The following is a 118,944-nucleotide window of genomic DNA, read 5'->3' on the forward strand; positions in this document are numbered from 1 at the left end:
CTGACCAACACCCAACAAATGACTTGGTTAAGATATTTCTATTGAAAGGACTTCACAGAGTTCTTCAAAAAGGATTTTTGAAAATGACTGATGTTATATCTGATTCCCTCTCCAGAGCCATGCGCCCCCTCTAATGTGAGCAGTCAGGTGTTCTGCAGCGCCGGAGCTGCTCAGGTGTTCTGGGCCTACAGTGCCAACGCAGTGAGCTATGATGTGAAAGCCACCAGCGACAATCAGACCCTCACCTGCAGCAGCTCCACCTCCAACTGCACGCTGAATGGCCTGGTCTGCGGTCAAGCGTATGACATTTTCGTGTCCGGCACCGACGGCACCTGTGTCAGCAACCACAGCATCCCCTTCAGGCAAGACCAAGGTACTGAAAGAAAGAGGTTATTCCGTGTGCTTGAAAAAGCTGTACTTGAATTAAAGGGGAACTCCGGGGCATTTGAAGCGTGTTTCCATTGCTAGAGGTTGTCAAATACTGATACTAGGACACAGAGAGGTCCAGATCTGCGCTCCCTGTGTGAAGATTGCTCTGTCCGCACAGCATGTCATGCGAGGCTAATACGCGGTGGCTAAGGGGCAAGCGCTAACCCTTCCACGTAAAACAACAACTTGCACACTGCAGAAACGTCACACCACTTTATAAACCATCCGACAATAAAGTCACAAGCCTTACCATCAAAACCATATGCATGGTTCTCACATTACTGGCATGGGGACGTTACAAAACAACTTTATAAACAGCATGTAACTCACCGGCTGGTTGTAGGCTCGCGCATGTGAAAGCCCAAAAGAGTCGATGGATGATAATCCCATATACAAAACAATTATTTTCTCTAGAAAAACTGCGTTCAAGTATTTAAAACATTACAAGAATATTACTGGGCATGTATTGTTGTAATGTTTTAAATACTTGAACGCAGTTTTTCTAGAGAAGATAATTGTTTTGTATATGGGATTAATCTCCATCGACTCTTTTGGGCTTTCACATGCGCGAGCCTACAACCAGCCGGTGAGTTACATGCTGTTTATAAAGTTGTTTTGTAACGTCCCCATGCCAGTAATGTGAGAACCATGCATATGGTTTTGATGGTAAGGCTTGTGACTTTATTGTCGGATGGTTTATAAAGTGGTGTGACGTTTCTGCAGTGTGCAAGTTGTTGTTTTACGTGGAAGGGTTAGCGCTTGCCCCTTAGCCACCGCGTATTAGCCTCGCATGACATGCTGTGCGGACAGAGCAATCTTCACACAGGGAGCGCAGATCTGGACCTCTCTGTGTCCTAGTATCAGTATTTGACAACCTCTAGCAATGGAAACACGCTTCAAATGCCCCGGAGTTCCGCTTTAAGTTTGTAGCCTTGATTCTCATTACAGTCCCACCTATATGTTTTCAGATATTTAACCCTACTTTCCTGAATGATATTGTAGAATTTAGCTATTTATTCAGACGTGATAGAAGTCTTATCTGTCTCAACGCCTTTTCGACTCATTCCACAACGTTCTGTCCCTGTTAGTACCGTGTGCTCCAGGGAACGTCTCTACACACTTACAATGTGGCACAGATGACTTGACGGTCGGCTGGATCTCTTCTGCTCTGCCCCTCAACTACAGTGTCATTGCTGTGCCGCTGAATGGCAATATCAGTTCAGTCACCTGCCATACTGATCATGCCAGCTGTATTCTCAGTGGCCTTCAGTGTGGACAGACTTATAATGTCTCAGTTAAAGCCTCCTCTGGCAGCTGCAGTGGACCATATAGCCCCTCACAGACCGTTCACACAGGTAGTGAGAATGTTTATTGTACAAGTATGATGATGTCTATGAGATGTATCTTGTCAAGTGATTCTATTCTCTATGTTGTGATATTTCTTACCAGCACCGTGCTCCCCTCAGAGCTTAACTGCAGTGAGAGACTGTGATACAAACTCTATCCTGGCCTCTTGGGATGCTTCTCCTGGTACCTCCACCTACGCAGCGACAGTGACGGGGCCCAATGGCTTCTCTGAAACCTGCTCCACATCAAATCTTACATGCTCTTTCTCAGGCCTGCAGTGTGCCACTCAGTACAACATTTCAGTAACATTACAGGAAAGCCTCTGCATCAGCGCTCCCATTCAAACTGTTATGCAGACAGGTGGTGATTCATTTTCCATTTTCCATTCTGTTGATCTGAAATTCAAATGTTCCTGTTTTAGAACACATAACGAGACAGCTATCCTCAATCTGCAGGGCCATGTAACCCGCTAAATCTGACCAGCATCCTCCAGTGTGCCTCAGACACGGCCACATTGTCGTGGGCTGCGGCTGCCGGGGCCGTGGCCTACACTGTGTTCGCTCAGGAGGACGGCTCTCATCATTACACTTCCTGTTGGAGTAATACGACTTCCTGCCAGCTGAAACAACTGCAGTGTGGAAAAATTTACAACATGACAATAATGGCTGAGGATGACACCTGTAACAGCACTGGAGCAACCCAAGGAGTCCTGATGACAGGTAGAAGACTCGAACAGAGGACAAACCGAGCAGACATCCAGAATCAGTCCACAGCAGTACTGATCCTCGCTTCTTTGTGTCTCCCTCTCAGCTCCATGTTCTCCTTCAGTTCAGAGCAGCACTCTGATCTGTGGCAACAGCTCCTCACTTCTGTCCTGGACGCCAATGGCTGATGCAACAGGTTATGTAGTTAATGCGACAGCTGCAAATGGGCACAGCGTTTCGTGCAGCTCGATCACGGCTTCGTGTAGCCTGACAGATCTGCGGTGTGGTGAGACCTATGTGGCCACAGTCACCGCTCGAGGGAGCCAGTGTGATAGTGCACCTGGACCCAGCACCAACATCACCACAGGTGGGTGTTTGTGATTAGAGTGTGACTAACCTACGCAACCTACAGCTTAACAAAAAAACTGTTAATATATTGTATCTTTTTTCTTGCTTTCAGCGCCCTGTGCTCCATCTGTCAGAACTAAAGAGTATACCTGCAGTACCAACACAGCACTGCTTAGTTGGTCAGACCCTGTGGGTCGCCTCACCTTCCTTGCCAAGGTAGTAGGAGAGGGATATCAAGACAGCTGCCACACTACAAATACCACTTGTTTGTTCCAAAATCTTCCCTGTGGCTTGGATTTAAATGTAACTGTCCAAGCTCAAGGGGCAGAGTGCAACAGTAGCCTCAGTGTCAGTGAATCCCTTCAAACAGGTAAAAACAAAAACAGGATGGATGATAACACAAAACCATTTTCTGATTTAAACATGATCAATATAATGACTGGGTTTTTTTCTCAAATATTGAACTGTTCCCATAAGACTGAATTACTGACACTCACAAGATTTCATATAATACCTTGTGTATGTTTGTAACTCTATTGTCATCCATCTTTTTTTCCCCTCCCCAGTCCCGTGTGCCCCAGAGAATGTCAGCACCACCTTGCAGTGCTCCAATCACTCAGCCCATGTAATGTGGGTGGGAAGCCCCAGTGCAATTGGATACAATGTAACGGTGACAGGCCAGGATGGACACACACACCACTGTCACACCAACTCAACCAGTTGCCAAGTCCCTGATGTCCACTGTGGTGAAATGTACAGCGTCACAGCCACACCGTACTCCCAGACATGCGCAGGAACCCCAAGTGCAGCTCACAGCTTCAGAGCAGGTGGAGAAAGGCTTGGGGATACATTTCCTTGTTCCACCTGCAGCTCAGCTCAGAGTGGCAGTGTTAAACATCTTTCTTTCCTTCTCAGGTCTTTGTGCTCCCACTAACATCACTGTGTCTCCAGTCTGTGAGGACAGTGCCGTCTCTTGGTCTCATGTGACAGGGGCTGAAATGTACATTGCAACAGCAACTGCAGATGATGGACACACTCATAGTTGCAGCTCAAACGTTTCTAACTCATGCAATTTCACTGACCTCCACTGTGGGGAAACCTACGCTGCCACAGTTGTTACAGTGGACGGGGGCTGCTGGAGCGAGCCGAGCTCAGCGGTGCAACTGAGGGCAGGTGAGAGAAAACTGTAGTGAGCAGATTTTGGGTCTTTGGATGGATTTAATCACAAGATACTGAAAGAAAGAAGTAAATAATAAAACACCTTTGAACTTCTTTATTTCCTGTGTTATTCTAGCTCTGTGTCCCCCAGTTAACTTGACTGGTCATGTCAGCTGTGACACTAACATGCTGACTCTCACATGGAGTCCAGTCACAGGAGCTGCTTACCTTTTACAGTGGGAAAGGATAGGTGGCACCCACCCTGCTTCACAGTACAAAACCTCCAACACCTCACACACTTTGTCTAGCCTGCTGTGTGGAGAAAGATATGCTTTCCGCATTGCAGCTCAGGAGGGAAACTGCAGCAGCAGCCACAGTCTGCCCATAGAATTGAGTACAGGTAAGATGTGTTTCTATAGCAACAGCCAATAGAGTTGTACCCGCTGCAGAAGAGTAAAACCAATGAAAATGTTGCTTTTCCTCTCAGCTCCTTGTCCACCTACAAACTTAACTGCTCGTGTGGACTGTGGGACAAACAATGGGAACTTCTCTTGGGCTGAAAGCAGTGGAGCAGGTTTTTATACTGTTGAGGTTACGGGAGAACATGGCCATGTCGCATCCTGCTCCTCCAATGACACCTCCTGTGCTGTGAAACTTCACTGTGGCCGCTCATACTCTGCAACACTGGTGGCCTCCACAGACAGCTGTAACAGCAGCAGACACACTGACATTATTTTTGACTCTGGTAAGATCGAAAAACAGACTTTCCTTGTGACAGATGCTGATGCATGCCTGCAGTATACATGCTGTAGCTTACAAAGGACTAAGCTATATGGTAGAGTTGCCTAGTACTGCTTGATAAAATCATGTTCCATAGTCTTTCTATTGATGACAGTTTAATTAAAGTCCATAAAATTCCAGGAATGAGTCTCAAATGGAATAACTGTACACTGAATTCCAAAAGATGAGATTTATCAGAAATGTATTGATGCAAAACATTTGTTCAAGCATCAAACGATGGTATGCAGTTTCAACATATGAGAGGATTAAGTGCAGACATGTAGTACTTGTCATCCAATCATAAATGACAAATGATTGTATTCGTTTGTAGGATTAATCTATGAGAACAAAATAACAAATTTAATGGTTCATCCAACTCTCTGCCATAGCACCCTGCCTTCCAGACGACGTCGTGGCTGAGTTAGAGTGTGGCACCAATGTAATGAGAGTGAACTGGACTCAGACCTCAGGCTCGGACAACTACACAGCATGGGCCATCAGCACAGACGGACACAGAGCCTCCTGTAACTCAACATCGAACTACTGCTCCATCCACGATCTGAGGTGTGGCAAGATCTACGAGGTGGCCGTCACCTCCTCCTCTATTCACTGCCAAATCATCGCTGGCTCTGACTACAAAGTTCAGTCTGGTGAGGGAACCACTCCCACACTCAGTACTCAGATTTAAAACAACACGTGCCAAAGAACTGATTCTGATTCTAAACAAAAACTGTCTTCAACCACTTGCAGCTCCTTGTCAGCCTGAGAACGCAACTGTTGAGCAGAACTGCAGCTCCAACATTATGACAGTAAAGTGGCACCATGACAGCACAGCTCAGAACTACACTGTTAAAGCCACTTCTGCTTCAGGTGTGAACGCCACCTGTGACTCCACAGACAGCAGCTGCTCCTTCCTGGACTTGAGCTGTGGTCAGCTGTACACTTTCACTGTGATGGGACACACTAACGTGTGCATGAGCGACATGAGCACTCCCATCGAGACACTCTCTGGTACAGCAACTGAGTTGACTTTGACAACTATTTCCTAAAGAAATTGGTTTTAGGAAAGACTATTTTTTTATGTGTGTGATTTTGTCTTATGTCCTCTTGGGTTGAACTACAGGGCGACCGTAATCTGATGTGTGGACAGTAAAAGTAAAGATTTACAGCAAACGTCAGTGTAGCGTAAAAAGCTATAAAGGTGTTTGTGTAGTTTAAAAAAAGGCCGATTTCCACCACCTGCAGGGGCGGGGGCTGGAGTCTATCCCAGCTGTCATTGGGCGGGAGGCAGGGTACACCCTGTTCAGATTGCCAGTCCATCACAGGGCCACACAGAGACAAACTAGACACAGCCATGCATGCTCACACTCACTTCCAGTGACAATTTAGAATCACTAACTAACCTAACATGCATGTTTTTGGACGGTTGGAGGAAGCTGGAGTACCTGGAGAGAACCCACACATATAAGGGGAGAACATACAAACTCCACTTTAAACCTGTAACCTGCTTGCTGTGAGGCCAAGGCGCTTAACCACCACACCACCGTGCAGCCACATTCATGATTATGATTTCATCATATCAATAGAAAACTTGAAAAAAACAAAAAAACACCAGAATTATTCTGCTTTGTTTTTTAAAAAAGTTTCAGCTTTTTTGCAAATCACTCTAAAGTAGGAGGAGAAGAACTTTAAAATTATTTTAAGAAACATTAAAACCAATTTAACTCTTCTACCAACAAAATATCAACACTTAATTCTTAGAATATTATAAAAACTCCTGATGAGAATGATATCAATCTTACAATCTAACTCTTGACAGGAAAGCAGAAGAATATTTCCTCTAAACTCAAACCTCCTCTTTGACTTTTGTGTGTTCTCGTAGCGCTCCTCATTTCTTTCCTCTAAACTGTACCTCTCCTTTTCTAGCGCCGTGTCCTCCAACAAGTGTGTCAGCTGAACTGAACTGCACTACACACAGCGCTCTGGTCAGCTGGAGCAATGCTGCTGTAACTGTAGCCACAGCCTACAGCGTCCAGGCAACCTCCTCCAGTGGACACAACTCCTCCTGCAGCTACCTGGGCACATCCTGTTACCTTGACAACCTGGTTTGTGGACAGGAGTACTCTGTTATTGTGGAGGCGATCCACGCTGGCTGTGCTGGTCCTGTCAGTGCTCCGGCCACACTTATTACAGGTGTGTGTAACTCGAACTCTTAGACACCAGATGGGAGGAAGTCATTTTACATGAATTAATTAACTTTATCTCCCTCCAGGGCCCTGTGTTCCTGTGAATGTGTCTGTTCACTACAATGTGAGCACTGCCTGGGTGCTGTGGAGTGCAGCAGAAGGTGCCAGCTCATATAGTGTTCAGGCAGTGGCAGACCAGAGCCCGATGACCACCTGCAACACCAGTAACACCAGCTGCTTCCTGAACGGCCTTCAGTGCAGTCAGATTTATAATGTCACTGTGATGGCAAAAAATCAGGCCTGTGACAGAGTGATCTCTGAAACCTCCAACCTCCTGACAGGTTTGTTTAAAGAAGAGGAAGATTATTGTGTACAGTGATGGTATTATTTTCACATGTATATATATATATATATGTGTGTGTGTGTAAATTAATTTGTGTGTTTCTTGGTCATTTAGAGCCCTGCCCACCCACAAATGTTCAAGCCAGTTTAGCGTGCGAACAGCTTACTGCGACCGTATCTTGGCAGCAGAGTGACCTCGCTGTGGGTTATGTTGCCTATTTTGACAACCAAAGTGGCCACTCCACCTCCTGTATTGGTGCAGACACAGATACAAGCTGTGTGGTCTCAGGACTGCAGTGTGGCACAGTGTACAGTCTGTGGGTCAAGGCTCTTGGACAGCAGTACAACAGCACACTCAGCTCCGTGGTCTCTCTGACGGCAGGTAATGAAATTCTATGAACAACCACAATAACAACATAGACACACCTGCAGTATTTGATAGCAAAGTAACTACGGTGATAAAGTCGCCTGTTATTATTTCTCAAGTTAAACTTTGACACAGGATGAGTGGGATTGCCAGTTTTTAGTGAGATAAATGTAATAGGTCTGGTCAGTTTAACACATTTCCTCTTTATGTGATAAGTGGAGGCAACAACTAAATGTATTCAGGCACAAGCTAATTTCAATATTTTTTCATGATCTTGCTTCTGTAAAACTTCTTTGAGACAATCATTATTTTGGAGCACATGCAGTCTTGAAATGATGTGTTTATGAGGGAAATATGTATCAGAGAATTTAAGCTCAAACATCCACTTATCCATCATCCAACAACATTATTTCTGCAACAATATGCTTTCAATTGTATCTGGTTTTACATTCATATTTACCTGTAAATTCTCTGGAATCCCACAGGACCTTGTAAGCCCAACAACATTGAAGCCATAGTGGACTGCGTGGCCCATTCTGTAGCTATGTCCTGGCAACCAAGTGTTGGAGCCGTGTCCTACCTTACTGCGCTTAAAGCTTTGTCAGGCCACACCGCCAGCTGTACCACCAACCAAACCAACTGCCAGCTGAGCTCCCTGCAGTGTGGGGAGGAATACAATGTCACTGTGACGGCTGTTGGAGAGACGTGTAACAGCACGGCTCATATGGCAGGATACCTCACACCAGGTACAGTACGGCACGTGCACACTTTTCTTCTCATGGCATGATCACATTGGCCAAAAACATTCACGATAATGTTATTATTATGACATCAGTAGAAAAGTTGAAACCTGTAAAAAAAAAATCCTGTCAGGCTAATTCCCAATTGTCTTTTGAGGTTTTTTTTTCTCAATTTTGGAGGAAATTGAATATGTGATAATACACAATGTGTATACACATTATCATTATTTCATTCTTTAAATATCACGATTCCAATCAATATCAGTATATTGTGACACTCCTAATGAGAATGCTATCAATCTTTTAACTCAACTTTTAGCATGTTTCATGTCAGCCGTTGCGTTGCCGGCAGACCAACCAATTTTCCGTACATTATACTTTAATTGACCTCTTTTTTCTTTAGAACCATGTGCTCCTGTGAATGTCTCTGTCCACTACAACATGAGCACTGCCGAGGTGATGTGGGATGCAACAAAAGGTGCCAGCTCATACTCGGCTGTGGCTGAAACGGATCAGGGCCTGACGGTCACCTGCAACTCCACCAACACCCACTGCTCCCTGGCCGGACTGCAGTGTAGTCAGATCTACAACATCACTGTGATGACCGGAAACCTGGCCTGCAACAACACTGTGACCTCTGCGCCCCGCCGGCTCATGACAGGTATGTCACACATAAGCCAAATGGCTCTACAGTACTGTGTCCAGGTTGGTCTCTCAATTCCGTTCATTCATGTCCAAATGTGATCCCTTCAATCAGAACCCTGCCCACCTACGAACGTTCAAGCAAATATGACATGTGAACAGCTGACTTCGACTGTGTCCTGGCAGCAGAGTGACCACGCTGTGGGTTACATCGCCTATTTTGACAACCAAGACGGCCACCACACCTCCTGTGTTAGCACAAGCGCAGACACCTTCTGTAGCGTCTCAGGACTGCAGTGTGGCACAGTGTACAGTGTGTGGGTCCAGGCGCTTGGACAGCAGTACAACAGCTCAGACAGCTCTGTGGTCTCTCTGACATCAGGTGAATAATATAACCATGCGTGATGTTTCAAACTGCATTCTCCCTCTAGCCTCTTTTTAACTTGTGTTATTTTATTTATTGTGTTTTTAATGTGTTGTAAAGTGTCCTTGAGTGTTGAGAAAGGCGCTTTTTTAAAATAAAATTTATTATTATTATTATTATCTCAGGTTTGGAATTTTCTTGTTAAGTCATTTTGTTCTCTTGCTGCTTCCTCAGCTCCCTGCCTGCCCAGTGAGGTAGCAGTAGAAGTAAGCTGTGAGGCTGACGGTGCTACTGTGGTGTCCTGGAATTCTACTTATGGCACAGCAAATGTTTCACTGATGGCCAGCGGCGGCGGGAGTCTTCAAACTCTGTGCACAACTCAGCACAACAGTTGTAATCTGACAGGCCTAAGCTGTGGGGAGTCCTACAATCTCAGCCTCATCGCCAGCAATGAGCAATGCAGCCTCACAGCACCGACACACAGCAACTTTACAACACGTGAGTTTTTTGCACTTTATTCACACACGTGGCAGCTGCTGGTCCACAAGTTAACCTCATCTTTTGACACCTTTTTCAGGGCCTTGCCCTCCTCAGCGTGTGGCTGTTAGCCTGCAGTGCGGTTCCGGCACAGCTGACCTATCCTGGGAGGAAAAGTCTGAGGTTGAGCTGTACACAGCAAGTGCAATCAAAGCGTCGGGAGGACAAGAGAAAAAGTGCAACTCCACAGGGTCTACCTGCCAGTTCCCCGGTCTGGACTGTGGAGAGATGTATAACTTATCGGTCAAAGCACACATTCAAGGCTGCTGGAGCCAGGCCAGTAGCACTGTGTACATCCAGACAGGTACTCCACGGGCCAATACATGCATATCTTCTCATTAAATACACTTATTCCAATAATGTTGCATCCTTGTTTTGGTGTATTTATCTCTTTTTACCCAGCTGTATCGTATTCTAAAAGCCACAGCCGTCTTTCATCATAACATTTTAAAAGCAGAAAGAATGGCCATGTTATAGTAAATGCTGCAGTTTTGTTTAAAATGTCCAGCATAATGTCAAACATTTCATTCCTCCTACATTACATTCATAGAAAACAATCAGGTGTTTTAACTTAAATTCTACATACAACAAAAAGTCAAGTCTTCTTGAACAAAGTTGCCAGTTGCCACCACCATCCAACACCAGATTATCATTTCAACTCAGAGACCCACACAAGCTTAACTGCAGTGACTCCCATGTTTTTAGCTCATTTATAAGTTCAAAAGTATAGCTCCAAAGTAAACAGTTCTGTAGGGTACTGATTTAGCTTTCTGTTGCAGCAGTGTTGAGGTGAAAAAACAAAGTTTTATAGCTGGGCTATTCTAGTCCTGCAAATTGTAGCTGGCTGAACAAATCTTTCCGTTATCAAAATAGTGTGAGATAAGATATCTAACACCAATCAAAGTATATCACCTGAGCCAGATAGTTTATAGCTACTTAAAACTGCTACCATCAGCATGCGCAACAAGCGCCAGCCGAGACTGAAAGCATAAATCAACCACAAATAATTAGACTAGTTCAAATAAATAGATTTGCTGTAATCGACCTGTGGTAAAACGTTGACGTGTGCAATGTTTCCAAATGTAACTGGGCATTATAAAAACTGCTTTGATCATTAAGGTACTTTTTTTTCTTTTTTTTTTAAACTGTTTTTAACATGTTATGAGTCATTGTTTAATATAAGGAATATTTACTCAAATTTCAAATAAGGAAAAGCTAAAAAATTTCAACAGTTGAGATGCACTTCTATCACTTCTTGCCCCAATTTCCTACAGCTGGACTGGGTCTCATCTAAAGTGTTCTGCCTCTTTTTCTCTCTCTTGCTATTTTTAGAGCCTTGCCAGCCCGTGATTGTTTCTGCTCAGGTGTCCTGTCAGAGTGAGGAGGTCCAGATCTCGTGGCACCAGGCAAGAGGTGTGGTGAACTACTTAGTTACAGCCACAGGGAGCCTTGGATATGTGGAGAAGCACAACACAAGCCAAACCCTTCTGTCAGCCACTTTACCATGTGGACAGTACTATAATGTCACAGTGCACGGACAGGGCAGCGAGTGTGACAGCATCCCCAGCAGTCCTGCCCTCTTCAAAACTGGTATGCCACTTGTATTTTAAGTCACATGAACATTCTTTTGACTTCATGTGCTTGCTTTACCTGCAACCATCATCTCCCCACAGGACCATGTATCCCCTGGAATGTATCAACTTACTTGCAGTGTGAGTTTAACATGGGTTCTGTCAGATGGGGCCCCAGTGATGGCGCTGAGTCATATATTGCCATAGCTACCGGCCTTGATGGCCACACCCACAAGTGTCTCACCAACAGCACCTCCTGCACATGGAACGACTTGCACTGTGGAGAGGAGTACAATGTTGTGGTGAAAGCGAAGGCTGACAACTGCACCAGCCTGCCCAGCAACAGCTCCATCATACATATGGGTATGGAATGGAGAGTTTGCCAGTTTCTAATTATTTCTGACTCTTTCGATCTGTAAGATTATTTCAAATCAAATTTCACCAAATATAGATATTTGTTGTATGATATCCATCCTTTCTGTTTTCTTCCAGATCCTTGCATGCCCCAGGATTTGGCTGCTACTGTGAACTGTGACATGAAAGTGGTGTCTCTGAGCTGGGATGCCAGCAACAGGACGAAGCTGTTCATGGTATCAGCTCAGGCAGGAAATAGATCAGTCAGTCTCAGCACCAACATCACCACAGCTGACTTTTCTGAATTGAACTGTGGACAAAACTACAGCCTCACAGTAACACCTCACAACCATCACTGTCCTGGCAACCACAGCGCGTCAGCTTCTGTGCAGACCTGTATGTACTGTTCAAAGATGAATCTTAGAGGCAAACTGAAGATGAATGTACCCAGATATGATAGCAGAAGAGAACTCAAATCAGTTTTAAATAAACTTAAATGTCTTTGTTTTTTTCTTTTTTTTTTGCAGGGCCATGCGCCCCTATGGGAATCTCCGCCACGCAGGATTGTCTCTCTAGCATCATCATGGTAACCTGGCAGCCTAGCAACGGCTCAGACTACTACACAGCCACCATGCAGACAGACACAGGCATCTCAGAAATGTGCATGTCTGAAACCAGTGCATGCAGCGTTCCCGCTCTGACATGTGGGCACAACTTCTCCGTGTCGGTCACAGCTTCCAACCAGCAGTGTAACGTCACCTCCAGTCAAACCACAAGTCTGCAGTCGGGTGAGCATCAAAAAGCATTAAGTTACTGTTAGCAACATTCATGCCATCTGAAAGTACATGGGTCCTTTTCTTTACATTTTATATTTTTCAAAAGACTTCTTTCTGACAAAATATGTTAATGCACCGAATGGAAATAAATATGAACACATAGAATTTACCAGGGACAGCCTTAACATGGCTAACTAGTGAGTTTCGCTGTCTACTCGATGTAATGATACTTTTAGGTGCAATTATGTGAAAAGCATCTTCTTTGGGATTATTGTAACTATCCACATAGCTTCTAAATTCATATGGTGTCATTCCACTGTGATAGATAAGTACATCAATTATTGTTTCACTTTGAATCCAATATGTTGAAGTTTTTACCCACCACAGTATATACTGTAATATCCTATGTGTTCTATCTGCAGTGCCATGTGTTCCCACTAATGTCTCAGTGGTCATGGACTGCGCCAACAACTCTGCTGTTGTGTCCTGGTCTGCTAGTCGGGGTGCGGTTCAGTACTCAGTGATGGCCCTCAGTAGTCATAGCAACGACAGCTGTCAGACCTCTGATCTCAGCTGTAGCCTGACCAGCCTCACGTGTGGCAACAGCTACGCTGTTCAGGTTGTGGCAGTAGATGAGAGCTGCTCCAGCGTCCTCAGTCAGGTTCTTGTATTCAACTCAGGTAAGAAATATAACACCAGTCAACAGAATACCAGATATTTTAAGAGTGAGTAATCCAATTGTCTTGGTGTTCTCAGGCCCCTGCCCACCTCAAAACATGAGTGCCCAGATAAGCTGTTTGTCAAACGACTTGAATATTTCTTGGGATGCCATTAGAGATGCTGACCACTTTTTGGTGTCATTAACTGCTGAAAACGGAGGACCTATTGAAGTATGTAACACCACAACCACTGCGTGCTCCATCAGCAACATGACTTGTGGAAAAACATTCACTGTTCAAGTCACTTCTGTGAGAGGCGACTGTCGCAGCCAGCACAGTCTGCCCCAGACCATCCAGTCAGGTATGAAACCTTTAAATTAAACATCCACTTTTGCGTTACTCGCTCCATCCACTCAGCAGCCCATCTCTGATATTTTCTTCTCAGCTCCCTGCCAGCCTCAGGGAATCAGAGGCAACCTGGACTGTGTGACCAATTCTGCCTGGATCTCATGGGACGCTGCCCCTGGGGCGGACGGATACACCGCGTCCGCTGTGGGTGGAGACAGCTATACAGCAAACTGCACCACATCCACTAACACTACATGTGAGGTGGAAGATTTGGCCTGTGGAGTTTTTTACAACTTCACCGTCACTGCGAAAAACAGCAAGTGTGAGAGTCAGCCGAGTGCCACCATCAAGCTGCAGACAGGTATTTCAGACATACCGAGAGCCTCATTTTGGCTCACTTACAATATTTATTCATCCTACAGAGTAATGTTAATGTGCTCTGTTTCCTTCCACAGCCCCCTGCTCGCTCTCTGGTATCACCGCCTTTGCAGAGTGTCACAATTCCTCCATCCTCGTTGTGTGGCACCTTATGGAGGGGAGCGAGGGAAACACCGTGTACACTGCCACAGCAGAGGCCAGTGACCGTACCTTCCTGTCGTGCAATGGCACCGGCACCAGCTGCTACCTGTACGGAGCACAATGTGGCCTCGGTTACACCGTCATCGTAGCAGCTTCATCAGACCAGTGCAGCAGTTTAAGAAGTCCTCCCTACAGAATAAGCATGGGTAAATTTTTTTTGTTTGTTGCATAAAACCTATGGAAAACGTCTTTGTGAAAGATTCTTGTGTGAAACAATAGTTCTCAGAAGTATGCCCTGTTTCTTAGAACTTGGTTGAGAAGATCGATGCCACTTCCCATAAACTGGAAAAAATGCCCCTCCAAAAATAAGTAAAAAAAACAACAAATACAAGACGTTTTTGCTTGAAATAAGCAAAAAAAAAATCGGCCAATGGAACCAGTGAAAATCGGCTTGTCAAGATTTCTTGAAATAAGATGTGATATTTAGGACTTTTGAGATAAAAGTGATCTTGAAATTAGCTTAAAAACCTCTTCAAATGTCAAAAAAAGCTTGTTTCATATGAGATGTGACTCAAAACAATTTGTTTTCAAGACTTTTTCATTTAACAAGATATTCAAGATGTATTGTCTTTAAACAAGTCCCTATATCTGGCTAAAATAGAACTTGTTAGGCAGTTGTGTTTTATATCAAGTGTAATGAGATATTTTGACTAGAAATGAGACAAATATACTTGGTAAGACTTTGATTTTTTTTCCAGTGTATCTGTTAGATAAACATGCATCAGCTAAGAAATGGTTAGTTTATTTCAACATAAAGACCAAGTCAATAAGAAATCAAAAAATATTCAGATTTTATTTAGTAGTAATTATATGTAATTTGATTTACAATGTCGAGCTTATTGATAAAGAAAACAAAAGCTGAACTCTCCTGTGCCAAATACATGAAATGGTCTTAGCGTTTTAACAGGTGTGATATTTACAATCATCTTCACCAGTTGAGGTTTATGTGTTTGAACATTTTTCATGCAGCTACTGTGCATTAGTGCAGCACCTTAAAGCTGTCTAACAAAGAAAGACAGAAAAAGAAAAATAGGAATTAAACTCAAATCTACAACTGCTGACACATGCCTTTTCTTCTCCAAAGAGCCCTGTCCACCCACAGACGTGATGGTGAACGCCTCCTGCGGGAACCACAGCGCTCTGGTGTCCTGGACACCTTCTCCTGTCGCTAAAACCTACCGCGCTGTGGCTACGGCTGCGGATGGACACGAACACACTTGCAACACCAGCTCCAGTAGCTGCAGCATAACAGAGCTGCACTGTAACCAGGAGTACACAGTCTTTGTGACCGCGAGCCATGAGAACTGCTCCAGCAAAGCCAGTCGGAATGTAACACTGAACACAGGTGTTTGTTCTCAGACGTGTAGAATATCAGTGATCAACATAAGTAGAGACATATAACTTTGATTAGGAGTTACTATTTCAATTTCCTCTGTGTCCAGGTCCTTGCCAGCCAGGTGGACTCTCAGTTACTTTCCACTGTAACAATCAGTCTGCGACTCTAACGTGGACGCCCAGTGACAGCGCTGAAGACTATTACGGCTGCGCTCAGGCTGGAAACGGAGACATGCTTTACTGCCACAGCACGCACCCCTCCTGTACCATCGGCGGTCTTGTGTGTGGAACAGTATACAATTTCTCTGTTCAGGCCTCAGATGGGACGTGTAACAGCTCCTTCAGTGACCCTGTGCAGGATGGGGCAGGTATGACATGCCCTCCTTACTCAGCGAAAAAAAAAAAAAAAAAAAAAAAAAGTCTCAGTAAGGTTTACTCTCAAATGAAACAGCAAATGAAAACCTCCCCCTGTCTCCCTTAGCTCCCTGTCCCCCGGATGCTGTTGAGGTAGAGCTGATGCCGATGGAGATGGAGATCCAGGTGTTGCGCTTCAGCTGGACGCAGACCGCCTGTGGAGACACGGAGAACTTGCTGACTTTAAAGGGAAGTCTCCTGGGGGACAGCCAGGCCCTGTTCGAGCTCTCCTCCTACTGGACGAACATGACGTACTTTGAGATCCCTCTCCCCTGCAGCTCATCCTACGCTGCCACGCTGCAGAGCAAGAATGCTGCGAGTACAAGCCCCAAATCTGTGCCCCTCAATGGAACAACAGGTACGCCACACTCAGCCACTGCTTACACCCTGTTTTACATCTTGCAACCCAGCTGATGAGGTACTCTCATTTCATGGTGTTTGTTTTCAAAGCAATGCTGGAGAAGTTAGAGAATTTAAAGGTAACACATGTAAAAAGTTTTTATTCTCATTTCTCCCCTCCCAGCCCCTTGCCCACCCTCGGGAGTGACGTACAGTGGAAACAGCTCCTTTGCCACAGTGTCCTGGAACGCTTCTGTGTTTGCCACCACATTCACTGTGTATGACAGCAGTGTCACGCCCAGGGCTCAGCTCTGCAACACTACGATGCTGTCCTGCTCTCTGTCCAACATCGCTGTCAATGATCTGGTGATCACAGCCAGTAACGCAGCAGGAGAAAGTCAACCAACAGATGCCATAGATGGTAGGATATCAATACTGCATTTGTGTGGAAATTATTCGACAAATGGTACTTTTTAAAAAACTAACGCAAACATTTCCTCTTCAGTGGTAACACAAGATCGCAGGAGGAGAGATCTCAGTGACCGAATGCCTGATGATGGTAAGTTTGGACATGTAAGAACAATCAGTCCATTGTTTTTGAGCTTTTTTTCTAAATCAATCATAAATGTTTTGTTTATTCCCACCCCCACCAGGAAGCCTCTCAGCTCCACTACTGGATGTGAAACAGGCCACGCCAACGGTTATTTTCCTTGAGTGGTCTCCCATGGAGGATGCCACCTACTACAACCTGCTGATCCGGAAGCAAGGCAGCCTCAGCGACACTCAGGAACTGATGGTGTACGGAGAAAGCATGATTGTCACCGATCTGAGCCCCAACTCCACCTACTGTCTCACCGTGTTAGCTTTTTACACAGCTGCGAGTGGGCCGGAGTCAGAGCCCGTGTGTGTGCAAACGGGTCAAGGGGTTCCACAACGGATCGTAAATAATACTTAAGTTTGGGGGACAAATATGCGGGTCTTCACGCCGCCTTTTTAAATGATTATTTTTGAAAAAGCGGCAGCACTTTTGAATGTCAAATAATGTTCTAGTAGTGCACCAGGACTTTACATTTGAAAAAGCATGGCAATTTGTTTGGGTAGAATTTTACATTTCTGCTGGTTTACCTTTACATTGCACAGCTGGGCTTTAGTGTGTGTAGGTCATGTCAGCAAAAGCTTAATCTGTTGATGATCCAGGTGGTGAGTAATGTCTTTGAAAAAAAATGGCTCCATTCCACTGGAATGTGTTACATTAAAAAAGATTTGTCATTGTTTACATGGGGTTTTGTTCCTTTTTATATTCACTGATGTAAATGGTGCATGAACCTGTTTACAGGTAAATATATATATATATATATATATATATATATGGAAGTTTATAAACATCATGAGTATTCGCTTTTTGACATTTCTAAATGTATATTTAAGATGAAGATTATTTTCACTATAGTCCAATAAAACTGTCTGAATACTGTTTGGATTCTGCTTCTAAATTTTTGGGGTTGAGCAAAAACTTGTTAATCCCACATTTCTATCAATCTGCAGGTAGACATCTCCATCTATACGCAATTACGCATACAGATAACTTTTCAAATAAAACTCATTTTAGATCACTGCAGTTTGTGCGGCATCTGTTTGGACATTTTCCAAAAACAAGAGAGCATTGTTTATAAAAGTGTTTTATTAGAAAACAAAATGCAACAGAGCAATAACTCAAACACAACACAAGCAGGAATCAAGTGTGTGGTAAAAATTACCCTTTGCAGGCTGCCCTTCAGAGGATTAAAACATTCTCGGACCATCTACACACCAGTCACGGGCAGAACTGTTCAGTGAGCCGCACAGCTCCTTTTCCTGAAGGCTGAACTCAAAACGTTCACAGAAGCACTGCAACATCAATCAAATCTTAAAAAATAACTGTATTGCTTTTGTGCAGGCTGAAAATAACTACTGTTATCCTTTATAAATTACATAAAGTATACGTCGACAGTGTGGCGCTGAGCCTTTGAGCTAGACTCTGCCCATTAATAGTGTGTAGACCGTCTCCAGACATTATGTACAAACATTTCTTTTTGGGGCAAAAACGAGAACCATAGAAAATTAAAATGCCATCTTTGTCACTTTACAGATTTCAAGTGAGGACTAACAACGCTCTAACAGGGAGAGGGACAGCAGAAAAAACAAACTGAAAGCAACGTTACATTGGCCAAACACAACAACTCCAGATGTCCAGCGTGCTAACACTCCTTCTCTTCGGTGAAGGTGATTGACCACGCAGTCGGATAGAGAAATGGAAGGAAAACACAGGAGTAATACTGCTGTGAGCCGACGTTCACTCAGCGCTCTGACTCCTTCGGCGGTCGTTATGTTTACTATGGTCGTTAATGGACTCTCGCTGATGGTGGCTCTTCTCTTTGCTACGACTACGCTTGTGAGAACGCTGTTCGCCATCTCGCTCTCTGTCCCTCTCTCTGCTGTGGCTGCGCTCCCTTTTCCTGCTCTTCTCCTCTCCTCCACTTCTATGCTTCCTGTCACGGCTCCGACTCCGGCTCGACCTTTTGGCCCTCCTCTCTTCCCTGTGCCGGTCCCTATCATCCTTATGCCTCCGATCGTCTGCCTCCCCTCTGCTCTTCTTATCTCTGGACTTCTCCCTTTCAGTGCCTTTGTCCTTGTGGTGTTCCCGGTCCTTCCTCCTGCTCCTGTCATCCCCTCCCTCTTTTTCTTTCTCCCTGCGCTCACTCCTTCTTTCCCGGCTGACGCTGCGACTTTTTTTGCGTTCTCGGCGGTCTTGGTTTTTGTCTGCGCTACGGGATCGCCGCCTTTCCCTGTCCCCTCTATCCCTGTCTCGGTCCCTCTCCTTCCTCTGGCGGTCACGCTCTCTCTCCAGCTCCCGATCAAAGCTGGGGTTGTGGCGCTCTCTCTCGCGGTGGTGGCTCCTGCTCCTCGACCGTTTGGGCGACCGTTTTGGCGACCTCCTGGGGCTCGGTGTCCGTCTGGGTGTCCTGGCAAAGACGAGACATTTTAACGCTGATAAATTAACTGTAAAGGTAAACAAATCTACGTACGAAAATGGCAAGTAGTTTTTCCTGATACCAGTATCTCTGCTTGGGCAAAAATAAGTCACTTTTGGACTTTGTCACTATTATGTTTGAATTTAAATATGGATACAGCAGTAACTTCTACATTAGCATTAAGCCCAAACATTTTTATGTTTTGTAGCACAGCTTCGGTTTAGGTACATTTGTACACAAAGGTCTGAACCAAAGATCTTGAACTTTGACCCATCTGTCCGGAAGACTCCGTTCTAGGAATTCTTTGTCCTCTGTATTTGGTCCTTGGCTCACTTAAAGCTGCAGTCTGCAACTCTTTTTCAAGCATAATGCCTGGAACTGTCCGGGGATTCTGAAAGTAGTACATTAAATACCCCAATACAAAAAAAAATGAGTTCTCTAGGTCCCCTATATGTCCCGCTAGGTCCCTCCAAAGCCAGCAGGTTTGTTTACAACATTGCAGACCGGACAAAGGTAACCAATCAGGTTACGAGCTGGGCTCTGCTGCCTGTCAATCACCGATTGTGCACGCGCGATACAAGGTAGGCTCGTCCCCACGCTTATTTATCTAGACTATTGAACTTCATTACGGGCTAGTCCACTTACTGTGTCTTCCATGATAGCAAATGACAGGTGAGTTGATGAATGAGGAGTCGTGTAGGCGCATCTGGCGTGCACGTAGACGTGCACGAGTTCTCATGTGTTTTGATGGGGCGGGACAGGAAGTTGAATAACTTTTTATTTTTCGGTTAAAAAATAAGCATTTCTTGCATTTTGCGACTACGGAGGTCACCGTTTTCAACTTCAAGCGTTCTGATAGATCATGTAAACTCTTAGAATGCCAAAAATTAGGACTTTACGTATGACAACAACAAATCCTGCAGACTGCAGCTTTAAGTACAGAGAAGCGGGGGAAGGTAACGCGGACCTCCCTCTGTTTGACAAACTGGCATGGAAGTAAAATATTCAAAAAGATTTCTGACAGCCTTTTAAAAGCTTGAGCAGAATAGCAGAAAAAGTTAGAAACGTTTTCTTTTCATGCCGACCTTTTTAAAGCTGTTAAATCAATTTCTGAGTTAAAAAACAACAACTTTCAAAATATACTTGAGAGCCCGCAATTAAAGTGCCTTTTGAGTCACCGATTTGGCGTCTTAAAGCTGCAGTCTGCAAGATTTGTTGTTGTCATACATAAAGTCCTACTTTTTGGCATTTTAAGAGTTTACATGATCTATCAGAACGCTTGAAGTTGAAAACGGTGACCTCCGTAGTCGCAAAATGCAAGAAATGCTTATTTTTTAACCGAAAAATAAAAAGTTATTCAACTTCCTGTCCCGCCCCATCAAAACACATGAGAACTCGTGCACGTCTACGTGCACGCCAGATGCGCCTACACGACTCCTCATTCATCAACTCACCTGTCATTTGCTATCATGGAAGACACAGTAAGTGGACTAGCCCGTAATGAAGTTCAATAGTCTAGATAAATAAGCGTGGGGAAGAGCCTACCTTGTATCGCGCGTGCACAATCGGTGATTGACAGGCAGCAGAGCCCAGCTCGTAACCTGATTGGTTACCTTTTACCGGTCCAGACTGCAATTTTGTAAACAAACCTGCTGGCTTTGGAGGGACCTAGCGGGACATATAGGGGACCTAGAGAACTTTTTTTTTTTAGTATTGGGGTATTTAATGTACTACTTTCAGAATCCCCGGACAGTTCCAGGCATTATGCTTGAAAAAGAGTTGCAGACTGCCGCTTTAAACGCAAAACTGCTCTTCTTCAATGTCGTTTTAAGAGTTTGTGCTTCAGCATTTCTTGACACCCCTTTGTGTCAATTAAACTGACCAACACAGCAGCTGTGCTATAACGCTTGGACATTTTCAGGGGTTTTAGTACTTTTGGAGGGTACTGTACGTTTACTTTAGCTGTTAAATGCAAAAGGTCCAATCTGTGGGATTTATTGGAATAAAATGCAGGCTGCACACAAGTGAACATGCCCCACCTCAAGTTCAACACATAGCAGGGATTTAGGCTACGTGCCCACGACAACGCTCTGAAGCATAAACGCAGATGTCCGTTTTTTTCCTCCACAATTTATCTGCGTTCTCACGAGCGCTTGGGGGTGGATATCTGTCTATCCATGGGAACAGGGAAAGCGTATAAAACTCATAAAACTCGCAGTTTGCCGATGTAGTATGCACGCCCCGAACGTAGGTGGCAGTAGCAACAATACCTTTGGTATTGTTATATGAGTTATATTGTTATATATTACAGTGGAAACCGCTTATAGTGGTCACGGATATAGTAATCAACCGCTTATATCGATCAAAAGGCTTGGGACGGAATCATTTCTATACAAATGCTGTTTAAATAATTCGTTTATAGTAATCAAGAAATCCGCTTATAATGTTCATTTTTGGCCATTTTATGAATGTAAACATGTGCAAAAATAATTTTAAAACTACGTGTAGCTATTTTATTTTTTACTTCCTTGATTCCTTTCTGGACGTCTGCTTCTGCCTCGCTAGCTAACGTAACGAGTTGACACCGGGCAGCAAGCGCGCGAATCATGGCTGGAAAAAGGAAGTCATGGAGGAGCATGTGTCCGAGGATGGGTGCTGGAGAGCGGATTGAATGCGCGTGTGACCGCTGGAAGCTCCAGGCTGGTTCTTGTAAGATGGGAGGCCGGTGTTCATTCGATTACTCCTACTTGTCGAGAATTGCTACTTTGTGGTTTTGTGCATGCGCCGAGCCGATTTTCTAAGTTTCATTTTCACGCCAAGTAGCACAAATCGACAGAACACCGGCACGGAGGAGCATAGATCCGAGCAGGGGTGCTGAAAGGCGGATTGATTTCAAACTTTATTTTCAGACTTGTAAGAAAAAAATTGCACCGGCGGCACAGCAGAGAATAAGTAACGTACTGTATTTGAGTTAGCCTACAGTATGTCTGCGCACTGCGCAGTACTGTAATTAAACTTGCATGATAATAAAATTCAGTAAATGCTGAAGCTATCCGTTTCATTTCATTTTTCTCATTGAAAAAGCGATACAAATGGCATTTAGATGATATTCTCCATAAAAAAAATAAGTGAAATACCTGTACTGTAATACAACTTCGGTTTTAGTAATCAACCGCTTATAGTGTTCAAATTGGCTCTGGACCAACGTGATCACTATAAGCGGTTTCCACTGTAATAAATATGAGAAATGCCTGTTTTGTGGCTACTTCCTCCGCGTCAGTTGGAAGAAAATGGCGAAGCGCGGCGGCAACAACAGTACGCCTTCAAACTTTGTTTGGACAGATGATTAGGTCCAGTTGCTCCTGAACACGACACTGAACTACAAAGCCAGGAAGGCAGTGGATAATGTGGATTGGGAGAGTGTCCAAAATAAATGTAGTGAGATATGGGAGTCGTTCACGGAGAACTACCCACTTAATGTGTGCAAAAAACGCACTTCTGCGTTTTGAACTGTTCCTACGGCGACGAGAGGTTTGATCGTTTTCAAGATCTCCACTCTGGAGGGCGTTTGCGTTTTCTCCGTTTTGAACTCCTAAAAACGCCGTCGCCGTGTGCAAGATAGGCACATCTGTTGTGGGCACGTAGCCTAAGTTCAAAGGTGACAGCGTCATCCGATTTAATCTTTTCCAACGCAGTGTCGATCATTTCCACATTTCTTTACCATCAGGAGAGAAATTACGATGTTGAACGTATACGGTACATCTACAAACTGACACAAACTGCTTTTTGCTCAAAGTTGGAAGTGGTCACCAGAGACTCTTCACCCGAATCACAAACAGATATTCATATTTTCTCCCCATCAGATTGTTCTTTAGTAATTCTACCACTGAGTTTAGGGACAAAGCGTTGGTATGTTGGTTAAGAAGAGAGAAATTACCATTACAAATTTCAACATGGAGGAAAAGTGGAGGAGGAGTTTACTAATTTACACGCCCAAACTGTGCTCTCTGAGCATTCATCTAGAAACACACAGCAACACAAAGAATCTTAAAATCTATTACCTGGAGCGCCGCCTTTCCCCTTGTCTCCCCGGCTCTGTGAATGCGGCCGTCGCCTCCTCCTCCTGCGTCTCCTTTTGGACGATCTTGCGCGGCCTTGCCTTCATTTGCTGGTCGATTATCTTTTGGACAGGCACTGGGATCCGGGGAAACAGCGTGGAGAACCATTCCAGTTTGGTCAGGAAGGAGCGGAGCATTTCTCCGACGGTCATCACACAGCCACCTCCAGCTTTTACATCAAGCTCCTAAAAATCACACAGTTGGGAAAAGACAGAATAACTCAATTAGTACACATTATTAGGACACGAGGAAATGTAATTGCTTTTTCAATCTTGCCTCGCATCAGACAGTAATTTGTGATGACCAAGTACTGAACCTTCACCTCTGTTCATCTAGCTTAATCTCTCATATCAAATAAGCCTGCCGTTACTTCTGATAATTGTTAACAGAGGAAACAAAACTATAAATATTACAAGTCGTTTGCCTCATCTAACATGTCTGGCAGTTCCTGGAGTCTGTATTCACAGCGTGAGCTTGAATAACCATCAAGGCAAAAAATTTAAATTAAAAAAAAAAAAAATCATTAAATTTGTAAAACCAACCATTTTCCTTCAAATCGTGTTTTAAAACAGATTTTGATTTAATTTACTTTCTGATCCACAAATGAAGGGAAGGGAGAGTGCAGCACCATAGTGCTAATGGGATAAAGAGAGAGAAAGGTCCACTTCCTCCTTCAGTTCCCCAAAAGCATTATGAACTCTCATGGAGGATGAAAAAAAAGGCCCACAGTGTAAGCACAGATTGGAGCAGGTGGATAAGTGCACTCCAGTTGAAAAGATGTCAACTTATATGGTAAAGAACAGCTGCTTTGCACTCACGCAAACCAACAGTGCTGAGATACAATTTCCAATTCACCTGCTGCACAATGGACATCTAAAGAAAAAAACAGGGGAAATAACCAGTTGGGTACGATTTTATGATGATCAATTCAAATATAACACAACAGAACAACAAAGAAGGCCTGGTTGCACAGCCTGGGACCAGATTAGGTTGTTTTTTTTTTTTTACCAAGGCACGAAAAGTAAAACTTATGCTAAATTTGACATTTCGTTCATAAATTGTGTGAACACTCGAATTGCCATTTATCCCAAATTTTGTTTTGTGCAACAAGTCCTGATAAAAGATTTTTTCTTTTTTTTCTTTTTTTAAACAGAGGGCATGCCTTAATATTACATTGACTGACAGATTTACTCAGCATCATATGTGGTACTTACCCTGAGAAAAATCAGCAGCAGAGCAGTGAGCAAGTAACCTAGCTACTCAGGCTCAGAGGACAAAAATTGGGGGACAATTAAGCCAAATGAAGGCAAAGGTGAAAAATCAGCTATGAGCATCACAAGGATGGGGGAGGGAAGTGACTTTTAAAGTGTGGTAGCTGACTTTGCATTTCATAAAACTTATTAAAAAAAAGACAAAGGAAACAATGTTAAATCATTACCCGGGGTGACATACCTCCTCATCATCCAGGAAACCGTCATACCACTCTAGTAAATCTGCCGGGGGCTGAGTGTATCTGAGACACAAGAAAACAGAAAGCACAAATAGATTATTCAATTCAGAGAATTGTCTTCCGATAGACGCACAGACTTCCATTTCTAATCATCTACTTTCAGTGGGAAGTCCTACGAGGATGCTCACACACCACTTTCCATGATCTGTGGCACCAGCGATACAACATTATCGTCGTTTACTTCACATAATGGATTCATTTACTGAGCTCCTACCTTTAAATGACACTTTTAAGCAAATTAAACACATGAACTTTGCATCTTCTACAAAAATATCATTGACACTGTCTTTGTGAAGAGTGCCTTCACTACTGGAAATGATCCAGAGTGGAGTCTGGGTAGAAGTATCACCTCCTGCTATCAACACTGTAGTGTTTTATTTATGACGCATTCCTTTGGATGCATGTGAAATATTGAAAAAAAATTAATAAATCAGTGGAAAGCAGAGCGCATAGCAGCAGACAATGGCACAGACACTCCCTTATTGTGAAATATCTGGGAGGTTACTCACTCTGTTCACTCCTGGGCTCAAGCAGACATTAGGCATACCCACACTTTGTGATAAGGAGCTAGAAATGTAAGGCCCGGGAAATATCCAGTCTGACTGATTCTGATATTCACGTTTGCATCTACAGCTCCTCTGGGTGATGTCTAGAAAATTTGGGGGCTGCAGTTCTTGTGTGAAAACAGCTGTGAGAATAAAACCTTTGTCTCCCAAAACAGGAAGAAATAAAAATGCCTACATGTCAGAATTATAACAATCAAATGTGTCCGTTTCATGCAAAGAATCATACCTTATGTACATGAATCCAAGTGCTCTGATGTATGGAGAGTCTGTGTGAGTGATCAGACCCATCAGCTGTTTGCGAGTAAGCTTGAGAGTAAACAGTTTGTATAGAAGACAGAAAGCTGTAGATACAATCCCACCAGTCCCAACTCCACGCACCTACCACAGATAAAGAGGGAAATATTTTAAATTTTAAAAAGAAATCACAGCACGTCATCTACAGCTAATATTTGATAACAAGTGACGACTTGCCACCGGCACTGCGATACTACAGTTCCCACTTCATTTAATCTACAAATATTCCTCCACATCAGTAAAGAAATGTAGAGGGGGAATATAAAAATCACGTACTTCTCACTTACCCCTCCGCACATTCCAGTCTGGCCTGCGGTCTTTCTGCTTCCTTTTTCCCAGGGCTCAGCGTGAGTGACCTGTAGGCACACGGAGAAAATCAAATACATTCCCACATAGTCTGATCAAACTCAAGACAAAACTATAAAACTTAGAGGAATGTGCTTTTACTCCTGATATTTCGTAATTAATGCTCAGACTTTAGAAGACACCCCGACCCATCTCTAATGAAAACCCAACTTAACATGCCTCTAGAATACTACAAATATCAGAATATTTCCCTAAATTCTGAAATGATGCTGGCTTTTTAAAATTGTAAAACGGCTGCATTCCAACTAGGTCTAAATTAACTTTTACATAATGTTTAACAAAGGCAGATTACAGAACGAGCCTATAGAGAATAGGCAAGGGGGGTGTTCAGGTCCCCTGATATACCCAAGAAAGTGATACAGACTGGCCAAAGACGCACAATACAAATAGAAGAAGTAAAAATATACTAACTATCGCTACCTATTGTCATCTAACCTGGTACAGCTCAGTCGTTGTGTCGTTAAACGGACGCTATTCAGAAATTACTGACAAAACATTACACATATGTCTGGGGAAAAGAAAAGAAAAAAAAAAAAAAAAAAAAAAAAAAAAATCACACTCTAAACTTACATCTTCCCGAGTTGTAGGCCTAAAATTATTCCGTGCGCTATTTAATTACAGTTTTGCTTGTTACTTGACGACCGTTGTACGTTGCTACCACAATAAACCCAGACTAGTAATGGTTACCTAATAGCATGCGTGCGGGTTAGCATTTGCTAATGTTGGCCTTACCTTGAAATAGATTTCGTCCACAACTTCATGGTAGGTCTTTAATTCATAAAGCTGGACTTTGAAATACGGCGAGGAAAGTACATTGGTAAGAATCATTGGGTTGAGGTTCATAGTCTTTTCGTTGCCCCATAGGGGCAATACATTTCCATGTTTTCCTGATGTAGGCTTGCTAACGGCCTGTGTTGGTAGCTGGTTTCCGACGTTAGCCATTTTAGCTAAATCCCACGCCGCGAAGCTTAGTTTACCGTTAACGTATTTCCAGCTACAGAGCCATCGGTAATAGATAGCTAAATGTCAGTTGGTAACAAATTTCTTCGCTTAGTTTATGCGAAGTTGGGATTAAAATGTTGATAAGAACTTCCCGCCGCCGTTTTAGCTAAAGTGCTACTGCGAGGTGAAACCGGAACTGGAACTGGAACTGGAACGTTAGCGATGCATTGTGAACGGCTGGTGCCGCGCGGCCGCAGCTACGTCAGCACGGTGGATACTTGTTGTCGAAAATAAAAGCACGTAAGCACACTCAAGTGGTCTAAATTGTTTTCACAGTGTAAATGTCAGTACAAGTACGGAATAACTAATTCTCCCTTCCACTGCAATGCAAAAAAACACACACATATACAGAAAGAAAACCTAACTTTTAGGCTTCTCATATCAGTAAATACTTACTTTGAAGTTTCCTTTCCAAAACAGGAAATGGTAATGTCTAACTTGATATGAATGCTTGTATGGGTTATGCAACTGTTTAAAGTCAGTTTCTTTTTAAATTCTAAATTGCATCCCGAGAAAAGCGGAATCCGCAAATATTCCGTTACCTCGAGACCATGGCATAATAATAATCCCCGACTCGCTTTCGTAACGTAACTTTTTTTTTTATTAAAAGATCTGGCAATCGATAGGCCTAAAGATCATTTCAACATATGGAACGTAGTGTACAAACTATATATATATTTGACATCATATGGGACAAATACACATTTTTATCACTTTTACACTCAACTAAGGCACTTTGGGGGGAAAAAACAAGGCCATTACTTTCCATTTTATAAAAGCCACCCATTTAAATACTTAGATATTCTATATTACATTATATCATTTATACACACACAAAACCACAAATAACATATATCATTCTTCAGGGAAAAAAAATGTACAAACTTCATGGTGATTTACATGCTCATGTCCACCTTCACAATCTGGTGAACATTCATTCATTTTCCAAAACCATGCATTCATTCTCTATATCGACTTCTATACGCAGGCTGGGTTACACCCTGGACAGGTTGGCAGTCCATCAGAGGGACAAATAACCGTGCACATCAATACTCACTCCTAGGGCAGTTTAGAATCAACAATTATTCTGGCATGCAGGACAGTGGGAGAAAGCTAGAGTACCCAAAGTGGACCTGCCAGCTCCACATAAAAAGGGGTCTAGCTGCAATTCAAACTGAGAAACTTCTTGCTTGGAGGTGACAGTGCTAATCATCCCAACACCATGAACACTTAACATGTAATAGTACTATAACCCACTGTCGGTTGTCAGTTTTCTATTCCTTTAAATATATAGGGCTACAGGACAATGCCCCCTCCACAAACCCATTATCTGAGAATGAGAGAGGGTGACTTGCAGTTGTCTTAGATTCTCTTCATACATAGAAAATTTCCACCAATTGGAAGTTTACATAAAAAAAAATAATAAAAAAAACACCTGTTGAAAACCGAGATGTTATTTCTGAAACAGTCTCATCACTTTTGAACCTTTTTGTCAGTTAAAATGAGCACAACCTACAAAAAACAAACTGGTACAAAATGTCCTTTCAGTACAGAAATTTTTGCTTTTCACTCGCAAAGAAACAGCTTCCTAGCTGTGCCGGGTGGGACACACGTTTGCACTTTTTTTTTTTTTTTTTAATTGTCACACAGAATGAGAGTGCAGAATACATGCACTCTGAGTCTGATGTCCTCACAGTGTCCAAGAAGACCAGCAGAGATGTCTGTAAAAGTCCACAAAAAATATTTTCTTTAATTGGCCTTCAACTCCACCTTTTGGACACTAGGGGGGAGTCATAGCCAACAAATGCTTTGAGTCTTATGGGGAGGCATTGCATAAGAGAAATAAAATCTCTTGGGGTGAAATAGGAGACAGCTTTTTTTCCTTTTTCTTTTTTTTTACAGCACATCCACAGCTCATTCTTGTGGCCCCTGCACCCGAAAATCTGAAGAGTCCCTCTTGTGTCGGACACGTGCTTCTTAAAGCTTACCGCTTGATCACCACCTGCTCATAGACTCCACTCACAGCCCTGAAAGAGAATGCCACAGTGCGTTACATGGCAGGAAATGAGGGCTGTTATCTGATCTAACGGAGTTGCATTCCATTATATGCACAACTAACATGGTGAGGAATTTTCATCATAAAAATTTACATGTTAGACATCCAATGTAAAGAATAGCATGCGTTTATTACAATGATTCCTTATCAGAATAATTTCATATTCATCAAGTATAGCTGCGATTCTCCATATTTGTAGTAAATGCCTGCTTTCTGACACCCGCAGTCCACAGTTACACAATCACACCCACCTCGTGTGCTGGCTTCCCAAGGCTGTACTCCCACCAGGACCAACAAACAAGCTGAGCCCCTCCTCTGCAGCAACACAAAACACATTAGAAACAAGAAAACTGATAACCATTTCACATAGTCAGCTGACTCTTAATTTGTGGGGGTTTATAGATAAGCAACAATCGATCATTGCAGAATTTGGACAGAGCACTTTTTTACACCACTGTATTGCAACACCTAAAAGTAATTTGATCTCATCATCAAGATGCTGGGCAGCTTTCCACACCAGGATTAGGTGTACACACCCTCTGCACTGGAATCCAAGAGGCCAGGGCTGAAATCCTGGCCTTGGAGGATTTTCTCTATTATGTCATCAGCGTCCACCCTGGTGGCATCGACTCTCTTCAGCTGATTTTCCACCGAGTTCTGCTTCACTGGGTGTCTAATGGAGGGAGAAACACTGCATTTCATACAAGTATCTTCCTCATTCAAAGACACCAAACGGATGATAAAATATTACACAAGGTCCAAATGCAGACATTTTGATAATGTGATCATGAAAAAGGAGGTGAGAATTAGTTTGTTGTTAAATATAAACAATCAAACAAAAAGTGTTCTTTGGAATTATTATCATGACATGCAATATTATGTAAATCCTGTGCAACTTGACAAACCACAGTCATTTTATTCTTTCTTGCAACAGCTTGCTCTTGGTTGATTTATGTACCGTCTGCATGTCTGAGCAGCATATTGTGGCAGTTCTATACTTCAGTGGATCAAAACATCTTTTTCCCCTTTTATGAAACCTCTTTAAGTCAGAAGACAGGCAATGACACATACTTTTATAGGCCAAGACTGACTGTGACTGTTACCTTAACACCTTAGTCGGGGTGGAAGGGTTTTCGCAAACACGATTACAGGATGCAGACACTGTGGAAGTGGGTCTGCTCTCCTTCTCTCCCCTCTGCCCCTGCTGATCGCTGGGCCCGATGCTGCTGATGCCCGTGGAAGCAGAACCTCCTGAACTGCTTCGCCGGTGGCTCAGATCTGTTAAACTGGAGTGGTTTGAACTATAACCTAGAGGACAGGAGAGAAAAAAAAAAAGGCTCCATGTGAGAGGACATATTTATCATTTGTACAGTAAGTATGAGTAATGTTATACAGCTGTCTTCAATTTAAGGAAATTGATCCATCACTGTTTGCACCTGAAATTTTTGAGAGTTGACTTGTATAGCTGGAATTTCTGGAGTGACTGTATGCGATCAGCCCCTCTGGGACTGACATTGACTTTTTCGGTGTCTCTGCGAAAAAAAAAAGAGAGAGAGAGAGAAAAGGAAAAGTATGACATATTGGTAAAAATCACACAATACACACTATACACAATGAATGACAGGAGTGGCAGATAAACTGTGCCGGTGATCCAGAGGATTTACATTACATTACATTTACTTTATCCATTATTTTCTTGAATATAAAAATTAAATTGTAGTAAAGAGATAGCTCATTATTTACCAGCGACAAAGTGAGATATTTGCACGTCTCCTTTTCTGTCCTCAAGGAGACGCTCGGCTTCAGCATGTGGGATCCCCACAGTCATGGCTGTAGATGGTGGACTAAAGGAGACACATGAACCGGCCGGGATAAAGGTCAATGTCTAAAGTATCACAGAGGATAACTGGAAAATGTCCTCATTCAGTGGCTTCATGGGTGTAAACCTCCACCAACAGGTCAAGTTGCAGGCTGAAACTGCTACTACACGATTAATGAGAAATATATGACATGCATCTATTTGGCCAGAAAAGCTAAGTCTAACAAAATTGAAAGTTATGTAATTGCACAAATAGTCAAAGCTTTAAACATTAATGTTGCTGAGAAGAAGCTACAGGTTCTAAAACATCCCTAAATATCTCTACTGTCACTACAGTTTTAAAGTGGGCACCTGAGGCAAGTATCCAACCAAATGTGAAATATTGTTTTAAATCTCTCAAATGAAAAGCCCTCTCTAGTGTAAGTGTTTAGTTTGTCCATTCGGGGCTCCTGTAGAAACATGGCATTGCAACACGGTAGAGTCCACAGAAGAGCAACCACTCCCTGTGTTTGATACAATAGTCTAATGGTAAACATACACCAATGAAAACTATGAACATTAAATTTCACTTCTGCAAATAGATCTTTAAGAGCTAATGAATAAAACAAATGTTGGGGTTTAATGAGATATGCGCCCTCTGCTTTATGTGATACTGCAACAAGCACGCTGCACGTAGCTTTGCTCGCTTTCGCTCCTTGTGCATTGAACCAGCGACAGATTTTTTTTCTCAACAGACAGCATGGCTTGTCGTGGCAGGAAAAGCAGAAAAAGGAATTGATCATTAACGTCCTGCATTCCATTTAAGTGAACACACCACAGGGTCCTGGTTCTATACATGCTGTTTACTATAGCAGCTTACTGGGACTGCTGATGGATCTGAGCTAAAATGTGTTTAACTATTGCTTTTCCCATCAAGTCAAAAGGGAAACTCCCATTCACTGCTGCTGAAATGCTACATGACACACAAGCATGAAGGCAGGGGCACACTAGTATTAAAAAAAAAAAAAAAAAGACGGAAGAAAGAAAGAAAGAAATGGTGCGTCATCTTGGCTACCTTGTACTGTTGTAAACCCTCCACACACAATGAGTAACGCTGTGTGGGATGAATGACTAAGCTTTAGGCGTCTCCAAGGCAGCAGGCTGTGTATTATCACAATAAACATGAACTGAATGACAGTTGGAATGGTAAAAAATATAGAGGAAGACTTGTGTCGCATGTAGAAAGTGTACTATTTGAACATGGAACTAGCTTTGCCAGTCTTGTGACTGGCAAAGCTAGTCACAGAGACTGTTCAACAAACAGCTCTTGAATTTCCTCCAAATATGACATCTGAGCTGAGCTGAGCTGATCACATATCAACTGTTTCACATCACTGAGGTTGGGCAGCTTTGTGTCTGGGTGCGATTGGGTAAATTACAGATAAGATGAGGATAAGATCTCAGCTACAAAGTGGCCGCTCGTAACATTAACCTAACATAAAACTGTGCGTGCCTGCAATATCCGACAAGTGAGCGTGCGTCTTCAGTTTGGTGACAGACAGACAGGATGTGAAGAAAGCACTCTCCGTTGTGGTTAGATGCAGACTTTTGTACCCGAGTGACATGCAGTCTGTGATACCACAACTACAAACACCATAACAGACAGGTAAATATTTCCTTAGTTTCTAAATGAGTTGAAATTCAGACTTGAAATAAACTGCTAAACAGGGTCAAGAAGAGCTCTTACGTTTTAAAGCAGGGATCTCCCGACATAAGTTGGGTGGTGATGACAACCTGTAACAGGGACAAGAAAAGTCAGATTTTTCAGTTTTTAGGCTTACAAGCAACTTAATTTGCGAGGCACAAAAAGAGTCTGTTAATTATCCTGTGTAGTGCGGTTTCGTAAGGCTGCTGTAGATATTTGGAGGCCCATGCCCAAGGAAGAATACGCATGTTTCGCATTCATTCCCATGGCTCAGCCACATCATAACTTAACAGGCTCTGACATGTCTAATGTCTTATGTCATACTTCGAAACTTTCTCCAACAGAAGAGTGTCTTCAGAAGAAGTGGTGGCATTACGTAAGGGCAAGAAGACCGTGGAAGGCTGGGAAATCTGCTTTTACACATCTTTTGCTGCTGTACACAGTGGGGGTGTTGTGAAGCGATGTGCTCATTTACCAGCATACCTTGAGAATTGAGTTGTCTTGTCTGGTGTTCTTCGTGTCATATCCTTCAAGGAGACACCGTCGTACAGTGCTGCCAGACCCAGCAAACTCGGACAGGTTCAGGTCAGCAAAGCCCAGCTGTACAACAAAGGACATTCAGTGCGAAGGAATAAGTCAGACACTTGCTTTTTTTCACTCACCATTAAAGTTATTGGTTAACATGGCTCAGGCTTTGTCTTCTAAACTTCTTAACTCAATAACCAGAGGTGAGAAAGAGTAACAAAACCCCTCATCCATAATAAAGAGCCCTCTGAGAGCATTTAAGGGTTAACTGTTATCATATATCCTTTTCTAGAAGACCGCTCCAACACATCTTTTGTACTAAAGCTTCTTTGTTTACAAGTTCACAGGCTTGAGAGGAGATGCATTACCTTTGCAAAAGTTTTCCCACCCTTCAGTTCCTGAAATTGAAAAAAAAATTATATCAATTAAGAGAATATGTGATCATAGCTTGTATTTGAAGCTTGTCTTTCAAATGAAACACTCTGCATGTCCTATCTCACGTATTCTAGCCACCATTTCCTGCTATGGAAAACTGCTGCGGTGCATTTTTGTTGCGTTAGTGAAGCAGAACTTGACTGGAGAAAGAAGAAACAAACAAAAAAATAAGTCCTTACCTTGCGCACAGAAACTCGGCACAGGCAGGGGTCCAGCACGCCCGTCCCAGCGTTAGCACTCATCTTGCACATGATAGAGAACCTCTTCTTCCAGTGCACACAGTTGGCTTGGACAGGCTCCCTGTGAGACAGTCACATGTGGAAACAGGTTTTATTTAGACACCAAAACCAACAGGCGAGCTGAATTCTGACAGAGTAGATATTAAGCAAAAATCTCCCACATCCATGTCAGTTATTGACAGTGTGAGGGGGAAGATGTGTACCAGATTATTAAGAGTAAGGAAGGAACATGTTTGGCCTGTGAAATGAAGCATTAGCCTTGCTTTTTGCTTCAAGCAATTTGCATTTAAATATACACTAACCCTTTCTGCGTGAAGTTAACATGTTCTTCCCGTGGCTTTTTATATGTCCAATTCTGAATAGCACAGGCTTGAGTGGGAGTAGTTGGCCCTCTCTCTGTGTTATTGCTGTGATGGACAAGTGACCTGCCCAGTATAAACCCTGTGCGTGTGCATTGGGATAGGCTTCCAGCAACAAAAAAGTAGATTTCTATTTTTTTCAGATGGAAAGGATAGTTGCAGGAATTGTTTTAGAGTCGATAAAAACTAATATTCTCATTAACAAGGCGGCCCCATATATATTCACAAGTGAACGAAACTGGTTGAAGCAGGATACATCTAAGAGGTATTTACGTTATGGTCTTTAGAGGCAGATATGTGGAAAGGAAAATTGGGTTTAGCTGCGTCCGTTTTCCCCAGAAGGATTTGAGCACAAGTAGCTTTAACCCGAAGTCTCATGTTCCTCGACAGTGGAAGGGTTTTTAATTATTCACCATTTTATTTGCGGTTTGTTTTTTGTCGTCGCTGTGATAAATGTACAAAAGTATCCTCATAACCTCAGTGTACAACATGAAAAATGTGACTCTTTTCCATTAAAAATATCTCCCATTTACTGTCATTGCCGCTGTTAACTTGCCAACGTAGACTGAAATAGCCGCTCCGGTAAATGCCAACGTTACCCTCCAAGTAGTTGCTTAGCAACTGCTTTAGTCAACGGCAACCGAAGTTTACCAAAAAAGTATATGACCTCTATCGCATAAGAAAAGCTCCATTTGAACCGATACCAAGTCCGTTCCAGTTAAAATCGCGTTAAATCTCAGCACTCTGGGTTTTATCGCCTCCAAGCATGAAAGTCTCCAACTACCAGCCGGTAAGTTGCCCCGAAGTACTGCCCAACGTAATGCTGCTGTCCGTTAAGCAGCAACACCGTTCCAACAAACGAGTACCGGGTGTCAGAAGTCAGCCGATAAAAGCATCAAAACTGCTCAAAAGTTTCGCTGGAGTCTGAGCTAACCTTGTTCTAGCTATAAATAGAGGAATATCTTACCGAGACGACTCCTCGGCAAAGCCTCCGTTTAAGAGTCTCACTTTACAAAACAAAACTCCGTTCACGAAGGGAACCGACGACAATTCCTCCAAGTCAAAGTCTACTTTGAATTTAAACCTCTTTTTCTTCATCAGGATGAAAGACATAATGTTTGGCTGCGACACGGTAACACTGCCGGTGGGCAAGCAGGGGGCTTTCAGTCCGGTGCTGCTGTCAGCTGCTGTGCGGCGCTGCAGACACGACGCAAAGTTCAAACCCCTTCTTTCCCACCCACTGAAAAACACAGATCGTGACGTAGGGGAAACTCCGTGGTTTAATTGGACAGCCGGGTGCAAAAAAAGGAAAAAAGAAAGACGGCGGGACAGATTTTCAGGTAGTTTATTTCCGCTCAGTCTCATTAGAAGTCATTCAAAACGCCGACTAAAAGGAGAAATGAGACGTTCTGCACCTCTGACAACACCGCGTTAATGCAGTCATGTGGCTTTATTCACATGGCCACAAAATGAGAAGTCACACGTGTCAGAATAACCCCCTTTTCAGCAGTCATATGATCAAACAAACAAACAAGAAATGCATAAATCTGTGAATGGAAAAATAAATCCACGCCACAGTTTATCACCAACCATGAACGCTGCTGCTGAATTCATTGAGCAAAGGCTCTGCCTGAATTTATACCATTTATCTTGATGAATCTCATTTCTGTCTGTAGTTATTTCATGAAGGGGGCTATTTATTCTTAAGTAAAACTATACAATGTAGGCATACTTAAAACAGCAATAGATATATCCCATATTGGCTTTTCAGAGTGCATACAGTACTGTGCAAAGGTCTGAAGCCAGCCCTCACTTCTTTGCTTTCTTTTTTGCTTTCAAAGAGCCACAATTTATGGTCATCTTTTAAGATGGTCAAGAACAATAGCCGCATTCGGACTGTAGGAACCTTTGGCAGTTCCTATAACCTTTTAATCCACGGGGCCGTTTTCTCCCGCATTCGCACATACAGGAACTCGGGACCATCGCCCTCAGTTACTATAACCATTTCAGCTCTTTCTCCTCAACTGGGTCTTTTCAGGGTTCTATAGGAACACATCTGACGGAGGTGTTTGGTGGTCGGTAGCTACGCCCCTTGTCATGTTGTCACGGCTGAAGTGTTTACTCATACGACACAGACACAACCTGCACGTGTTTAATAAGTTAAACTTACACTTCGTCTCCTTTGTCTGCGGCGCTCTGCTCTCCTTCCTTCATGAAACGAAGAAGTATCGCCTGCGCTAGATCCTGACTCTCTCTGTGAGCTCTTCCAGCCTCGATGTTAGACGCCTGATGTGATCGTCCATGATTAATATCACCATCATGCAGACCATGAACACGGTGGCCTCCCCGCTCTCCATATTAGCTTATTTGTGGTGTTTTTTTCTTCTCTCCTTACTTTTCGTGGGTTTTGTTTAGTTTAGTTTAGTTTTGTTGTTGAATGTGGCGCTAAAAAGTAACAAGTCGCTGACGCAGACGGCTGCGCCGCATCAGTCCCGACTCATGTGCGAATGCAGACTGAAACAATTCCTCTGGGGAAGGACAGTTATCAGAACGAAATTCGAAGAGCACAGCGTTGTTAGAACGGCTCTGTCCGAAAGCGGCTAATGATACTCCAGGCTTTCCGAAAGTTCAAGCTTTTCTTTAAACATTGTTTTTTTTGTCCTAATTTCGGTCCAGTGTTTGTATCTGGCTGCATTTTGTGCTTGTTAAACCACTAAAAACTGACCTATGACTCATTAAAGCAAAATAAAGGTCCCTTGGTGGTGACCATGTGTCGTGTCTAGGCATAAAAGACAACTTCTTTCTTACTTTCTTGATCTTTATTTATATAGCGCATTTCATACCACAGGCAACTCAATGTGCTTTACATAAAGACAAGACATTCAAAAGAACAGCATAAAGCAGCAATTTACAGAGAAAAATAATAGAATAAAAAATAAAAACACAGTTAAAAGCAATCAAAGAAGAGGGGAAAAAGAAAAATGTAAACTCAACCATAAGCACACCGAAAGAGAAATGTTTTTAACCTGGATTTAAAAGTGCTTACAGTTGGGGCTGATTTCAGTTCTGCTGGTAGTTTGTTCCAGCATAACAGCTAAAAGCTGCTTCACCGTGTCTAGTTTGAACTCTGGGCTCCACTATCTGACCTGAGTCAGCAGATCTCAGAGCTCTACTGGGTTTATACTCTGGTAGCATGTCATTCATGTATTCTGGACCTAAACCATTCCGTGATTTGTAGACGAGTAGCAGAACTTTAAAATCTATTCTGTATCTGACCGGGAGCCAATGTAAAGACTTGAGAACTGGGGTGATGTGATCTGATCTCTGAGTTCTGGTTAAAACTCGGGCTGCAGCGTTCTGAATGAGCTGCAGCTGTTTGAGACTTTTTTTGGGGAGTCCAGTCAGAAGACCGTTACAGTAGTCAAGTCTGCTGGAGATGAAAGCATGAATCAGCTTCTCCTGATCTGTTTGGGACATGAAACCCTTAATTCTGGATATGTTCTTAAGTTGATAAAAGGCTGATTTGGTGACTGATTTGATATGATAGTTGAAGGTCAGGTCTGAGTCTATCACGGCGAGGTTCCGGACTTGGTCTTTAGTTTCTAGAGACAGTGACTCAAGATGTTTACTGACAGCAAACCTCTTCTCTTTGTTGCCAAACACAATGACCTCAGTTTTTTCTTGATTTAACTGAGAGAAATTTTGGTTCATCCACTTTTTGACTTGCTCTAAGCAGTCGCACAATGACTCTATAGGACTGCAGTCATCTGGAGACAGTGCGAGATATATCTGTGTGTCATCTGCATAGCTGTGGTAGTGGACTTTAGAGTTCTTCAGAATTAGACCCAGAGGCAGCATGTATAGAGTGAACACTTAACACAGAGTAGATTTTTAATTGTATCTCATCAGCCACCATTTCTTTGGTTGCATCTACTATAATGCAGAGGGCAACACATTCTAAGGGATAAAAAAAGGCAATTTTGCTCAAACAAGGTGACTTCTCAAATAACTTTTAGTCCAAACCCGGGCGTATCTTGACGTGACCCGCTGTGTTGTCCTCATAAAAATCTGAGGACACAAGACAAGTTGAAGGCAAACAATGTAAACGGTCTGCAGCAGTTGAACAGCATCTGAAAGGGATATTGTTAAGCAAAAAACAGGGAAAGAAAACCAACAAAGACCCGACGAGAGGGCTCAGGCTGTGTTGCAAAATAAGGGCACTCGTACCAACTACTGACTTTCAATTATTATGAAAGTTTAACTTTAATTTACTTAAAATTAATTGACATTTGTACGTATCTTATTGCCATGCCAAGCAGTATATAAAGGGAAAAGGGGTGCCACGAGACTTTTACACAGTACTGTTGATACAGGATTCAATTCAGTTCTCAGTTTGTTTCATATTCTCGGAGGGTTCCATAGCAATAAGAAATGAATGATAATAACATCCTTTGAATCAACACAGGTAAATCATTATGTTATAAACATGCTGCCTCATCAGTGTTTTTCTAAGTCTGGATGAAGAGCAGTTCTTCTTCGTAATGGCTTAAACCCTCAGTGATGCTGCACTCTGACTCAGCCAACCTTCGATGTGAGCGAACACGTGGGAACACCGGAGAACACAAACACCTGACAGACACTTGACACAATCTGCCAACTGGAAAACTTGAGGCAGTAGCCTCAGAGCATTATTATAAGCCTATTTGAGCTCCCACATACCACTGTTTCTGTAACAACATCAAGCACACGTAAGACATTCGTTTTAAAGGGTTGCAGCTACATAAACAGAGGATGACAAAGAGTTCCACCATTATTGACATTAAACAGGGCAGGAACAACACTGACCTTACGCACCCCGGAGGACCAGTATTGTAAGTGTATACTCTGGAAATCTCCGGGAAACACTGTCCTGCGTCATATTTCATCATTCTGTTCACAACCTTGAATGCAAACAGTTAGACGTGCATATCCGGTGGGATTTGGGATCACATATTGAGCAACGTACATAGCAGTGCCAATTCCTTTTTTTCTGAAAACCAAACTGATTTGTTTTGAGCAAAAACATTTCCTGTCCAATCAAACAACAACAACAAACTTGGTTCTTCCAACACGTTTCTACAATTTCGGTCACTGAAGTTGTTCACCTGCAAGTTGCACTTTAACAACCCCTGCTATTTAGGCAACCAGTCTTATTCTTTATGACAAGCAATAACCACGACTGATAAAATCTGGAAAAGCACTGCAAAACAAACAAACCATTAAAGCATGGGAAGCAGGGAATAAACCCCGCAAAAAACGCTCTGCAGTAATGTTATGAATATCTTAAACATTGTCATTTTAAGAGCTGGAATAAGGGCAACTGGACTTTGTTTTCTTGGTTTTTAAAAAGTTTTCAGCCCTCATTCTGAAAGGCAGCTTCAGCCTCGAGCCATCAGAAGTCAAGCTGTCTTTATTTAAGCTCTTAAAATGACCAATGCCTGGATGGCAGCACATAAACATGGTCATTCAGCACTGTGAGAGCATTACAGACATCATTAGATGAGCTGTTTTCTTTATTTTGTGTGAGCCACATACACCCACTATACTAGATGTTAAGGAAGTTTTTACAGTTATTCATATGTCTGACTTCCGTGCATGTTCTTCCTCTTCTCGTTATTATTACTGAAATGACACCTCTGCATCGGTTCCTGATAATAACCCCCTCTGACCCCTTTACCTGTGAAACATCGCCCTCTATCGGCGACCAGCGGCGCTGCGCTGAAGGAAATGCTAAGCTCAGTGTTTCTCTTTCTGCTGACACGTCCCTCTAGATAAGGAGATTATATTTCCCTTGTAATGCACGGTCACATATCTCACAGGAAAATGAGATAATAATAAAAAAATAAATAAAAAAACAGGGGTGATTATGCTCACTTTAATAAGCATCAACCGGGTAAGGCATATGCTCAATCCAGGGGGTGTTGATTTCAGCACTTTGCTATTTTACCGTCTTTCCCACTTTTCCACTAAAAAAAAAAACGTCAAGCAGCTACGCAGCTCTCGTCGTAGCTCCGCCCTCGATTACTGCAGTTCCTCAGAAGCGCTGCGGAGTGCACCTTTACCCCGGGCACTCTGCAAAATATACCAACGGGAAAGCTTTTTTGTCATTGTCAACGCCGGGCTCGTGTGTGGATTATGCGCAGGATTAATGAATGATTCTCAGTATGGATTAATAATCAGATTAACGTTTGCAGGACTGAACGGTCTGAACGCTGCTTCCACATTAGCTCTGCGATGTATCAGACGTTACGGACGTCTTTACTGTCAAGTGCCCGGTGCTGGGATGCCACTAGTGAGCGGTCATACCAGGACCTGTTTGATAGGCTAGACACCAATAAAGATGGCAAGGTGGATGTCGCAGAGTTACGAGCGGGCCTCAAGGCAATGGGGATATTCCGCCACGGTGCCGCACAGGTAACTCGAAGCAAGGGATCCCGTTTACTGCATCTGCATGTAACCGATACGAGCTTCAAGTCCCGGGCTGCTCTTATACGAAATTCCGCTGTAGAGAGACCGGTTGTCTGACTGAGAGTGTGACTCCCCCTTTTGACTTGACTGATTCTAGACTGTGTCTCCTCTCTGCAGAAAATCGTGTCATCTGGTGACCAAAACAATGACGGCTTTTTGGACTTCAGTGAGTTCACCAAATACCTGAAAGAGCACGAGAAGAAGCTGTTGCTGACCTTTAAGAGTCTGGACAGAAACAACGATGGTAGGAGATGAGTGGAGGCATTAGTGCGCGCGCCCCCACGTAGCCAGCCAGTGTATGCGCACCATGTCACATATTAGCTTCTTTTTTTTTTTTATGCTGCAGCACTTTCTCAGTAGAGTTTTTATGTGTGTCAGGGCGCATCGATGCCTCTGAGATCCAGCAGTCCCTCGCAGAGCTGGGCATGGACCTCAGCAAGGAGGATGCCATGAAGATCTTACAGAGGTTTGATCTCCAGTTCTGTACACACCTGTAAACACCAAACATAATGTTATTCCGCCTAATAAGCTTTCAGGTAAAGAGCTGTTTGTGCCTCCTCAGCATGGACATTGATGGGACCATGATGGTCGACTGGAACGAGTGGAGAGAACACTTCCTCCTGTACCCTGCCCAGAACCTGGAAGAAATCATACGCTATTGGAAGCACTCCTCGGTATGGCCCGAACAGAAACACTCTGCCCACACTCAGAGGCAACAGCAGTGGAATAAATCACATATCCTCTGCTCCTCTGGGGTTAGACACTATGGATTTTATCTGCAGTTCACAATTGGCAGCAGCTTTCAGAGTCTAAACCAACCAAGTTAATTAGGTCACAGAGCCACACTGCTCTGATCCTGCTCCCCTCAGCTTGCTCCTCCACCTCTTCTTATATGGTGTCCAACTCCATATTCTTGCAGCACAGAAAGGTGTCTGTGACCGGTTTGTTGCTTGCACAGAACTGTGCCTGTCCTGACAGGCCCCGTTTCTGAATGTTTCTCTGCAAACCACACAGAAATGCCTCATTAATTCGAGCGCAGGACACAGAGTAATTAGCTCCATAATCCTGTGTGTTTTTCCCAGCAGTGTTGCGTTAAATGGCCACAGCAGCTTGTTTTCCTCCAGCCACCGTAATGCTTTTGGGGAAACATCGGATCTGTTTATCTGTAACGGCTAAAGCATGCAAGACAAGCGCTCAGTCAGTTCGGTGATTATGATTTCACAAGCAGTTCCAGCGAAAGGGCAAAGAGCTCAAAGCATTAGACAACCACACCTCAGCCTTTCCTCTAGCCTTCTTTTGTGTGGCTTTTGAACACATCTGGTTAATAAAGTGCATTACGTTCTTGATGTATCAGCTCTTTTGGTAGAAACTTCATGATCATGGTTGTGTAAATGTTGCCCGGCAAGGCTAAAAAAAAAAAACATTGTCAGTACATGACAGCGAAAAACGGAAAGGAGAAGTTCTCGTTTCAAGTCTCAGCCACACAGACTCGATATGACATGTAGCTTTGTGGGTGACGGCATGAATAATTCTGACTTTGGTCAGAGTTTATCGTGCTTGAGCAGACTGAGAATATATGTTATGGCGATGAACGTAAATCCGTTTAAGTCTGCGTGTGTGTGTGTGTGTGTGTGTCATCACTAGGTGCTGGACATCGGTGACAGTCTCGCCATCCCCGATGAATTCACAGAGGAAGAGAAGAGCTCGGGTATCTGGTGGAAGCAGCTGGCTGCAGGTGCGGCGGCAGGTGCCGTCTCTCGCACCGGCACTGCCCCACTGGACAGATTAAAAGTCTTCATGCAGGTGAACGATACAAAAGAAGGAAACACACGGGCGGGTCATTAGCTCCGCTAAAAGTATGTAATTTCACCACAGGTTCATTCTTCTAAGATCAACCAGATAAATCTGATCGGGGGCTTCAGGCAGATGATCGTAGAAGGTGGTCCGTCCTCACTGTGGAGGGGAAACGGGATCAACGTTTTAAAGATTGCGCCTGAGACGGCAATCAAGTTCATGGCATATGAACAGGTAGGGAACTGTACCTTTAAAACACTGACTCTCGCTATGACATGTTGACAACAAATGAAGCAGCTACTGACACATTGTTTTAATTTGACAGTATAAGAGGTTGTTATCATCAGAGGGAAAGAAGATTGAGACGCATAAGAGGTTTATGGCAGGCTCCATGGCAGGGGCCACGGCACAGACGGCCATTTACCCAATGGAGGTAAGAGCACTGCTTTGTTCTACTGCTTCAATAATATGATAAAAAACACACTAATATGATTAAAATTAATATCTCACGAACCACGAGAAGCTGTGGCTCATTTGTGCCTCTTCTGTGCCGACTCTCTGTAAGGTGCTAAAGACTCGTCTGACCCTGAGGAAAACCGGCCAGTATGCAGGAATGTTTGACTGTGCCAAGAAGATCCTGAGGAAGGAGGGTGTCATAGCTTTCTACAAGGGCTACATTCCAAATTTACTTGGCATAATTCCTTACGCTGGGATAGACCTTGCTGTTTATGAGGTGTGCAGGCCTTGTACTGAAAGCAGCCCCCTTAGTCATCTTTCATAAAGGAGAGCACTTTGTTATGAATCCATTCTTTGATATGCACACTGTAGCAGTTTGTCACATTGCTGTTAATGAGACAAATACATTTCTGAGGTATGCTGATGTACATTTGAAATCTCTGTCATGTCTCAGACTCTGAAGAACACATGGTTGTCGTATTACGCCAAAGACTCGGCTAATCCTGGAATTCTGGTGTTGTTGGGCTGCGGCACCATCTCCAGTACCTGTGGCCAGTTGGCCAGCTATCCTCTCGCACTCGTACGCACACGGATGCAGGCGCAAGGTAAGCTCAGTCTGGCCTTTGAGAACAGCATTGTGAAACCTAAATGGAACGGGTGGGTGATGTTTGTCAAAAGAACCGAGATGTTTTCCGTGGGGCCACAGTTTTGTAAAGGCGCCCCGTGTTTTATGTGCACGTGTACGGCTGCGTTGGAGCCCACGCTGAATAAAAGGAATGCGCTTGAGCAGCGCGTCACTCCTTCAGTTCATTCACACATTACGGTGTCAGGCAGGTGATTCACCATCTTGTTCAAAATGGTCCATCGTGTTTTAGATGAGTCGGTTTGAGTCGACGTTGGTATTGACGTCAGTTTTGTACTTTTTGTTTTTATTCTCCCATTTGAGGCTGAGAATGTTTCAACCATGTATCAGCTACGTTTTACTTTAGTTTCATTACATGAACCTTACATTTCACAACTTCAACTTTTTTTTAATTAATTTCCTTTTATCATTCAAAACATTTTCTGTTACTTTTCACATTATAGATAATTCAGCCATTTTTGTTGATGACTTGTCCAATGTTTTGTTACACATTGCAACAGTTGATTCGTAACTTTCATATTATTTTTATTTTTTATTTTTATAAATCTTGGCAAACCATTAAATCCATTCCATTAAACTTACCTGCTCTGGTTGGGAATCGCTGTTGAAAGATACTTTATGATTTAATGTGTTGGCAAGTTATTCATGTAGATAGTCGTTTCTTTAACAAGTGAAACTTTTGACAAATGTACACCAACCAAAACGAGACTTTCTAATTTACTAATAAAAATTCAGATGAGCTCTGGGTGCAGAGTACACACAAAAAAGTGATTTTTATTTTTTTATTTTTTTAAATAAATGTTTTTTGATACGGCAGTGCCTCTCTAACTCAGTATTTCTTTTCAGCGTCTCTGGATGCATCAGACCAGCCTTCCATGAGTTCTCTGATGAGGACAATTGTAGCCAAAGATGGTTTCTTTGGGCTCTACCGGGGCATCCTGCCAAACTTCATGAAAGTCATTCCTGCTGTCAGCATTAGCTATGTGGTTTACGAGTATATGAAGACCGGCTTAGGAATATCAAAATGATACTCCGGGAAACTGAGAAAGAACATTCACTGCATTCGTATTCGACTTGAAAATGCCTCGAAAAAAAAGAAAGAAATAAAGGAAAAAAAACCACAGAAAAACCTCCAAAAGGACAGATAGACATCAAACGTACAGAGCATGACCTGATCGGTTCTTCGGATGGAAAGCTGTATGTTATAAGAGTTGCCTGCCAGTAGCTAAAGTTTCACACAATCAATTGTGGTGCGCATGCTTTATTTTTTGATTGTTTTGGAAGTTGCACATAACACACTCCCTACCTTTACAGACAGTCCCAAACAATGCTTGAAAAAGACAGTTCTGTAGATGATACATAAAAAAGTAGTTTAAAAGAAAAAGTGTTATTTAATTTATGCTATTGTTTTTCCTTTAAACTGTCAGACACAATGTTGTACTTTTTTTTTTTTGTTTTTGTTCCCAAAAGAAGGTTGGCTCTTATCTCGGGGCCACGTTTATTCAGGAATGTAACCTGTGAAAATAACACTTATCTGTTTCAATGTTCACGTGTCCGCGCATGTTCAAACACTGGAGATGTAACTGAACACTTTTGGGTTTTAAACACCTTGCCCTCGAATGACAGCTTCAGAAAGGTGGCGCTCCAAATGCCAGCTGAAGATAACTGGCCCTCAAAAATCAATACTTGTTAACACTGGAATAATGTGTGTGTGTTTGTGTGTGTATAAAGACACACGCTTGCGCAATGTGAAAACAACTAATCCCACGTTGTCTATGTGGTAAACACTTAAATGTGCCTTACAGCCTCTTCATACAAACCTTGGAGATGAGTTTTTTAAGCTATATGTACTGTATATATGTACTGTCTGTATATAGGTATATAAATATATATATAAATGTTTTAAGTTATGCTTATTTATTCAACTCAATGTTGGCGATGGCAGTGATAACTGGTCGTGGGACTAAAATATCTGCAGAAGAACGCATCTTTTGTCACGTGTCACCTCTTTGGCAACAGATTAAGACCACATTCCCTTAAACTTACAGACAACGTGCAAAATAGCATCATGACACAGTTTGCATTTTGTTAGTTGCTCTTTCACGCAGCAAAAGGTTAGAAAGTTTGGGGCATGCAAAGAGGACAGTAAGCCCTTTTTGGTGTACGTTCTTCAGAGTAACCAGGGCTCTCTGGTTTCACGATCACTGAACAGGGTTTTCCATCCAAATGCATTGTTGACTTTAAGCAGATTTTCAGAAAATCCGCTCGATAAGAGGAGTTTGACAAAAAAAAGTTGACAAAGAGTTGATTCGCTGAGATTTTTGTGGTTGTAGGTGTTGCTCGTTCTTAAGTCAGAACCACAATGACGGTGCAAGGAGGTGATGTGAAGCCGACCGTGAATGAATGAAAACTACAGCTAAATTCTCCTGGTAACAGCTCTGTGTGGACTTGTGGTGTCTGTTAGCTTTTACTTGCTTACTAAGATTACAAATGCTTCCGATTATATTTTCAAATTCTTTTTTGTCATATTTTCTGTGTTCAGCTATTTTTTTCTCTTAGAATTTCTTCATGTATTTCTCTATTTATTTTTTGTTGCAAATTAAAACTGCATGAATACAGCGTTAGGGATGCGCCACTTGAAATGCTCATGTAATGCTTTTTCAGTTTTTCCCATCCTTAAAGTGTTTTTTTTTTTGGTGAATGTAAGACGTTTTAAAGCCAAAATCCCACATTGTTTAGTTCTTTTGGATACCCTTTGTCTGAATCACCATGAATATAATTCGTGTAATGCCTGCCCAGTGGCCAGTTTGGCACACCTCGAGCGTAAGCGGCTCCCTCAGACTGAACCTTTCAAAAGGAGGGGACTTAAAGTGACAAAATCTAAAGAAACATCAGGTAGCAACACATGCTCCAGCAATGTATGAGAGAATTGTTTTCTTTTTTCTACATTAAAGCATGTTAACTAAACGAGTTCCAGTGCACTCCTTGAATAAAGTCTCTAAATGAACACATGGTAATGTGGGTTCTTTAAAAGCTTTGCATTGAGTCATTTAAGACAAAACATGTGGACATGCACTGATTAGCCATAACAGCACGAGGGTGGTAATAGGTGTGTGTGTGTGTATGAGAGAGACTAGTCTTCAAAATTGCTAAGGTTGGTGTGAGGCATCAAAGTCACATCCACGTGAATGCCAGGATGCAGATTTTCCCAGCATAACTTTGCATTGCAATAAGATGAGCAGTGTTGCTCGCTTTACCTGCCGGAGCTTTTAATGTGGAGCGTTGTATCTCCACACAGTATTTGCATTAGTAAAGATAATACACTTAAATTATCCTGCTAGCACCTGGAAGAAGAAATGATGTGAAAAAGTAGAACATTGTGTTGTCTTCGCTAACACGAAAGTTCCAAAAGCAATCCAAAACTGCTAATTTTATAAGTAATACCCCTGCACGTGCCGGTGAATCTTTATGAGTGGTGGTATTACTTTGGTCTTTCTGACCAACTTTTTTATTTTCATCAATATTTGATTATTTAAAAGGCTCAGTGTATAAGTAGCAGATCACTGTTATAGCTGCTGAAGGTGGAACTCATTTGTTCGTATAGAATTTTCAAAACGGAGACGGTAGATGATGCTGAGGGGTTGCAATGGGATTAATGTACTTCAGAGAAAAGTTGGAGGAAAAAAACAACTTCTGACAAACAATTAGGTTTCCAGTTTTTGAAAGTCTCTAGGCTGTGACTTTTGTCTACTGAAATTAGACCATGTGTGAAGTTTTGTAGGAGAAGCCAATGCTTGGTGGAGCTGTCAACAACTCATACACATGTGGAAAGTGATAACACACTGCTATTTATAAGTCAATGATTCAAAACTTTAGGTATCACTGGTTTAATTCTAAAAAGCAGGTTGTTACATTAGTATATATATCAACCATTGTGTAAAACGCTAACTTGCGTGGTAAAATGTAGCTAAAGTGATTAAATAAATGTAGAGGAGCTGAAAGTATATTAGTTACTTCTGATCTATAGTTGAGTAAAGTATAAACTAGCATAAATAGAAATAGAAGCACAACTGCCTGTAATTTGTCTTTAAGTATATTACTTGAGTAAATATACTTAGTTTCTTTTCACCACTGAAAATCATATTAACTCTAATATATCCATTTTACTATTTATGGTGAAAAGTTCAGATAGGAAACACCCTACTGTGAACATCACCCATGGCAAACTTTCATGACCTCTGACTCAAAAACATTTATTCTGCTGTATCAAAACGATACATATCAAAGATTATTAAGTTGACTATGTTTCTCGGCAGAATAATTAGCACGACAGACATCTCTTTGCTCTTCCTGGCAGATGAAACGTCCAAAGCAATTTAGTCCTCACCGCTCGCCGTAGTTGTGGCACCGCGGCGCTGCGGTTGATGTAAAGAGGAGGAACCTGGATAGTGACGGACCCTCCTCCGCTACAACACAAACTACTGTCAGAGCAAAGGCAGCTCGTTTCGGTGAGTTACTTCGCCCCGTTATAATGACACTGTGAATCACAAATCTTCATTTCAAGCTCGTCGGCTTGTTGTCGACACTGGGCGCTTAGTTAAGACAAATGAGTTGCTAGTTTGTTGACAGTGACAGCTAGCAGCTAGCTGACTTTTAACTGCGAGTTGCAGCTAAAAATATTCTCCTGGAGCGAGCGGAGGTGGGTGGGCACAGCTGGTGGGCTACAGCTAGCAGGCGCTTTTGACGAAGACAAACTTTTGCCTATTATTTAGTTTAGGAGGTTAAAACTTGTTGAGCTTGAAGCTATCGGGTGTTGACTGACGCCGTCGTGCTGTTCTGTGTTAAATCCGACGATATGAGTGTGTTTACGTCAAGCGCCGGTGTTGTGTGATTTATTCTGGCAAGTGCAGGTTCACAGGAGGCAGTCTCAGTTACCTCGCTTCATCTGTCTAGTCTTTCGAAGATAAGCCTTTTAGTCTTTCAGGAAAGCCGTTTAGCCTTTCGCGTGAATCGGGCAGCTGTCCATCGTTTTACGATGTTGTTCGTCTCATTTCAGTATTATTTTCATTTCTGCTTCTGTTAATGATTATACGGCCACGTCTAACATTGTGCTGGTCACGTATTGTCATCACATTCTTATGATGACACATGCGAGTTGTAAACTGGGGTTCACCATGGCAACCAGTCACTGTAACTGACTGATTTCATGTTTGTAATCTCTTGTCAATGGTAGCTCAGGTTTTTGCATTAGCGCAGCTGGTTCTATAAGGTAAAGAAAACAACCAAACATCTCACGAGCAGGCAAATCTGAATATGAAGCTTGCACCCGCTACTAAGCTGATCACTTGATAAATGGGAAAATAGCAAAAAATATTTGGAAGTAAAAAGAAATGCAACACAGCTTGTATGGAAATATTCTAACTACAAAAAAGGATGATCACCAAAATCATGCTGTCATGAGATAGTTCACCTTAGGTGTCTGGTTATCACGCTGTCACCACAAATCATAGCCTGAGGGCTGCAAAGCCAAGTCTGAATGCTTTTCAAAGCACAACAGCCATCACCATAAGTTAGATCATTGACCAAAGCCACGGGTGCTAGAAGGGTGTTGTAAGCACCGCGGCGTCACGATTTGTCCATCATGTATAATACTAACTGATTTATTTTCTTTTTTTTCTTCCCTCCAGAATTACTTCAGAGAGATAGTTTCAGCGCTTGCCCGCTTCTTTTGTTTTGCGTTTAAACCACATGCACAGCAAAGACATTGCTGAAGAATAATAGACAAACAGATAGTTGCTGTGGGTTTTCATGTCGCAATATTCATACGTAATCGCAGAAAAACAAGGATTCCCAGAATCCCTTTCTTCCAATCCCACACAGCGCTCTCCACAGGTCAACATGACCTGGCACATCAATTGTTTTTTTATCTTGATTATCTTTTTTCCCGCCTGTAATCTCTGAAAGGCAAATGGCTTTTATTTCTAGTATCTGAAAGGCTAAATTCTTGTAGAATTAGAGCTCTTTAGTTTATGGTTGGTGGCCCATTTTGTAAAGTGAATTAATAGATAAATAAATGGTCCTATCTTTCTAGGGGCGCAATAACTAGAGAGGCGCTATGGGCAACACAAGTGACAGGGTGTCCGGAGAACGCCATGGAAGCAAAGCACATCGCTCCGACAGCAGCGGGAGTCAAAAAGACCACGAACCCAGCAGCAAGATGGTGGACAGCACAGATGACCCCAACATCTTCAACACACACGGACCTGAATCCAAGGTGTGCATCCAATAGTATCGAATTCGAATATATATATATTTTTTAAAACCTTTCAGATTTCAAAGCATCTCTCTTTAGAGGGCTTCCAGTTGAGATTTGCACATTTATTTATTTATGTATTTCAGACGTCATTAGAGAAAGAATTCACCCCGGATATGGATGACCTGGTTAAAACGGGTCCTCAGGCTCGACCCACTGTGATTCGCTGGGCTGGAGGGGGGAAGGAAGTTTACATAGCTGGTTCGTTCAACAGCTGGAACATGAAGATACCCCTGAATAAGAGGTAAAGAAGGTTCTTTTACAGTATACATCAATACACGAGTGCCATTTGCTGAGTTTCTTGAGTTAAGAAAATCCTGATGTTGCACTTACTCTGTTTCCTCTCTCTCTTTAAAGCCATAATGACTTTGTAGCAATTCTGGACCTGCCCGAAGGAGAGCACCAGTACAAGTTTTTTGTAGACGGACAGTGGGTCCATGATCCCTCAGAGGTACGGCACCGTCGCTTTTGGGTTTTGTTGTGGTTGTCATTTTCATGAACGTACAAATGAATTCTGAAAGTTAGACTCTAAACTGAGAAAATTTGCCAGTTGAAAAATTCTAACCTTTTTTCTATGTGCTGAGCCTGTTTGACTTTATTTTGGAAGGTCTCTTCAATATTGTGATAATGGCGTCGCTGTGTGCCATGATGTTTGGAGAGTGATGAGCAGATGGAGAGTCTGGCTGTTCCTTAGGTTACTCGATTATGATTTTTGTCCATCATTCATGAAGCAAAGAAATGAATGGCCAACATAGCATACTAGATATTTTAGAAACCACTCCAAATTTTCACTGCCTACCCTGGTATCTAAGTAAAAGGCCTCTCTGCTTCTCACTGTGTTTAAATGCTCTTGTCTCGTGCGAGCAAAAATAATCAAAATGTGCCGGAGTGCGGTGAAATGTGACCTCGTTGACTCTGTTTAACAACACTTTAAAGGGATAGTTTGCCTCTTTTGACATGTAGCTGTATGACATCCCATATTAGCAATATAATTTATGACCATTTTCTTACCCCCTACTGCGTCCTGTGAGCCGAGTTCCAGCCTCGTTTCGGCTAGTTGGCTGAGGCCACGAAAATAAAGCGTTTTGCTTCTCAAAACAATATGCGTTCAAAAGAGTAATACATTTGCATCACAAAATCGTTGACCAGGAAAAAGTCAGACCTCACAATTGCTTGGCGCTATTTTCTCTTCCTTCGTATCACTGCGTGCTGCCGCCTGCCGATAGCCGCACCTGTTGCGGTGTTTACTGCTCGGAAGCAGGGGACTGCTCAGTCTGCACTGTCTACACAGCCCGCAGTGATACGGAGGGAGAGAAAATAGTGCCAAGCGATTGTGAGGTCTGACTTTTTCCTGGACAACGATTTTGTGATGCAAATGTATTACTCTTTTGAACACATATTGTTTTGAGAAGCAAAACACTTTATTTTTTTAACCTCGGCCAACTAGCCGGACTACTTTCGTCAACGTCAAAACGAGGCTGGAACTCGGCTCACAGGACGCAGCAGGGGGTAAGAAAATGGTCATAAATGATATTGCTAATATGGGATGTCATACAGTTTCATGTCAAAAGAGGCAAACTATCCCTTTAGATAAATTATTCAGATTAGGTGGCATCATAATTAACGTCATATTTACAAGTTTACTTTGGACACCTTCAGTGAATTAAAAAATGCAAGTAAATAGATAACATTGCACTAAAACTCATAACTCTTAGCCTAAAAGCACACCAAATAGTAATGAGCTTTTCTGATCTGATTTGTTGATGTGACAGTAAATATTGTGGACCATGTGTGTCACATTAGTCTTAGCCAGTGCACATAAAACCTTTTTTTTTCTTTTAAATGCAGTACTGGCTAGTGACCCCAGTGTATTTAGCTGCTCCACCCACCACTGCTCTGCGTTTGATGCTTGGCAGGTTTACATTTTGTTGGACTGCGTGAAAGCAGAATTGGTCCTTGTTGTTCTCTTAAACCTGCTGCCACACAAGCTGATGTGACAAATGCTTTATCGTGACCTCTGGGATTATCGTCCTGTTTTTGTAGCCAGTGGTCACCAGCCAGCTCGGCACCATCAACAACCTGATTCAGGTGAAGAAGTCAGACTTCGAGGTTTTTGATGCTCTGCAGGTCGACTCCCTGGAATGCTCCGACACATCAGGTCTGCCTGCATTCAGTTACTGTTGTGCTGCTTTTATTCAGTCAGCTTAATGTTAGAAAATGTCTGAAATGTCAGTTTATCTAATGTATTTATATGATGTAGTTGCCTCCTGTGCTTATGTTGCTAATTTTGATTAAAAACATTTAGATTTGTTAGTAGCTATCACATCACACAGTCCTACACAGTGCGGAGTGGACATGAATCTTGTATCAGTTGTGTAATAAAGACTGTTGTGTCTTCACAGACCTGTCCAGCTCCCCTCCAGGACCATACGGCCAGGAGCAGTACAGCTTCAGACCTGAAGAGCACTATAAAGCCCCGCCTATACTCCCGCCTCACCTGCTTCAAGTCATCCTCAACAAAGACACCAATATATCCGTCAGTGTCCTCAGCTGCTTCTACCTTCTTACAGATCCAGTTGAAGCTTTTCGTGTCTCAAAATTACTCACCCTTTTTTCTTTTTTTTTTTTTTTTTTTCATTGTTTCAGTGTGATCCTGCCCTGCTGCCTGAACCCAACCACGTCATGCTAAATCACCTCTATGCCCTTTCAATAAAGGTAGGTTCACCAGCAGCACAAATTTGTCCGGTACTGTCTCGATATGGCTGGTAGAATAAGAAATATTACTGATATTGTGGGTAGTAAGTTATGACATATCTTCCTGTTCCATTTACTGTCTGTTATCTACAGTGACGTAATCTCACAGTTTCCTTAAATGTGATTCAGTTGAAGGATTCACACATTTGCCATATTTGTACCGTTTTTGTTTTCTCAACGTCTTTAATTTTTCCCGATCGTTAAATATCACATTCTTATTTTCTGTTAATGTGTGGCATTAACACAGATTTCAGCATCTCTGATCACGTGCACCGGGGTTGTAGGTGTTTCTTACGGCACCTTCCTTCTGTTCTGTGTTTTTTTTTTTTTTTCTCTCTGTGTGTAGGATGGAGTGATGGTGCTGAGTGCCACGCACAGATACAAGAAGAAATATGTCACTTCTCTGCTTTACAAGCCCATCTAAACCTCCACTCAGGCGCTCCACAGTGGTCTTAGAGAGCAGCTTGTTTGTATTCTGTTTGTTTTTTGGGTGCTCCTCATCACATTTTGCCGAATCTTGCACTGAAACACATTCACAGGTGAGCCGAAGGCCAATGGCACGGAGCGAGGGTGCACTTCCGCCTGCATAGGGCTCCGAACAGAGGTAGCGAAGTGCGTGTTTTTGAGCTGTGTCAGGTTTAAGGGAGAGATCGCAACTGCACTATGGCTTGTATTGGTTACTAAATCACTGTGTTTGTAGGCAAAAAAAGCAAAAAAAAAAAAATCTGATTGTTTTTAGCGCCTGCCTGCCTGTCCGTGTCCTATTTGGTCTCGTCATGATGAAGACCTGTGAAAGATCAGTGTCATGGGACTTTAGATGTTACTGGTTTGACTAGAAGAACTGTTATGTTGTAATGTCCCTCATTGGATTCTGTTACGTTTTTTTAAATTATTTGCTTGAATGCACGCTGGAAGAGAAGGAAGTGCGACCTGCAGCTACAGACTTGGCAGTGGTTTAACTTGAAGCGCAATAATTTGCCATTAAAAACGGTTCCGAGTTTCTAATGTTGGTAGATCCAGAGGCCTGCAGACGGCTTGGATTTCACTTGTGGTCACTATGAATTTGTTATCGAGAGGGAGTCCACTTTCCAGATGAAGGAGGTGGTCTTGGGTCTGTGTTGAGTTTCTGTTGCCTTCATCCTGATGTAAGCCCATGAGCACTTTAGCACCCTGTGAGCAGGAGTGGTGATGTAAGCTTTTAACTATGCAGCAAACGGCTCTCGTACTGTAGCTTCTCGGATCTAATTTAGGTCTCGCTGCGTTCTATATATTTGTGTGCAGTTTTCAGTTATATTTATCAAAAATTAACGCACTGTATCTAGGTGTTATACATATATAGTTCTACACAGAGGCCTGTACACCCAAACGGTTTCAATGGTCCGCTTCGTGTTGAATGCCTGCGTCTCGTGTGGCTACCAACACGTTCGGATTCTGTCAAAAAGTGATCTTCACCACTTGAATTAACAGGGCTACGACGAGGAGGAGTTGCCATGAATTTAAATGTTGTAAAGAGTTTGCTGGTGTGTGTTCATAAAAGTGTTTAAGCTAAGTTTTTTTTTTTTTTTGGAATGGTGGATGTTGTCCTGTTTAATTGCACATTAATGCTCACAGCTGATGAACTCTTTAGACTTATTAAAGGGCTTTCGTAAATCCGGTCGGTGTCTTGACTAGATATGCTAAAAGCATTTTGTGAATGTTGAGCTTGGCTGTGAAGTTTTGTCCGAAGAGATTTTTAGACTCACAGGTTTGATAACGGCGCGTGGTTGCAGAGTTTTGAAGCTGAAACCAAAACTTGAATTTTGCAGCTGTTTCATGAATGTTTTAAAAATGCTTTGCAGAAGCAGTATAAGAATCCACATTTACAAGGTTTTACTTGTTTGCAAATAAAAGCAGGACCTACTCGACCAAACTCCAGCCTGTTTGTCTTCCTTTTTTTTTTTTTTTTAGTCAAGAGAGCAAATACTCGGGATTCCTGCGTAGAGATGGTATCCGTGTGAGACACAAAACAAACTGAACTCACTGCCTTGGGGTTGTATCCGTCCAACTGTCTGACAGATTACACTCCACATCTCTCCTTTATTTTGGGGTAAGGTTTGTTGAGGAAATGACAGATATGGGCTTTTTCAGAACATTATAGTGGCACAGAGCAGATATTTCTTATGTGAAAACCTTTGGGCTTAATGTTATCTTTGTCTGACACTTGAGCAGCTTTTATGCCCCACTTGAGGACAAACCACACGTTTAAGATACTACAAGAAAACCTAATTATTTTCTTAGTCGGACCAAAGCCGAACTTTTTAGAATTCATGATCAGCTTAGGGATCCAGGTATGTCTGATGTGGTCCAATTAAATGGTCCAGTCAAACTAAAACCATAGTTTGACTCAACTGTGCACCGAGTGCATCTCTGACTTCTCACATCGCTGCAGGGATTTAGAACTGCCCCCTAGTGCGTGTCAGGACACCGTTTCCACCTGATGCTAAGTTACTCTGATGAACTACAGCACAAGCAGGAGGTCGGTGGGGATCCACATCTAAAACCAATAAAAAAAATAATAAAAATGTGATGGTGGACTGATCAGACGTAAACCACAGAAGCTTTTCAAGTGTTTTATTCATTCTTTCTCAAAATCCGTTCAAAATCCATTGCTACTACTTAACCCAATACAACACACCGGATCAGACACAGGATCCATACAAGACCTGTATCGGCTTTCTAGTTTGTTACGCACAAACTCAGGAAAAAGCTGCACCAATCAGACAGCAGTATATACATATGCAACTCTGGACCGACGACACAAACCCGCAGTTTGATTCCCTTAACAACAAATGGCAAAAAAGCTTTGTTTGCGCTCTAACAAGGTGCTCTGAGGACCCATCATTTCAGGAGCTGGCTTTCCTTCTTGTTAAACTGTACTGACTTATTCAAAAAAACCTTCCCTCTTTAACTTCATACTGCCCAAACTTGGCAACTTTTGTCTTCAGTTTTTCATTTTTTTTCCTGAAGACCTAAGCGCAAACTAAAGCTAATTTGGCACAACTCGGGTAGGTGCTTGTTCAAGGCAATTTCTACCGCTGAGAGCAGAAGAAGCTCTGAGGCTAAATTTAAAGGCAAGCGAAGCAACGTTTATCGTTTTAAAGATGACAGGTGATCAGTGTCTTAAATATCATGAAGGCATAGTTTGTGATTACTTATCAGATGCAGCTTTTTTGACTAATTGATTCAAAGTGGCATAATCCTCTAACACACACAGCATCTGAGTCATACACTGCAGGGGGGTGACGATAGCAAAATACACACATTGCAATGAAATGATGTTTAACATCAAAATAAAATATATGGAGCTATTGCACAGCTACCCAGATAATCAACTTTGCAAAAAGCAAATGTTGGCTGTTCTCACACACACACACTCCCACACATGCACACAAAACTTCATACAGAAAAGCGGGTTATTTACAGCACTAAATGGCAAATGTACAGCAATAAAACGCACAAAGCTACATGTGAACAAACTACAGAAGAATGACCCAACCAGGAGCCTGCCAAAGTTTGTATCCTTTGTAAGAACTTAGTCTCCTTTGCCTTTGCCATGGGAATGCTAAGACGGCCTGAACCAAGAGAAATACCATTAAGAAAATAGCATATGGCCCTGTGTGTTTTTTTTTTTTTCTTTCAAAAAGGCATTTTAGTTGAGTTTTGGTCCAAACAAAAAAAATAAAATAAGAGGAGCTCATCTCTGTGGCTGTTTTAAATGAACCAAACCATTTGTCTAACAGTTAGCGTTTCGGTGGTTCTAAAAGCCCTCGGAGGATAAAAATGAAAAAAAAGACACGTTGGTAACCCTGCGGCTTATCCAAACTTATCATTCACATGAATAAGGCAAGTCAGAGCAAAGAGCGTGAAGCTCAAACTTTGGCAAGTAATTCGCGATTCTCTGTTCCATTACTTCAATTTTCATTTGCAAACTCTGTCATGCTTCAACACACGAGAAATAAATACAATCATGACACTGGCTGTGTCCAAAACATGACTATGAGTGTGAATAATAATCCAGTGCAGCATAATTTCAGAAAAAACATCATTATTGCACATGCTCATATGAGAACTCCTACAGAGGAGCGATTACGCGTGTTTAGCCTGGTTCCATTTGAGTACATTGACCTCTCTCTTTTTTTTTTAAATATGGCGTACTATACATCAATCCCACTCTGATGGACCCCTGTCTTGTGTGAATTTAATACTTTTTAGTTTGCAGTTTGAGGCCAATAAAACACATTTATGACCCTTCCGTTGCATTGCTGTATTAATACTAACCCCCTTGGCTAATGGCTGACTAATCATTCATAAGCTTCCTCCACAAATACAGATACAGCTAGTACACAACAAACCTACTGCACATTCCTCCATCTTGTGTAATGATACATTGCAGGGGTTGCTTTTCTTTGCATTGCATTTGCAAAAAACGTCCTCGTTAATAAAAGTACCACGAAGAGAAAGCTTGCATTTCTGTGGCAGTCATAGGTGATTAGGCGATTGTCTTTGAGTGAGCTGTGTTCGATCACACACAGACATACTGTTTAAAATAGTACGTCTGTGCACATGTGTACAGAATTCCTTCCACAAGCCATTTTAAACATGCACAAACATCTTTTCTGTCCACAGGCTGCCTGGCTCTGAGTGGATGCTCTTAAACGCAGATAAGAGGATATATTATAGAAACATTTTGGTTTACATCATCCAATCTTTACCCAATTCTGTTTAAAAAACAATAAAAAATAACTAACTCATACATAACCAGAATGCTTCTGTAATATATCCCCCTGATCTGGTGAAAACCACTTTGATTCATGGATAAGTGGCCAAAGGCATCTTCAGCCAGTTCCATCAATTGAACGCACATCACAGAAACCACCAGAGGCACATTTCAATCAACCTTCTGTCACACACTCGACAAGGCAAACTGCTAACTGTGTCACTCAAAGACAATGTGATGGAGGAAAGTGTCACGAACAGGTTACAGGATGAAGGGGGTTTGGTAAGGCTCAAGGTGCAGATTATACTGAGCACATATTGCCCCAAGGAGGGAAGAATGCAAGTCTTTTCATGGCTGGATGGAGGTCAGTTGGACGGGAGAGGGCAGGCTGGTGTGTGGAGTGGGAGGAACGGAGGGTGGGACTTGGCTGTTTTAGCATAGAGGTCAGATGTGGCGGCACTGAGTGTGGTTCCTTAAAAGTCTACAGCAGGCATTGGCTGCTGCGCTTCCTCGTTGCCATACGCTGATTGGCTGCCATCACGGCAACTCCAGAAGCGCAGCTCATCTTCAGGACACTGCGATCAGTAACGAGCTCTCTGGCAGCGCCTCCTGGGTCTTCAGCTGGACATGTGCGGAGAAGGGACAATATTAAATCAGCAGTCCTGATGAAGACAGCTAAAACTGGATGGGATGCAACATTAAAGGAACAGTTTGACATTTTGGGTGATATTTACTTTCTTATCAAGAGTTAGATGAGCAGATGGAATCTGCTAATTAGTAGATTAATAATTAGTACACGTACAAAACCTAAAGAGTGAAACAAATGTATTATATCTGAGCAGTAAATTCCTTTAGTCCCTGCCGTATGACTTTTGCACATGATTTATGTACCTCTCCCCGTGCAAGACGATTTTTTTACGTACCCACCGTTGTCTGATGTACCTCACACATGATATAATTTCCCTATTACCTATCATGTTTTTCTTATTTTCTGTCACATATACTGTTACAGCTTCAGATATTCATATTAAACACGCCTAAACCTCTCTTTATTGAAGTAAACATATGTTATCTTTACAATTCTAAATCTCAGGCCTAAGACTGGGTCTAGTTTTTAACATCAGCTGGCCACAAATTTATCTATACAGACATGTGTTTGAGGCATAACACAGCGATGAGTAACAGGCAATACAGCTCACAAACAACGGGAGCTGCCTGGAAGCCTTCCAGAAGTTGGCCAGTCAGAGGAAAGTGTATACGAGTGTTTGTCAAGACGAGTCACCTGATATGAAGATGTATAGCTGCAAATAAGGATAATGGTCCTTTCAGACCAAGTGCGGTGATGTCACCACATTTCATTGGGCTGTGCCGCACAATGAGGATTTTGTGCTGTGCCGAGCAGGGTGTACGCCTGATGCAGACTTCCAGATGCATTGCATACAAACTATGAGCTGCCCTCTTGCCAACAACAAAATAATAAGCTTTAAGTGTTGAAAACTCCAGCTATTTTGACCAGCCCTCTGTGACCGGTGCTCTGAGTCAAGCACCGGGTGCAGAGCATGTCGCATTCAGCCTGAAAAGGCCATAATTGGTCCCCTTTAAATATGCATGGGCTGAATATCAACTCGCTTAAATTTAACTTTTATTTCACAAGTTGACAGAAATGAGTTATCCGTCTCTCCATATAACTCTCAAAATCAACGAGTACAAATACTTCCCAAAATGTCACACTACTCATTCAAAAACAAATAACAGCAAAGAGAGGTTTGCAGTGCAAAAGGTTAGTTGTGATGAAATTCCCCAAGCACAGCTGAATGAGCGATTTCACAGCAAGCAATGCTGTTGCAAACATATCCAGTCACACTGGCACACGACACTCACTTGCAGTGTTTATGCTGTGTTTTATGGTGGGGAAAGAATCCAGGTGTTTGGGTTACAGCTCATTCCGGTGATTTCAGGAAAACGGTCAAACTTTTCTAAGTCTGTCACGTCAGTCACTGATACTCTGACAACACGGCCAGAGTGGAGACTCGTGGGTTATTTTGGCACTTACTGCGGGGAAGTAAAGCTGTAAATAGACTCAGCTTTAATACCAGAGGTATGTGTTGAAGTAAATAACGCTTTGCTGCTGAGTTTTAATATAGTTTGGTATTGCAGAACCAACAGTTACTGCCAAAAATTGTGTGGATTCAGAGGGATTTGAGGTGGATACACACCTCAATGTATTGTGGTGTCTTAAGAGGAAAACAAGGTGTCAAGGACACTTAATAAGCATGCATTTTATCATTAGGTTGTTCAGCTGAGCTCTGTGTGTGTAGTCAGTTTGTTTTTATATTCTGGACCAGAACTGTGTCATCATCTTCATTACATTTTATGTCCTTTTGTTTTCTTTAACTCAAGCAGAAATGATGTAAAACACTAAGTGGAAAGATAAAGATAGTTAGATGATGAAGCAGTGATGTCAATGTGATTAGAAAAAGCAGATAAAAGCTGCCCCAGTTCATAGAATCTTTATCACGTTTACTATACAAGCCAAAAAAAAAAAAAAAAAAGGCCACCTGGGACAACATGTACCTATCTGCCACACCACAAGATGTCAGACAATTACCAGCATAGGGAGAGGAAGAGGAGGAGCTTAGAGAGGAAAGTCTCAGCTCATTCTTCTGGGGGTTTTAAAGGAAAAAAGGAGGAGAGACAAATTCAGGAAGAAGGAACAAGTGAGACAGCGAAGTGGTGAATTTACAACAGACATTTGAGACACCGGGGACATCACACCATGTGTGACACAATAACAGACACAATAACAGACACAATAATGTGGGGTATGTACAGATATAACCTAACAACATTCAATTGATATAACTGTGGGTGTGTGCGAAGCAGTGATCTCTGATTACCTCCAAATTCGTCCTAGCTTTTCTCAGCACATCACGAGTTCTTGATACTGCAAAAACAAGGGAAAGATTTATGAGGAACTAAGAGGAATAAAAACAATAATAAAAACACATCTCCTTACAGCTGTTTTTCTGGACCTCAGGTACAAAAACCCTATCCTGTGTGCTTATGTGAAAGCTGCAAAGGCCTGTGTGTTAAAACCTGAGGAACAGTGCATTAGCTTGATTTATTGCGACTGTCAAACCCCAACAGGTATTTCTCCACTTCCACTTCCATGAAGGGATGTGTAGTGTTGCCTGCTTACAAAACTTCCTTTGCTCTGACCTTATTAGGTCTTTGGTTTTGCCCTTGCCCATCCCACATTTCTTTGTGCCACTCTGTCACACGCCTGTGCTCATAAACACTCACGCTGGTTGACAATAAAGTGCTCCATGCTCTCCTTGGTGCGGCTGGTGCTCCTCAGTCTTTGTATTGTCCCCTTCAGAACCTCTTCCTGTTCAGATATGCGCAGTTTCAGGGACAGGATCTCCTCCTGCATGCAATGCTCCTGTTCCAAAACATACACGCAAGAAGCAGGCCCACATTTGTTAACATTTATTTCTATATGACATTTTTGACTGAGCTCATCAAGTCTTAAAATCGAATTATCATCATTATCGTATACGAGATATTCTTCAAACCTTCTTGAGGTTTTGGATGGAAGGATCTGTGCTTGGCAGAGCTGCTCTCCAGAACATCTTCAGCAGAGACATCGCCTCCTCCAAGATCTGCCTCAGAGTCTTGGTGTTGGACAGAAGACTCTTCACACATCCATAGTCCAGAACCTGCCAATAGAGCTGAGTGAGAAATGTGTGCTCCACAGTCATTATTAGGGTTGTGATTTCTCTGTATTGAAACAGCTATTCTGTATTGGAAACAAACCAGATCGCTGCTGTCTTTCTGATTGCCCTCCAGCAGTGGCGGGGTGAGACAGGCCTGCAGGGTTGCCTCCATGCGTTGGATGAGGCTCCGGCCCTCTAGGATTTGCTGCTGCAGAGCACTGAAGTCATCCACATGACCGATAGCGTGGCGACCGTTGCGGTTCGCAAATGAGCCATCAGGTGCCTCCCCTTCCAGTTCAGAGTGCGGGTCAAGAGGGTCTGCTGGAGGTTACAGAACGGGAATGTACTTTGACATGACATTAATGTAATATTTTGTAATGGAAAAGAGGATTTATTGGAGTTTAGAAGTTATTAATACAAGGCGGACAGGTGGATTAAATCAAAACAGAGTTATTATTGTTACGAGGTAATATGCTTTTCTCTATAATAAAGCAACAACTTCAAGTCAGATTAAGTTGCAGTAAAGCAGTTGCAGTTAAAGTCACACCATTGGCAGTGCTATGGCTGTCTTCCAAGTCTGAGTAGGGGGGACCAGGAGATCCACAGTTAAACAGACCAATGTCCCTGACAGGTGGAGACGGAGCTGGGTCTGTGGAGCACACAGATACACAAACCAGGCTTGGACACACATCAAACCACGACACAGCACACTGAGCCTCACAAACATGTTGCGTTGCAGTACGTCGGGGTCGGGCCTCGAAGCGTCTGTCTCACCGTGAAGCAGCTGTCGTCTGTAGAAGTTTTCTCTCTGAGGGCTGGCAGTGAGGGCGGAGAGAGAAGGAGTTCGAGGCGACGCGACACCTAACTTTTGTTCCAGCTGCTTGTGGAGCTCCAGCTGTTTGAGGGCGCTGTTTTCCTGGACACTGCTCTGCAGCTGGGCCCGCAAACTCCTCACCTCTGCCAGCAGCTCGCTCAGCTCCACTGGAAGACCTGCGACCTCACACAGGTACCCTAAAGTGGAAAGACACAATTACTGGTGACTTTTGGATGCAGTAGGTGGCACTTGCACTTAGACAGGCGTTTGTTGACTGCATCGTTTCCGTCTGATAATGAAATGATGGGTCATTATTTTTTTTATTTTTAGGTTATTCATCCATTCTTTTATTTACCACTAGATGGAGCCAAAGTAAGGAGCTTCATTGCATAGTGGTTTGAACTTTAGTTATTAAAGGCAGAAAAATGTGCCCTGCAAACTCACAAAATTATGAACTGACCTTTGTTTGCCTTTGCGCTTGAACACACTCGATCATAAACGTGCAGTTCACTCTGCAGGGAGTGGATGAGTTCCCTGCTCTCACACAGCTGCTGTTGAAGCAGAGACACCTCGTGCTGTAGCCTGACAAAGCACAGATACATTGTGATAGATTAAAGTCAAAGAACAAACAGGTCCACGCACATAGACAACAAAAGAAAGCTGCCAACCTGTTGCTCTTCTCCTGGCCGGCCTGTCGCTCCTGTCTTAATGTGTGGATCTGCTGTCCCTGCTCCTGACTGTGAGCCTGAAGCCGTCTCAGCTCCTCTTTCCACTGCTCGGCCTCCAGCTCCGCCTGCTTCAGGCGGGCACGTGCTGCAAAAACTGCCTCCCGTAACTGCACCATCTCCTCATTTGTATCTGTGAGAAAAGGTGAGACCAGATAGGTTCCCTGTGAATATGCCCCAAATTAAAATCCCTACTGTTCTGTGTTGGTCAGCATTACGATGCAGCACCTGTGCTGGCCTGCAGGCGAGACTGTAGACCAAGATTCTCCTCTTTCAGGACTCTGATCTCATTGGACAGTTGAGTGACTGTGTCCAGTCCCTGAATATAGATGTTTGTTGGTGCACCTGAATAACAACAGACTATTAGGACATATTACTCACTACGTAGTCACTTAGTTACTTAGATATTTGGAGTATATCAAGCGTGGAAGGTTACATTACCTCCATCACGCCCAGCGGAGGCCACTTTCTCTTCCAGCTGCTGTCGGAGTCTCTCATTGGTTCTAATGGATTCCTCCAGACGCTGACGCAGGTTCCTTATCTCCCACAGGTGCTCCTCTATTAAATTTACCCCTAGAAAAAAACAGTAACCGACGATAAATATCTTCAGAATACACGTAAAGACAAAACTTTGTAGACATGAATCCTGGCAGGCCAAGAATTGATATCGACGTGAGTTAATATCACTAAATGTATTGTGTCACACCTGCCGGGCTGCTTCCTGGTTGGTTTCCAGAATAGCTTCCAAATGGCTGAACAAAGTTTTCCACATCCCACAAAGGTCTTCCTGTCACTAGACCTGAGTCAGACTTGATGGAGTGGCCCTCGGGGATGCCACCCAGCTGGTACTGTTGAAAGGCATGATGGGATAGTTGGCTGTAGCTTGAGAGGTCGTGCTGGTTGTGGGCACTGGGTGAAAGACTGAACGGACTCTTCTCTTGGGCAACTCCATAAACTGTAACCACACAAACAAAGAGGAGGAGGGATGTGAAAAAGAAGTGGAAGCACTCACGGGACAACAGAGGATTTTAATATGTGAGTCAAGATGGTGGGTTTCAAAGAAGTTTCAAGTATTTTCACCCATGGCACACTCTCTCTTAGGGCCCTCACCCCTGTTTTGCTCACTCATCTGTTTGTACAGCGAGTCCAGCTCTGGGCGAACAGCAATCACAGACAGGGCCCTGGGCCGGGGGTCAGAAGAGACTTCATAACCCCAGACGTCAGGGCCAGAGGGGACAGAGAGGGAGGATGAGACGGGAACACTGAAAAGGGCTGGAGGAGAATGACAGAAAATGGCACAGAACACAAAGGAGGAGGAAAAATGAAAACTGACGTCGTTGTTACTTTGCTAAGTCATAACCAACTGTGAGTCTCATACCTCTTGCGGACTGACTGGTCAGACCCACAGTGGCTGAGCAAAGCATGTTGGGACAGCTGCTGGAAGACTTGAGGAAGCCATGAGGAGGAGGGAGAGATGAACAAACTAAAAGAGGGGAAGGGAAAGTGAAGGGATAGAACGATGCACCTCTGTGGGTGGAAGAAATATTAGATTCAACATTACCGTCTGATTCTGTCGTGTGTCTTTGCTGATGTAGCCGGTGATCCTCCTGAAATTCCCTGGCGTCTAAATCAGAGCACAGCTCCACGTCCTCATTGGTCTGGTACTCATCAGACACCAGGGAGGTCCTGTCTGATTGGTCAGTGGTCTCGGAGAGGGCGTGGCAGCTGGACGGGGTCTCAGGACGCTGCTGCAGCTTGCTGTGGAGGGACTCGATGAGTTTATCTTTCTGCTGCAACTCTTTACTCAGCCTGCACACAAACACAAAGATCAGACTCAACCGTTACAATGTGAGCCGACAGCTCTAAAAGATTTTACTACATTAAAGAAAAATTAGACCCAGGATATGACTGACTCAGACAATATCCCAGAAAGATTCAGCAGCTCTGATTGTCTTCAGCCTGCCTGGTGGGACACCTGCAAGATGTCTGTTCAACCACAGCACCTTATATGACCCGAGTGCGGATTAACGGCAGCCTTCTGTCCCCTTTAGCAGTCATGTGCAGTGATCCTCACATGTAACGTGAACTAATGACTGGGGGAGGAGTCAGAGTTCTGCTAAATGAATATGCTATAGCTAAAGCCTTTAAGGAAGGTAATAGGTCACAGAGCTTAGGCGATACTATAGTCTTTTTCTTGGTGAGAATTTAAAGGTCGGGATTTGTACCTCAAGTATTTATAGTGATTGCCTACATGCTGTATATAACCCCAGCATGCTCATAACATGTACAAACATTCATGATATAATGTCAAATTTATGCTTTGTGATTGAATTTTGAGAAAGATTATTATTTAGTTGTGGATTAGTACCCTTACTGTCAATAGTAAACTTGTGTAAATGCTCAGCCACAAAGCCACAGCTACATTGGACAGAGTGTGTTTGCTGTATGTATGTAGAGGTGAACATTATTTTAATCCCTCAGAACACTACTTGGCTTACATTACTCCCATACTAAGTTATGATGTTAGCATAAACACACAAGTGAGATCAAGCCGACGCACCTTAAGGCAAGCAACTCATGGCCCGTTTTGTCATCATGGCTCTCTGCACGTTCTCCTACAGAAACCAACCGATGGAGTATGAAGAAGGGCAATAAAAGCAACAATTTCAGGTAAAGACGACAAAAGTCAAATGGGTGTCTGTATTCTACTCTATGATGGGAACATGTTACTTACGTCCGCTTATCTTGATGATAACCCTCTGAGCCAGGGCGGTGCTCTGAGCCAGCTGCTCTCTAAAGCTCTGACCCATGTAGTAATCAATATCATTGGCCCGCAGGAGCTCCTCGAATCCCTGAAAGTTGTCAGGAGATGAGCAAGTGTGAAAATATGGACTATTAATCTTCCCCTCGACCTTCATGTGAGCTTATTTAGCAGAAAATGGGTAAAATATCACTGAATAAAGAAATGAATGAAGCACCTTTGTGGTATCTCCCAGATGCTGGGTCAGGATGTGGCAGACTCCTTGCCCCTCTCTCATCCTTTGCCTCAGGTGGGACAGCTCACGAGCTTGTGCTTGGATCAGAGAGTTGTACTTCCTGTGAGGGTAGGACGAAGAACAGTCAAATGGACTAAAAACCACAATATGAATAGAGTCTAGTTTTCTGAGTACTAAAGGCTTTAAGTCATATGAGTCAGTGCTCTCATGAGACATGAGAAAAAAAAGAAAAAAAAATCTGCCCAAGGGAAACAGAGGAATAATAGTGGCAACAGGAATTATAGCAAGAAGTAAGAGGCCTTTCCTGCTCCTCTTTCCCTTCTTCCATCTATATGTCCACTTACCCAGGCCAGGTGGCGCATTTCCCCTCTTCTTTGCCCTCCATTTTGCTTCCCTTTAACTGAGCCTCAAGTGTCGCAACCCGTTCCATGAGCTCTTGCAGCTCCCTACTGGGCCTGGAACTGGAGCGCATTCCTTGAGGGTCAGACATCCAGCCTTCATCTTCCTCTGCACCACTAGGAGCTGGTGATGTCTCAAATGCCCAGTTTACCTAAATGATGAGGATAAAACAAAATAAAGCTCTGGAATTGTTCTGCACCTAGAATAAATCAGAGGAGAATGTAGAGAACCTTGCGAGGGGTGCGCTCCAGACTGGAGGCGTAGTCACTGGTGGCAGACAAGGAACGGACTCGCAGCTGCAGTCCACGAATCACTTTGTGGCAGCGGGTCAGCTGTGAGCGAAGATCCTGGACAAGATGCTGGAGAGAGGCTGATCCATCCTGCGTTTCATAAGCACCACTGTTATGGCTGCAGTTTCCGGGGTACCAGCCACTGCCCACACTCTCAGAGTCCTGATGATGGGAGAGTGCTGTGCACATTTCCAAGTCATCAAACTCTGAGTGGGGGAGAGATGAAGATGCAAACTTAAGCATGAGTAATGAGGAGAAGTGAGTGTATTTTACAGGAGTGAAATATAGCCTGTTTTAGTCCCAGAGAAAACTGCTCCCTGTTAATCACCTGGACTGCTGGTGTCTTCTCTCTCAGCTTCGTTCTCACTGCGGCCGCAAGTCTCATAGCCCAGATCCTGGAGGTCCACTTGCACCTGCTTACTGGCCTGCTGGACAGATGTCTCCGCTGCATGGACATGAAAAAAAGAACACACTTCAGTATCTGATGGCTTGTTAGGTCCTCCTTTGCATACATCCTCAGGAGACACTCACTGAGCAGATCTCTGTAGTCCTTCAGCTGTTCAGCCTGAGCCTGAACTGTGGCTTCAGACACCATCAACCTCTCCTGCAGCTCTCTGTTCTCCTTCTGGCTCAGAACCAGGTCGGAGCGAAGACGAGCCGCCTGCTCGCGTAGACCCTTCTCTATATCCCGCCAGAGCACTCCAACCTCACTCCTTCCACCAGCAGGCCCCACATCCTGCAAAAGGAAAGTGTTTCAGCAACGGACCATGACTGAATCAGCAGCTCAACTACAATTTGATGGCAGCAACGTGTCTCAATAAAGTTGGGGCAGGTCCATGTTTACCACTGTGTAGCAGCCCCTCTACTTTTAACAACAGTCTGTAAATTTCTGGGAACGGAGACCAGTTGAGACCAGTTTTGGGAGAGGAATGTTGTCCCATCCTTGTCTGATATAGGATTCTAGCAGCTCAACAGTCCTGGGTCCTCTTGTCATATTTTGCGTTTTATGATGCACCAAATGTTTTTTATAGGTGAAGGGTCTTGATTGCATGCAGACCAGTCCGGCAACTGGACTTTTCTGCTATGAAGCCTTGCTGTTGTAATAGATGCAGTATGTGCATTTTTTTGCAGATTGATGACCCTCTGCTCATCTTTACCCCTGAGAGACTCTGCCTCTTTAAGGCTCTCTCTATACCCAATCATGTTACTGACCTGTTGCCAATAATCCCTAATTAACTGCAACATGTTCCTCCAACTGTTTCTTTTTAGAATCACTTACTTTTTTGGCTTTTTGTTGGCCCTGTCCTTTTTTTTTTTAATGTGTTGCTGTCATGAAATTCAAGACGACATTTGATATGTTTGTTGAGTTTAATTTTCCCTCAAAGTATTAAATGATATTGTCAAATCTTACTCCCTTCAAGACTCTGATATGGAATTAAAGAGAGTAAAACTGCCATTAACAGTTACATTAAATAAATATATAGAATACCTACCGTTACCGTTTTAGTTTGGTGGGGCGGCAGGTCCAGGGAGCGCGGCCTTAGGCAGTGCCTCTTTCCTGACTCGTTGCTCAGACTGAAACTAGGAGGACCTCGCTTCCCTGACAGCACAGGAGATGTTTCCAAGCCTTCATCCGCTCCCTCACTACCCTCCTCCTCTTGGTTCAGATTCTTTTTCACCTTTGTCCTCAGTCCAGCTGCTCCAGCCCATCCCTGCCTTTCTGTCAGTGCCTGGTTCTCCTGCTGCAGCCTCTGCAGGGCACTCCTATTGAGAGAAAGAGAGCGACACAGACCTAAACAGTGTTGCCAACAAATCCCCGACCAGCCCAGTAGGGGCAAAGAGTGAATAGACATGGATATTCCTGAGAGATTTTTGGAACACACACCTCATTTCGGCCATAGAAGTATAGCCATCCTTTTCAAGCTGGGACTTTATTTCTTCAAGCTCAACTTCGAGTGCCCTCTTTGCTTCTTCGAGCTGCTTTATATCAGCTTTCTGTGAGAATACGCCTCCTATTAGCTCTGCAGTCACACGCTCAGATCCTTCAGCCTTTGCACAAGCCTGAAAAGTCAGGGAAAAGATTACTTTATTCTACTTGCTCTCGCATTGCATGGCCACACGTCGCTCCATATTAAAGGCATTTAAAAAAACGAATGTAGTTCAAAATGTATACCTGAATAGAGTTCAAGCTTGTGCTGCTCACATTATTGCCATCCTCCTCTATGCTGTCTGTGAACTCATCGCTGCTGCCATCTTCATCATCCCCCTCCTCCTCCTCCTCCTCCTCTGTGCTGAGCTCTGAAAGCACAATAACCATTTAAGGAAAAGATCCTTTTTGCAACCCCTGTTAGTTCTTTAAATTAGATCTTCAAATGCAGCTATTCCTCTTATTCTTGTAAGATTCTGTCTCTCCTACTCCAGCGTCCCTCTCTTTCCACAGATCTGTCTCTGTACTGAATCACCACATTAGAAGTCATGGGACTGAAGGGAATTGTTATGTCATACACTGCCTGTCTGCCAGCCACAAACACTCAAGTCTGCGTAATCCACAATGAGTTTGTGTAGGTGTGTGTTTATGAGAGCAACTTTAAATTCTCAAAACTGACACGGACATTATGGAATCTTGCTTTTTCCAAAAGAGTCGCTGGTGATTGCGTACTCTGTGTCACACTCTTAGTCATGAATATGCAGAGACACACACGGCCACACAAAGATCAGGAGAGGAACACGTGGGTAGGTGTTAGTTTGCAGGAAGCAAAGGTTCAGTGGAAAGTGGCTGACAGGAATTTCAAAGGGAAATTGTTTCACAGAAAAGGGACTGATGATGCACAGCACACACAAACTGCGCAGTGTGCTCACAGGTGCATGTGTGTTTCTTTAGATGCGTCACCGAGACTTATCGGATTATTATTATTTTAAAAATCAGGGAAAGTTTAACGGCACTTAACTTCTAACATGTCTCTACCCGTAAAACCGTCAAAAACAAGTGAGAGTTAAACATAATAACTGTGTTTGTGGTGCTAATGAGAGGCCAGGGATCTCCTGCAGTGAAACGCTGGGCTATTATTGAAACAATGTGCTCTGAAAGCTGAATGGGAGAGAATGTGGGGCCTTGTTTACCCACTGTGGGACTACATAATGCTACCACATACTTACATGTTTTTTTTCTTAATTGTTTTTTTCTTTTTAAATAACAGATTACTATTTGAGATGTTGAGTGAAAGGACAGTCAACAACCCTTAATTGGTCAACTGTGAATACCCAACTGCTTATCACAACCAAACAGCCATGCAAACATGAAAACCATGCCACAACCATGCATGAGGGAACAAGGACATTTGGACTCTAGAACACATTATTGCTCAATGGGGATGTTTACATGAATTCGGGATCTCAAATTTGTGATCATATTTCCATTGTGACATTTCGACAATTCAGTGTGTGCTCATAAGTAAAAATCAACACCAGGACACACAGTATGAACTGAGCGGACTGAAGTGTAGAAGTAAACTTTTTGTACTCAAAGGGGTTTAGGAGGTAAGTAAAAGTAAAACACACTGAGAGTTGATCTTTAGGGGGGGAGAAGGGGTGGCCTAATCAAGGACCAAGTGGGGGATTTCAGGTTTGGGATATTCTTAAAACCAACTCCCAATCAAACACAATGAAGAGAAATTCATACCAGAGGTGCTTTTGAGAAAAAGCCAGCACGTTTATTTTTATGCATTTAAAATACAAAAAAAAAAAAAAAGAATGTTGACAACGATTTTCATCTTTGAGGCTAGATGAGGATTGGGGCACAAATCCCTGGAAAATGTCCTCTAGCTAATATAAATCTCTAAAATCTTCCTCTAAGCTGGTATTATTTCTGTAATACTGTATATTTCTATGACTGTAGAATTGCTCAATATTATATATTCTCATATCTCAGTACAAAGCTGAAGTGATAAGCAGATATACTTCAAGTGGCGCACATCTCAATAAATAAATAACCACATTGTTTCATTAAAGCAATTGGCGCACCTACAAGCTTATATCTAATGCGTCTAACCTGTTTCATGCGTATCTATTTGACTAAAATATAACTAAAGCAGAGCAGGTTCACATCACAAAATGTATGAAAGCTGAAGCTAAAGGTTAACACTGCACTGACTTTAAGTGCTTGGCCACCTTTTCGGATTTGTAGCTTAGGCCTTTGTTAAGTGTGCACATCCTGTTAACAAACAGATGATATAAAACAAATGATGGATGGCGAGACGTTTCACTGTAAGGCATGGACTTGAATTTCTCCACAAGACGGAACTTCACTGTGACGGTAAGGCTGGAAGAGTGACACCGGTGAGAGACAGTACACAGAAATGGCATTATAGAACGATCGGACTACAAAGCAGGCAGTTTTCCAAAAGAATATAAAAACATGTTCACACCAAACTCACAAAAGATGTTAATAAATAAAACTCAGAGCTGCACATTTTCATTTCACACAGGTTAATCTGACCAGGGCTCTTTCTGTCAGTGGTGCTTGTGCTAACTGGACAAAGCTGCCTGAAGATTAAGGGTCAGATTCTTCTTTTAATACATAATTTTAGTAGATTGAGCCTCATCATATTCAACATTTGACCTCAGTCTTTGCTAAACCCAACCGTCAACGGTTACAGGCAGCTCTATCTCACAATAATTATGCCAGTTTCACTCAGTGGTGCAGAGCATTAAGGGGCGTTAGTGAGAGTGCCGCCTGCAGCCTTGGAGGCTGGACCCTGCCCATTCCCACCTCCAAAGTCAGGCTGCCTTTTAGCTGCCTTTTCCAGCACCAGGGCTATGTTACTGGTCCTGGCCAGGACCTCCTCCAGCTGTCCGCGAAGTGCTTGAACTGAATCCAGCTCAGTGTGGAGAGCTTGGATCTTCTCTGATTTTCTGCATAAAGAGGAAAACACAAAGGAATCTTTAAAGCAAACACATAAAACCCTCCAACGTACTGTGCTGACAGAAATCTGGGAGGCACTCGGCACACCTTGTGGTGAACCTTACCCGTCACTATTATGAAAGTGCGTCATATTTTGGTACAACCTCTTCTCCACCCGCAGGGCGTCATTTAACTTGTTGTATTCAGCCACCAACTGCTCCAGCACACACTAGAGCACAGCGGCAAGCAAGATAAGCATTTCATATAAATCACTTTTAAGCAATACAAATACCCTAAAAATGGTTTACGTGATGTGAAACCTTACTTGGTGATCAGGGCTGTCTTTTGTGACGACTCCCTCTGACTGGCGGCGAGCCAGAGACAAACGCAGGGCCGAGAGCTCCTTCTGCAGGGAGCGGATATAAACATTTCTGAGATTAGGAAACAACAGCTGTGGTTATTTTGGTGCATCATCTCCAGGCCCATATCCACAGATACCTGAGCCTCCATCTCTTTCTTCAGCACAAGCTGCATCTCATCCTTCAGAGCCTTCATCTCTGCCTCGCTCTCCTTTGAAAATGGCTGCACAGCTTCTTCCTGGGCCTGAATCAGCTCCTGACACAAAGCGTACTATGATGGTCAGGTGTGAGGAAAACAAAGCAAGGGGGGGAGCAATGGGAGATGTATGACCCAATACCTTGATAAAGGCTTCCTTCTCTTTAAGCAGACCCCGCAGATGCTCGGTCTCTCCTCCCATCTCCCTCTCCTTGTCCCGTCTCAGCTCACACAGCTCTTGCTCCGTTTGTGTCAGCTGTCTGCGAAGCTCCTGCAGCTGGCCTGTCCGCTCACTAACCACCAAGGAAAGCCTGTAGGAGTAGTCCTGACAGAGAAAGAGTGATTCATCACTTTATTGTTCTGCTCATGTCAACCTGCTGCTTATCAATACCCGCACCACTGCCTACCTGCAGATACTGGTCCTTGGAGCTCAGGGTGCTGAGCAGATCCTGGACCTGAGCTTGGTGCTCATTAGTCCGGCGGCTGCGGTCTGACAACAGCTCCTGGAAGAGCTTCTCCTTAAGACCCAGCTGAGCCTTCAGCTCCTCCACGACCTCGGTGGGACCAGCATGCGCTCTGGCAACAAGGGCGGCTGTCAGATCCTGCATGCACACACACACACACAAAAAAAAAAGCAAACACCCAGAAAGAGCACGGTCAGCACACCTGCTGCCTTTATGAAAACAGGTCACACAGGTTTGTCTATACAGGCATGGCTGCTCCTTAGAGGATAATAGCAACTTCTGGGAAATGAGTGTTACCTGTGTCTCCTGGCTGCGTGTCTGCAGGGCTGCCTGGAGCTGGTTAATGATGGTGTCCTTCTCTCTCAGGGTGTTTCTCTCCCTCTCCTGGCTCTGCTGCTTCAGCCACTGCAGGTTCCTGTAGGCCTCTGCTGCCTGCTCCAGCTCCAGCTCTTTACCTCGCATCAGAGCATCCAGACTCTGACAGTCACAACCGCAAGTGTAACCAAAAACAGAAATGGCATAGCTCGTGTTCATCAATCCAAGCAGCTGTAAGCCAAACCACAGTAGTTGTGGTTTGTGAGCGTACCGTGATGGTCTCCTCGTTGTTGGTCAGAATGCAGCGGAGTCTCTCCAGGTCTCGTTCCTTCTCCCTGAGGGCCAGCTGCAGCGTCCTCACCTGGCCATCACGGTCCTCCAGACAGCGGAACTTGTCATCAATGGAACGCTGCAGAGGGAGAGGAAACTGCCACTTAAGACCTCTAATCTGATATTCTTACTGTCTTTTACAGCATACTGTTCTGAGGAGAGGTGCAGTTTTACAACCTCTTATTTGCTATAAACTAGTCAAATCACACGCATCACAACCGGACATTAACATTCATTAAATCAACATCCTTTTCAACGTCATCTTTATTATAAAACTGTGACTGGAAAATAAACAGGTCTACGCTAACTTCCAGGTTTAGAAGTAAATGATGTAGAGGCTGAGAAGGGTTGTTTTAAGTCTCAAAATCATCAACTTATTGTTGCTTTTCTAAGAAGCTACTGTGGAATTATCCTCATGAAAAGAGCATACGTGGATGGGTTTTACCTCCAGAGCTCTGTCTCTTTCTTTAATCCGCTCCCTTAGCTTTTCCAGCAGGGCATCTCTATGTTTGGAACTTCCTGTAGACTCCAACATCTCAGAGTACTCCTACAGTGCATGAAAAAAACTGTGCATGAATGCATGTATACCTGCATAGATCTGTACCAATGCAGAGTGTTTGGGACTGTAAATATTACCTGTAGCTGTTGCTCCTTGTCCTGCAGGGAGCATTTGAGCTGAGCAATGCTCCTGTCTTTTTCCTGTATCACTGTGTGTTTCTCTGTCTCGTTCTCCTTCAGAGACGCTTCTTTAGCTTGAAGGTCAGAGCGAAGTTTCTGAAGGGCACTTTGCAGGTCCTGCGGCAGGCAGACGAGAGGTCACACATGCCTCCTAAACATTTATTTGGGCTAATCGCGCACTCAAAACCCCACTAACCTGGTTGTGTTTTTCAGTGACCTCCCTGTGTTGCAGTGCCTCTTGTAGATCGGAGTTGAGTCTGTCCTTGAATCTCATTAGGTCATCTCCTTGCCTCTGGCTCTGGCTCAGACTCCTCTGGCTGGCCTCCAGCTCCAGACCAAGGGAGAAGAGGGAGCTCTGCGCCCCGACCAGCTCACTCTGCAGCTGGGAGAGTGTCATGGACTCACTCACCCCTACTGGAGCCTGGACAAGGAATGATCGGAGACCAAGATCAGACAGTATGAGACAGTCTTTAGTAAGAGTGTTAAAGGGGAACTGCTGTATTTTCAACATTAAGCCTCTTTTCTGAGTCGTCTGCAATGTTTTAGAACCCCCCTCACCGCTTTTTTGATGTTTACTGCTGTCTCCGGTATTTGCCTAATTTGCCGTTCTGAAGCAGGTTGAGAAGAATCAAAATTAGGCAAATACCGGAGACAGCAGTAAACATCAAAAAAGCGGTGAGGGGGGTTCTAAAACATTGCAGACGACTCAGAAAAGAGGCTTAATGTTGAAAATACCGCAGTTCCCCTTTAAGGACCGATTCTGGATGTATATCAGGTCTCACCTTGCTTTGAGCAAGCTGGTTGACATGGGCCAATTCTTGCAGCTTACACAGAGTGGTGTTTTGTCCTTCAATGAGCTGGTACAGCTCCTGGGCCTTACAAGAAAATGAATTACAGAAATCAGCACATTCTAAAGAAGGCTCAGGTATAATCTTTGTTTTTATCTACTAATTAAACAAAAAAAAAAACCACACACCTCACTGTCTTTGGTGGTCATGGACTCAGTGAGGCCCTGGATGGTTCTTTCCTGACTCTGAGTAGCCTGGCGAAGTGAACGCAGCTCACACTCCATCTCACTCAGCTTCTCCTGCAGCTTCTACAAATGGAAAGCAGGGTGTACGACTTGTCATCAGACCTCAGATTCACAGAGGACACGAAAGGTCAATGAGCAGTTTTTCTGTGCCGCACCATGTTGTTGGCCTCGCTCTTGTTGATTTTGACTTGCAGGGACTGGACCTGAAGCTGGGCTTTCTGCAGCTCGCTGACACACTGACCGGCCGCACATTCATATTGGTTCAGTTGACTCTGCTGCTCTTCGACAAGGTTCTGCAAAGAATAAACAGGAAGCGAGAGTTTGAAGTTACACCACACCGAATTGTGTAATAATGTAGGTGCAAAAAAACATATATAACCTCTGCTCATTCACTTGTCTACTCTGCGAAAAGCTGTGGCGAAGAAGAGGCAATGGAGTGGTTTGTGAGCATCTGCACACGAGCTAGCAGGAGTGAAAGAGCCTAGATTGCTTCGCCTGTTATCTTTACGTAACCAGTGTATAATGCCTCCAACTTTCACTAAGTACAGGAGGAATGTCTCTCTGTGTTTGCCTGCCCACTCATTTACACTGAGATTAGCATGTAGTGTGGTGCAGAATTCAATCAATAAATGCTTGTGGTTTCATTCTGTGCTTCATTTCTTCAGATATCATCACTGAATAGTGTTGCTTTAGTAGCCAACCAGGGCTGAGAGGGCAGGGTGGTCTGACATTACGTGGATCTCTTTGCCCCAAGGCTTCTGAGGGAAAGTAGGCCAATAGTAGAGTCACTGAGACTTAATGTTTCCCTTTATCTAACCTAGTTCTGTCAGCAGTATGTTCTTAACGATCACACACTCTTCCTAAGGACAAGAACTGAATTACGCCCATAAAGGACTATCAATTTGTGGGAACTGGGATTTTAGTATTTCACGCACGCAAACACATCTGTATGAAGTTTGTTTTGTGCTTCAAAGCATTCCAATTTTTAATCCACCAAGATAAATTTAGAAATTATAGATCATTGGTCCAATATGTTAAGATATTTTTACTCTTTGAATTTTAAAAGAAAATAAACAAACACTTTCTTTCCCATCTTCTTTGTTGACATTATCGCCCTCGCTGTGTGTGCATGAATGCACTCATTAGGCAATTAGGCCTTGCCAAGTGCAACTGCTTACCGAGACCTGACTGCACTTGTCGTGTACGGAGTTTCCACACGTGGAAGATTAAGCCCAAGCACACACTAACACAATCCTGGGTCAAAGCTATTTGAAGAGGTCGTGGGTAGAATGAGTGACGGACAGCTGCATTTTGAAACTACTGAAGCTAAAAGTGGTGGGAACATCAAAGCCTGTTTGGCTGGTTCGTTCAGGGTGCTGCAGATGCTGCAGAGTTGCAAGGGCAAAATTCAATACTCATCATCCTGTAGTAGTGAAATGCTGCTTCGCGGCACTATTATTGCTCTAGTTAAGGCTTAATACCTGGTGTGGGGGTGGGGGAGGATATTCATTGTACAAATCTTCCAATAAATCATCCATATTAGCCAGGTTCAGCTCCTGATCCTCCCCAAAACCCAGCATGATCAAAGGGGTGTCCAGCTCGGGTGTTGACATGAGGTTGTCTTTTTCTTCTTCTGGGGTTCCATAGGACATTCCCACAACAGGATCAGGAAAGCCAGGTCTTGTGCCTCCATTAGTGGAGCTCCGTCGAAGCAAAACTGGCAGCTTGCTCCCCTTGGTGCTCCGAACTGGCCGGTAGGCAACATAGCTTTGTAGCAAACAGAGCGCGAGAGAGAGGCTGGGTGCAGGTGAGGCTTGGCCATGTGGTGCCCCCATGTGCTCCTCAGACAGGGAGTCAGAATAACTGTCTTCTATTGCTTCTCTGGGGGACCCCAGAACACCATCCATTATTGTTCCAGGATGAGTGTATTCTTCAGCGGTCTCCAGGGATGCAACAGAGGGGCTGGAGCTGACTCTTCCAGCAAGAGTGCGATCACTGTCTGAAATCCTGGACAGGTCCTGGGATCCAGGGACAAGAGTGTGTGAGGATGGGGCTTCTTCTGAATCTTCCACATGTTTTTTCTCCGCTTGCCCACCTCCTCCAGTCACACTGCCTCCAATAACACTGGCTGAAGATCTGGTAGATGGCCCACAGGAAATACTCCGTGCCAACTTCCTGGGCACCTTACACACAGCTTCATAGTCAGAGTCAGCCACCCGCCAGTAGGAACATCCACGACACCTCCTTGGTGTGCTGGGCACACAGCGGTGTGAGCCTGCAGCTGTGGCTTCTGACCCTGGACCAGCAGAGCACTGAGGGTGGTGTTGATGGTGGCAGTCCGGGCCATCATCAGCCCAGGACTCGTACAAAGAGTAGACTAGATCCTCCTGGAGTAGAGCACAGTACCTTGCGTGGGTTAGACCTGAAATATCCACCATCCCATCTCCTGGCTCTTCATTAATTCCAGTTAATGTCCCTGCACCCTCCTCTGAGTTGGTTTTCCGGTAAAGCCCACCGATGCACTGCCTCAGTCGATGTTTCTCCTGCAAGAGCCGCTGCAACCTTTCGATGGACAGGGCCTCCACACGGGCGATGACCGTGTCGAAGCGGTACATGCGGTCCAGCATGAAGGTGCACTTTGAGCACGCAAACTCTCCTTTGCCATCACGGGTCAGCTCTTGCCCCAGGGCATGAGAGAGCAGCACCTGCAAGTTCAGTTTGGCGGTGGGGTGGAAGATCCATCGCCTCTGGTTACCGCAGAGCTCCCTTGCACAGATACGGCAGGCCTCCTTCATCTTGAGATCAAGCATTCTACAGACTTTTAGAAATCAAGAAATAGTAGAGTATCTTGTTTATGCTTCTCTAACATAACAGTAGTACCTGGATCCTTGCCATGTATTTGATCTCTTATAAAAGACAAAAGGAGCCTAATGTCAATCTCCAGCTCAGTAGAGATAGATCACAATCAAATAAATAATCTCATGACTGTCTTTGCACATCAAATTAACTCGTATATTAAAGCAGGTAGATTTGTAGAGAATAGCTGCCAACGTGATTCTTGGCAGGGCATAAACCTTGGGGTAAAAGCAAGACACTGTGACAGTCAGATATCCATCAGTTAAGGATCCCCGTGCATATCCTGGAGGTGCAGGTGCATCGGTAATATGGCGCACACAGGTTACGTCTCCTCAATAAGACGCGGTGACCAACAGTGTAATATCCCAAATCAACAGACCGCTGTTTTCGCATTTCCCATCAGCAAAGCACGCGCCTCTGCGCCACCTCAATTGGTCTGTCACGGACACACGAGCCGCACCGCGCGGCGCCGGGTTCATCATGACAGGGAAGCTGTGTTCATCCACCGTCCGCTACACGGAACGGCAGCAGTAACACCTGTCAAGAGTCTGTGTCCGAAAAAAGAGGGTGCTCATTCATTTCAGGGCTGATACAGACGGCTACACGGAAAAACACGCAGAGCGGACTCGGTACGCCGTGGTGTCGGGGATCCTTCGGGTAGATAACGATGTGGCTGCCTGAGACAGACCTGCAGCGGCGGAGCGGACCATTCAGGGGACGCGGGGGTGGAGGAGTCCAGTGCAGTAAAACAGGGATGCTCACAGATCAATAATCACTATGGAACCTATTCAAAGCTCCCACCTTGTGTGTTAGACACACGCAGATATTCAACGCCAAGAAAAAAAAATCTTTTTGATTCGGCTTTTACGGTAAAGGGACAACGCGTCATTCCCCCGGGAGTCTGCTACTTCCTCCCGCCCGGTTCGCTAAGCTCAGTGCGCCTGACTAAACAGGTGAAATGCTCAGCAGCATGCTATGCAAATTGAATGACCTAGAGAGGAAATATACGTCAGCCCCTATACCATGTTTATTTGTTTTATGTATAGAAGTAAAAAGGTGGCTGCTACTCTGCGGGCGTTGTCATGCTGCAAGCATATGAGTTTGTCAGACAGATGATCATTTTGATAATCAATCGACTGTTTTAGTCAGTTTACAGATCTAAATATTTTTAATGATTTTGCTCACAGGTTTTTCATTCAATGTATGTTCTCTGTCAAAAAGTTAATAACATTGAAATTAACTGGACTTCAGTTGCCCTCATTCAAGCTCTTATGATTACCATGATCTGGGAGGCTGAGAATCTTCACAGTAAGAAGACTTGCTTTCCTCTTAGAATACTGCCAAACAATTGATACAGCTTCGAGATTTTTATCATCTCCTGTTGCCATGGTGCTGATATCAATGATTTGCTTGTGGTGATCAAACAACCAGACCTTTATTCTGCATTTCCCTGTGCAAGTTTACCTCTGCAGTGATCAACATTTTTGTTTTCCAGAGAAGCCCAAACAGATGGTCACGCTGGGCCTTTCAAGCACACCATCCTTATATTTTCACCTTCCTAGCAGTTCTACCGCATCAGGACAGAGTGATTCTGTACATCCTAATTAATGTGCCAGTCTGAGTTGTGGGACTGCTTGTCTGCTTCAACGTGTATAAATGTTGGTTATTTGAAGGTTACTAAGCCTGAGTTATAATATCTCAATCAGATGTGTCTGTTGCTGATAGCCATATGTAGGAGGGGTGCAGGTGAATATTTTTTTCAGATTTGTACGGTAATCTTTTGATCTTATTTACAACAAGTTGTTACATTACACGACGGCTTTAGATGTTTACAATTGGCCCATTACTACAAATCAGTCTTAAAAAAGAAACCTTGGAAATAAATGTAAAACAAAGTTTCAGATTTGATTTTTTTCCCCCTGCTTTCTCATCCTCTATGCAACAGTCATATAATGGCTACATGTCTGTGGTGTCTGGGGAGATAATTAAGCACTCTAATGGCTGGTGTCGGCCTGAAACCCCAACATAATTTGATAGGAGTGCCGTGGTCTCAGAGCACTCAATGTCAAGCTGACATATTGATAATCTGGGTGAAACCAGAGCCGTTAAACTGCTAACTAGGGAGATGCCTTCTGCACTCATGCACATGTGAAATGGATACTAATGGAAATGCACGCACGCACACACACACACACACACACACACACACACACACACACACACACACACACATACAAGACCCCAGTTATACTGATCGTTGATCTCTTTTGATCTTCAACAAGATGCAAATGCAACTGTGGGCAGGACACAGTAGAACAGCATCTGTCACTGTTGCATGTAGGGCAAAAACTTCTATAACTAAAATAGAAATAAGTTTTAAGTCTTTTTTCTCCTTTTTTTATTCGACATAAAATTGGCATTTACTGTCAAAGCTGAAATATTAGTTCCCCTGAATATTAAAAACATTATTTAGAATATTCATCCATCCATCTGTTTTCTATACCCGCCTAATCCAATTTAGAGTCACAGGGGGTTACAGGTCACCAGTCCATCACAGGGCCACACAGAGACAAAAGAGACACAACCATGCACGCTCACACTCACTCCTAATAATTTAGAGCAGGGATGCCCACATCTGGTCCTCGAGACACCTGAAACATCTAAAACCTGCAGGACAGCGGCCCTCGAGGACCGGATGTGGTTATCCCTGATTTAGAATCACCAATTATCCTAACATGCATGTTTGGACTGTGGGAGGAAGCCAGAGTACCTGGAGAAAACCCACGCATACACAGGCAGAACATGCAAACTCCACACAGAAAGGCTCCAGCTGGGATTCAAACCAGGAACCCCTCTTGCTGTGTGGCAACAATGCTAACCACCGCACCACCGTGCAGCCCTTATTTAGAATATCCTCATAAATAAATGCAAATTAACTAAGGTTGTATAATCAAAATATTCCGCTACAGTATCTTAATTCTTATAAAAGAAAGAAAAACTTGTATAGCTAATGTGCCCCAGATAGAATTATTGGAACCTCTAACTAACATATGGCTGCAAGAACAGCTTGTGAATTCTTGTTGTAGCCATCTAGAAGCTTGTTGTCCTGCCATCACTATGTAGTTAAGTTCTTAAGTCCGAACAAGCTCTCGTTGCAATAAACAATTTAAACTCTGTCCAAAGGTTTTCAGTGGGATTCACATAAAAAAGCATGGTTGGCCAGCTGAAAACAAACTCCCATTTTTTTCCTTGTCAGCCATGCTTTTGAGTTGTTGGATGAGTGCTGTGTGTCGTTCCAAAGCGCCCAAAAGGTTCCCTTCAAACCTAGTTTTCTGACACTGGATAACACATTTAAATAATGAAATGCCTCGCTAATATCTGATTTGTACAAAGGATGTTCTTTACCTTGCAGGCTTCATTTATAAAAAAGTATGTGCTCTTCTTTCTAAACCGTTCTACGTTGACTTCCTCTGTTCATGGAACATTAATCCAGAAACTGGTTAATCTATAGCTTTTGCCACCATTACTCCTGCATTTCTTTCAACAGTGGTGTCCTCCTAAATTGGTTTATTGTGCAGTAAACTGTGTGTTATAGGTTGTAACCACCATTGCTGATTTCTCCCTGGCCAGCCTGAAGCTCATGATGTTTTGTTATAATATTTATATTCATTGTTAACTGGATGGTTTTGTGTTTCTGTCTGATGATAAATTTTGCACTCTCTGTTCAGGGGTCCAAAAATGACCAAGACTGAACATAGACTATTTTCTTTTAGCTCTGCTAAGAGTCTCTTGTACTCTCCCAAAGGCCACTCACTCAGCTGACTATCACTTTGAAAATATCGTCTTTACTGAAAGAGATCTCACTTTCACGACAAACAGACGGTTTAAATAAACCCATCAAAAACACAAATGCTGTGGCTCTAGCTTTTCATATATACTCACAGACATAGTGTTACTCATCACATGTATATTACACTCTTCACACCACAACACAATTTACCCAAACCTCCCCTCGTGACGAAATGTTTTTTCACTCTGAACATAGACTCAGCTTTGTTTATGTTTTCAGCGTACACAAGCATTAGCATACACTCTCGCATGCACACTTTCATGCATTCACGCTTCCAGTTTAAAATCCGACCAAAGAGCCTGCTTGGCAAGTACATTTGCATCCTTCATTCAAAAGTGATTTACAAGTTAAAATAACTCCAGAGGCAGCCTGAAGACAAAACGCTGCCTGTGAGAAACACACCGAACAACAACAACTATGCTACAGACAAATAATGGGAAATTTCAGTTGTAGCCAAATAAGAAGACACGGGGTTAGTCACAGCACGGGCTAGTAAGATAAATATGGCTGAATTATTATGATTATCAGTTTACACTAAGACAGAAAAGGTTCTGTGTCTGGGTTAGATTGCTGTGGGGGTATTACTCCGTCCCTGCAGTAGTTTCATTAGGTATCAGGGCAGCTGTGTGTCCTCGGGGATGTCACTGCAGACACAGCTTGTAAATGTAATGAGATTCTTGCACTTTATGTGATAAGATAAACCCACTATAAGGTGCTTCCACTAGAAGCCTGTCATTATGCACCACTCATTGCAGTCGTTACACTCATTGGTTTAATAAGCGCCCAGTTATTGTTGAGTCCCTCTCTCTTAGCCATAGAGGTTTGTGCTAAGTCATATTCACAAGGTTTACAGTGGACGGCACAAACAGAGGCAAACTTTCAGCTCACAACAGGATGTTTCACTGAATGTTTACTTAAATTTGATCTCAATACTGTGAACAACTGGCTCTTTCAGCTACTGCATAAGGCCATCTTGGTTCTTTTATTACAGGGAGAAGTTGTCTTGATTTCTTCACAAAATATTCTGCAGAGATAAACTGCATTTTAGAAACATTTTGAACGCTGTCATTTTTCAGTGGTAAATTGGCAGAAAGTATAATACAGTGTATATATATATATAAAAAAAGTCACAGTGAAAGAAAATACACTGATCATATATTTTTGTTTCATTTGAGTCTATATAAAACAATACAGAGTATTTCATTTAAATAACTTGTGTAATGTGCAAGTTAATCAAATGTGGATCATGTTTTATCTCCATTTGTCCATTAGGAGGCAGAGTGTGTCTGATTAAGCACTCTACACCTAAACAATATCATACTGTTCATTATCCATATATAATTAAAAAAGTCCACCTAAAATGGGGTTTTTTTTAACATATACTGCATATTTTTAGGATGTATGAACTTACACAGATTACTCAGTGGGTGTGGGATACTGTAATTCACTGATGTCCACTGAAGTGGCTTAAGTGCAACTACCCCAGGCAAACCCATTGATATACAGATGGGCAGAGGTTTAGCAATATGCCAAAAACTGTAAAGCTATAAATTCTGGAGCAATATCAGACTCATATTTCTCAATGTGAATTAGTGACATCATCTGCAGTACACACAACATCCTCAAATGATTCAGACAATCTGGAGACATCTGGAGAGCAGGGTGCAACAGGCAATAATCTAAATTGCATCTGATGTGTTTTCTATGTGGTTTTGTAAATAAAATGTTGATTTCTGCATTCTGTTTTTATTTATCACATTTTACACTGTGTCCCACCTTTTCCAGAATTGGGGGTTGTACAGCTTTTGACTGTTATGTGCACTGATAATCCAAAGTTGTTGTGAATATTGAAACAAAACGACCACATTTTAGCCACAGCAATTCACATACCTGCATCTCCTGTTCGATGCGCAGCCGCTCGTGACCCAGTTCCTCCTGATAGAACTGTGTAACGAAAGGGAGACAATAAACTTACGGTTCCAACCAAAATTCAGTTTTAAGATTTGTGCAGGAAGGGAATACTCTGAGATAACAAATGAACCTCTACACAACTGTCAAATAATTGGCCTCACCAGATGACCGTATGTGTGCCGAACCACACACATCTGTGTATAGTTTAGTGCATGACAACATCTCTTGTGACATGAATAGCAGTTAAAGCGAGGTTGAGGAATGCCACATGTGCTGCTTCAGGAGCCTCTTTTGAGAAAGGACGTCTCAACAGAGGAGACAGTGAGATCCACTGGGATGCAGCAATATTAGACCACTGTTTAAATTGTTCAGAGACTCACTGAATCACTTTATGTAAACATGTAGGAAATACTGACAACGCATTTACCTAAGATTCCATACGTTTCCACAGTTTGGACATGATAAAATAATAATGCTCAGTTACATGTGTGCGACCGAAGAGCAGCTCTATTCTGGGTTATGATTTAAAGCAGAAATAAAGAATAGCACCTCAACATCCTTGTCCTTCTGTAGCAGAGATGAGGATAGCTCTTGAACTTGTCCCTCAAGCTCTCCCACCCTGAGTGTGAGCGTGTTCTTCTCGCCGCACAGCTCTGTGATGAAGGCCTCCTTGGAGCGAAGCTCTTTAGCCAGTTCCTCTATTAACCTGAACACAAACAGAGGAACAGTCAGTGCCACAGAGGGAAGGATTCCAATGGTTTGTTGTTCAATAAGTCATTTCTCACTGTTCTGCACCTGTCTTTGTTGGTGTTGGATGGCGACAGGGTGCTTGGAGGCCTCTCGTCCTCAAGAAGCTCCTCCATGGCGGTGTCCAAGGAGACAAGGGAGGCGTGGGAGTGCGATCCAGCCAGCGAGGCCATCCGCTCAGCCTCACTGCGTGCTAGCTGGGCCTCCTGCAAGGAGAAAGTTCCCATTTGTGACGATGAGGCACTTGTGTGTGTGAGTAACACTTGCTGACAGGACAAACAGACCAACCTCCTGCAGGAGCTGAATCTTTGTTTCAAGCACCTGCTGCATGTGGTCAATTTCATGCTGTCTCTCTTGACACCGTCTCTGCAGTTCTTCCTCATTGTGACTGGTCAAGCTCTCTGCTGTTGTGCTGAAGAAAAAGAAGAAAAAAAAAAGTTTGAATGTACTAAATTGACCAGATTACACATTAAACTCAACCCAGATTATCATTACATACAAGGAGTGAGCTCTGATTACTGGATCAATTCACAAAACCTAAAATTGAAAAGGTCTGAAGACCAATGGAAAAAATATGACATTAGCAATTTTCTCATGTATAGCTAGCAAAGACTGTTAAAGTTCTTATGATGGTTAATTAATTATAATTGATTGATGAATAATTCTTAAATGCTTAATTGTCAACCAGCTTGTTGGTTCATACACTCTTTCTACATGTGCCCTGCTGAAGACTGTGAGTTAAGTAAAGTGTACATGAAGGGTCTGTTTATTATTCTGGGATATTTCATTGGGATTTCTTTCAGAAACAAGCTGTACAATAAATAATGAGGACAAAATCTTGCAGCTAATATGTGATCTCTTACTTTTGTGTAATTTCAAGGCCGCAGAATGATTGGAATTGTTCTAGAACGAGTGTATGTTAAAGAATAAAACAATACATCCTGCCTATAGCAAAATATTTTAGATTCATTTCAAGGCTATCAGATGTAAAAATGGCATAAATATTTAAATGTATCAACTTTAAATTTACAAGCGGTTTACTAAAGGTTGAATTCCACATCAAGCAGGTATAAAAAATGGATGGATGACTACCACATGCAAACATTTCAATAGATATTATTCAGTTTAAAAGGAAACCTTTTAAATCAATAAATACCATAGTGTTAGAAAAAATGAAAATGAAAATAGTTACAGATGAAAGGTCCATACAAGAGTACCACTAACCCTGTTAGATGCCACCTCAAAATATCATTACATAATAACTTGATTCGCCCAACATTTGAAATCTGCAGGTATCAAATGAATCTTTGGATTGTTATCATCACATTTGCTGTACCTGCACTCGCTGCAAGCAAAAGCTTACAGAGATTCGATGACGGATTTGAAAGGACTCCAATTTGAGATTGCATCAAAACTCTGTCTAACTCCAGCACTAGTTTATATGTGCATAAAAATATCAGAGGGGTCAGTTTTTGGATGTGATGGAGAGCCAAGAGATAGTATGATGTCACCTCTTTTCTGTCTGCTGCAAGACTCGTGGGATATCCTTACACCCGTCCACTTATAGCAAACATTAAGTAAGTGCCCCACCCATAGTGTAGGCTGATATCATCGTATATTCTTGAAAAAGAGATGCTCACTTAGTGTGATAGAACAGGGGAATCTGATTTTTGTAGGGCAATGGATGGAAAATATATTCTAGCAAGTAACCCTGAATGTCAACTATTAGCTCCAACCGGAAGCTTGTGTGTTACCAATGTGATGTGTGTATGTGGTAAAAGACTTACACACAGCTAAAGATGTGGTGATTATATCCATCCATCCATCCATCCATCCATTTTCTATACCGCTGAATCCATCGGTCGGGTCGCGGGGTGATTATATCATGAAGTGCATTTTAAACTTCAATCTGACTCACATCCGGGTTTCTCTTCCCACACTTTGGGTGACTCATGACGAGTTCGCTCACTCCTTGAAATCGTGAAAGCATCTGTTTGTATCACTGAGTCAGTCAACAACTGCATCCCAGAATTCCTGCTCCCAGAATGGCACACGCCACCCTGTCGCCACGGGTCCTCTTCTGGATGCTCTCTGCGCACCTTTTTAACTTCATCCACCACATGCAGCAGCTCAAATAACTGGGATATTTTGAACCAGTCTGAGCAATGTAAGCGCCTGTCTCATGAACAAGTGCCCTTCTTGTAGAGTGGACAAGGCTCTGAAGTTATGCAGACAGCCCACATACCCCACTTTAAGCGCTTTTAGCAAAAAGTCAGAAGAAAGACCATGTGGTAATCCAAACTGCTGTAACTGATGCTGTTGTGGCAGTTAGACCAAAGCACATGCAGACATTTCAAAGCAGCATAAGATTAGGCCAGGAGAGAGTAGAATCAGTCAATCTGACCTGCTTTACTGTGTGAATAATTTAAACAGCTGTTCACATCTGCCTTTTAACCTGTATCAATACCACAAAACAACGGCAACCAGAATATTCAAAAATTAGTTTCTCTATTCCAACAGCAACTGCAGTTCACCAGTGATAAACCAAGCTGATCTAAATCTTGAAAACTCATTTAGCTCCTCAATTTTTTCCATCAAAGTAACTTGAAGCTAAACAACTGTGAAGTGTAAACAGCACTATCTAGTGGCAACTGGAAAGCTAACACAATAACAATGCTGTATAATGAGAGCTCTTTCTTTGCCTCCAATGCCAAAACAATCTAGAGAACTCCTGCCATAGTTGAAAGCTCCAACCTGGAACAGCAGAGGCCCACAGGAAATAAACACATTATTGCGTTATTCAGAACAGGGCCCGACTTTTAAAAGACTTTTAAAAGACTTTTAAAAGTCCGACTTGCATGTAAACATGTTAGTGTGACAGAAGTCATGCAAGATCAAAGCTCTCATAGTTTGGACTAACACACCCGGATACTGCAGTTGGAGACTGAATCACTCCGACGTGTAAACGCTCAACTACACTCCAATGGGCCAAGGTGCTCTACAGTTCCTGTCCAGTACACAGAAGAAAAAGAAGCTGGGAACAATAATGGATAAGCAGAAGGGATCGCATGCACCTTTTAGTAAAAACAGTACAGCATAACTGCAGCATTATCTGGTACAACGTCATCATTCCAGTGACCTAAGCTGCATTTACATGTACAGTGATCTCCATCAGAGAAAGTTGCAAGTCCAGGACAAGAATGCTGGTGCGATTAAATACCCAGGTCCAACTCTACTTAAACTGTAGCTCGACTTAACATGTCAACGTGCTGAGTGTCAAAACCAAAAATAACTGCCTTTAAATACATTCCTTTGGGTTTCCCGGTCTTAAACTACATGCAGTCAATCTGGAGACCATCTTGTGATGGGATTACAGCAGCTCAACCTCAAAGAGCTCCTGGATCATGCCTCTCTTCTGTCAGAAAGCTGATGTGGTGAGTCACAAAAACATTAATAAGGAAAAAGAACGAGGGACAGGGGTGTTAAGTGGGGGGCTTCTAATAGCACTGTTCTCTACTCAGAACTCATCAGTTGGATCATAACCTCTGAACTTGGCCTTTATCTTTATCCCAACAACATGACTGGAAATGCTATGACTGCCGGACAGTTCCAGTGACACCATCACATTGACAACATGGGGCTGCAGATATGCCCCACATGGTAGTTTAATACATTTTTCCAATCAATAGACAATCAAACACAGTCGCCAAGTTTGTTGATGAAACTCTGAACATCAGTTTTGACTTTTTTCCCACTCTTTCGCTGAAGTCCACTTCAAAAGGATGACCTCGCAATCATGCGTGTAACACCCCGACCGATTTAAAGCCCATTTTTGTAGCAGGATTACAGCGTGAGTTGTGTTAAACCATCGTGTTTGGGTGTGATATCAGCAGCTGAAAGGCCAATGAGCTGTTGGAGAATCACAACTAATCTCAAGTAGGAACACGCACCAACATCTATAGATGGAGTTTCACAACCACACATAAACACACACACCACAACTGTGACGTTTAAGAGAGGAAAGGAGCTTGTTTTTTTTTTCTTACAGCAGGTTTTTTAATTTGCTGATCTTGATGTATCGGTAACGGTAAAGCATTTCCGCAGTATTGAACTGTTTTGACGGCAACAATCATACAGACTGGAAAACCTTAATGTATTCACCATATTCAGGCAGAGGTGTGTGGTAATCGTTGGTGTCATTTGTGAACTCACAGCGCTTTGTCCAGAAGGTCTTGTTTCTCCTGGAGCTCCTGCTTCAAGCTCTCTACTTCCACCTTCAGCTCGATGTTCTGCAACAGATGAAGAGCAAGAGGCAGTCAGCTAACCAACCATAAGGTTATTACAATCCTCCGTGTCAGAGGCACATCATCAGCACAACGTTGCTGGTATCTACAGTTTAGTCTCTGTCATCGTAGCGGCTTTTTGAATGTTCTTAATTTTCAGCAAAAAGTGAAAAGACCTGTGAGGGCAAAATCAAAAAGAAAATTAGGGCCAATATCCCCGAGAAACCCCACCCAGACACTAACACCATAGAGCCTTTTCTTGCCTACAGTATAACAGTATTTCAGATTTCAAGATGAATAAGAGATATTTATTGGGTTTGTGTAAATTGAGGGCTCACTCACACATTCAGCACTAATTTTTCTCCCTCTCTTGCTTTTGTCAGCCATCACATCTCTCATCATACTGTAACATCTCTCTGTTGTGCAGATCAGGGCCGGTGGGTGTTGCGTGTCATCAGCACAGGACATCTGACGCTGCTGTCATGGCTGGTATATTTAGAGCTGGAGAATTCGGAGCAGCTCAGATACTCACTCACGGGGCCAAAGGCTGAACTCAACAGTTTGTTTACCTGCTGGAGTCCACAGGGGGCATTTGAGGGGCCAATAAGTGCTATCACATCGGCCTACGTGACAGAGGATTTGGACAGAGGGTACAGTGGGGCTCAATCTTTCCGTTTTGACCAAAGACAGGCAGGAGAGTCTGTTGGAGTCTGATTAGATGCTGCTCCCACCTGTCAGTCTCTCTCCTGCTCATTATCTTAAGCTATGTCCAAAGAGCACGTCTCCACATACAACAATAGCCTGAAACCTACAAATATACATGCTTCTGAAAGGGACAGTGAGAACTCAACATACTCACTGCTCGTCACCACTTGCTTACACATCAATTCTGCACATTTGCAGCGTGTGTACAGTCCTCACACTTTTCATGTCGATTGGCTAATTAGGATAAGTCCAGAATGTTATGTATCACAGCTATCATAGTAATTTTCATTTGCAGACTTGATATAACTTAAAAGAGCAAAGACCTGAATGTGGGATTCAATTTCAGATAACTGAACAGATCTATTGGAACTGAAACAAAAAGTTGAGTAATCATTCAAATCAAATCAAATCAAATCAAATTTATTTATATAGCACATTTCATGTACAAACAAAAAATTCCACCAAAAAAAAGAGGAAAAATAAAAAAAACACTTTTACTTTTTCCTTCTTTTCAACGTAGCTGAAAGACATTTAAAGCCATCAACTTGGACTGTGGAAAACCGCCATGGAAAATTTAATTTTTTTGTTTCTGCATCTGATAAAACAGAACAATGTAACAACAACAGATGAGACCTTAAAATAATTTAGAATAAGATTTATATCACATTTATTGTCTGCTGTATCTCTGCCTGAGTAGATCTATATTACGCACTGAATGAAATGCTCAGAGGTGATCACAGAATCCACACTGAGAACTATGCCTGCAATGCACAAGTGTCTGGTTTAATTTTTCATTGATTCTGTGACAAGATTTAGTGAAACTGTTGTCTGAATATAGCACCTTATTGGGCTGGTTAAGAACATGAATGATCAGTCTGTATATTTCATTTTTTATTAGAAGAAAAATAATTGGTTGACTTATGCAAACGTTAAGAGGCAGAACATCAGGGATAAAATAACTAAAAGAATAAAAGAAAGAAAAGAAAAGAAAAACAGATATATTTTCAGTAAATAGCCTACTTTATTTCATAGAGTTCAGGAGAGTGCATTTGAGACCAGACAGTTTATTACTTTTTTTTAAAGGTTTAACTTTAACAACCTGTTTTTGGATTGATGCTTGGGTTCACTTTTTAATTGGATAAGTCTTGAATGTCAAATGATTTTATTTCTTCACTCTTACCTGCCTCCTCTCTGTTGAGTCTGCATTTGGGCCCTTTATCATTTCCAACCGTTAGAGTTTTAGTCTCACAGTGGATTGTTTTTGGTACAAAGAAATATGTGGTGAAGTTAAAAAACAGTCCTACTGACTGGATTTCATATCTATATACCTAAAATTTGTTTCAATTTATGAAACAAGCCTGCCAAAATAATTATATATTTGCATAATTACAACTATTAATATTAATATATTATTAGTAATATTAACATATTAATAGTAATATTAATAGTTAATAAAACTATTAACTATTGCCCTGATTCATCGGCACGAGCTTCCAGAATTGTCATATTGAAATGATTATTTCCTCGTTGTTTTTCTCTGTTTGTGCCCCCTTCTGCCGTGGCTAAATGGCTTTGGACAGTTTGTTATCAAGTTCCTAATGATAATACTCAAACACCTTTATTTCAATGAACATCGACTAAACTTAGCACCACAGACTTAAATGCAAAGTCAAGCAACACAACATAACTGTGTGTTTTGCATGACATGAAAAAGGTGAGACTTGAAGGAGGGGATTTGTTGAATTAAAGGCGCCTAAATCTAAAAGAAATATTGTAAAAACTGCATCCTGTGTGATCAGATGCACGCTCTGCAGAGCTAATGCTGCCCGATGACTTGCCAAGGCCTTGAAAATGAATAGCGTTACACACAAGTAAGAAGACTGTGTATTCCTGTGCATGTGCCAACAACATGGTTTACAGAAAGACATCTTCTCATCCAGAAAACTGCTCTATATTTAGACGCCCATCACTGTGCACCTGCTACTTTTACCCCTCCTGGTTTGTGAGCCCACAGCAACAGCTCCACTTTTAACCCCGAGGAGGAAGACGCCTGACAGGACCACCACTAACACACCTGCAACAATGTGACTGATCATCTGATAGTGAGGTATTATCAGATAATGTGACGACCCTGCCCGCTCCGTTTCAATCAATTCTGATTCGGTTAAATCATCAGCACTCTATCAATCGACCACACCTTCATCAGCTTCTCAGATTTGGATATCTCTGGATTTTGGACTGTTAATTTGGGTACCAATCAAACACATTGTTGTGAATTAATATTGCAACTTATTTAATGAGTGCCTTTTGAATAATATATTTCAATTTTGATAAGGTAAAACATCTGACGTGACAAAAAGAGAAGAGAAAATTACCAACGCGTATAATGTTTGGGCCGTGTCCTGTGGACTCGCATCTGAATCCATGTGATAAATAAATCATCACGCTGAAGCCTGCTCTATAAATAGAAATTCTCGAGCCCACAGGGAGATCACTATGTACTGAGGACTTACACACCTAGTCTGTACTGTGTTACACTGTTTTATAGCCAGGACGTGAATTCTTCCACTCAACTGTGAGTGAAGAAAAAGCAAATCAATTCAGGTGACGACAACGGAAAAAGGTTTAGCTTCCAATAAAAACTGATTTTACCGATTAAACTTTCGGTCAACAGAGCGTGAGACTGTGAAGCACGAGGATTAAACCTCAGTTGGATGTCTGTTCAACATGGGATCAGTTTACTCAATCCCTGCTGGTATGCAGCAATAGTGGGAGATACGTGGATGAAGGCTCGGATCTTGTTTGGCTGGATCACGCAGCCATTTAGTTTTCTCATTTCAAAGAGCTGCTAATGATCAGAAGGGATTTAGAATGAAAGGAGGGAGAAAGGATTGTGCTTTAAGTGATGCCTCTTGTGCAAACAGACAACAGCTGAACTAGGTCCCCTTACTGTAAAAATGCAGGCTGTACAGACACACAGATGCAAACATATTTAGAAGCAGAGGAACAACAACATGTTCATATATATTTACTTACAAAGGCTAGAAAATAGATAAATCTTTTTTTTGCAGTGAATATATATCATGCATTTGACACCAAATACAGGTGAAATTGTGATGAGTGACCTGTTGTTTCAGGACCAAAACAGTACTGCTTTGATATATCAGAAATAATTATTTTCACCAAGTTGTCGGGCCGAAGCATTTTGGTGGTTTCAAAAACCACCAAAATGATGAAATGTTTGCTTGGGAAAAGGCCAAAAGCTGATACAATATTTGGAAAGAAAGCCAGTTGATACTAAAGCAGCACAGACCAAAAAAAAGAAAAAGAAAAAAAAAAAATGTTCGTATCAGAGCCAGTGGAAGAATTGGAAATGTTGGTGTTTGACCCATGTGAGCATTTACAAAATTCTGGCTAAAAGATGTTATCTGCTGTTTCACAACAGCAAATGAGAATAAAGGGGGATGTTTGACTCTTTAAGGAGAATTGGATGATCTGCTGTTTAAAAAAGTCAAAGTCATCTAGTCACATACTGTCTTAACATAAGATAGAATTAAAATCAGCCTTTTAAAAATTTCAATAATTGACTGTTTGATAGTCTAAATGACGCAGCTGAGGCTATATTATCATGTACCATTTCAGTGCTCCCAACACCTCACTGCAAGGTGTTCTTTTTTTTAATAAAAAAAAGCTAAAGAATATCGTTTTGGTGCATTTAAGGATAAAACATTCACTAAAGACTAATTATTCCAGTCTGACAAAAAAAGATTTTTTAAATTTGTTTTTCAAAATCATGGGACATAATAATAATAATAATAATAATATATTTTATTTATAAAGCACTTTACATCAACTTAATGACCTCAGAGTGCTACATTTTAAAACTAGCATTTAAAAAAATAAAATAAAATAAAATAAAAACAGTAAGATCATTTTAAGATTTTTCATGTCTTTTCATGTCTTTCATGTCATTCCATAAGTTCCTAAAAAAGTCTCACAAATGCAATCATAGTTGCACTTTAACTTGTCAGGTGAGATTATTTGATTAAATTTGACCGTTGGGCATCAGAGTTTTACAAATCCTGGTGTGAACTACCAATGGAGAGCAAAGATGAGGGGCAGGAACGCGCAGGAACTGCTGCGTTAAACAAACTCCAGCCTTTACGGGGCAGATCTGTTTCAACAAATACACGGCAGGCTGCATCACCTCAGCCAGATCAGTGTAACAGCTGGGTCAACAAACTGAGGAAGCTAAAAAAATCATTAAGTATGATAAAGGCGCAATCAAACTCTTCAGATCAACAACTCAGATCCAACTCCCTCTGTAAAGGAAAAATAATTAGCTCATGCTGCTACTGTTTTGCTCATGAAAGGACCCTTTTCTGATGAAGAGCGACCACTTGCAGTCCCTATTGGTACAAGGTAGCATTTAAGGAGAGAGTTTCTACTTACAGTGCGGTAGACATCTTCACTGCTCTCCTCGTACTTCTGCTGAATCCTCTCCTCCAGGAAGTAGATGCGGAGCTTGAGGCTAAAGTTCTCCTTCTTCAGGTCATTCAGGTGCTGTGATAAAGTACGGTAACCGTTAGACATAACCGTCAAGGACACCGTCGCCTTGGACGTCTCCGTTTCATAAGGGAAAACGGAGTCCATTTTAAAGGAAAGCAACCATCAGGGCTTTTCCTCTGTTAGAGTCCAGTAACAGGCTGACATGCTACTGCCTTGTAAATAAAAGCATACCGTCGGAAAAATAAAATCATTTATAAAGATGCATCCTCTAACAGGGCATAGGGACACAGCCTACTAAAACACACACACACACACACACCGAAGCTAACACATTCACACACAATCACACACACGCTAGAGTCTTTCAGGGCGTTTGCAGTGCAGAGGGCCACTCTGCAGCCCAGTGGTCAGAGATGCAGCCGTGGCAGCTCCATGGTGTGTTGTGGTCTGCCTGAGGATGGGGCAGGAGCTTATTTTACTGTAGGGGAGACATCCCTGGAATCCCAGACTGCCAGGGGAGATGGGTGGAAGGGGAGAGGAGGGGAGGAGGGAGGAGGGAAGGGGACGCAAAGGGCTTCCAGGCGCTTGTGACACAGTATTAAGAGAAATCTCACCCCTATGCAAATATGGAGAGCTGACAATAGCAAACAAGGATTTCATGAGACAGAAGGAGACAGATGTGAGTTGAACTCTGTCCCGTTTATTTTGCTTTCTTCCTTTCAGATGAATGGAAAGTAAAAGCAATCAATCTAAATAATATGTACTTTTGTAACTTTTTTTACATGGTCCGCATCAGCTGATGTGTAGGGACATGTTAATCTAACTGTAGTCTGTTCTAATTTGGTATTTTAGACAGTGAGTCAATCAAATTGTTTCTTCTGTAGTAGATCACTCAGTGTACTGATACAATGATCAGGTTGATCAAAACAGGAGAAAAGAATATCTTGCAGTCTTCGTTGTAGATTTCACTTTGACTTTGCAGAGACACAATACAATTACATTCCACTTTGTAGTGTTCAGTATCAGTATCCCCTATACGCCACATTATGAGTGATCTGAATCACATGATCGTTCTTGAAAGCAACTTAAGGGACAGTGCTTTTAAATAAAGGTTGTAAACCACAGCCCTGGTTCCACATTGGCTTTAATTCTGGGTCTTCTATTGTCCAAACCTGAACTTACAATTGTCCATGAGGTCAGCTTTTTCTTTACCCAAGAAAAAGCAAGCCTGGACTAAATATAAGAACCATATAAAGCCACTATGACGTGACAGGAGCTGTGAACTGCCTTTTTGATGCCGTAAATATAGAATTTAGCCGTTTTTGCTAAATGTTGTCATTTTGGATTCAGAAACAACCATATTTGTACAAAAGGATACCCGCTCATCAGAGGAAGAAAACGTAGGTCATGACTATATGATGACTTGTTGGACAAATTTATTGGGTGAGTATTGGGTGACAGAGGTTGCTGGTTTTTGATTGTTGATCTTTGAGAGTTGGAGACATTTAGAAGCTAGTGGCCATTTAATGGTACTGCACCTTAAAACGCAACCACATTAGTTGTTCTTTTGGCAGGTTTGGTTTTCTCTTTTGAGTCTTTGAGTGTGTAGATAAATCCATTATATAGGTAAAGGTTATGTAAGGAACCTCTTAAGAAAATATTTCCACAATATTTATCCCAAAAATGTACTTGCCCAGGGGATGCTTCTGTCTGATCATTTTGGACAAGCTGATAAGCCTCTCTGCTGTACTGAATAATCCAGATTGATATAGTAACATTTTACCTTTCATCTTTACTGTTGCACAAACAGTGCCTGTCCCTTCATCATAGTCACTTAGCCAGACCCAAAATGGAGAAGCTTGCTGTATAGTTGCATTCATCAACATATGATTGTCTTTACTGATCTTTAGGTTTGTGGTTGAAGCAGACAACAAACAGTAAGGAAGAAACCTAATTGACAACAAAAAGTTATTTGGCTAAAAGATCTGGACACTTTGGGTGGAGACACCGTCACAGCTCTACAGCTGAACTAAAAAGCAGAAACTTCTCAGACAAAGGCAAACTGGCGCTGGGAAATAAAGTTAGAGAGGCTGGTGGGAGCGGGACAAACAGGTGAGTGGGAAGAAGTTGGTAGAAATAGGAGACCTGGGAGCAGTGAGCCGCCGTGCTATTAATAGGAACGTGTCCTGAATCCTGGAGAGTGGTGAATCCCTGAATGTCCCTAAGAGAGAAGAGTGAACTGAAACAACTGAAAGCAGTAAAATGAATCAGGGGGCTTTAGAAAATATGAGCCGTTTTATCATCGTGATAAAACAACGACAGACCTTTAAAGCCAAACAAAACAAGCTTGCACGATAGTGACTGAGACACAGCAGTTGTATCATTTTTAGATCGTGATGCATTCAGTGTCACTATTATGGTGTCACGTTACACCCTGTTACTAAATAATTCAGAGCAAAGATAGGCCAGGCGCCAACACCAGCCTCGCCATAACATTAGGACTGACATCATGTACACAGAGCGTGCTCGACCCCACACACATATGCGTGTTACAGCCCTCGATCAAAGACAAATAAATAGGAGTGACGGTGTGTAAATATGTGTGTGCGTGTGCTTCCAAGTGTTTGTGTCAAGTGTAAAAGCGACACATCCATGGAGGGCAGCCATGTAAATAACTCCAGCTCTGGTCAAGGTGCTCCTCAGTTTGGCACTGGTTTGCCACACCTCCCTTTTTAACAGGACTTTTTCATAGATTTAGCCATACTTGCGTTGATCGTTCTACAAATAGCTTGAATTTCTGATGTTATCGGCAAGTCTGCAATTGGGCAATTTACACTAATTCCCATGAGAGTACCTTCACACCCATTAAGACATTATCAGATGAACATATCAGAGGTTCCCTGCGACAGTTTTATTCTACTTGGCAAAGCAAAGAGCTAACAACAGCTGACAAATGGCAAATGGAGAGATATATACGGTACCGCTGCAGATCTGCTGACCAGGTAAAAAAAGGTTAACATGCTCAACATAACTCAATATCGTGGCAAAACGTTGACATGGAGGATTTTTTGGGGGAAATACATTTTGCTTCAAGCTCACTGACAGCTTAATTAAAAGTCATGTGTTCGGGTGCTGATTATGATGCTAAAATCAGCCCGAGGTTATAGAAAACGACCTACCGTCACCTAAAGCTCATTAAATTACACTTATTACACTTGTTATCTTGTGTCCTTCATCATGTAATAAAACATGGGACATTCATTTGCGTGCCTTAACCATCCGTATGCATTCTCTTCAGCCTTCCTCTTATTACTCTCTAGCAAGAAAGTACATGAAACAAATTGTCCACGTGTTCCTTTGAAATACTCTTTGTAGATGCCTGTGGATGCAACTGTGGCTTTTGTGCCACTGTCCACACCTAACAGCTCCTGCTGTAAAGTGCACACGCAAACAACAACTGCGGAAAAAAGCCACTGATTCTCTGCAAATTCAACAAACTTTCTGTGGCATTCTTTAATTCACCTCAACACTTCCTTGACTTCAGTGATGTATTATGTACAGAAAAAGTGTCGGTGAATAAAAAAGCACTACATGTAGGACTCTCTCTGCTCACAAGCACCAAGCTGCCAAGCTTTAAAACTCATTTTTAATGGACTTTCTGCACGATATTCAGTCTCCTCTTTACAGTAATAGCACAGAGGAGAATGGAAACCCAAAGTGGGCCATGGAGTACCTGGAGGCAGTTAAAAATACCAGGAGAGTTCTGGGTGTTTTCCATCCCACATTCCCAGCTGCAGATACTCCCTCTTGTTCTTTAAGGCATGTTCTACACATAGTTTGGATTTGTGCGCAAATTTTTGGCAAATCACTCAACACTTACTTAGTTTTTGTAGCAAACATATAGAGCCACATGATGGCACTGTAGAGCACGTTATAATTCTTATCCAAATACAATTTTATTCGTCATGGAGGAAAAGAAAAAGGTAGTCACACTCACATCCAGCTCACACATCTTTCAAAAAACAAAAAAAAGCACCTCACCTGTTCGAACTCCTTGAGTGTGTGAGGCTGGAGAGGAGGAGAGTTGTCTGTTCCATCACAGCACAAATCTGAAAAAGAAAACAACAATTAATCGGATTAACGAAAGTTAATTGGATTTATTCCAACCTAATATAAATGAGAGCTACCTGTCATGTGACCTGTGGTCTTGGATGAGGACTCCTCTTCCACAGTACTGTAGGAGACACGGCAAAATGCAAAGTCAGCAGCAAACAAAACAAAAGAAAAAGCACACAAAAGAGACAGAGTGACAAACAAAAAGGGACATGTTAACCAACACCGGCAACATTTTAAACTTTTGAAACGTTCATTGCTGTGTCATCACACAAAATAAGCAACTAGCAGCCTCACTTTGAGAACAAAACCCTTTTCTTTATATCAAAAATGCTCCTAAACTCTATTCATTACAACGGCATGACCTCATTTGCACCTCAGTAGAGGAGTGGGAGTCATCAGGGGGTCTCAGCAGGGGAGATAGGAGGTGTTGGAAGGAGCCTCTGGGTCAGAGTTCAACTGACCCTGAATATCTGCTGCCCAGCAACAAAGACTTTGTCTTTGTGGTTACAATCTTGTCTTTATCTAGTTAGAACTACACCCGAACAGGGTGCAGGAAAATGCACTGAATGCAACTGAAAGCACACAATAAAAGTAGACCAAAACACAATGTCAGTGGCATATCAGTGACCATGCAACAAAGCCCCTACACCCAAACATACAGTAGTACTGTGTACCCATTATTTTCTGTTGATGCAGTACTTCACAGCCCATCAGTGCACGATAAATTCCTCTGACAGCTGCTGCTTGGGTCGTTAAATGTAAAGACAGTTGCTGCATGCCTCGGATTTTAAAGTCCACCAGGTGGGTAAATAGTTGTGTGCAACATTGCTGTGATGGGCAGGGCTTCGCATTTCACAACTGTTTTCTTAATGCAAACACCAGTGAGGTGGTCCATATGGTCACAGTGTCCCTGTGTGAGGGAGGGCTCATTGTGATGCAGCAACCCAGATATAATATGGTGATTTGCACTGAGAATTTGAGCGGGTTGCTATTACTAAACCAGCATTACGTGTAGAATACCCGACGTTGTGGAGAGTGAAAGTAAAAAAAAATTTCATCCTTTTATCTGGCCATGTATGAGTGGAGGAATCACCTCTAGGCCATCTGCATTAAGTGTCTCCCTGGCTGTTTTCCAAATGCAGAACTGGGCCATTTTTTTAACTGCCCTATTATCCTACTGCATCAAAATGTATGTTCCGTTCTGCAAATTAGGTCCAAATCAACCTCAGGAAGCACAAGTTTAATCCGAGAATGTTCTACAAATGTGGATACATTGAGGAAAAAAAAAAAAAAAGGAAAACATTCCTCCTATCAAAGTCAATAGCGGCCTCAATAGCTTTATCCCCCATCCATAAAGCAAGCAGCAGTGATAGCTACAGCCAGATGGGTGCAGAAAATGGCCTGCTGTATGACATGCCAAACAATAGGTTTCACCATCCTAACGGGAAGATGGTCTGGTTATGTCCGACTACGGTTTGTCTGTAAGGTTTTTTTTTAAATAAAATATCCAATGAGCGCCAGTTTCCGCTGCGGTGTCTCCCCCCCTCCAGCACACGATTCACATCCCACCTTACCTCTTTGACTCTCCCCAGATTTGCTCCGGCGATGATGAGCTCCAATCCATAAAGGCTGATCTTTCAGTCAGCGGGCATCCATGCCGCAAAGCCGCTGCCTTCAAATCACCCGTCCATTATGACCGTTCCAGTGAGCAGAAGCTACAGCCGTTACACAAGAGCATGTTATCTGCAGCGGTCGCGTCGCCGCTCTCCACACCGTTCAGGTTAGGAGATGTGTGTGTGTGTGTGTGTGTGTGTGTGTGTGTGTGTGTGTGTGTGTGTGTGTGTGTGTCCTGGAAAAGGATGCGCGCCCCGAAACGCGAACAAGGAGGTTGCCGAGCCCCCACACAACAGAGCAGAGCCCCTTTTGTTCCACCACAGAGGAGAAAGGAAACGCTTTTCAAGACAGAAAACAACTAAACGTGGAGTTGTCTCGTAATTTACTGGCAAAAGCACATTTTTTTCCAATACAAAACACCTCAAGCTGTGTTCAAAATAAAACTTCTTATTGGAGCTTTTGCTGTGACAGGACACCACGAGGTCTGGGTGAATAAATATACACATTAAGCTGAACAATTACACAACAACTATGGTGTCAGAATCGCTCTTTGAAGGTAGAAAAACACAATGCGAGAGTGTTAACGAAATACTTCGAATTTCTGTGATTTTCTGTGATTTTACTTATAAAATCACTTTGATAGGCTACATCGAGAACAACAATGTTGTTTCTATAGCCCATTCCATTACATGTAAACCCAATGTGCTGACAGAATATGAGAGAACCACACAAATAACTAAATCCCACAGGAGAGGGCCGTACAGGTTCACATGCATCCCATATTTCATGTGGTTATTCTAAGATTCTTTAAATGCTTTTTTTTTCTCTTTGCAAAAAAAGTCAGCAGATGTAATTGATGAGTGGATTTGAAACATTTTTTACAGAGGTTACTTCCCATGCATCTAAAATCAGAGATTATGTGGTTATTTTATGGAGTACTCAGAGCCAATGCCTTGAACAAAATCCCTCTTGAAACTATAGAAGCAATATAAACAGTGAAGTCTGAATAACAAATAGCCAAATAATTTCTTTGAGCTAACAAGAGGACACTGTGAGAACACTGCAGTCATATATCAGCTCACAGATTCCATGTATGAAGTAGTATGTGATTTGATTTGTATTTTCTTTACCACAGCGCCCTCCTGTGGGCTGTAGTTGCCACTGATTAGCTCTGCAGTGCTTGCCGGTGTGCGTCTTTGTGTTGTGTATGCCTGATGCAGCATTATGAGTGAATAACAGCACTGTATTTTGATGGCGTTCGTTCATCTTCTCTCTTACAATAAAATATCTGATCTTCCAAAGTACACTGAAAGCTTTTGGTGTCATATTACGTTGAGTTGTGGATATCTTTTCAGCTCTGTTATTGCCACTCAGTGTCCCAATGTTAGCTGGTATCCACTGGGGGGGGAACCAAATGTTTTATGTCAATTGAAGTTTACAGTTTACATTTACAGTTACAGAGTTCACTGTGCACATACACATTTGGCTAGACCCTCTCAGGGATGTGGTGGAGCAACGGATGAGGAGGAAATTAGATTCTGTTTTGGAGAACAATAAACATCCTCTCCACAGCATCCTGGCAGGACAGAGGAGCAGCTGCAGTGAGAGGCTCATCTCGCTGCGCAGCAGGACTGAGAGGTTCAGGAGGTCCTTTGTTCCCACAGCCATAAGGCTTTTTAACAGTGACTGCTGATATGTTCTTCTCAAATTTATTTAAATTTATTGATCTATTTATTCAGTCATTTATTATTATTATTATTGTTGTTGTTGTTGTTGTTTTTTTTAATACACACTCATTGTAAATATAAAAAAAAAAAAAGACTACTTGACTAATTTGAATTTCCCCCATTGGGGGATGAATAAAGTATTTTTCTATTCTATTCTATAAATTCAGTTGGCAACCATGCAAAGGTGCTGTCTTGGTAACTGTAAATTGTCAGTAGGTCTGAATATAATCATGCTTGATTGTACATCTTTGTGTCAGCCTTGTGGTTTATTGGTGACTTGGCCAACATGTTACTATTGCCCAATGGCAGCTGGGACTGCATCAAGTTTTTTGTGATCCTCTGCACTATAAAGCAGGTATAGCGAATGGATATTTCTATTATTAATAGTAGTAGTATTTGTATTATTCTATTTTTTTTTTAATTCCAGGTAGTTATGGTAGTACTGTCATAGTTTATAAAAACATGATGATGATGCAGGTTACATACCATAAATAAAAGATAGTTACTGATAAAACAATAGCCATTTATATTGTAAATTGTAAATTTTATAAAATACGACAAAAAAACAGTGAAAACTACAATATCTAACTACAGCACCTTACTGGACCTGCTGCTGCTGGTAAATTACAGCAACTTTAGAATGAAGAATCCTCAGTGACACACATCCAACAACTAAAACTGCCACTGCTGCTGCCATTGTGCCAACAGTCTGAAACTAACTTTACACCTGGCTTTAAGTTATTTAAGTTCCAAGTGTTGTCTAAGTAAGGGGGATAGAAAATGATAAGAACATCTGATAATATGGTAGTGCAACCGCTATGTTTAGGACCTATGATGAACATATAATCAAATTTTGCGACACTTGAGGCTTCTGTTCTTTGTTAATGTATATGTTGTGACTACACATCTGAGTACACGGGAAAAAGTTTTGAATGAGTCTGACAAATGCTTTTTCTTGTTTCTATAATTCATACAGAAACTAAAAGCTTTTTCACAAACAATCCAAGTGAAATATTAATGACCGATCTGAAAAAACATTTTGTACACTGTAAAATGTTTTCCTGTCTTTATTAAAAATAGATAGGCAGATACAACTGGGGCATCTTCTCTTGGTGCATGTTGTACTAGATTGACAACTATCTCATATGCTAGAGAGGAAAGATAAATGTGTTAGCATTCAGCAGGAAAAAAAACTGTCTGAAGCTATGAAACTGTAATTTTGGAAATAAAATATCATGTACGGCATGCTCATATTGATTCTATTTTGTTTTGTTGTTGTAATGTCATAAGTCTAGGAATTTAGTCTGGCATCATATGTTTTGACCACAAAAGACAGTAGATGTCAGTAAAGGACCAGTGCAGCATATAACCCATATAAAGGTGGAACAAACCACAATAATTACAACATGGTTCAAAACATTTTCAGTCTTAGACAGAAATTCTTTTTCACAATGTTTCTTCACAATTATCAGCTATCACTGGTTATCATACCTAATTTCCCTTCCGGGATGAATAAAGTCATCTATCTATCTATTTATCTATTTATACATCACAATAAACATTGAAAGTCTGTGTCAGCCGGAGGTCTTCTATCTGTTTCAATATTTGCAGTTATTTTCCTTTGCATGACTAAGTCCTCTTCTCAAAGACCACACGGGGTCCTGTCCTGGCGGCTCGTGGTTCTGTGGAGAGGATCCAGATGGCAGGGGCTTTCATAAAGTCGCTGTCAACCATTTTAATCTCCTCTGCCCGAGCCATTGCTTCCAGTTCAGGAGAGGTTTCAGGGGACCAGTCCGCCATGAACTTGTCCTTGGCCTCGCAATAGTTAACTATCACTTCCTCAGGCTGCTCCCCTAACAGCCTGTCTGGAAAACAAAGAAGGAGGAAAGAGGGAAGAATGAGATGCCAAAGAAAAGCGCTCCCAGTAACAACATTGAGTGTTTTCTTGTTTAAATCATTAAAACGGCTACAAGTACAGTAACAAACCTGCAATGTCATGGATGAGGTCTTTGATTAAGTGGCCAATGATGGCATAAAGAACAGACACCACGACTAAGACGGCAATGAGTAGGTAGAAGACATAGGTAGGCAGGTAGATGGCATCCCGAGAGGGGGGGATGTAAGACTCGTAGAGTATGGTGCCATCTTCGTCCCTGTAACGAATATTTAAACCATCCACTGGTGCATCCAGTGCTGTGTTGTAGTCTGCGCTGTCATCCATCGAGTCCACTTAATATCTCAGAGCTATCGCAGCATTACGAAGCCAGCATTAGGATTTAATCTGACTGTGCATTCTATGCAAAAAGATCTGTAAGAGATACATGTGGTTATATGGTTTACAATGTTCAAAACCAAATAAGAGTCTACAGTGTGTGAGTCTGACCTCACATACTGTTAACAACAAAGCTGCGGAAAGTTTAGCAGCTTGAATGAATAGAAACTATCACGGCAAAGATCCTCTAATGTGCAGGCTTTTGGCTAAACTCTGCAATATGTAAATCTAATTTGAATTAAAAATCTGTCTCACCTTAGGAAGCACTTCATTTTGTCTTCTAGTACAAACTCCCGGCGTGTCTGCTCATCGAGCTAAGCACATGGAAAATAGATAAGCTGCAGCAGCTGCTCAACGACAGCAGAATGACTGTGAGCACAGGTTGTCTATCTGTCTGTCTGTCTGTCTGTCTGTCTATCTATCTATCTATCTATCTATCTATCTATCTATCTATCTATCTATCTGTCTGTCTATCTATCTATCTATCTATCTATCTATCTATCTATCTATCTATCTATCTATCTATCTATCTTAGGTTAGGTTAGGTAACTTTACTCATACCCTTCATAGATTTGGTTGCACTTAAAAGAGTTGGCTACTTACACACACACACAGACAACATGTAGGACAACGACAGAGACAGTGACACAACAGTGACAACAGCGCTTCAGACATGGAAATATGGATAAAAAGTATACTAAAAGCTATTAGTATCAAAAGACAGAAGATAAAACACAGAATAAAAGCCATCATGGCAGATACAAAAACAGGTCAGAATAAATAAATAGATAGATTAAGAAGGCTGTACTGTTGATAAGTTAAAAAGTTATTGTATAGTCCAACAATAGCCTAATTACTATTTAACGTTTCTCTATATCTCTTTGTTTTGCAAACAGGCATTTTCTACCTGCGGCCTGATGTGAGAGGCTGAAATTCACCACAGTGGGTGGGAGCCATCTTCTAAGATAGACCCAGCTAGCCTCTATAGGTGCTTAGTTTGTAGGGATTCTGGGTTTAGCTTTTGGTTCAGGGAGTTCTTATTTTTTAGGGATAGGTTGCCGAACCAAGAGGATAAAGGATATAACAGATTCAATGAAGCAGAGGTAAAACATGGTGAGTATTTTACTGTCAATATGAAAGGAGGACAGTTTCCTCAGACAATAGAAACGCTGGTTCCCCCTTCTTGTACACAGCTTCGCAGTTTGCCTCCGAGTTAGCTTATTGTCGACGATGGCCCCAAGATATTCATAGTTTTCTGTTTTCTGTATCTATCCATCTATTCAGTCCAGTTGTGCTTACATCAGCACTGGACCGTATGTGACATGGATGATGTACAATAATCCTCGGCTTTTATAATTAAGGTCACCACCCCTGACACAAGCAGGTATTAGAACAAGGTGAGATGGATTAATGAAAGCAGACAAGACACAACAACCCACTTGTATTAATAACTTGTTTACTTGAAAGGAAGATTACTCCAGCACCAGTACAAGAGAAGAAATGTACATTGTCTTCAGACCCACACCAGAGCAATACGTAATGTAACAGGAGGATCGAGTTTGACCAGTGTACTTGAAGTGTGTGTTTTCATACATCTTTGTGCATGATGCATAAACATCTTACATTAATATCGTTTCACATATCAAATCAATAATTTAATCATTTGTTTCCATTCATATTAATAGAGTGCAGTGTAATGAAATTAACTCTTTTGGATAATGTTTACATTGAATACTTAATAAAGAAAGAAAGCATTGTTTGTGCATGAGCACAAACTACAACTATCGGGGTTTTTACATCAAACAGCTTGCACAATACTAAAGCAAGAGAACACTGATACTGCATTGAAAAGACATGTTGCCTGTGACAGATATGAACTGAGATACTGCTGTGACACAGTGACCAAAACTCAAAGGGAGGTGGCATAAGGGGCGACGGAGCAGGCGAAGGTCACACTATGAGTGGAAATCCTTTTTTCTCCGGAGTAGGATGAAGTGATGGCGCTTCTCAGCGGAGGAGTGGTGGATGGATGGCGGCAGCCTCCGTCTCCCTGGTGGAAACCAGGCAGCAGCACATTTTTTTCTTTCTCCGTCCCCAGCCCATCTCCTGTCTCCGTCAGCTTACTGGAGATGCTGTGCCGCTGCTCTTCCTCTATTTCCGCACTCCCTCCCTCTGGATCCTCTTCCACTGGTTTGGGGCCAAAGATCCAGTCTGTGAGAAGAGTCGACATAATTAGGAAACTCAACGAAATCTTTCTTTCACCGTTTTAAAACATGCTATTGAGTTGCATTGTGGAAAAGCAGAATATTTTCTCTTTTTTTTTCCAACTCAAAGCTAAGCATCGTTATGTCTCAACAAGTCCTGTATGTGGTGCAAGTAAATGATATTTCTAGAGCGTCAAAACTAAACAACCGGAGTGCTTCTTTAAGGTGCTATTTCAACAGCAGTATACTGTTCAGAATTGCACAGTTGGCATTCACCTTAATGAACTGACAATCACACCGTTGGAGGGGTTGTCCACTGTACACAAACCACAGGGTGAATATGAAGAAAACTGTCATGAAACAACAGAATTAGCCATAAGAGGGGGAAGGAAAGAACAACACGTTGATGTAGCCCAAGCTCAAAAGCTCAGGGACAGAAAGGACTCAATAACACCACGAACATGGACGTCAAGAGTGGACACAGTGACAGATAGGTGAGGGAGGACGTCTGTTCCTTCCTGAGGTTACCTGCCAGGTCATGCATCAGGTCTTTAATCAGGTGACCCACTATGGCATAAGTGGCCACTATAATCAACACCACTCCGACCAGGACATAGACTACACTGCGTGGGAGAGTTATAGCATCCCTCGCTGGGGGGATGTAGTCCACAAAAAAGGCCTCCTCCTCCTCTTTTCTTCTGTAGAGCTGGAGGAGCCGTCGGTGGTCAAACACCAGCTGGGTGAGGTTCAAAAGCTGAACTCCTCCTGAGGTATTCAGGGCCACAGGTTGCTGGCTCATGGTTGAGCTGCTTTCTGAAACGCTGTCAGTTAGGGTTTAGGGTCTGTTTCTTTGGGTGATGACGGATTTATTGTCCTGTTGCTGATCCGTCTTTCCTTCCTTCACTGAAAATATTTGGAAAAGAGGTATCACAGTAGGGAGAGGGCCTGAGCATTAGAAGATTGTGAACATTTTCTGGGGCTGTGGAGAATGGCAGGTTTGTGTGAGAGATGGAAATGTTAAGGAGATTTAGAAATGAACACACAGTTCTTCCCCCCAATAAATAGATATATAAAAATGGAATCCACCAGACAAGTAAGAGCTGATAGGATACGAGTGCTATTTCTCCAACTATTTTGTCAAGACTCAAGTCCTTAATTTCTTACTTCTGCTCTTTTTCACAGGGGTCTTTGGTCAAATTTCCAGGAGACAGAGGGGTGTAAGACAGAGGATCGGGGAATATAGGGCAGACAGCGGTAACAGGATTGAGTCGGTCATAGAGCAATATCAGCTTTCTATGCAGGGATTAGAGATGTGTGTGTGAGGAGAGGCAGTAATGCCCCAAAGAGGCTTACGGTTATCCTCCACCATGTTTCATACAAATCTGTGTACATATGACATACAAATTAAGCAAAACTACTTTCTCTGCTGTTTAAATAGACATCACTTAATGCGTGCTTAACTTCATCTTAAGCACAGCAGGTCCTCTTTTCTATGTTCTACAAATATCCTGTCAAACAATTAACTGATTTATAGCGAATAGCTAAAACTAGCAGATGCTGTTCTTTACAACTTACATACATTTGTAAAAGATGAGACAATGAGAGATGTAAGGGAAGATGTGTGAAAAATCTACAATGAATTACCTGTCGTCAAGAATAGAGACAGCTGCTGAGCTCTTTTCCTTGACTTGCTGTTAAAAGGGCTTCCAAATGGGGGTGCATTCTATCGTGACAGCTCTGGAAATAAACAACAACAAAGACACAACAGAGGGTTAAGTTAATTTAAGAAAAGGCTTGCTGTAGTGGCACCTCTTAACATGAAAACCCAAAAACCTTTCTTCTACAAGCAGGCAATTAAGGAGTTATTCAAATGCTTTTTCATCCTCACAGATCTTCATGGTGCAGCATCAGGATCAGGATGATGGTGTTTTCCTCTAAGACTTAGACTCATCTTCTTTTGTTGACGCCATTGTGTAAAACTCGCGCCTAAGAAACTTCCATTCCATGATGGTGAAAATGACATTCATAACTATAATGAACCAAGTGACCGGATGCAGACCAAAGTAGAAGGTGTCTGCCATGCGGTGGAGAGAGACTGAGGAGGTTGATGGAGAAGCAGACCAAAGGTGCATATGAAATGGATGTGTTTCGATACGAGACTGTCAAGGGGAGGGAGGGGGCCTGTCTGTGTCGCTATCAGGGTCTTCTTAAGCAATCCTTGACAGGATTTGGTTGACACATGTCACAGTCACCGGCTTTTCACTGAGTCAGTAGACGGCAAAACAGAAGATGGAGTTCCTTTGGTGTCATCCGGGGAACAGTTTGAGCCTGAGGGGTGGTGCAGTTTGAGCAGCTGATTTACACTCTGACAAACACTTACTACAAGAGGACAATTCACACAAAATAAAACATGTACATTTCAATAGAGATTACCTGAAAGAAGAACTCCTTGCTCACTCGTTCTCAGGATTCTACGAGTATAGTACGATTGAATTTACAGAAGGTATCCAGATCTTCTCCAAGAAAGAAAAAAAGAAAAAGAAAAGAAAAGAAAGCAGACTGATTGCAAATTTGACTACACAAAAAAAGGGCTACACTGCTCCTAAGCAAATTAAAACCCAGTCACTCAGTCGGGTAGATCCATGGTCACTCCCTCAGGCTGGGCTGACAATCCTCTGCGGTTTGTCTTCTGGCTCCCCTAACCATTTGAAGTAGGCATCGCCCATGAGGAAGATCCAGAAAATGATGGTTATAGAAGTGTTTGCAGTAACGATGAAAATGATCAAAGGGTTTATCATGGTGGCAGACTAGGTGAAAAAAAATCTGTCACCTCAAATGAAAAAAAAAGTCTGTCTGCTGTGTGGCCAAAGGGTTGTGTATAGTCGCCTCTCCAACTGCTTCGACTCTCTTCACGGACTCCCCACCCCTCTCAACTCTCACTTTCCACTGGTCACTAGGTTTCTGTGGCAACAGCAGCATAATCCTCTTCAGGAGCTTTGTTGCAGAAGATAAGGTTGCATTAGGTGTGGGCCTCCTTTACATATCCATAAGATGCTGTTACACAACAATACTTGCCCTCTTTTTAACATGCACAGAAAACTGCGGTAGAGGCCAGAGGTTTTTTGTACACAGGCTGTGAGAGAAATGTTTTTACAATGATGCATTTTAAGTTACACCCTGGCTTAAAAGAATAATTAACTTTGTTCTGAACTTTATGTTCTCAGACGGATATAATCCAGAATCTAATCAAGTCTTGAAACAACATGTGCAGGAGTTCTTAATCTTACACAAAACGGGACAGATGGCTCCTTAAATGAACCGAGGGGTCACAGGAGTTCACCAACTGCATGCTATTAGAAGGCAAAAGCATAAAATGAAGTTCAGTGTTTCAAAGGGGAACAAAACCCCTTCAAGGAAAGAGTTTACTGGAATGCTGGAATGACAGTGGAATGCTGTTAGCACAATTAGCACCGATACTTCACAGTCCAGAGGTTCTGGGTTTAAACCTGCCTCTCATCTTATGGCTTTCTGCAGCCAGACTACTGGACTTCAGACTGGATATGACACGTGCCTCATCTGTACCTCTTTTTCACAAACTCCAGATACTTACTATTCATGATATCAATATCTCTCAAATATGTGGTTTTATTTATGGTATATTCAAGTCATAAAAACTTTCCAGAGCACTTTAAATTAGACTTATTTTAAATCAAATTCACAGATCCATTCTTATTCAACCCGACAATCTTTAGATCTTCATCCTCCCAAGATTGCTTACGTGCAGAGGTCAATTTACTATCAAATGTATTGGTTCCAAATTATGGAATAGCTTTTCCCATCTGGCAAACAACTGCTTCTGTATCAAATGTTTCCAATTCATACATGAAACACACTTTTTTATCATGTTCATATTTTTGTTTTTACATTGCTATTTTTGTTATTGTCATTATAACTTGTTGTTGAATTTATACATATTTTTTTTCTATTATCAGTTCGTTATTACTTTATGTAGATATAATATTCTCTGTAGGTTAATTTTCTATTCCTTATAATTATGAAATTTTAACAATAGGTGGAGGCTTTAAATAAGCCCATCTGGGTTTTTTGCCTCTCTCTGCACTTTACATTATTTGCTTTCTTTGTTTTTATGTAATTTTAACTGTGCAAAAATAAATAAGTAAATTTAAAAAATGTAAAAAAAACAAACATAAACTTAATTAACCTATTTTAGCACAACCCCATTCGTTGTCTGTTAATTCAAGGACAATTTACCAAATCCTGTTGATCATATGCGAGTGCTTGAATGGAACAACGCCAACTCTTGTCAGATGTGGGGCTTTCCTATGTGCCAGTTTGCTCTTTTAGGTAATTGAATTTATTTCCGATACTTAATGGATCAATTATTTTAATCTAGTCTTTTATTGTTTGTAACTTGTCCTTCCATTTTTAGTGCTTTATTGTCTTATATAATTTTGTGTGGTTATTTTTTAAATTTGATTTGGTGCAGATCTTTGGTGTTTTAAATATGCATAAATAAACTGACTAGACTTTCTGTGTGGAGTTTTGTTGTCTCTGTGCCTGTGTGGACTTTCTGTGGGTGCTCCTATCAACTCCCTCAGAGCCAAAACATGCATGTTTGGGTAAGTGGTGATTCTAAACTTGACATAGATGTAAATGATTATCCATCTTTCCATGATTAGCCCTATGATGGACCTTAAACTGGCCAAAATGTACCCAACCTTTTTCCAGATGTCAGCAGGGACCGACTCCATCTCTCACAGACAGGATGGTTTCCAGCAGGTGGCAGTCTGTGCAAACTTAGAGTTCATTTTGGCTATACACTTCAGGCAAAATCAAAAATGAGTTATTTTATATAACTCACGATTCTGCAGCCTTTGCGGTGCTTTCCATTAAAGTTATTGCGATTGGACATGACTCCTTGATGTAGCCTAGTGGTCCTGAAGGGCCAAAACAAAAATAGCAATGTAAAAACAAAACAACAACAACAAAACTGAAGATATGATAATATTTCACAAAGCACAACGGTATGCTTTCTATAGCACACTGTTTTTTTGTGTGTGTGTCTCTAACATTGTGTTTTGCACTTGAGGGCCATTTTATCTAAGAGCCGTGTGCAAGAAACAGGTAGACTCAGTGCAAAAGAGTGGAAACTCTGAAAAACGCTGTCATAGCACAACGAGGGACTGAATTGAAACTTTTCTGTCACACACCACACGCAGTGGTATGAGATTACATGCGGTCTGCAGCCTTTAGAAATAAACCTACCAAGCCTCAACCTGCCTGCAAGAGGCAGTAATGTGCTGGGAGATATCTATCCTTTTGGAGATGCATAAGAAGAAGAAGATGAGTCCTCAGTTGAACTTTGAAACTTACTACTGGAGATCAGGCGTGTTGGAGCTCCACCGTTGCTTCATCGCGGATCAAAAGGCAACGAGGGGCACTCCTTTAAATCCTCTCCCTTCCTCGGCTGCGGTGGACAGGACGCTGGCCTTTGACATGCCTCGTTTGACGGCCCATAAACGTGTTTAGCTCGAAATATTTAATTCAGAACATTTTTGAAAAGTTATTTAAGATTTTTAAACAGCACGTTTGCAAGAATGCGGCCGCCGGTTGAAGTCAGCGTGTTTCTGCTCTCCCTGTTGGCTCCTGGAGTTTTGTTCACAATGAACAACATCCCTGCGTTTCAGGAGTAAGTGTGTGATGCATGTTCTGAGATCATCTCTGTCGAATCTTCATGGGCCGCTGCATTAACTCTGGGCACGCTGATGTTAATGAGTGTATGATTACTGTTGAGAATCCGCAGAAAACAGGATATTTACAAGCCTTGAAAGTAAAACCAATGAAGCCAATAGGAAATATGCTATATAGCTCTGTTCAGGTAATTGACTAAAGCTTGAATTATTTTCCAGCCTGATCAATGTTGACTGTTTAGAGCAACTCATGAATGATTCAAGTCACAAGATCACGTGACTTGGACAGTGTACAACCTTCAGAACCTATGACATCAGTCTGAATATTTGCAATATGAGAGAGGAATTTGGGCTGCAACCAGTTATTTTGATCTAATTTTCATCAGTTAATGGTCATTCTCTTTGTAATTCTGTGATCAGCAACTTGTCAGAAAGTTGGCATCTTTCTGATACAATAAAGCACCAAATGAAGCATGCAAATGGCTTGTTTTGCTCCGAAAATCCTTCCACTCTGAGCTTCTTAGCTAGAAGAAGTGAATATTGCAAGTTTTTGCCAAAAGGAAAAACAAGTAAATAATTGAATATCAAATGTATCATCATTATTATTATTATTATTATTATTATTATTATTATTATCAGTCCATCAGTGTACCCATTGCTTTAGCTCAAATTAAACGGATGCCTCCACCTTCACCGCAGACCTCTTCCTATCCTGGGAATGGGAATGTTTATCCTGGGGTCGATTCTTCTCCTCCTCCTCCTCACAGTTCAAGACAAGACCAAAGTGGACCCTCTATTCTATGGTACAAACACGCAGCTTAATGCAAATGTGCGAAACAAAGGCAGATTGCTGTTATTTCATTGTGCTTGTATGTGTGTGAAGTTTTTGCAGAGTTTTCCTTCACCTGCATGGTGGGCTTGACCAATGCTTTAGAGCAGGATGGGTTCATCTCTGGCTTCATGAACTTCTACATTAAGATGGTAAGGAGACTTTTGTTGAGTTTAACCTTGTCCTTGTTGTTTTTTTTAACACTCTGATGTATAAATGTTTTGATTTAAGAAGTTCATGTGTCACAAAAAATTTATTTCATTGAATGACGCGCTGTCTTTTCAGGGTGAGCCTCATCTTAGTACAGCCTATGCTGTGATGATGTCTTATTGGGAGGGTCTTGTGCACTTCAGCCTCTTCCTTACAATGATCCACCGCATGTTTACAGGGTAAACTGTTGCCTCACGACCATCACAACCTGTCAGCTTTGTGTTCAATGAGACCTCTGTTGAAACCTGTTGATCTTGTGTCCACACAGGAAGTCCTACAGAAGTCTGGGCCTTCTGTGGGCGGGCTCCTCCATTGCTCAGCAAATTGTCTTCATTCCAGGAGTTGTCATTGGTGAGAGCTGCCTTCATTCAAACACAATGTTTGGTCAGAACTGCAGAAGTAGTTAGCGAGCGTATATTGACAATGTCCTCGTTCGTTCAGGTAAGTATGGGTCAAACATTCGACCTGCCTTTTGGAGGAACGTCCCCTTCTTTTTGGTGCCTTTCTGGGCAGCGTCTCTGCTCTTTAGCAAACCGAGGGAGATGCCAGTCATCACAGCAGACAAGGTAAGGTTTATTTTGTAAAGATCTGTGTAAACTGAGTATTCTTTAAACACCCAGAGGTGAGAAGCAGAACAGGAATCAAGTACTGCATGCAAATATAAAAAAGTTTAAAGTGAAAATGTGAAATTGCTTATCTTTGTGAAAAGAAACATTGATTTGTAATTATTTTGAATCTCCTTATTCCCAGTTTGCATATGAAAATTTGCATGTACCCATGCAAACCAAGTTCAGGTTGACATTTCAACACTGTAATGAGTTACTGCAGATTTTTCAAAATGACCTATTTTGACATGTTGTATTTGATTGGCTTTTCAAAATCTAAACAAATTCCCACATTAACACAGACATTAACAGTCTCTGGATGATCCCGAGTAAGTTTTGCAATGACTGGTCCAGTTGTTTCTGAAGAGGACTAATTCAGAAAATATGGAGATGAAATCAGACATTAAAATGATAAGAATAATTTTGACTCCTGGCCAAGCATTTTCACAGATGATTTTAAAAAAAATGTCAGCTTGACATTTACAGCAGCACCTATGGGAGCAGCACCTTAACTTTTGGGGTGTGACTAGTGGAAGTAGTGGTAGTGGATATTTTTTTTTTCCTCTGCTTTCTTCTTCAACTTATAGGGAAAAACTGAGTTCCAGCATTAAACAATCTGATCAAAGAAAATGAAAGAAAACTGAAAACAACAACCTCTGCTGTTTGAGAGCAGCGGCTTTAAATTTCAGTAAAACACATTAACTTGAAAATGTAAACTGAAATAAACATATTTCTGTGAGGCCACGGAATCTTTAGTTTAACTACGATTTCCTTTTGGAGCAACTTTACCTGAGACTGTGTGTGTGTGTATGTTGAGTAGATTGCTGAGGAGCAGAAGAAAGGTCTGCTGTCTCGACCTGCTGACCTGCTTCTGTGTCTCCTGCTGCTGGGAGCCGTAGCCTTCTGTGTTTTCAGAGGCTTTGTAAGTAAAGGAACACCAGGCTTGCGGTCTCTGTTCAGTGCTGATTGCGTTCATGCAGACACGAGTTAACGTGTTTCGATACTGTATCTGTTTTTATGTTGTGCTCCAGGTGGTGCTGGACTGTCCTCTGGACACCTGTTTCACCTACATTTATCAGTACGAGCCGTACCTCAAAGACCCGGTTGGCTTTCCCAGGGTTATGGTCAGTCCCCGAGACAAAAAAAAAAAATAGATCAACCAAATACATTCTGTATTCTTGCTCAAAAGGATATCTTATCTTATTGGGCACAATTCTTTTAGATGCTGGTGTATTTGTTCTACGCTGTGCCCCTGCTCACAGTCCTCATCTATGGCCTAAAGACTCCTGGCTGCAGCTGGATGTTGGACTGGACCATCTTCTTAGCAGCTGCTATGGCTCAGGTAACTTGGTTATATTTTTTTCTGTCATTGACACTCATTGAAAAAGCAGAAGTCGGTGCTCCTTGCTGACCTCCTCGCCTCCTTTCCTCTCTAGACTCAATGGTGCCATATCGGAGCATCACTGCATTCCCGCACTCCCTTCACATACAGAGCCCCAGTGGATAAGCGGTGGGCTGTTATGACCCTCAATGTGGTGCTCGCTCTTGTTCCAGTTCTGCTGGCTCTGCGCTGCCACACAAACCCTGGTTATTTTATGAAACCTGTTCCAAAGGGACAGGCCGATGAGGAGAAAAAGAAAAAATAGACTACACGCCAGTTGCCTACGGTCGAGGATTACTTCTCGCTGTGACAAAGGTGTTGTTTTCATGGGACTTTTTTTGTGCACAAACTGCATTGAACACACACTTTTCAACCTTATTACTCGGAGGGAATCCAAGAACATTATTTTCCGAGTCAGCTGTTCAAAATCTTCCACCTCCGGCACTCCCTCCATGGACTGTTGGACCCTGATAAGGCTGTTGATGGAGGTGAGGACTGTTATCAGATCGCACAGCTTTCAGGTGATACCCACTTAGTGTCCTCCCAAACTTGGACTACTAACCTGGATCGTATGAGTCAGCTATGCACCACTATAAGAGTGAGGATATGGTTATTTCTTAGTAGAAAACCATATCAAAAACTCCACAGGTCCACTGTTTCTAAATATTTTTACTCACTGGGAATCTCGTGTCAGTAAAAACTATCAAAGCTTTCGTCCTGTATAAACTGTGGGTGTTTATTGAATGTCAACAGAATCCACTGAATATTTAAAAGTCTGAATAACTGAAGAACTGCTGATAAGGAAGACGACTAATTCGAGTTGCATTTAACTTAGTCAAGCTGAAGATTTGCGTACAAAAGCACTAGACTTACAAGATATACAAGATGTTCATCACCATTCCTTCAAGCACAACAGGGTGTCTTCTTTTTTTGTGTGTGTATGTGTAAACGGTCCAAATTTATAGAAACTGAACTACTCTTCTTTTTGGCCTGTTCAATAAACAACTTCAATGATCTATAAAATTGTTCTGTCCGTCAATGTACCATCTCAGCTGAGCACCTCCCTTTTTCGCGGTGAGTCTCTCTCAGGTGGACACAGACACTGAGCTTTTCACCTTCGGCATGTCTGTGCCTCTAAACTTACACAAATGAATTGATTCCAAAAACTAAGTGGTTTACTAGCTTAACTGCACTGTGTCCTCAGTGATCAATATTGTCCTCCGCTGTGATGTCATTGTGCACTATGAGCAGTGCAATGCTGCAGTTGTGAAACTGATAAGAGGTGAACCCTGGATTTAGGTGAACTGTCACTCACAACTGATCTAATGGCAAACTGATCGGAAGTCTGTGGCTCAGACAGTTTTTGAGCCACAGGAAAGGAGTATGAATGGTTCCTTTTATGATCTCCTTTAGCGTAGGAAACACTGGATGATCATCATAGCTCTGTCTCACATCTCTTTGCAACCACAACTTTCACATTGATGCCTGATTATTGTCATCAGCTACTAACTGTGGTTCATGTAAATAAACGTGAGGACAGGAGGGTGGATGTGAGCTGCCTGTGACATCTTTCACTTTACTTTTTTAAACGACCAACCTCAATACTTAAAGTTATATGATATGTAAAGTAATATATTTACATCTGTGAAAAAGTGCAATGAGATGAGACAATGAGAAAAAGAAAAGTGCCTTCTTTGTGGGATATTTTCTTTAACCGCTGTAGTTTTCACTCCTGCAAATCTTTGTTACAGCTTTGTGTGAATGTGGTATGATTCTTATTGTGGCGCAGTTGTTTTCTTCCTAAGTACTTAGGATTGTTTCCTATCATCTTTCCTTAATCTCATGACATTTTCCAAAGAGGTCGAGGAAAAGAGCTCAGGGAAAGAGGATAGGAGTTAAGTGGACTATTCAACCAGAACCCTCAGTGTCTTGAAGGAAAATTCTGGAATTCTGGGTCCTATTTCCTCTTCTCTTAATTTACTAGATTTCAAACTGTGATCTTGTTACACTCCATTTCCAGCTCTGGTCTAATATTACTTCCACTCTAATCAATTTCCCTGGGGGACGTTTGATTTTCCCTAACAAATCACCACTGAGATAATAACGGGTATCCGCATGCAACCTGTTCTTTTTGGCATCAATTTGTGAGGAGTTGGAAATTAGAATTGGTTGCCGCATGACTTAAATGTAATTTTTCAAAGCTGACTCAGGTGTATAGCTATGCCAACATACCTGTTTGACAGTTTTATATCTGACTGAAATGGGCTGAATAAAGAAAAGGAAAAAAGAATACGTTAGCAGCGTAGCTAACTGTATTCTCTGGATCTCATCTTGTTATCAACATCTATTTCAGTTTATGCCTGATTGTTTATATGTGAATGACTATGGTAAACTTTCTGTTCAGCATATAACTATGCAGATTGGAATGATGAGATGACAAGATACACACCATATTAGGGCATAGCTGTCAGTTCAGAGGATCTTGTTCTTTTCTGTCAGTTGATTTTGAAGAGGTGAAACACCATGGCAATGTGCATCTTAACTGCAGATTCGTTGGTGTCAGTTTGACAGCTGGGATCTCATCCATGGACACATGGGGATTTTTCAAGTCTAATGTCAGCAGATCCCAGTCCATGTTTTCCTCCTCATAGGGTAGCAGAGCAAGCAGTGAGTGCATGAACACCAGCTGTGTGTGGTCTTTCAGGATGAGGCTGTTGTCTTATCATTTTCCTTTATTGTTGAACCAAAGTGCAAATCGCAAGACCAAAGTTTTGTAAGCTTCATCATCTGGGGATCCAGAGTGTCTTATGGCAATACCACCTTCCAAATCAATCAATAGTGGACCCAGCAGCTGACTTATTGGGCTAATCTCCAATGTTTGCAACTGAACAACTAAAAAAGACTTTTAACCATTTTTTGGGAGGCTGCGGTTCAGGATGGGGGTTTGTACCAAATTGAAGACTCAGTGTTATCTGATGACTTCCTTTTCCATAACGAGGCTACATTTTATAAATTGGCATTTCATGAATATAGTTGGAATGAATTGGATGGAAGTGGAGTGAATTTAATTGCACTTGTATTGAATTTGCTTTCTCTGTAAAGTTCCCTGAGGTGACTTTTCTTGTGAATTGCAATATATGAATAATTTTAATTGAATTTAAGTTAAAATATGACTTTTTCACCGTAATGAACAAAAGATGCAGAATCTCCTGAAAGGTTAGTCTCTCCAAATATGAAGCATAACGGTGGATCGAATGTGATTTGGGATTGTGTTGCAGCCAGTAATCCAGTCATAATCACTTCAGTATAATTGTATTCCAGTTATTGGAAATTTGCCAAGCGAAGGAAACCAACACTTTGCATTCAATTTTCACTTCAATTGAAACCCCCGAAATTTGTATCCATGCTCTTACTTCACATATTAAAGAAATTTGTTGTCATGTGCATTTTGGAGAAGAGGTCATCTTACTTGATTGGCTTTCAGTAATAACAGAACTTTTCATGGCAACCAGTTGACGCTTTGTTTGCTTAAATAAAAAGATCAATCGCAAGTTTTATTCACTTTATTAAGAATGGAATACAACAGCAGGACAAAAAGTCATAAGAACACCAAAAAAGTGGATGACAGATCAAATATCAAATGGACCAAAGACAAAAAATGGTGACATTCTACCCATCGTGTAAATATAGCCGTGCAAGGACCAAAGGTGATTAGCAAACTGGATACAATCAAATGTTTACCTCAGTAGAGTATTTTAGAATCCCATCCACACAACCTATGTCAATGAGACATACGTGTTGGTGGGTTCTTAGGGCGTTGTGGGGAATCTATTTGATTGGACAAGGTCCAGCTATTGATCAGGAATCAGCCAATAAAACACAACACAATATATACAATACAGAGATTAGAGGCAATCAGATGATTCATTTTGTGACTTATTGACTGTTGGACTTACATACCGGCATAGAAAAATGATGTTACACTGGCTCTCTGGTGTATAAGTAAAAAAGACAGCATATTCACTAGCAAATGATTCATAATAAATAGAAACATTACACAAACAGCAAATATTAGAAAAAAGCATGTCAGTAGAATAAAACAGACCAGCTACTCAGGTGCTCTATGGAAAAAGTAACAGCTACAGTACACATACAAACAGCTCAGGGTTACCACGGATTAAACGCTATCTTGCATCACTGCCGTCTGTGTAAACAGAACACTAGAATAAGTTATGTTTCATGTAGATCAAGCAAACTATTACAAAAAGTGACTCTTCTCTAAGCTAGGATAGGCTCCAGCTCCCCCCCTTACAACCCTAAATTGGATTAAGTGGGTATAGAAAATGGATGGATGGATGGAAGGATGGACTCTTCTCTAAGTTTCTGTCTTACATGCACACAATCGCACAAGCTCACACACTGCTGTCAGTCTGACAGGCCAAGAGAGGATTATAGTTTGTTAGACAGGTGGAGAAATGACTACTGAGACGTACGGGACAGAGGCTGTTAAGAGTAAGTCTTATAGTAGGTGTTCGCATGGACCTCAGTTAAAAGAACCAAACTCCGAAATAGGACCATGGAGATCAGCTGTATGTTAGAAGTGAAATGATACTATATATCAGTAGGAATAAAGTTAAGCAGAGAGAGAGAGAGAGAGAGAGAGAGAGAGAGAG

General features: G+C 42.3%; 8 protein-coding genes and 1 long non-coding RNA gene across 18 annotated transcripts; 4 read left to right on the top strand and 5 right to left on the bottom strand.

Moving 5' to 3' along the window:
- The first annotated feature begins 11,621 nt into the window (after window positions 1-11,621).
- On the top strand, window positions 11,622-17,671 carry LOC142398346 (fibronectin type III domain-containing protein 7-like). 2 transcript variants are annotated; one of them, XM_075482307.1, is made up of 13 exons: window positions 11,622-11,878; window positions 12,008-12,265; window positions 12,397-12,657; window positions 13,068-13,325; window positions 13,402-13,665; window positions 13,750-14,013; window positions 14,108-14,377; window positions 15,316-15,576; window positions 15,674-15,934; window positions 16,048-16,338; window positions 16,504-16,740; window positions 16,825-16,878; window positions 16,973-17,671. In XM_075482307.1, the coding sequence occupies exons 1-13, from the start codon at window positions 11,668-11,670 to the stop codon at window positions 17,272-17,274; spliced, it is 3,192 nt and encodes a 1,063-aa protein (XP_075338422.1). In that variant the 5' UTR covers window positions 11,622-11,667; the 3' UTR covers window positions 17,275-17,671. The 2 variants fall into 2 exon arrangements, with proteins under 2 accessions (XP_075338422.1, XP_075338423.1); XM_075482308.1 differs by having other exon boundaries at window positions 16,985-17,671.
- Window positions 17,672-17,982: 311 nt separating this feature from the next.
- Window positions 17,983-27,338, bottom strand: prpf38b (pre-mRNA processing factor 38B). 3 transcript variants are annotated; one of them, XM_075483575.1, is made up of 6 exons: window positions 26,917-27,338; window positions 26,106-26,174; window positions 25,751-25,902; window positions 24,901-24,961; window positions 23,392-23,633; window positions 17,983-19,321 (listed from the first exon to the last, which is right to left on the bottom strand). In XM_075483575.1, the coding sequence occupies exons 1-6, from the start codon at window positions 27,124-27,126 to the stop codon at window positions 18,652-18,654; spliced, it is 1,404 nt and encodes a 467-aa protein (XP_075339690.1). In that variant the 5' UTR covers window positions 27,127-27,338; the 3' UTR covers window positions 17,983-18,651. The 3 variants fall into 3 exon arrangements, with proteins under 3 accessions (XP_075339690.1, XP_075339691.1, XP_075339692.1); XM_075483576.1 differs by lacking the exons at window positions 26,106-26,174; window positions 26,917-27,338 and having other exon boundaries at window positions 24,887-24,961; window positions 25,751-25,789; XM_075483577.1 differs by lacking the exons at window positions 26,106-26,174; window positions 26,917-27,338 and having other exon boundaries at window positions 24,267-24,961; window positions 25,751-25,775.
- A 430-nt stretch (window positions 27,339-27,768) lies between these two features.
- On the bottom strand, window positions 27,769-35,503 carry LOC142399110 (EEIG family member 2-like). Its single transcript, XM_075483578.1, has 11 exons — window positions 35,271-35,503; window positions 33,885-34,005; window positions 33,639-33,668; window positions 33,229-33,345; window positions 32,788-32,834; window positions 30,986-31,086; window positions 30,679-30,774; window positions 30,346-30,550; window positions 29,779-29,915; window positions 29,494-29,557; window positions 27,769-29,213 (listed from the first exon to the last, which is right to left on the bottom strand). The coding sequence occupies exons 1-11, from the start codon at window positions 35,414-35,416 to the stop codon at window positions 29,171-29,173; spliced, it is 1,107 nt and encodes a 368-aa protein (XP_075339693.1). The 5' UTR covers window positions 35,417-35,503; the 3' UTR covers window positions 27,769-29,170.
- Window positions 35,504-40,367: 4,864 nt separating this feature from the next.
- Window positions 40,368-46,710, top strand: LOC142399111 (mitochondrial adenyl nucleotide antiporter SLC25A24-like). 2 transcript variants are annotated; one of them, XM_075483579.1, is made up of 10 exons: window positions 40,368-40,756; window positions 40,928-41,054; window positions 41,189-41,276; window positions 41,373-41,484; window positions 42,455-42,613; window positions 42,686-42,838; window positions 42,930-43,037; window positions 43,170-43,337; window positions 43,515-43,665; window positions 44,550-46,710. In XM_075483579.1, exons 1-10 carry the CDS (start codon window positions 40,577-40,579, stop codon window positions 44,729-44,731), a joined length of 1,428 nt encoding a protein of 475 aa, XP_075339694.1. In that variant the 5' UTR covers window positions 40,368-40,576; the 3' UTR covers window positions 44,732-46,710. The 2 variants fall into 2 exon arrangements, with proteins under 2 accessions (XP_075339694.1, XP_075339696.1); XM_075483581.1 differs by having other exon boundaries at window positions 42,701-42,838.
- Window positions 46,711-48,114: 1,404 nt separating this feature from the next.
- On the top strand, window positions 48,115-54,679 carry prkab2 (protein kinase, AMP-activated, beta 2 non-catalytic subunit). The gene is made up of 8 exons (XM_075483582.1): window positions 48,115-48,211; window positions 49,795-49,977; window positions 50,103-50,260; window positions 50,374-50,467; window positions 52,060-52,174; window positions 52,419-52,552; window positions 52,663-52,731; window positions 53,117-54,679. Exons 2-8 carry the CDS (start codon window positions 49,819-49,821, stop codon window positions 53,192-53,194), a joined length of 807 nt encoding a protein of 268 aa, XP_075339697.1. The 5' UTR covers window positions 48,115-48,211; window positions 49,795-49,818; the 3' UTR covers window positions 53,195-54,679.
- Window positions 54,680-55,365: 686 nt separating this feature from the next.
- LOC142399113 (myomegalin) lies at window positions 55,366-94,064 on the bottom strand. 5 transcript variants are annotated; one of them, XM_075483587.1, is made up of 46 exons: window positions 93,546-94,064; window positions 88,318-88,394; window positions 84,394-84,517; window positions 84,154-84,311; window positions 83,908-84,064; window positions 83,338-83,391; window positions 74,897-75,034; window positions 74,685-74,804; window positions 74,491-74,583; window positions 73,905-74,129; window positions 73,667-73,825; window positions 73,476-73,577; window positions 72,972-73,109; window positions 72,683-72,862; window positions 72,329-72,523; window positions 72,064-72,246; window positions 71,865-71,981; window positions 71,692-71,772; window positions 71,492-71,595; window positions 71,235-71,377; window positions 68,640-68,764; window positions 68,352-68,527; window positions 67,960-68,230; window positions 66,998-67,202; window positions 66,795-66,911; window positions 66,407-66,672; window positions 66,122-66,327; window positions 65,760-65,877; window positions 65,516-65,633; window positions 65,342-65,396; window positions 64,343-64,590; window positions 64,160-64,264; window positions 63,862-64,053; window positions 63,488-63,736; window positions 63,223-63,354; window positions 63,010-63,126; window positions 62,725-62,914; window positions 62,517-62,638; window positions 62,017-62,253; window positions 61,790-61,891; window positions 61,343-61,563; window positions 61,102-61,245; window positions 60,830-60,968; window positions 60,424-60,470; window positions 60,135-60,189; window positions 55,366-58,147 (listed from the first exon to the last, which is right to left on the bottom strand). In XM_075483587.1, the coding sequence occupies exons 1-46, from the start codon at window positions 93,744-93,746 to the stop codon at window positions 58,008-58,010; spliced, it is 6,846 nt and encodes a 2,281-aa protein (XP_075339702.1). In that variant the 5' UTR covers window positions 93,747-94,064; the 3' UTR covers window positions 55,366-58,007. The 5 variants fall into 5 exon arrangements, with proteins under 5 accessions (XP_075339702.1, XP_075339699.1, XP_075339698.1 ...); XM_075483584.1 differs by lacking the exons at window positions 83,338-83,391; window positions 83,908-84,064; window positions 84,154-84,311; ... (1 more) ...; window positions 88,318-88,394; window positions 93,546-94,064 and adding an exon at window positions 76,223-78,254 and having other exon boundaries at window positions 63,892-64,053; window positions 67,966-68,230; XM_075483583.1 differs by lacking the exons at window positions 83,338-83,391; window positions 83,908-84,064; window positions 84,154-84,311; ... (1 more) ...; window positions 88,318-88,394; window positions 93,546-94,064 and adding an exon at window positions 76,223-78,253 and having other exon boundaries at window positions 63,892-64,053.
- Window positions 94,065-97,643: 3,579 nt separating this feature from the next.
- LOC142399116 (uncharacterized) lies at window positions 97,644-99,510 on the bottom strand. Its single transcript, XR_012772846.1, has 3 exons — window positions 99,293-99,510; window positions 97,790-97,836; window positions 97,644-97,711 (listed from the first exon to the last, which is right to left on the bottom strand). It is a non-coding gene; the product is annotated as an uncharacterized LOC142399116 (long non-coding RNA).
- A 5,260-nt stretch (window positions 99,511-104,770) lies between these two features.
- On the bottom strand, window positions 104,771-108,464 carry LOC142398347 (uncharacterized). 2 transcript variants are annotated; one of them, XM_075482309.1, is made up of 5 exons: window positions 107,969-108,464; window positions 107,180-107,272; window positions 106,064-106,438; window positions 105,812-105,885; window positions 104,771-105,542 (listed from the first exon to the last, which is right to left on the bottom strand). In XM_075482309.1, the coding sequence occupies exons 3-5, from the start codon at window positions 106,332-106,334 to the stop codon at window positions 105,483-105,485; spliced, it is 405 nt and encodes a 134-aa protein (XP_075338424.1). In that variant the 5' UTR covers window positions 106,335-106,438; window positions 107,180-107,272; window positions 107,969-108,464; the 3' UTR covers window positions 104,771-105,482. The 2 variants fall into 2 exon arrangements, 1 of the variants encoding a protein (XP_075338424.1); XR_012772783.1 differs by lacking the exons at window positions 105,812-105,885; window positions 106,064-106,438 and having other exon boundaries at window positions 107,969-108,454.
- Window positions 108,465-110,792: 2,328 nt separating this feature from the next.
- LOC142398348 (transmembrane 6 superfamily member 2-like) lies at window positions 110,793-115,242 on the top strand. Its single transcript, XM_075482310.1, has 10 exons — window positions 110,793-111,245; window positions 111,946-112,049; window positions 112,130-112,227; window positions 112,361-112,464; window positions 112,554-112,636; window positions 112,727-112,851; window positions 113,711-113,812; window positions 113,922-114,014; window positions 114,113-114,232; window positions 114,327-115,242. Exons 1-10 carry the CDS (start codon window positions 111,154-111,156, stop codon window positions 114,534-114,536), a joined length of 1,131 nt encoding a protein of 376 aa, XP_075338425.1. The 5' UTR covers window positions 110,793-111,153; the 3' UTR covers window positions 114,537-115,242.
- The last annotated feature ends 3,702 nt before the right edge of the window (window positions 115,243-118,944 follow it).

This window comes from Odontesthes bonariensis, chromosome 14, assembly GCF_027942865.1.
Source record: "Odontesthes bonariensis isolate fOdoBon6 chromosome 14, fOdoBon6.hap1, whole genome shotgun sequence".
NCBI lineage: Eukaryota > Metazoa > Chordata > Actinopteri > Atheriniformes > Atherinopsidae > Odontesthes > Odontesthes bonariensis.

What these genes read in the sequence shown, in the direction of transcription:
- LOC142398346 (XM_075482307.1), top strand. Translation starts at nt 11,668, where the DNA reads ATGGGTTCTGTCAGATGGGGCCCCAGTGATGGCGCTGAGTCATATATT. An exon ending in AACCACAAGTCTGCAGTCGG is followed by an intron (nt 12,658 to 13,067) that starts GTGAGCATCAAA and finishes TTCTATCTGCAG; the next exon opens with TGCCATGTGTTCCCACTAAT. An exon ending in GGTTCTTGTATTCAACTCAG is followed by an intron (nt 13,326 to 13,401) that starts GTAAGAAATATA and finishes TGGTGTTCTCAG; the next exon opens with GCCCCTGCCCACCTCAAAAC.
- prpf38b (XM_075483575.1), bottom strand. Translation starts at nt 27,126, where the DNA reads ATGGCTAACGTCGGAAACCAGCTACCAACACAGGCCGTTAGCAAGCCT. An exon ending in AGACTGGAATGTGCGGAGGG is followed by an intron (nt 25,903 to 26,105) that starts GTAAGTGAGAAG and finishes TATCTGTGGTAG; the next exon opens with GTGCGTGGAGTTGGGACTGG. An exon ending in GGGGAAAGGCGGCGCTCCAG is followed by an intron (nt 19,322 to 23,391) that starts GTAATAGATTTT and finishes CGTCTTTGCCAG; the next exon opens with GACACCCAGACGGACACCGA.
- LOC142399110 (XM_075483578.1), bottom strand. Translation starts at nt 35,416, where the DNA reads ATGTCTTTCATCCTGATGAAGAAAAAGAGGTTTAAATTCAAAGTAGAC. An exon ending in AAGACAACTCAATTCTCAAG is followed by an intron (nt 32,835 to 33,228) that starts GTATGCTGGTAA and finishes TCCCTGTTACAG; the next exon opens with GTTGTCATCACCACCCAACT. An exon ending in AATATCTCACTTTGTCGCTG is followed by an intron (nt 30,775 to 30,985) that starts GTAAATAATGAG and finishes TTTTTTTCGCAG; the next exon opens with AGACACCGAAAAAGTCAATG.
- LOC142399111 (XM_075483579.1), top strand. Translation starts at nt 40,577, where the DNA reads ATGTATCAGACGTTACGGACGTCTTTACTGTCAAGTGCCCGGTGCTGG. An exon ending in CGGCCATTTACCCAATGGAG is followed by an intron (nt 43,038 to 43,169) that starts GTAAGAGCACTG and finishes ACTCTCTGTAAG; the next exon opens with GTGCTAAAGACTCGTCTGAC. An exon ending in CACACGGATGCAGGCGCAAG is followed by an intron (nt 43,666 to 44,549) that starts GTAAGCTCAGTC and finishes ATTTCTTTTCAG; the next exon opens with CGTCTCTGGATGCATCAGAC.
- prkab2 (XM_075483582.1), top strand. Translation starts at nt 49,819, where the DNA reads ATGGGCAACACAAGTGACAGGGTGTCCGGAGAACGCCATGGAAGCAAA. An exon ending in CACACGGACCTGAATCCAAG is followed by an intron (nt 49,978 to 50,102) that starts GTGTGCATCCAA and finishes TATGTATTTCAG; the next exon opens with ACGTCATTAGAGAAAGAATT. An exon ending in ACAAAGACACCAATATATCC is followed by an intron (nt 52,553 to 52,662) that starts GTCAGTGTCCTC and finishes TCATTGTTTCAG; the next exon opens with TGTGATCCTGCCCTGCTGCC.
- LOC142399113 (XM_075483583.1), bottom strand. Translation starts at nt 77,551, where the DNA reads ATGCTTGATCTCAAGATGAAGGAGGCCTGCCGTATCTGTGCAAGGGAG. An exon ending in AAGGCAGCCTGACTTTGGAG is followed by an intron (nt 68,765 to 71,234) that starts GTGGGAATGGGC and finishes TTGTGCTTTCAG; the next exon opens with AGCTCAGCACAGAGGAGGAG. An exon ending in CAGACGACAGCTGCTTCACG is followed by an intron (nt 61,892 to 62,016) that starts GTGAGACAGACG and finishes TGTGCTCCACAG; the next exon opens with ACCCAGCTCCGTCTCCACCT.
- LOC142398347 (XM_075482309.1), bottom strand. Translation starts at nt 106,334, where the DNA reads ATGAGCCAGCAACCTGTGGCCCTGAATACCTCAGGAGGAGTTCAGCTT. An exon ending in CCTGATGCATGACCTGGCAG is followed by an intron (nt 105,886 to 106,063) that starts GTAACCTCAGGA and finishes GTTTCATGACAG; the next exon opens with TTTTCTTCATATTCACCCTG. An exon ending in GTGATTGTCAGTTCATTAAG is followed by an intron (nt 105,543 to 105,811) that starts GTGAATGCCAAC and finishes CTCTTCTCACAG; the next exon opens with ACTGGATCTTTGGCCCCAAA.
- LOC142398348 (XM_075482310.1), top strand. Translation starts at nt 111,154, where the DNA reads ATGCGGCCGCCGGTTGAAGTCAGCGTGTTTCTGCTCTCCCTGTTGGCT. An exon ending in TCTGTGTTTTCAGAGGCTTT is followed by an intron (nt 113,813 to 113,921) that starts GTAAGTAAAGGA and finishes GTTGTGCTCCAG; the next exon opens with GTGGTGCTGGACTGTCCTCT. An exon ending in TTGGCTTTCCCAGGGTTATG is followed by an intron (nt 114,015 to 114,112) that starts GTCAGTCCCCGA and finishes CAATTCTTTTAG; the next exon opens with ATGCTGGTGTATTTGTTCTA.